Source organism: Varanus komodoensis, unplaced genomic scaffold, assembly GCF_004798865.1.
Source record: "Varanus komodoensis strain SLA01 unplaced genomic scaffold, ASM479886v1 scaffold30, whole genome shotgun sequence".
NCBI classification, from domain to species: Eukaryota; Metazoa; Chordata; class Lepidosauria; order Squamata; family Varanidae; genus Varanus; species Varanus komodoensis.
This window is the reverse complement of record NW_025335762.1, coordinates 6,902,353-7,044,826: the sequence shown is the minus strand read 5'-3', so window position 1 is coordinate 7,044,826 and position 142,474 is coordinate 6,902,353. Positions and strand designations below refer to the sequence as shown.

General features: G+C 47.2%; 4 protein-coding genes and 1 long non-coding RNA gene across 15 annotated transcripts in view; 2 read left to right on the top strand and 3 right to left on the bottom strand.

Annotated features, from left to right (window-relative positions):
• Nucleotides 1–7,600, top strand: part of ASH2L (ASH2 like, histone lysine methyltransferase complex subunit) — a 27,530-nt gene extending 19,930 nt beyond the window's left edge. For 4 of the 6 annotated variants that reach the window (XM_044437545.1, XM_044437544.1, XM_044437543.1 and 1 more), the window contains exon 17: nucleotides 516–720. In XM_044437545.1, coding sequence (XP_044293480.1) covers nucleotides 516–623 — 108 coding nt within the window. In that variant the 3' untranslated portion in view covers nucleotides 624–720. Of the gene's footprint in view, nucleotides 1–515; nucleotides 721–1,849; nucleotides 1,883–6,979; nucleotides 7,222–7,515 lie in introns of those variants that run through there. The other 2 variants (XR_006415451.1, XR_006415452.1) reach the window with 2 other exon arrangements.
• STAR (steroidogenic acute regulatory protein) lies at nucleotides 3,360–10,144 on the bottom strand. The gene is made up of 7 exons (XM_044437546.1): nucleotides 10,009–10,144; nucleotides 7,718–7,831; nucleotides 7,381–7,508; nucleotides 6,165–6,323; nucleotides 5,376–5,560; nucleotides 4,280–4,373; nucleotides 3,360–3,485 (listed from the first exon to the last, which is right to left on the bottom strand). Exons 1-7 carry the CDS (start codon nucleotides 10,070–10,072, stop codon nucleotides 3,366–3,368), a joined length of 864 nt encoding a protein of 287 aa, XP_044293481.1. The 5' UTR covers nucleotides 10,073–10,144; the 3' UTR covers nucleotides 3,360–3,365.
• An 18,094-nt stretch (nucleotides 10,145–28,238) lies between these two features.
• Nucleotides 28,239–128,806, bottom strand: LOC123027071 (G protein-coupled receptor kinase 5-like). 5 transcript variants are annotated; one of them, XM_044437436.1, is made up of 16 exons: nucleotides 128,109–128,806; nucleotides 75,175–75,270; nucleotides 69,923–70,035; nucleotides 59,734–59,811; nucleotides 57,511–57,611; nucleotides 56,726–56,818; nucleotides 56,555–56,618; nucleotides 47,769–47,909; nucleotides 46,555–46,745; nucleotides 45,664–45,701; nucleotides 44,923–45,012; nucleotides 44,294–44,502; nucleotides 42,812–42,949; nucleotides 42,303–42,440; nucleotides 40,331–40,462; nucleotides 28,239–38,199 (listed from the first exon to the last, which is right to left on the bottom strand). In XM_044437436.1, the coding sequence occupies exons 1-16, from the start codon at nucleotides 128,158–128,160 to the stop codon at nucleotides 37,801–37,803; spliced, it is 2,073 nt and encodes a 690-aa protein (XP_044293371.1). In that variant the 5' UTR covers nucleotides 128,161–128,806; the 3' UTR covers nucleotides 28,239–37,800. The 5 variants fall into 5 exon arrangements, with proteins under 5 accessions (XP_044293371.1, XP_044293373.1, XP_044293372.1 ...); XM_044437440.1 differs by having other exon boundaries at nucleotides 38,123–38,340; XM_044437438.1 differs by lacking the exon at nucleotides 57,511–57,611.
• Nucleotides 128,807–128,939: 133 nt separating this feature from the next.
• Nucleotides 128,940–133,874, top strand: LOC123027156. The gene is made up of 3 exons (XR_006415461.1): nucleotides 128,940–130,245; nucleotides 132,865–132,946; nucleotides 133,752–133,874. It is a non-coding gene; the product is annotated as an uncharacterized LOC123027156 (long non-coding RNA).
• Nucleotides 132,313–140,143, bottom strand: LSM1 (LSM1 homolog, mRNA degradation associated). Of its 2 annotated transcripts, none has more exons than XM_044437650.1 (4): nucleotides 140,002–140,134; nucleotides 139,120–139,188; nucleotides 134,763–134,878; nucleotides 132,313–132,867 (listed from the first exon to the last, which is right to left on the bottom strand). In XM_044437650.1, exons 1-4 carry the CDS (start codon nucleotides 140,045–140,047, stop codon nucleotides 132,697–132,699), a joined length of 402 nt encoding a protein of 133 aa, XP_044293585.1. In that variant the 5' UTR covers nucleotides 140,048–140,134; the 3' UTR covers nucleotides 132,313–132,696. The 2 variants fall into 2 exon arrangements, with proteins under 2 accessions (XP_044293585.1, XP_044293584.1); XM_044437649.1 differs by lacking the exon at nucleotides 132,313–132,867 and adding an exon at nucleotides 134,260–134,433 and having other exon boundaries at nucleotides 140,002–140,143.
• Between the last annotated feature and the right edge of the window lie 2,331 nt (nucleotides 140,144–142,474).

Sequence of the window (142,474 nt, the reverse complement as noted above, 5' to 3'; positions counted from 1 at the left end):
ATCTAGACTTCTTAATGCAAACCTGCCGAGATGTACCAACCACACAGCAACCCTAGAACCAGCTGTCGACAAACCAGGCGAGGGTGGCTTCTAGACACCTCACTGTGACTGGACATTACTCTCACTGGGAACAGGCTGTCATAATCATGGTAATGAGGCAGCTCACAGTCATCCTGTGATTATACAAACCCAGTTGAAAATGCTTACCCTAGAGATTATATCCTTGCCTAATGGGCATCGTAACGGTGATTCCTGAAACAAGATTCCGAGAAGTATTGCTAGAAAGATTTAAGGAGGAGGCCAAAATGGAGAGGGAGGGCATAGATATACTGTCAGCTTAAGCAGTGCTGATATTATGAGTCCTGCATTCCCTTCTGTCTACCAGGGGGAGGGGGGGCAGGGAGAGCAGAAAAACCTGGGGGCAGACTTTCCCTCCATGTTTTAAAAAAAGTCCCTGGAAGGGGGTTCATTTTTTCTGGCTTTACCCTCCTTTCTCCATCCCTTTCATCTTACAGATGAGTGATATGGGCTGGGTTGCTGTGGTCGAGCATACCCTTGCAGATGTCCTCTATCATGTGGAAACAGAAGTGGATGGGAGACGCAGTCCACCATGGGAACCATGAAAGACATTGTAAATATTATTTTTTACAAAAAGGAATGGTATCACTGGATGTAAAGTGGAAAAGGAATAAATGTTGGGTTTTTTTTTTTAAATTCCAACCTGGGTGTCACTTCAATTCATCCTGAAAATATTCCTCCTGGGGGCTGCTTCAGTGGTCCCGTGCCCGACCATTTGGCAACAAGCAGAGCAATTCTCAGATGAATGAGGCAGAGGAAGCCACAAGTGCCTTTCTTTCGAAAATTACCCTCCCCAGGAAAGCAAAGTCACCCTGCAAAGGGTAGAAGGATTCTGTGCATGCATGTCGCTCTTGCATCGTTACGGGAGCCTGGCAGCCCAGAGGCTGGGGTAAAAGCACAGAGCCCCACTGTGCTGCGATGGGTTTGCGTCTTCCTTGGGCTCCTCGTGATGTGGTGACCCAGTGCTTTGGTTCTAGGGCTGCTCTCCCTTCTATCTCCCAGCGGCCACCGTAAGAAGCAGCAGGGATTCAGAGCTGCTGCGTGGATGTGGAGGGGAGCCACTGACCCCCTGTTTCTTGTCCATGTCAGTTTTTAATTCTGTCTTGAGACTATTCTACCCCAGGCTGAGTCTATTCTATCCCATATCTGTGATGATAAATTTGTAGGAGCATTTGCACTTAAAATGTAGTTTCTCTACCCATTTCCCCAGACATGCTTTCGCTTGCTCTCGCTCTCTCTGCGTGCGTGTGTGTGTGAGAGTGAGTGAGTGTGAGTGTGTGTTCATGTTCATTCAAGTTTCAGAGCATCCATTTGCTCTCCGGTCATGGAACAGCCCCGGATGTTTCAGTTACATGAGCCTCAAATGTTGTTTATTCCTACCAGCAAAAACAGACAGATGAGCAAAAGCATAGTCATTTTTTTATTTTCAAAAATGTCAACTCACAAAGTTGGAACAGCTGAGTTGTCTTTGTTATACCTAGAGCACATTTTCTGCTCCTCTCATTAAGTTGCCAGTACACCTTTTCAAGTGCTCAGATCTTTAAAAATACAGTCCTTTTTCACTTAGCTTGAAATAAGCACTATGACTTAGCACCCCACATCTTCACCCCAGTCGATCTGCTGGTTTTTTACATGAAGTTGTTGGAAGCATGTAAGAATAAAACAGCAATAATACATTTTGCCTTTATGTACTTTCCTAGAATAAATATTAAATAAAACACTTGTCTAACTACAAGAGAGAGAAAAATAAATACTAACTGGATTGTTACAGGTGATTCTGGTCTGGAGCATATTCCAAGGATTCGTAAGTGTTGCAAATTTTACTAAATTGCTTTCAGAATTTTGAATGAGCCTTGCCTGCAACAGAATTAAACCTTCTGTGGGAATCTTTAGGACCTGTTAAAATGAGAAATATTCTGTTGTGCATGCACCTTGGCATGCATTTTGAGTCAGGCAAGGTCCATGACTTCCTGCCTTTGCATGTTTGTGTTAACATTTGACAAGCTGCTGCTCTATAATATTTTCAATGAATAAAATATCCCCTTTTTATTCACAATTTTATACCTTTAAGCACTTTATGTGAGAGGCTTTGATCCTGTTACATTGCGTTTGTGTGTGTATAAGCCTGATTTTCTTTGTACTCTAGACCACTGCAGAAGACCTCTGTGCTCGAAGTGCATTTGCTGTTGGTTTCTTATATTTGGGAATTGGGGAAAACTACAGTTATTTCAGTAACACCAATTGCTCAGACCTACATATCTTTCACCAGTTTGTTCATCCCAGCTCTTTGAATGAGTTTTGGAATGTGCCTGGTTTATTTTAATCTTGCTGGGGATGCCAGTTTTTGCAAACGAATACAGAATCTTTCAGGATTTCAGCAGGCCTGGAGGGGGAAGTTAGACCTTTCCTTCCTTTGCTGTGGTTCTGAGGAGGCAGTTCTGTTCCTGAACCTGCCAGGGGCCTTGGTGCATTTCCCATTTTTAAAGGCTTGTGTTGTGTGCATGCGGTAGGGCTAGAATCAGAGGGAGCTAAAGTGGGGAGGGGGGTTGAGGACTTCTGTTTCTTCCCTCAGTGGTAGGAGATGTCCAGCATCGTGGGCAGAGGGTTCTTCCATCACCTGCTCCCTGACCCTTTAATTCTGATTTGGATTGGCTAGGGGTTGAACATGAGTCATGGTGTGCCTGAGGTAGCAAAACTTGGTGCTTTGCTTAGAGTCCTGCATGAACCTGATGGCTTTATTGGCTCCTTCCATCTCTGCTATTCTAGGAAAGCAGAAGCTTGCCCCCCAAACACCCATCATTCCCAGTTCAGAAGCTGATTAGAGTGGCCATTGAATTTTACTTCAACACTGGCTGGCAAGTGACAGCCCCTCCTGAACAAGCTGCAGGCGCGGACCCAGCTTTGTTTGTGAACATCTCACGGCTGCCCCATCGCATCTGCTGCCTGAACTAGCTACCTTGCTCTGCCTTATGTCATAGCTGGCCCTGAATCCTAAAAAGAAATGTTTCCCTGTATCTTTCACAAGGAAGCTGCTTAAACATGCAGAGACAGAGTCTACTTCAGCTTGATGGTCTCCTAAAAACATCAGCGATATGCAAAGAAAGCAACTATGCCCAGAACATCTGCCTTGCTATTGCTAGGGAAGACTAAACTGCCATCACTTTGAGTATGCTGCAGCTTCTTTCCTTGCAGAAGAGATGAGGGTCCCCGTAGCCTTCCAGAGTGGTAGACCTCTGCTGTTGGAGTGTGCGGCCTATCCTGGAGGAAGTGGGGTGGGGTGCTTCACATCAACAGCTCAAAGCCTGCCTGGCGGCAGAAGAGGTGGTCAAATGGTTGCGGAGGTGCTTTGCAAAATCCACCTGGGTTTGGGAGAGGACTTGGTTGAGTAGTGTCTTTGGCAGCCATCCCTGGAATAAAGAAAAGAATCGGAGGACTGTTAGGCTAGAATAGACAAGCTAGGTGTTCTCAGGTTCAGTGTCTCTCCACTGGAGGCCCAATCAAGCATGGTTTGGGGGGGGGGGTGCCCTCCTGTTACGCCAGTTGCACAAGCAAAGTACAGGCTGTCTCTCCTGAACTTGCTGCTAATCAGTTCATCAGGTGAGTTCAACCATTATGGGAAAGGGAAGAGGAATCATCCCTTCGGTTTCTTCATACTGTGCTCTGTATTTAAATGAATCGTTTCTGAGCCAGTGCATCACGAACTGGTCTTTTTCTACTCTGTATTCAGACTCCCTCCACTGAGCATAACATTGAGCACTTATCTTTACAAGGAAAAGCATTTTTAATCTGCATAGTTGTTTTCATTTTAATGAAGGAAAGGGTAAGAGGGCAGCTCAAAGGCATGGAGGCAAGTCTAAGTTCAGAGTGATTTCTAGTAGCCAGAGAAAATCATCCTTGATATTTGCCCTTCCTTGTTAATTAGTAGAAATTGAATAATCGCACAGTGTAAATGTATAAAGGTACATTTTCCCATCAGTTGTAGAATCCTTCCTTCCTTCCTTCCTTCCTTCCGCCCAGAGTACCCGCAGTAGTCAGTAGGTTTTTGTTACTGGCGCCTTTCCCATCATTCTGTGATTTATAAAACTCTCCCATTAGTTGCCCTCCTAGGAGGCAGCCCAAACTGTGCTGATTCTGGCAAGCAAATCATTCTGGTCAAGCCAACTAATGCTGCCATTTAACCAAGTTCATCATGTGCACGTACCTTCAAATCAATGCTGAGAAGCCAAGTTAACTTAGTTTGGGAGGGATCTCCCTTGAGTGGTCGGAGAACCATGCATGTGGGACCATTTTCAGCTCTGTGGAAGGAAATGAGAACATCCAATTAGCATATTCGCCTGATGCAGGCTGGTGGGTTTCTACAGGCCTATATTCCTATTCCTATAAGCCAGAACTGAATTTCATGATTTCCAATGGTCCAGGTAGAACTAGACCAAGCCTCCCTCAACTGGGTTCCCTCTGGATGTGTTGGACCACTGCTTTCTTCATCCGCCAGGCTGCATACCAAATGGCTAATCTGGGCATGGATGATGGGAAGGCACTAAGTCACAGAAGGCTGAATTACAGATTGCCCAACCGACACAGGGCTAGTGGCGATCATGGAAGCATTGTTGTCCTCCTTTTCTCCTGTCCCAATATGCTGAGTGACTCTCACTCATGAAGCCATCCTACTGAGGAGTCCCCCACCCCTCCTCCACATTCTTAACTGCTTGCATCTTGACTTCACATCCTGTAGTAGTTTTGTAGGGGAAGAGCTAAGCTCAGGAATACCTTTTCTATGAGGGTCTCATGCCAACCTTAGGCTCTCCTGTGCTAACATTGGCCGTGATCTCCGCTTCCATCAAAGAAGTAAAATTCCTCAGTGGTTTTGATGAAGTGGAACTGGGCAATCAAAGCAAAGATGGGTACAGGTAACTTGTCCTGCCCAGTATTTCCTACTTGGATTGGCAAAGGCTCATTGACCTGTTGCATCCATGAGGCCTATATTGACTAATCTGTATAAAGCAGTACAAACTATGGAAAACATCCTAACTCAGAAATTTACAGCCTGAGAGCAGAACTGTGTAAAGACCCAGGCAAAGCCAACCTATTTATACTCCTATTTTACAAGCAAGAAATACACACAGAGAGAAGAACAATTAGCACAAGGTTAGCTGTGCTTTAGTCTCCCATTTTGAATGCTGTGCACAAGGAACCTACAAATCAACTAAAGATCCCAATTTACCTTCGTTGCTCTGAAGCTGTGCATGGCTTAGCTAGAAGTGAAAGCAAACAATCTTTAGTTTTAAGGAACTCTTTACCTGATGACTCCTTTTTGCTCAGGCATGCCTGCATAGGTGGTGGCCATGCCTGCCAGGATGCATGTTGAGCCGCGCCTCTTGGAACAGCGGACACTCACAAAGTCTCGCGGACCAACAATATTACCAGGGGTGGCTGCTGCAGTTTCATGAGTGATCACAGTATCGCTCCCAATTCTCTGCAGGATCTACCAAAAGAATGCCCATTAGAAGACACAGCGTATTTATCTGACAAGATATTTCTGCAGGTCTAGGCTGGGGAATCCTCATTCGGCCAAATTCTGTTCAGAGATGCTCTCTGGAGCTGAATTGCGCTCCAGTGGTGGACAGAGCCAAGAGGGGTGGCCCCAAAGCTGCAAAACCTATCAGCATATTGTAGTTCAGTGCTCTAACTTTTGGACACAAAGACTTTAGAAGACTTTCTTCAGTCCCTTGGAAGAACTGCACAAACACTGGGACGCTGTGGTTGTTTTATAGTGATCGTTTTATTTATTCTTGCATTTCTGCAGCACCAGGGCATGTGTGGCTGCGCACTTGTCCTTGGCCACACCCCAGAAGGGGCTCACGGACAGGGGCCCCCTAGAAGTGCTCTGCAGCTTCACCATTGCAATCTGCTTGTTCACCTGCCTCTCACCCCAACCCAAAGAGCGGTGGTGTTGAGGAGGAGGGGCAGGAGTTGAGTGCTCTGCCCATGGTGTTATTAACAGTGGGTGTATGTCCTTCCAGTTTTGCAGTACTAAAGACAGTGGTGGTGTCTTGCTTCCCTGAGAACGTATTTCTGGGTTGGTGTACCTTGACTTCTTTGACACTTGGGTTCCAGTCCCCCATCTGCTCCATCCGTTCCACCAACTCGCTATAGACACAGTCCAGGGGTTGATCAACCACCACTTCAAGCCGGAAAACCTTCCCCACATCCGGGAGCATTTTGCTCAGCACTTTGTCACCATTGTCCTGCAGAAAAAGGAGAGGCCTGAAATATTAGCATCACTGGTCTGCATAATCCAAAAGAGAAGCGCTCAGGATGTCATTATGTTGAGAATTACGTTTGACCCTAGTGGGCTTTTTCAGACTGGATTTGTTTTCCTTGGCTCATCTTCAACACTGTTCTGAAGTGCAGACTGGTCCAGCATGTGTTAGCCAGGCAGTCGATTGGTGTTAACTGCATATACGCCACTCCCCTCCTATGCAAACTCCATGAATTGTCAGTTTTCAACAAGCCACAGTTCCATGTGATATCCAAACTCAAGTTACTGTGGTTTGTTTAAATTATGGATAATAAGAACAAACCATGGTTTCAAATCCAGATTTATTCACAAATCCAAGTTTGAACAACCACTATTATCTGACTTCACAAAGGGCTGTGATTAGTTGAATACCAGAAGCAGATGCTTTCAATTGCTCCATTGTACAAGGAGGCAAGAAAATGGAGAGTTCAAAGCAGGAAGCAAAAGTTTCCAATCTCTTCCTCAAGGGTATGAAAGAGGAGAGATGCTGAGATTGTTCAAGCTCATAAATTGCTATGATTTATTATTTGTTGATTTCCCATTCCAACCCAAGTGACTCCTTTCTATTTCTCTTTCCCCTGTTTTTCTACTCTTCGAACAAAGAAATATTGTGGGTCCACTGATGCAACCCCACTTGTGGTTCCAGCCCAACCTCCAACTCTTCCAACTCAAAAAGAAAGAAACAACAGACAAAAATGCAACAAACCTACCATCACAGTTTCTGTTTTCCAGTCCCCTTGTTCTCCAAGAATATTAAGCGATTTCTGAAGCGCCTCCTCTCCTTGTTTGATGTAGAACATTTCTGATTCATTGAAGAGGTTCTCCTCCAGTCGGGAGCCTGTAAGGTTGGATTAGGTCTATTTCTCTTTCCCCTGTTTTTCTACTCTTCGAACAAAGAAATATTGTGGGTCCACTGATGCAACCCCACTTGTGGTTCCAGCCCAACCTCCAACTCTTCCAACTCAAAAAGAAAGAAACAACAGACAAAAATGCAACAAACCTACCATCACAGTTTCTGTTTTCCAGTCCCCTTGTTCTCCAAGAATATTAAGCGATTTCTGAAGCGCCTCCTCTCCTTGTTTGATGTAGAACATTTCTGATTCATTGAAGAGGTTCTCCTCCAGTCGGGAGCCTGTAAGGTTGGATTAGGACAGCTTATTTTAAAAAGAGATAGTCAAGATTTGTAAGGACTTGCTCAAATCAGAAATTCTGTAGCCCAAAACATATCAGGAGATTCCTTGCTTATTTGTTTACTTGTTAGATTTGTTTGAAAGCCATCCATTAGCATCGTCCTCTCTGGGCAGCAAAATATGCAAGCTGGTGTCCTGTTTGGATACTTACTCAGCAAAGAGCTCCTTCTGCGCACTTGGCTGATCCACTTGCTCGGGCCCGGTCTGGAAAATGCAAACTTATTCAGCTCCTGGACAATTGCAATTGCTGCTTGTCTCTTCAAGCCTGAGTAGAAGAAAACAAAAGATTGGTGTGCAAAGGGGACCGATGACAAATACGATCAAAGCTTTTCATTCCACCCTGAAACTCTTCCTGAAGATGTAGTGGAAGGGAATATCTATCTGTGGTCCAGCACCATACAGACTACTCCTAGGGTGCCTGCTGCGTCCCAGCTGGATAAGAACAGTCATCACGGTGTCCTTCGGGACGACTGCTTGCAGGGCCAGGCTGCAGCTGCAGAGGGGGTGGCAGCAAGCAGGGCTCTGCACTGCCATCCCAGCCTGTTTGTTTGTTTATTTATTTGTTATTTGCATTTATATACCACCCTAATAGCCCAGAGGGTTATACATATACATAGTAGGCCAAGATGCTTTTGAAGTCCAGTTTTGTGGACTGATGGATGGTGCAGTTCAGATGGCCACCATTTCACTGTGAGTCACTCATCAGAAACCTGTGTTGATCTAGTATGTTGGAATATGGAAAGAAAATGGACCAAACACTGAATGTTCTCCAAAGTGGGGCTGGGTGCAGGTTATAGTCTTCTCATGTTGAAACTTTTCCTTTATTTGCCTTAGTCAAATACCCATGCATAAAGATGACAAAATATAAAATCATGAAGATAAAACATATACACCAGAAACACACAAACACACACACACACCGATGCCAAATAAGTCTGTAAAAATACAATTATAAAATTGTATTTGACCTGAATTTAATTGCTGTTGCTAAAAAATTTGCCCCCGCTAAGCTAGCAAGCTGCCCTCGGGCACATTACAGACACGGTCCTGCTGCCAGGAAACGACTGCCAGTTCGGTTCTGCCTTCTGAGGGGAGAGGACATCTCATCCTTCATGTCGGATGGCAAAATATCTTGGGCCAGTGTTACTTTACTGCCCTTTAGAATATTGTGCATTAATCTTTTTCAGCATTGCTTAAGGTTTCCTTGTTGCCATTCTCTCTTCATTCTGAGCCTAAGAAGCTCCTGGGGCAGCCATGGGGGTTTGGGGGTTATTTAAAGTAGAAACACTTCTCTGAGGAAAAGAGACACACGCACCCCTCCTTTTTGTCCCACTGGGTCATGTGAATTATTTTTGTCTATTATTACTGAATTGCTTTAATAATAATAAATGCAATTTATTGCCCATTCTTCCTCTTGTGAGGAAGCCAAGGCAGCTGACATAGCTGCAATTTATCCTGCATACAGAGGATTTGAAAATGTCATAACAGAAAAGGATTAACCCCCTTCTACTTCTCTTGGTATCAGGCTTCCAAACAAAATGTTCCCCGACTTCAAGCTGCAGTGCCTTAAAAAAAAAAAAAAAAAAAAGGACACGGGGAGATCGCTGGCTGCATCTAGTTTGACGTAGCAGTCTGAGATGGTAAACTTCTCCAGGAAAAGCATTTTGCGCTACCCCTCTAGATAACATCAAAAGCAGGCTGTACAGAAAGGAAGGCTCCTGCCTTGATTGGGCTGTACAGGAATGCATTGCATCACCCTGGCGGCTGTTTCCACTTCTCCGTCTGTTTGCCCAATTAATTGCAGAGGCAATTTTACAAAAGCCATCAGCAGAGAAAGATTCTGCAAAGTTGCTTCTTCTTGTGGCTGGCAGACCCTGGATCCAAGGCTAAGAATTCTAAGCCCAGGAATTTGTCCTGAGTAACCAAACTTGGCTGTGCTCACTACGTCTCCACACAAAAATCCAGTTGCAGTCCCCCACTCTCCCCACCTTCCTTTCTTCATCTCGGCAGCATGGAGAGAAAGGTCAGAAATGGGGGGGGTCAGAAATCCTTGCTAGTCTATTTCAGATCCTCTGCCAATCCTAAGCTACCCTCTGTCTGCCCTGCTCACCCACATTCATACGAAGTCTGCATAATGCTCAGGGTGTCAAGTAAGGACAGGGAGAGCCGCGTTTGAATGCCCACTCAGATACAAAGTTCACTGACTGATTTTATAAGCACAGGGTCCTTGTGAAGTTGCAGTGGGACAGCAGGAGAACCCAGGAGAAGAAATACACATTGACTTGACCTCCTCAGAAGAATTATACTAAAGAACAAAAGTCTCTAACTCTGGAAAGTCCAAACAAGCTAATCAGCAAATGCCATCTCATCTCAATCACCAGCTTGTTGTATAATCATCATAATAAGTAAAAGGATGATGAAGAGGATGTTGCTTGTCTTTACCTGACATATTGTGCAGATGCCTGTAGGAAATGCCAGCACAGAGCTTGAAAGTTGCTGGCAGCATCTTGAGGTTCCAGAGGATTTTCAAAGGTCTTTGTGTGATGCTGAGCCTCCGGGTTGCTGTTTGCTGAAGTCTTCTTCCGTCTCTGGCCTTAAATACACCAGTTGAAGGATGCTGTTTTGTCAGCAGAGATAAGCAAATACATCACTGGACAGCAGGCTGGCTGATGCCAAGGTCAAAGCCATCACCTCATGCGTTAGTAGGGATGGGAGGGGGAAGGCAGTATGCATATCATGAGGGGAAGCCCCATCAGAAGGAAAAATCTCCACATCTTTTAAGCCAGTGTACCAGAATGCCAGCTGCTTCCTGGGCAGGGTTGTTGCGTTTTAAACAACTTCATGCCAAACAGAGCTGGCAGCTCAAGGCTTTCCATTCACTGTCTCAGTTAAACAATGGCTGTTTGTACAAGAGTTAAAGGCACGTCCCCCGTCTTTGTTTTTGGGGGGTTGGGGAGGGATTGGCAACGGACACACTGATCAGGGCTAACAAGTTTAATACCTGCACTGGGGCTATTTAAGCAACAATTGGGTACGCACCTACCAAGGTTACCATGGTAATCCCCGGCTTTAGGAATCTAAACAACCTACAAGTTCTCTTCCAAGACTACAATTCTGTGCTTAAATCCTTTCTTCTCTTGATTTATTTTTAAATGCCCTTAACATATTCCCTTGAGGCAGTTTACAAGTTGATGAGATGAAATGTATTCAGTAAAATATTATAATGCCAAAAATACAAAACAATAAAAGTGACATTTTATGCTATGCAGAACATTTTAGTCGGCCTGAAAATGTTCATAGTAAAGCATAGTGTGTGCATTTTCTTTATCTCTGTGTAAGCATGTGAGGCCCCAGTTCAGACTGGAACATGGCAGGGAAGGTTTGAACCTCTCCTAATTATTGTTCAAGAAATTCCATTACCATCACTACAACCCGAAGGGGAATTTAAAAAGAGAAAGAGAGAGAAACCTCCATTCACTTCAGGGGAGTTTGTCTCTGCTTCATGAAGAAAATGAGGGGGGGGGGGGGGGGGCGGTTAAATCTCTTCTCCCAGAGCACTATGGCCCTGAACCATGCTGCATGCACTCAGACAGAGATAAGCGCACAGCATGGCTTCATCTGCAGTTGAACAGGCAGACTAGATGGTCTCCAAGGCCCTTTCAACTCACTCATCCTCTGTTACCAAACTATGTTCCACGTGGAGCTAAATGCTTCCTGGTCTCCCTTCTCCGCATATGCTCCTCTGTTTTAACATTCTCAAAATGTGGCCATCCAAATGCAGCCCAAGCCCTGCAGAATGAGCAGAACCATCTCTTCCTGGGTTCGGGACACAATGTCTCTGTGAACACAGCTAAAGATCTCATTGGCCTTTTTGGTTGGCTGCATCCCGCTGGGAACTGGAGGCTCAACTTAGAAACATAGAAACAGAGCGAGTCAGAAGGGGTCTCCCGGGCCATCTAGTCTGACCCCCAGCTCCAGCCGGCTCCGCTCATGACATGCCTACTCACAACTTGTGAATGTACTGTTGATATGCACTTGGTGGTTTACAGAGTACTCCAAAACTGTCACTGGGAATTTTCAGGAAAGAGCTGCGGGTTTGGTCAGCTGTTAGTGTTCCAACCACTGTCCAAGCCTGTGAGTCTCTGGATCGTGCAAGGACAGGACAGGAAACAATGGGGCCGCCATGTTTGGCCAGACCTACAAAAGCCACACAAAAGATCCACATGCTCTGAGAAAAGGGAAAAGAAGATGCCTAGGTCAATATTCCTTCATAACATCCAGACGGTGATTCAAAAGCACTACCAAGAAGTTGAGGGAACTCCAGTGTGAACCAGGCCTATCACATCAGACAAGCTACATAATGCAGAATTTGAGTTGGTGGCACAATGAAGTCCAAAACATGTTGGCTCTGAGGTATTTCAAGGACAACCTACACCTGTACGAACCTGCCCCCTGCTGCAAGAAAATCATGGGAGCCTTAAAACTGGCCAGCTACTAAGAACAGGAGAACTCGCAGGGACAAGAAACAGAACCTTCTCAGTGGAAGCGCCATCCTTCTGGAATGCTCTCCCAAGAGATATATGATGGGCTCCATCTGTACAGACAGGACTTTTTCTCTCTGGCTGTTGACTGAAAGGTTTGTATATTTGTTAGGTATTTGAAATTGTATGTCCTTCGGACCAACTAATTAAAACAAAAACAACAAAAAGATACCTTTATAATTTGCTACTGAGATGAATTCTTTTATCAGTTTATCGAGATGTTTCTCTTCCCTCCAACTTAAGGTTTTTGTACATTGTTCTAAGCATGACTAAAGGCACAACTTTATATGTTTAGACATGAGAAAGTCCTAGAAACTTTCAGCATTGGGAAGACAAAGGAAAATAAACAAAATCAGGAAGTCTTTATGGAGACTGAGAATCATTATTAGTCAGAAGAAATATGTGAACATGTTTCATTTATGGGGTATGTGTGAGTGCACATGGCCATGTGTCTATATAGGAATCTCTTTTAATTTACATAGTGGTTTACAAGATTAACAACAGAAGTGCAATGTGATTATGACTGCTGCATGATAACATCATTTGAGGTGCTGTGCCCATGCATAATTTATTCTTTTCAGTCCAAAAACATGCACTGAGTTGTGGTGATTACAAGTTAGTGTCATGCAATCATTGCAAATTTAGCTCATGAATTGCAAACAAGGAAGAAAGGGGTGCTTTATTTTCTGGCAAATGTCTGTCCTACAGGTTGGAAAGGACGGTTTGCAAGCGCAGGGCTATGTACAATGCTGAAAACGTGTCAAGTATGTGGCGTATTGTAAAGCCAACCCCTTCTCCTTTGTTTTGTTTTGGTGTGGTTTTTCAGATCAAACCTCTGCAAGCAAAAGGGATACTGTGAGAAATGTGTCAGATACATCGTGCTCTCATGTTCCGCTTTGTTTTTACTTATATGAATATCTAGTTGATGCCATTGAGCAATCCGTGTAATGTCAACATCTTAGCTTCTTCTAGCCCCAGCCTCTCTCTTGAAAACACTGATTTCTCTAACACACCATGGGCACCTCCACACAACATGCTAAACCACCCTAACAATAAAGCCCCCTCCTTCTTCCTCCTCTGTTGGTCATCCTGCAGGTACAGGGATGAACCAAGGTGCCCCCCTCCCCCTCACACACACACACACACCTTCTCCTTAGCACAACTATGAGTCCTTTCAGGATTCCCATAGCTTTAAAACACTGTAACCCTTTTTCATTCAGATTGCAAAAGCCAGCTGTCACAATCCCCATTTTGACAGCTATGGGCCATTTCTCCAAAGTGTCCCGGCATCGCGCTGGAGCAACTGTCCGTCGTTGCCAAGCATTCTTTTTAACAGACCCGCTTAATTTTCACAACTATTTCACAGTTGGTTTTAACTTTCAGCCACACCTGACAGCTGTCAAAAGGCAAGCTGTCAAATATAATCAAAGGCACAAGTGAGATTGGCTTGAGAAAGGGGAATGGCAAATCTTTCATCCCCTTCTCAGGAAGATCTTCAGAGAATTTGGGGAGGCGTGTTTCCCCAGGGTGCCCTCACCTTGCTCCGGTCATGTTCCTAAGCGTGTTGCTGCATGGGCTAACACATCCCTGAGAAAAGCACTGTCAGTTCCTCCTTTATTCCTGTGAATAAAGAACCGGTGCAAAATGTGTATGTGCGTGGGTCATGGTTCAAACCCATGCTCAGCCATAATGCTGCTTGGGTGATCTTGTACCAGTCATTATTTCCCAGACTAACCTGCTCACAGGGTTGTCTCTATAGGTGTTGCCCTCAGCTCTCTGAAGGGAAGTTCAGGGCTGCGTAACTTGTAATCTTCCAGATGGTGTTGAACTCCAACTCCCATAATCCCACTCAGTTGGCTATGTTGGGTATGGCTGATGGGCACTGAAGTCCAACAACATGTGGTTGGCTACAGGTTGCCCACCTCTGAAATCACATCAAACATGGAAGATGATTGGAAGCAAAATAAGTCCATCTCCAAATAAGGTGGGAGTTTTTACACATTCTGAGTACTTCTAGGCATGCAGAAGGTTATAGGTTTCTAAATTAAAAGAATGATTTTTTTTTTTAAAGTCATGGATGTCAGAAAGTTGACATGCCAGCTGAGAATGAAAAGAAAACAAGATGGTGGTAGTTGGAGACCTGGTCTGCTCTAGTCTGTAGCAGATTATAATAAAAATGGGTTGTAGGGAGACACGCCTCCTTCCAGCAGAGCAGGACTGCAATATTTGGTTGCAACCGCCCTTCATAAAAATATGACTGCATTGCATTTTGCACCATATTTGTATCCCAACTTCCTCCTCTTGAGAGGCTGACATGTTCCTCCACTCCATTTTATCCAGTATTAGGCTGGGGATGAATGATTGTTCCCAAGTTACCCTGGCAGCTTCTTGGCTGAGTAAGGATTCAAACCCAGACCTCTCGAGTCCCGGGCTGAGACTCAAACCACTCCGCCACACTGCCTTGGCATTCCCTAGCTGCTGGACCTTACAGCAGAAGCAAACCCCACAGTATTCCACTCTTGGAATGCCATGATAATACATTATCGGAGGACATTAGGAATTCATCCCCCCAGCTTCCTCTTGCCACTGGCAACTGGTGGTGTGTATCTGCAGGTAGCCTGGATGGAGATCCAGCCATTCCAAAGGCCTCTGCAGAGCAGGGAGGGGGGTGCAGATGGGAAGGAGCATTTGAAATAGTCTGCATGAGGAGGACTGAGAAGGCCCCTTCTCTGCGTGGATTTCACTGGCCAGGCAGGCAAACCCCAAAACCGGAGCAACTCACATTGATAATACTTTGTAAAACAGCAGGTCAAATGCTTCTCTGCACAGTCAGCAAGAAGCCAGCCATGAACCACTGGGCAGCTTCACCTCTGGGCTCTGACATTCTGCCTTTGCTGGCCTGAACCTGGAAGGTCAGAGTCCCTGCAAAGAGCAGGAAAGTTGACGTCAAAGGAAGCAGCTGTTGATTCCATGGCTCTTTGGAGAGAGCATCCCTCCAGCTGTAATTCATCTGTGAAATGTCATCTCATCCTTGACTGTTATCACCCCCCTTCCAGCTCCCCGCTCGCCTGTTAGGGAAAGATAATTCAACGTACTTCATGGATACAGCTCTCTGAATGTGTTTGCTTGTTTCCTAAACTGTGAAGGTGGCCTCCACTCAGGGCTGATCTTCTCTCACTAGTCAGCTTGTCACTGAAGATCCACCCTCACCTTCACCACACCCAATCTTTGTATACACACTCTTCTATGCTTGAAGAAGAGTGCTGTGTAGCCTAAACACTCCAGTATGAGTAAGTGAGCCTTCTCTCTATTGAGACTTGCATAGGACTGCACCCTAAGTAACTGGGTTCAAAGATTTCCTGAAATCCAACTATAATTTTGGCTCCAAACATACAATGACCACAAGAGTCATTTACAAAATTATGCCTTTCATAAAGTTAGAACTTGCAGCTGTCACAGAAAATGCATCACTCCAGGAAATTCTTCACATTACTGAATCCAGACTTAAGACACAACCTGATGCATGTTACAACAGAAAGACGTCCCACATCTCCCAGAATTCCCCAGCAAGGCATGTGTACTGCCTTGACATTAGAAATAGCATATGTATATTAGGACTAGAAGCCACGATCACCTCCCGCTCCATGAATCTGTCCAGTTTCTTTTTCAAGCCACCAAAGCAGGTGGCCTCATTATATCTTGTGGAGATGAGTTCCGCAGGTTAATTGGGTGCTGGGCAACTGTGGCGTCACACTGGCTCTTAACTCCTGCATGAACAGCAGTTATGCCTATGCAGGTCAGTTGCTGTAGAAAACAAGCAGGAAAGTTACTGCACTCATGAGTTTCTTGGACGCCTGTACTTGTCCCTGTAGGAGTAGAATTCTGGCCATTAATCTGAGCCAACATGGCCCTTCTTCAGTTTTGGGACCGACTGTGGTAGTGGCAGAGCAAACCTGCTGCAAAGTAAAGGTTGGAAACCTTTTGAGGTTCAAGGGACACCTCTCTGGAGATTACATATGGGATGCCGGGTCTGCTGACAGGGAAAAAGATGTACAATGTCTGTTTCCACATATGCTCCATCAGAATATTCTTACATCAAAGAAATAGTAGAGCTTGAAGGAACCCAAATGCCATCTAAACCAAACTCCTATCAAAGCAGGGTATCCAGTATTCCTGAGGGGCAACCATCTGGCCTCTCCTTCAAATGCCATGTCTTTAACCAAATATCACACTGGCATCAGAAGCCTCCCATGTCCTCCAAAAGAAACCAAACCCAAATGCACCTACTTCTCAGCAATGGAGGACTGGGAAGCACCTAATGCTGCAAACCATCTAGGGAGCCTTTTTTGCTGGACGACATTATGCAAATGTTCAAGCAAGCAAGCAAACAAACAAACCTGTTGCCTTCTTGGTGTGTTCAATGGCATCTGCCATCAGCTCTCATCACTGGGCAGGCTGGATGAAGATGGTGGGAAATGTAGTCCACACCTGCCTGGAGGGACCCGGGCAGTCCAACTGGGTTCAAGAGATTTGTCACGGTGGTTTCTTGTGTTCTGTGAACTTAGCTTAGGGAATATTCTCCCCACACGTTTTCTCCTTTGCATCTTCATCCATCATGTACATAACTAGGGCTATTTTTGTCCTAGAATGCACCGGAACGGTGTTCCGGCACCTTTTTTTCAATGGATTTTATGAAGTGATTTTGAACGGTGTAGCAGATCAGCAGCAAACATCATTAACATAGTGCCTGCAGGCTGCTATTATGTCTGCTCTCTGCTATCTGATCCGCTTGGGATTGGTGTGGGTGCTTACTGTCGGCGGGGACATGAGTTCCGGCACCTTTTTTTTTTTTTTTTTTTACAAAAAAAGCACTGTACATAACACATCAAAAGAGAGGGAGAAGGTAGCAGTATTGGTGCCCATTTGTGGTAGGAAGAGAAGGGGAGGCTCAGGGCTGAAAGATCTGATGTCACACTCACTCACATGTTTGCATCAAGCATTAAATATGTCATTACTCAGTGCTGGTAACGCTTTCCTTTGGCATTACTTTTTTTTTTCCCTTCCCCATATGACCTACCTCTTGACTCACATCCTTACTCATTTTCCATAGCTTCCCATGTTTGTTAATAAACAAAATGCGGTGTGAACTTAGTGGAGCATCAAATATGCTTGCCCAGCTGGGGATGCTTGTGCCAGGTGTGACATTTGTTGGCATGTATGGTGGAGCGTGTGCTGGTGTGAAAAACGCTCTGGGATGAGGCTGTTAAGAGAAGACCAGATTGGACCTGTTCATTCAAGAAACATTTGCCCTGCTCCAGGCGGGGAAGATAACGGCAGCGGGCGGCTTCCCTGTATGTGGGGACCCCCTTGCTGAACCGGGACCTGTGAGTGTTGCTTCACTTCTACACTGGAATGCACTTTCTGACACGAGGCAGCCAATGGACTCCATTTGCCCAGCAAGGTGTGCAAGAGAGCGTGCATTTTGGCTGACTGCAGGCAGCTGCGTTATGCTCTCATCTAACTCAGTGCACTCCATGTCAGTGTTTCACAGCTTGAGGTGTTACAGACTGCAATGCCCATCTCTTATCTAGCAGCCAAATACGTTCCACTGAGTGCAGAGGAAATTTCTCCCCCTCTGGGTCCTCATCCCCCAGTAAGTGTCTATAGACTCCTATAATGCAATCCAACACATGCGGCCTCAATCAGAGATCAGTCTCATCAGTTCTTTGTGAGTTACACTCAGGTGAGTGTGCACAAGTTCACAGCTTGTTCTTACTAACAGCCAGGGCTGCAGAGATTAATCAGTTAATTCAGAGCTGTTAGACTCCTTTCAGCCTATGACCCGAGAAATTCTCAGGGGCTGCATTCCAAGAAGGGGTGGGCAGAGGCAGATCCAAAGGCAGAGGGCCAGTGCTTAAAATACCCTCAATGCCAGCAGATAGTAGTTTAAAGCCATTCTCAACCCTTAGGAGATGCATTTCAACTTGTTCAAAAGGGGGAAAGGGCACAAAATCCAGTTAGGCAGAGAGGTGGTCTGGGTTCATCTGAGAATCCAGTTGCATTGCTCCCCAAATTTCTACCTATCTATCTATCTATTTCAACCATGCAGAGGCCATACTGTCCTCAAACTATTGTTTAATCTCCCGCAAATATATATCTACAAGCGAAAACACTCAAGCAAGGGGAGCATTTCTGTGGCAATTCATTTCAGTGCCCACCTTAAACCCATTTTTGCCTGTCCTGGCGCTCAGGAAGTCTTGACGGTGCTTCCAGGGGAGGCTTCGGTCATGCGAAAGCCATGCCTGACCTTATGAGGGACCCAAGACGACGTCACCTCGTACTTGTTCCGCTTGTACCCCTCTTGTGTCTTCTCACTGCTTCTTCCATCTTTTTTCTTACTGCAGGAAGGCGGAAATTGTGATGCAGTGCCTGCTCATGGCCAGTGCTAGGAACTGTCCCTCTGGAAGCATCCCTACATTTTCTATTGCATGAAAAAATAGCAGTACTTCCAGGGGCTCTTTTGCAGCTGCTCATCCTTGTCAAACTGTAGCTACCAGATCTTGATTCTGGGAACTTCTGCCTGCAAAACTCGTGCCCCAACAGGGAGCTTTAACACCCCTGCTGTGCTTCCTTCTTTGATGCACATTTCTCAATGAATGGTGCCTCCCCATGTCCTCCTTTCCCCACCCTGGGTGAGAACTCCCCCTCCCTGCATTGCCCAAAGACACACCTCATTCTTCAGCAGTCCAGTTGCAGCTCTTTGTACCAAGGACATGGCATCAAAAGTGAGCCTCCTTTCATTTTTCTGGAGATAACCTTCTGCCAAACCCTTAAGAAGAAACGAGCCAGCCCATTTGCCCAGATGGGAGAAGGAGGAAGAAGAGGTTGCTTGAGCAAATAAACCATCCATTCAAGGCTTGGGCCATTGCACAAGCACACTGGGGAAAGCATCTTGCACCATCAGTTCTTTCACTGTGGAAGCCACAAACCCAAACTTGGCCTTCTGTAAGGGGACACTTGGAAAGAATGTGCAGTTCCCATTGTGTAGATATGGAAAGATTGAAATGCTATCTGCTTACTGCCTCCGATGAAGTGTGGCCAGATTGAGGGCATGTTGAGCCCAGCACAAGCAAGACTATAGTGGGCCCTCGCTTTTGCCTGACCCACATATGAACTCGCCAATACAAGGCATGTGCAGGCTCATACACACGGAGCCAAAGACCACTGTGTTTGCTGCTGCATCGTGAAAGGAGCCCTTGAAGGCTAAGACGCTGTGAGGTTGCTCTGTTTGCACACAGCAGGGGTGTTGAACCTCAGGCCACAGGTCACACCTGGTCCACGTGGGCTCCCAGTCGGATCTTCCAAGCTTCTTCAAATGGCCACACTGCCTCTTCCCCAAGCCCCTCTTCCTTCCTCTTGGCTACAGATCAGTAGCTTCTTTCCTGGCTTCCTCCAGCCCTGCCACTCCCCTTCTAAAGGTAGGAGTGCCCTTGTTGCTGGAGGGAGAAGCTTGAAGCTTAAAAATGCTGGGATGTTTGGATTTGCTCCTTCTGCCTTTGACCCTGGTCTGCGACCCCAGAGAGTTTCCACAGAGCAAAATTCAGCCCTCAGACCCTTGCTGTAAAGGATTGCTCCTCAGAGACTGCCACAGACAAACAGAATATTAAATTTACTCTGTTCCAGCAGGTTCTTCTCGCAATGTTATGTGATGTTCCTTTTGCTTCACGCAGAATTCTGCCACCAGAATGACAAGGGCTGAAGTGACTACTGATGTATCACCAAATACAGGAAATGCAAAAGGAGGATAAAAGAGGTACCTATTTGCAAAGAAGGTGCAATTTTAATATCAGTATTAGCATTTATGAACACCACGTTCTCTTAGGGTGAAAACAGTTAAATTTGCAACAGTGAAAACAAGAACATTAAAAACAGCAAAAACAGCAAAGCATTTTTTTCTGAAAAAAAGTTTAAATACTAATTGATATGTATACATGCAAAATGAGAAACCAGGCCCCGCATTTGCACAATGCAAAAGTAGATTGTATAGCCTGCCATTCCGGAATTGCAGCCTCAGCGGTGTTGTGCCTTCTGCCCAAACAAACTCCCAATCTGTCAAAGAGGCACAAAGAAAAATGAGCGATTTCCCAATGGACCTCTCAGGGTCACTCGCCTTGACAGAATCGGGCAAGGCTGCTTTGCGAATCAGTAAAATCAACAAGTATATGCATCTCTCTCTCTCTCTCTGTGAATGGTTGAGTGATGTGGGTATCATTGTAGCCCCTCTCTCTTCCCACCTCATCGCATTTGCAATAAGACGCAAAGTTCTCTGCACTGAACGGTTGCAAGGAAGTTAGGCCAAATTAGACAGAACTGTCTTCACCTCTGCAATCCTAGTGTGTGTCTTTAAAACCCATAAACAGAGCAGGAGCAGGGGAGACACGGGTACGCAATGATGCACAGTGTAGAGAAAATAAATAGGGAAACTCTTCTATCTCTCCTAGTCTCATTAGAGTCCTCGAGGGGCAGCAGGGGAGGGGTGTCACCCTGATTTCAGGGAATTTAGGATGGACCAGTGGAAATGTTTTTTACGTGGTACCCAATTTATGTGGCACCTGCTGCCACATGGAGTGATGAACCCCACCAGAGATGGCTTTAAACAAGAGTTAGCCCAGTTCATGGAGAAACTGTCAGTGGCTTTTAACCTGAGAGGAAGATGGGGGTGGGGAGGAGAGACAATGGCCTCTCTTCTACACGCCAGGCTTCATTTTTAGCTTTGTTGTCAGCAGACCAAAACGAGAACAGAACATTAAGCTGAGATGCATGATTTAGCACAGTGGCTAAATGTTTCCAAGACCCCTGTGTGTTGTGTTTTCCATTCCAGAAAGCTGGCCATTCATCGCTGTAAATCTCAGCCCACTGGACAGGTTGGCCTTGGCTGTATAACTGCCCACTGTTGGGAAGAAGCACTTGACGGAAAATCTGGGAAATCCATGTCCCGCGATGAGTCGTCACTGTTCTGTCTTGCACAAGCAGGGCGGCTGTCAGCTGGTTCAGTACCCAGAGAGGGCTTGGTCGGGCACCTGCCGAGGACCCACACTCCAGCAGGACCTCACTGGCAACAGCCCTAGGGATTTCCTCCTTTTCATCCCTGGATCCTGCCTGTTCTCCTGCCTCTCCCTTTGGCCCAGACAACAGAGTTGGTGAGAAAGAGCAGGAGATATTCCTTCATAATGGCCCTTCCGTGTCTCAAACAAGCAAGTGGCCACAAGGACAAGAGGAAGATGAAGGAGCAACTAGAGGCAATGAGGGTGCCTTGCCCAAGTGCCCCCAAAATCTAGCTGTCTGCTTGATCTCTTGGGCCTTGCACTGTGACCTGGGCTGTATCATATCCATTCATCCGCAGAACCTCATGTGCCCAGATACCCACCCCAGATTAGGTGAACATTTCATAATGAAGAGATGGGGACGGAGCTGCAAAGTCTATGTTCAAAAGCTAGAAATTAACTTAACAAAACCCAACCACCACTACGTATTGGTTGGATCCCAACTTAAGACACAATCTGTCGAGGTGCTGCTCAACATGTAAACAACCCACACGTTCATGAGCAGTACAACTAAAGTCCTTTATTACTACTTGTCTACAAGATTTACAACTCTGTAGATAAGCTCTTCTGTTGAGGTCTTTGGAATGCAGATGTTGATCCTCTAGTGGTGTCTCTCCCCGAGCCCACATGGGACTAGCTCTCTTGGTCCTGCCTTTCTTCCCTTTAACGTAACAAGGCCTGCCTTTGCTCATATCTTCTTAGAATTCTATGTTTGGTTGCTAGGGAAAAGTCTATAACGCCCCCTGCATCTCCTGTGTCATGTTCAGGAAGTTCAGCATCAGTGGGAGGAGGGACAGCCTGCTCTGACTCCTTCTGAGTAGAACGCGTGGTGTCTTTTCCCTCGGGGCTCTCTTGCTTTGATGTGGGCTCGGGTGTTTGCTCAATGGGCAGGGAGTCAGGGGGAGGTGCAGCTATCTGCTCAGCCACCCCCAAGCTAGGTTGCAGGGTTGGCTTTTGGATACAGGGTCCCAAGCACAAGACCTCCTCATGAGGTGCTGTCTCTGTCAGGGCTTCAGGCACGACACAATCCTACATCTTTTTAGGCAGAAAAAAAGCCCCACATATCCCAGCAGTGCTGACTGGTGAATGCTGAGAACTGCAGGAGGTGTACTCTGACTAAAAACGGGATTGCCCCTAAATTGGTTGCATTCTGTCTCTCCTTAAACTGATGGGTCTTAAGCCATAACTTCACATTCCATATAGATTTAATTGATTCCAGTGCTTTTTTTGTCATAGAATGCACCAGAGCAGAGTTCCAGCACCTTTTTTCGACAGATTTTCCAAGTTTTAAAAGTAACATTTGAAAAGTTAATGTTCAGTCCATGTGGATTTGAATTGCCCTGTCGAGCGTAGCAGGTCAGCGGCAAAATCATTAAACTGGTGCATGTGGGCTGCTTGTATGTCGAATTCGATGCATACGTACTTCAGCCACACTGGTTGTGTTGGCGCTGTTTGACTTGTGATTGGTCGTGTGGTCGCACACTGAGAGCTTCCTGGAGGCAGCAACCGTTATGTTTCATTACACAACTGACATGTGTGGGTGTGTGTACAGTGATTGACTACATGCAGAAGGTTTCATGAGTTCATTAGTTTCATTAGTTCATGAGAACTAATTTCATGAGTTCCGGCACCGTTTTTCTTACAAAAAAAGCACTGATTGATTCTAATTGAAATAACAAACAGAGAAATCAAGGATGACAGCCCCGTCTGGTTATGTCAAACTTCCACCCAGGTAAGAGTATCTAAGGTGGCAGATGAGTAGAGTAATCAAATGGGCATGGAAAAATCTGTGGCAAATGGGCCATTAAATCCCTTTTTCTCCTACAGTCAACTTGGCTTCTTATATATTTATTTTGGATTCGGGTGAAAAATACTGATATCCCTTACACAGGCTTGTTTGGAAATGAGTCTTTCAATGGGTTAGTGACATTCTGAGTAGCAGCTCAAAATCACTAAGGTTTTTTCTGCTCTGTGAAAGCCTAAGGCAACAGTTACTGGTTATAACATTCTGAACCTTGAAGGCTACTGCATGTCAAAGTTTTCAGCATACCTATGTTACAGTGAGTTCCTTCCCTTGGGCCCATTGTATTCTCAATTTGGATCAGACCATCCCATGCCTCCAGTTTACATTGCCAAAGGTAAACTGCATCACTCCAGTGTCCTACCCCTATGAGTTTTTTGGAGGAGAAAAGGCTCAACAACTCTGGTTATGTGTTTCCAGTAATTTGACCCTCAGAGGAGTTGGGAGAGGAGGGAAGGAACGCCCAGGCTGGGGGAGCTAAAGGATCAAAGCCTCACAAGCTTTTTCTGAAAGCAGAAACATGACAAAAAGTAGGAAAAGGAATTGCAAGGACTGCTTCTCACACTGGAGATATATTCATAGATTAGACAAAGCATTATGCTCATGCCATATATTGTCACTAAGATTATTGTGAGAATCTATCCCAACAAGCCACTCTCATCATGTTTAAACTCTGCTCATGGAGCAGGGAAACATGGGAATGAATGCAGTAGCTTTTTATAGCCTCCTCTGAGCCTGGAAGTTCTGTGTGAGATTTTAGAATCCTGATTCTTGAAATGCATTAACGAAGACCATTGGTTATGTATTTATAATCTTATTTATGAATATACAAGGAACTGTTTATATACGCAGAGGAGACAGTAGGATCGTGAATACAGTCCTGCATTTCCTTTTCAAAAACAAAAGCAGAAACAGTGACATTCAGGGATCAGAAAAGAGCTGAGTTAAGGGTATCTCACATGGGCTCAACCTCAACAAGACAGGAAATGAACCTGGTGCCTTAAGTGACGTGTCATATGCTCAGGGACGAGGTTGGGCAATGTCACAAACTGTGTTTACAACTTACTCTCCATCCACTCACCCACACTTTGTGCAGGGCTTCTATGCCCGGATAGCTTTACTGCCGGAAATGGGCACCCTCCCACAGTTAAATGCATTTTCTCAGCTTCAGCTGTAAGCCAGAAGCAAGAATGGGTCAACACACTGGCATTCATCTGGTAAGATAGTAGGGTTCAGATGCTTCATAAGCCCCTACGAAACCAAGATAACGTGTGGCATTTTTGCTGGTCCCAGGCACTCCATCCTCACCCTCTGGACTTGGGACTGAAAAACCAAAGAAAAATTGTGCATGCCTGGAGAGTAAGCTGTGAATGAACACAGCATGTGACATTGCACAACATTATCACTGAGCGCTGGCTCTGGGGAGTGTGAGCCAAGGTAACTTTGCACTAACTCTGGACTTCAACTGGCAAGTTTTTTGATCATCGAATCTTCACGAGAATATGTGAAGCAGACATGTGGTCCACTTGTGCTAATGCCAACTTGTAAAAGTAGAATGAAATTCTCAGAAATCCCTCAAAACAAACAGATCCCTTCAATGAGTGGATCACAAGAAAAATGTCTGACAGTTCATGACCAAATGGACAGAGCGCCATTTTTATATCCCTAGTTTTGAATACACTTTCACTGCCTTTAAGTTATTCAAGTATTTAACTGGTGTTATCAGCATGCCTGCTCAAAACAAGTGTGTGTTTGTCGGAGTGAAGATGGTAGGGACTGAAGAAACAGAGGTTTAGGTGCCTGGAGATCTGGACAAATGAATGGAAGAAGTCTGAGGACCTTCCATCAAGATCCATTCAAGATACAGGGAATTTCTGTGTGGGAAGACTTAGGAATGATTTCTAAGATGCTCTGTTGCAGTTCTGCCAGCAGCTACATAATGTAGTTGAGCATGATGCTAACGGGTGGCTTTTAAACAAATTTAATAAATAAATAACGTGAAAGGCGGCATTCTGCATCTTTTTGTTTTACCTTGTCAGTTGCTGTGTTTATGTTGTGATTGTGTTTTAAGTCACCTTAAAACACAATCTTTTCCCAGTCTGGTGTGCTTTTGACTTTTGGACTTCCAACTCCTATTCACAGGGTTGTTATGAGTTAAAAGTGAGAGAACACACACCACCTTGAGCTTCTTGGAGTTAGGGGAAGATAATAAATTAGAAATAAGAATTAATACACTGTCTGAGGCCTATAGAGCACACCCACTTCATCCTGCTATGTCTCTGGTTACCTGCATTATCTTCTGAAAGGTTGACTAATCTCTGAGAAGGCACCAACCTGGAAATCCAGTGAACTTGTAAGAACTGCTCTCATCTTGAGGTCATCAGTTGCTGGCGTGTTTCCAAGTAAGTCACAGAACACAAGGGGTTACGGCCATGACATTGAACACAGCTTTAGCCCTGAAGAAGCAGCTGGGATCTGGCAGCCAGCTCAGAGGTCCCGAGAGCATCTCCCAGGGGCACTTGGCAGCTCTATCAGGCCAGGCTCTGCTATCATAGTACGTTTGTGCAGTACTTACGTATGTATTTCGCAGTGTGACAGTGCAACACAACATTGCAGTGCAGAGAGCTGCTGAATTCTAGGTTTCAGGATTATAGCTCCATCCTTCCATTCCTAACACCCTCCCTGGATTTCCTCCTCCCTTCCCTCACCCTGGGTCACTCATCATGCTGGGTTCCACTGGCCTTCTCCAGTTAGGCTTCTGTTCCCCTCCAGACCTCGAATTTCTGAGTGGTGCTCTTTTCATCACATAAGTAACAGCACTCACACCCTGAACTTGGATTAGAAAGAATCCACTTTTTATTGAAATAATGCGAACAACCCCCTGGATCTGGATTATGTATCCCAAAGTGGTCAGTAAGGCTGAGATATTTAGTCAGTGAATGAACTGAGTGGCATTTGAAGCGGCTTCTTTTTAATACATATCTAAATGTATCTCCCGCTTTTCCTCTTAAAAGAATTTCAGTACAAGGGCTTTTTGAATTCGAGTACTTACAAAAGCTTCTAGTTGCAGGAGCCACCTTAGAAAAAGTGTCCCTCCTTCTCCCTCATAGATAGATGTGGATGAAGGCCTTGTTCCAGATGTGATGATGACCTGCTGCATCCATCACAACATCTGTGAGTTGGGATGTGCACCTTTGCAACAGCCCAGAGCCTGGTGCAGGGGCAGAGATAATCCCCACTGACGTTTTCCTGGAAGATCCTATCTGGCATGTTTTAGCTAAATGATCTTGTCACGTAGGAAATTTCTTTGCATTTCCACCTTTTAGATGGGGGGGGGGGGGCAACTGTACAGAAGCCAGGAAGCTGCCTAGTTGTTAGTGGTTGTGGGGGAAAGGGGAGAGGAAAAGGATGTGGCCATAGCAGAAAACCCAGAAGGCTAGATTAGGATCCTGGGAGGACCAACTTTGGCTCCAGGTCTAGAACTAGCCCTACTTCTGAGAAATTAACTTCAGGATGCTTCTGTTCACCTAAGACATCATTTTAAACTATTATTTGCAATAGAATTCAAAAACTTGACCAGGGTTGCACACTCTCTGCAATTAAGGTTGTGTTTCTCACTTCCACCCCTTCATCCTGCAGGACATAATTATGCAGGTGCAAAATCTGTATGCCTGTCCCTGGCAGGAAAAACAGCAGCAGCTTGTCTGGCTAAACTTCAGCCTCATGGCAGCATCTAGTGGTCTGGCTGGATCTTTGCAGTCATTCATAGTCATCGAGGACTGAGCATGGTTTCTGCCAAACTCTTGGCTGTTGTCGTTCCCCCCCTGCACCAGCCACTGTGAGGAGTGCAGCTAAAAACTAAGGGAAGAAGGGCACAGCTGCGAATCGGACAGCGCTGCTGCTACATCCCTGTGAGCACCACAGCACCGGGAAGCAGCAAGCAAGGTCAGCATGCCCAAGCTGCTCAAGCAAGCCCAGGTATAGTGGGGAAGGGGGCAAGCCCTTGCCACGAGGACCTCTTTTCTGGGGATACGTTCCCCTGCTTGCTGTTGGAACAATTGGCTTGACACAAGAGGGATTCTTGAAGTACTCAGAGCGAGGGAGGGCTTGGATGACCCTCTTTCAGCAATAGAAGCAAAAGAACCTCTTCATTTATGGCATGGAATTTCTGGCCACAAGGTGTGGGAATGGCCAACAGCTTGGAGGACGCTAAGAGGAAATGAGACACACCGGTGATGGAGGAAGCTCTGTGCGTAGCTTTAGGCAAGAAGTCTTCCTGGAGCCTTACTTTAAGACCAGGAGTGGTCCCGGTGTTCAAGTCCTCCTGTGGGCATTTTGGAAGTACTTCATTGGCTACCGTGGGAAAGAGGGCACCTGATTAATGCATCTTTGTTTTGACACCAAACAGTTCTGCTTACATTCATATCAGATCAGGAAGACTTCATTGTGATACAAGATGCCCACATAAAGTATGTTTTCACTTTACATTGTTCGTACCCAGGGTAGGTGAGTAAAAACTACACAAAAGACATCAGTGTTCCCAGAATGGGACAAATCCTCTGTTTTCCACATCCAGCTGAATGGAATTATCTCATCTCAGTGGTGTAGGCAGGGCTGTGTGTATTCCACAGTCAGATCTAAAGGCAGAATTCCACTCTGACAATCTTATTTATTTTTACATTAAGGGAAAGTTTCTACTTCAAATGGATGCAAAGATATGTCTGGGAATGACTCCCAAAACCTCAGCTTAAAAGTAGAAGGAGTCCAAAAGTCAATGCTTCGGGCCCTTGCTTTAAGGCCCTTGAAGTCCTTTCCTCCACAGCAGGTAGGGAGAGAGTTCTGCAAGAAATGACAAATATCTGCAAAGATAGTTCAGTGGCATGCATGAATCAAGTCATGGAGCTCAGCTTTCATTGGTGCAGATGACTTTATTTATTTTCAGTGCAGATTACACACAGCCCTGGGAATAAATAATGGGGGGAAACAACAACACCGCCCTAATGTGTGTGTGTGTGTGTGTGTGTGTCCTGCAATGACCTGAACATGTATCCTGTAAAGAAATTTTAAAATCGGGACAGAAAACCCCTAATGAATGAGGATGCTACCTTTGGCATCCTTCCTTGCATTCCCTGGATTAGATAAAGTGACAGAGAAGAAGTTCATTCATTGCCCCATTCCGGCCTGCCCCTAACATTTCCCCATAAAAAAATCCCTGACACATCCAGGTAAGATTACCACATAGCTTGGCTTGCAGCTTTTAAAGCTTAAAATGTACATCCAGACATTCAACATACAAATATTTACAAATGTACAAAACAAAACTCAAAATGTAAACCAAAATGCACCAGAATCCAAACTGAAAAATGTCACTGAAATAAAAGGGGCAAAGATCCAGCAACAAACCAACCCTAAAAGCATTGATGCAAAAAGAAAAAAAGCAAAGAAAGAGATACAAGAATGTAGGTTGAGTTTTCTTTTGTTTGGGTTTTTTTCTTTTTTCTTTTTTTCGGGGGGGGGGTGAAGTTCAATCTGGAACACAATGGATTGTGGGATCCAGAAGACAATGAATTGTGAGTGCTTTTCAGCAGAGGCAAGAATGTCTGACACATAAGCAAATATCACAAAGACCAAGAAAATGTGACAAAATGTTTCCAGTGGGCTACACATATTCCTCTGAAGCATCTTCTGATTCTATGCACACCCACACTTTCCATGTCAGCCTTTCAGAAAACAATCAAATCAAATAATGGAACCCTCTCTTTTGGATGATGATGCCAACTGAAGACTTAAAAAGTAAAGAATCTCTGACCAGGAGGAATGGAGGAAACTGGCAGTGACTGACCCAGGAGAAATTTTGGCTGATAAACATCATGTGGTCTGATCCTTTCCCCATAGGTCTAAATTCTCTCAAATGCGTATTTATAATCCTCAGATTTCTTTATGCCCAGTCTTTGATACCTTTAAAGACATTTGATTGTTCTCTGGAAGTGACCACTTGCTAGGTTTCCTTACTTTTGGTAGAAGCAACCGAAAACCTTGCAGGACCTATCAAGGTTTCATCTTGGTCAAAGGATGTATGTGTGAAATGTAAGGAAGCAAGCAGAGTCCGAAGTGCTATTCCCTATTTATAATGCATCGAGAAGAAAACTTGAAATAAACTGGACACATATTTTGGATCAGTTTAGAATAGTACTCAGTAGTACAGGTGGGCCATTTCAGATCTTGGATTTGGGGCACCATCCTAGGCATGTTTAGACAAGAAAAGGGGCTTCCCAACTGAGATTCCATGCTTTACAATGGCTTCTTCATTTCTGTTCTGTTAGAACAAGAGCAAAACAAACAAAAACTCAAAAGAACCTAAATAACTTTGCCAGCTTTTTAAAAAAGTAATGTCCTGAGGATGTATGGATTCACATTTTTACATACACCAAATTCATAGCACCATCAGGGAAAAATGGAGCTTGCTTCTGCAGCTCTCATCACCAGCAGATCCTGGGGGTTGGGAGGAGGGGGGTGTTATTGTAGAGCTGGGACCTCAGCCTCAAGAGCCAAACCTAGCTGCATAGCATGACTCCTAATGGAAGTTTACTTTTTTTGTTCATATAGCCTGAAGTGCCTGATCTTGCCTAAACTTGGAAGCTAAGCAGGATCAGGCTGGGTTAGAATCTGGATGGGAGACTTGAGTCTTGCATTGAGCAGGGGGTTAGAGCTGATGGCCTTCTAGGCTCCTTTCTATGATTCAATCCATGTTGATAATTGACTTTTTGTAGGTTTTTAGCCAAGAGATGACTCTTAGGGATGAATTAATGTGAGAAAGGGATTTTATGCATTTTGGCAGCAAACTGCAACCTTTTACAACTTTTTATTATTATTGGTTGAAAAGAAAATAGGTGTGTGTGGAGGGGAACAGGGCATGTTCTGCTGGGCCAGTCCATGAGCTTCCCACCAGGGCTGAAAACTCATGATAGTTCACCTGAGTTCAAGCTGTTTTATATTTCAATTACAGTATGTGTGCTTTGATTCTGTCACAACTGCAGTGCAAAATCCTGTTTGCTCTGACATGTTACATTTGTGGTTACTAGTCCTCCACTCAGAGATCATGTTGTTGTCCCTTCAACAGGAGAACTTAACCTTCTGTGGTAGGACAAAACTACACCTGGTAGATTGGAACCTTCAGTGAAACTCTGTTGAAGAACTAAAGACCCCTCTCTGGTTTGGGTGCTTGACTGGGATTTGGTACCCAGAGAAGCATTAAGGAAACTGTGTGATCTATTATAATTCTGTAAGGAAGAGTAAGATGGTGGGGTAGAGAGAGGGGAGAGCTCACCAGAAGGACAAATAAGCCACAAGTTCCAAATCTGTTGCATGCAATTACACCTATATGGCAGAAGAGTCTTCTGATTTGACTTTCACTTCCTTGATCATTTTAGAATTACCACCCAGAAGCCCAAGGATGATATTCTGGAAAATTGCTCCTTATTTTCTCGCTTCCCATACAATGGAAAAGACTCAAGCTGGAGACAAGTATGGTGTCGGGACGAGACAGATGTGATTAACGGGGCTCCGTTATCACGCTGGTAACTCTCCGGTGGTGGGCCGTGGGGGCCCAATCTATGCCCTGTAGGGGTGAAGACAGATTGCTTGGCAAAGTTCCCAGCAGGTGTTTGAATGGCAATTCTGCGCTTACTGGGAGAAAATCAAGCTTTTCTCAGCTGGATGGTACAGGAGAGATCTCAGCTCTGTGTAAGTCCTCGGCACACTTTTTTTGTTTAGTTTACTTTAGCTATTAGCATCAGGTCTACTGGAAACTATTTTTCTTTCTTTCTTTCTTTCTTTTTTTTGCAATGATACCCGTGGAAAAAGCTGCATTGTTTGCTAATTGATATAAAAGAAGAAACAGAAAGTCCTTCGGATGTAGGAGGGAAAGAATTCTTCCCCGCCCATGGAATTGAAAGGTGGTGAGAGAGAGAGACAGAGCTCTTTGTAAGTAAGAGAGAGAGAGACAGAGCTCTTTGTAAGTAAGGAAAAGATCTTTTTTTTCTTCAATCTCTCCAAGGGCAAGAACTAAAACAATAAATTGTTTAATTGAACGATAGAAGTAATCTTCTTGTGTGTTGGACTACTTCCAAAATAACGGCCATCTTTGTGCCTTTGTTCCTGAGACTCTTGGACCCCTGCCAAGGCTGCAAAATCACTGCCAATATGGAAGAAATTAATATGGAAGAAAGTAAAGAAATTCAAAAAATACTTCTGGAAATACAGACCTCTTTAGCAGTCTTGCAGCGATCTCAACAGGCAATAATACTGCAACAGAAGACTGTTTTAATTAAGCAACTTGACTGTTTCCTAATTGAATCAAAAGTTGGTTTTGATAAGTTAGTTTTTTCTATTAATCAAGCTTTGACCAAACGATTTGTATCTGAGCAGAATATGCAAAATACCCTGCAAGCAGAAGAAAAATTTGAAACTGAGAAGATAACAAGTGAATTATTATGGGATGGACCTATAAACAGACAACAAGCAGATGGATATTTGGAGAGCAAATTTTTATGGGATGGGCTTGTAAATAGACAACAAGCAAACGGATATTTGGAAACATCAGGAATAAATAAGCCTCCATGTGATTTGCTTGTTAAGCTGGAAAAAGAGAAGATGGCTGGGCTACAGTCCCAGATACATGATCTACTGCAGACACTACGATATTCTAATGTAAACAAAGAAGCAACGGGCGGATACGATTTATTACATGATTTATTACAGGCATGTTTTTTTGTACGAGTGGAAAAGTTGGCACAATCTGTGGAGCTAATCAGCATGTGGTTATTGGATTTGCTTGTTATGTTGGAGAAGGAGAAAACAGTTAACCATTTAAGAGAGCCTTTGTTTATGTGGCCACATTTGAAAATTCTACTACAGATATTACGATGTTATAAGGTAAAGAAAACAGAAAGGTTTGGTAGAGGTGTAAAAAAAATCAAAGGGAAGATAAGAGAACTTTCTTTCTTGTTATTTCAAAAAGGGGTGACGCATAGAGGTTGGCATGCTCATATGTAACATAGAAAAGCTAAGCTACTGTTCTTGGTGAAGCATTAGTAATTTAGTTTAAAGAAATTTCGGCTAAAAGATACTATAGGTATTAGTTATCACCAAACAGATAAATTAATGGTGCTTTTAAAGATGCTAAGTGGATGTTTTTGATTTTATCTGTATTTGAAAATAAGAGAATTCATTTTAGGTATTAATAGTCACCAAATAGAGTTGTTTTTAGAGATGATAAATGGATGCTTTTGATGTTATTTGTAACTGTAAAGATTTTTCTCTTTCTTTCTCTTTGTTCCTCTTTTCATCTTAAAAAGGGATGATTTAAATAGGCTGGTATGTGCACATGAGATACAGAAAGGCTAATTTAATGTGGTTGGTGAAAACTTAACAACTTAGCTTAATGAAACATTGTTAAATGGATATCTCTGATTATATCTGAAATTGAATATAGGAGAACTTGCTATTTAAAAAAAATGAATGACTTATATGGGTTGGTAAGTTTATATGTGATACTGTATGGAGTTAACTATATTTCATTAGATGGAGTTTGTCAGATGAAACATTAGTGAGTTTAAAGAAAATTGGCTTAATGTTATCACTAAGCAGAGTAGTTTAGGATGCCCTTTGAGATGTCAAATAGATCCTTTTGAAGTTACTAGTAATCGTGGTAGTGAGGAAGTTATTTTTTATTAGAAAAATGGATAGAATTTGAATTGTTCAGAAATGTTTAGATGAAATCTATCACTGAAGAAGAAAGAAGATGTTGCAATTTCACCCAACCTGGAAAAACTTCCCTTAAATAATGGTCAAGAGAAACGGGTTTTGCAAGAAAAGATGGGATTGATTTTACCAATAAAAGAAGATGGAAGAAGGAAGATAGTGAGTTCTATCAAATTTGGAATTACATTTTTATTTGGCTGGAGAAACAGGACTTGGTTTTGATCTAAGGATGTTTTCATGTTATTGTAAAAGGATTATAGTATGCCCATAGAATGTTAAAAGACATGTTGTAGGGGGCTGACCCAGTAAATCTGATGTGTGTGATGACTGATATGTGTAGTTTTAGTTTAAAATCTTAATAATTTTTTTTTTTAAAGGAAAAGACTCAAGCCCACCATCACAACCAGGAAAGTCCTGCTCCAAGAGACATTGTTCTACAGGAACTAAATGCATGTATAACCGAAAGGACAGAACAACAAAACAAAGCAAACATCTGAACCATGGAGAGTACAAGCTGAAAAGAACTTCTTGTTTCAAAATGGCAGTGTCCCCAGAACTTTCAGCAGGTTGGGACAGAAAGAATGCTGGGTTGGTTTTTTCTTCCACAAAGAGGCGGGATGCAATCCTTCTAAATACAGCTCAGCCAGCAATCCTGAAGGTCCACAACTGAAGCTGCATTTAGTCAAGCTGGTGCTTTCCAGATGTGTCGGATTAAACTCCCATTACTCACTACCTGTGCAGGGTATGAGAGCACTTGCAGTCCAACACACCTGCAGGATACCCATGTTGGGTGAAGTTTGAAGCAAAGCAAGGAGCTGTCATCTCTCCTAACCATTTAAGGGTGAAGAAAGCTCAGAGCTCCGTGGGGAGCCCTGCCAGAGCTTTGGGGGCCTGGCAGTTGGAGGATGCCCATGCACACATACATGACACATATGTCAGTGAGCACACAAATTCCTTTCACCATAATCCCCTTCTCCAGGCGTCCAAGACATGATCTTGGAGATGGGGATTCATGGAGTCAGGAGGGAGCTGAAAGGTCATCAGGTCCAACCTCTGCCAGAGCAAGATGTCTGTCATCTCAGCATCCGTGCCTCGCCCTGCTCTAGGACCTGCAGATCAAACTTCTCTTACAGGGACAAGAGATGGCTGAAAAGCAGGTTTCATGCATTCTGAAAATCAGTGGTAAAACTGCCCAGGTGCAGCTAGGCCTGCCATGTTGCAGCGGGTAGGCAACCTGGAGCCCTCCAGGAGTTTTCAACCTGTCCCATAACCCATCATTGCCCATGTGGGGGCTGTTGCTCTTGCAGGGGGTCCAGACTGCATTCTCCTCTGGTAATTCTGGCTTCAAAGAGAACAGCAGGTCTCCCATAGTTCTCTTCTTCTTGTTTTAATCCCTGCATGAGTGTGGCACTTTGGGAAGCAAATGGTGGCAAGAGGGTGTAATCCTCCGGTTGTGGTGGGTGGTGGTCCCAGTTGAAATGGCAGCCATGAAGATGTATTCTAAAGGGTTTTTTAAAGTAAATTGCCACTGCACAATTAACATAATATGCAGTTTGGTGTCCAGGGTCTATGAACCATAGCCCAGTTTGGCATTGCTTGTATCACCAAAACAGGCTGTTTCGCACATGAGAACAAAGGACATGAGAAAAAGCAGCTGCTGCTTCTTGTATCCAAAGGTAACCGCTGCAAGGTGAGCTGGAGGGTCTCCCTACAGCCTTAGAGAGAAGTCCTTCCTGCGCCAAGGCCAGATTGTTTCTCTGTTAAACAAAAATCTAATAACTGAGACCCAGGCTTGGCTCAGACCCTTTCCCCAGCAACAGCTAGAAGATAAGATAAAGGGAGCACTTCTGGTAAAAATAGATTTCTCTTCCCCTGGCCTTCACAGAGAGCGATGGCCTCGTGAGCAACTCACCAGAGCGGGTCAGTGGCAGAGCATGCAGAATGTCTCAGATTCGGGGCCGTATTTGGCACATCCCGGTAGGGCTAGGAGAGCCTCTGGCCTGGAGAGCAATGCTGGGTTGGCTGGATCCATTGTCTGCACCCAACTCCTGGTCTTCTGACTTAACTAGACTCTTCACAGCAGTTGCAGGAAAACAGATTTCCCCAGCAGAAAAGAATTGTTGCAAGTATTCCCTGCTGTAATGTGAGGTCTCCTGCAGTAGCTTGGTCTTTCTGATGGACAAAAGATCCGATCCTGTTGGAGGAGAAAACTTCTACAATTGGATCGCTGACCTGGAGATTAGATGTTTTTCTCTGGTGCCGGGATATGAAACTCCTGAAAAATGCATGTGCGTGTACACAAATAATGTGGTGATAGGGATTTGCTTCTAAATGTATCACCATGTTGTGGTCAGTACCAGAGGACAAGTCAGAACAGGAGGACAAGTAGAGGTTAGGAGCAAAGGGCAAGCAGGGATGCACCTGAGCCCAGGAAAAGCTTGCTGCTGAACCCAAGTGCCAGAGGGATGGTAGACCCAGGGCTCATGGAGACGCAGCATCAGCACCTTTCAGTAGCAGGGAAATCACTGTCCTCTACCACCCACGTCAGCACTCCCTGTTTCCTCTGAGTTTGGCTCCAGTCTTCACGGTGGCTGCAGGGGCAGCGATGTGGCGTCCCTCATTGTGATGCAAAGTGTTTGGGGACGTCTTGTTCCTGAAGGCACCATGCAGACCCATTCGCCTTACCAAAGGCCTGCTCCTGGTGGAGATGAACACGTCTAGAAAGGCTTTGTGAACATGAATCCATTGGGCTGCTTGGAATTTTAGCTCTCCTTGAAGGCACCATGATGAGCACCTGCACTTCCAACCAAGCTCTACCGCACTGCAAGGTGCAGTTGGAAGAAAAAACCAACCAGAGACAATCCTATGCATGTTTAGGTGAGAAACCATCTAGACCAGCATGAGAAGCATATTCCTGTCTAAATATGCATAGGATACACACTTCCTTTCTGAGCCAAGAAAGCCCAGTGGCCAATCTGAAGAGCTCAAAGCCCTTCTTAGGCCTTCTAGCAGTGGTACACAAACTGAGCAGCCATGTACTGATATAGCTCCTGACAGCTTCCTCATGTAAAATAAAACTCCCCACAACTAGAAAACTAGCACATCTGGAATTAAGCTGCTTCTTCCATGGCAGGGAATTGCTATTGCCTATTTTAATCTAAGGGAAGAGGCTGTCATATACTTGCAGTCCAGAGTGGTATAGTCTATTCTGTTGTGTTGTTGTCCCTTCATTCCATTGTGTGCTACAGCTGGCCTTAATTTTGAGGAAACTTGTAAAGGATCGGGCTGTTCAGATCGATCACACACACTCCATTTAGCATGATTGGCTGGGGAATTCGGGAAACTAGAAGACTTTTTGCTGTCTAACCATGCAGATTTGTTATTCCACTGGCAGGTTGAGTCTAGATGTATTCAAAAGCAGTGACTGCAACCTCTTTTTCAGAATGGAGAGGGGGGAGGAGGAGGTAAAGGGGAACAGACAAACAGAAAGCAAAAAGGGAGGAGACAGGTCTAAATAAATTATCCATAATAGAGGTTTATAAAATAACACATGGAGAGATAAAGAAACCAGGTCCGTTAGCACTGCATGTTGTAGTTAAAGTGGAATTCTTGGTCTGGAATCACTGACTGTTCCTGCCTCAGTGAAATTTTCCAGTTTGATTGACAGTTCAAAGCTCCTCTCAGCTGGCTGTGGAGGCAGGGGCAGTGAATAGATCACACCATGTTTGGTCTGTGTCAATTTCCCTTGCGTTAGTTCATAAATCCTTTCCATTTCTCCATCAGTTTGTGAGTTTTGGTTTGTTTGCTTGTTTTTTAAAGGACATATGAAAATTTGTATGCATTTGGTGGTAAAATACAACTTTTTCTATATATTTTCTCATTTTTTAAAAAAAGTATCTTTATATGAATGTTATTGTAAAAGATGTATTTTGGTACTCTGTAAAGCGAAATCACATTGGAAACTCCAGAGCAGTGTAGAATCCAAAGGATGACCATGTCTCAATCCACACATTTGGTCAGAAGATGCACATCAGATCTGTTCCCTGACTGTACAAAGCATTTAAGCATCCAGGTACTCCCTTTCCCAGCTTATCTGCTCACACTGGGTACCCTTCAGACACTTAGAACACCAGTTCCCATCAGGCACAGCCAACATGGCTAATGGTTGGAAATGCTGGGGGTTGTAGTCCGAACCATCTGGCGGGCATCAGATTGGGAAGGTTGCTTTCCAAGAAAGGTGGGGAAGCCCCAAAGGTCCTTCAGCCCCCTTGATCCTCTATGCTGAAGGCCTGGGATGACCCCCAGCCCTGCTCTTTTCCTCCACAGGACCCCAGGCTGCAGAACGCCTTCAAGCAGAGCTGCCAACCCCCTTTCAGCCTGAAGGCCAAATTCCACTCTAGGCAAGCTCCATGGAGCTGCACAGCAGTGGAGGAAGGGGTGGGGGGGGGGTCCTAGGTAAAATGAATGGGGCCAAAACCATCCACCTGTTGCAGCTTAGTGCCCTTACGGCCAGTCACTAAGCCTTAGGAATGGTGTTTCAACCTTTTAAAAGAGGGGAGAGCAACCATCTGGCCATTTGTGGCCAGGAGAAAGGGGGTGGGGCCAGAGGAAGGGGTGCGGCTGTCTGGAGAGCACCAGAGGGCCAGACTCAGGTTCCAGGTGGGCCAGCTTTGGGCCCCAGGCCTGATATCCATAGAATCATAGAACGGCAGAGTTGGAAGGAGCCAGGCAAGGCCATGGGGTCCAACTCCCCGTTCTTGCAGGATGCCACGTTACACCATCCCATTCAGATGACTGTTCTGCAGCCTGACTTTCTGTAAAGAGTATGCAGTGGGAGAATTCCCGGAAAACCCTGGATGGCCCCAAAGGAGCGAATAATTTAATGCACGTACGCAGTCGTACGTGTGCCTCAGCTGGCCCTTCTCCATCTCAGGCGCCACAAAGACTGCTCAGGAAGGCTCCTGCTTCGGAGATAGTCTTCTCCCAGACCCGTTCACTCCCTTCCCCGCAACACATGCCCTCCCATTCAGGCACCGATGGCTGCCTTCAAGCTGTCTCCACACACCCCATCCTGACCCTCTGGGATCAGACATGCTCCCCAGCCAGTCTTACATTCACACCATGGCAGGGGTGGTGCTGCCGAGGCAGAGAGCAGTGGCGGCAGGATGCCCAGAGGTTCCCAGGTGATCCGAAGGGGAGCAAAAGCCAGGAGCGGCATCCTGGGCTCCAGGTGAGCGAGTCCAACTGGAGTCCCAGCAGAGCCAGCAGTCCACGTCAGCACCAGGAGGCGGCCAGGGGCTCCCGGCCAGATGCTGACCTGCCCATCCTGAAGACCTGAAGGCTGCATTCTCCAGGTTCCTAGCTGGCGATGGAGTCCAGCACAGGGTGGGGAAGTCCTGGTGTCAGCATTGTGCTTAAGGCAACCCTGAGAAGGCAAAGGATGATGGGTGGCTTCAGAGGGCCTCCAGGCCGGGGGTCAGGAGGGGGCCTGTGCTGTGGGCCAGGCTGGCGAGGGGGCCACTGGCAGGTTGGAGTGTGCATTGGCACTGATGGTGAAGTCACTTGGCTGTGGGGGGAAACGCAGAGACGAAAACACATAAGCAGAGGCGGACAGCACTCAAGGGGGAAGACTTGGGGTACACAGGCACTGCTGGGGACGGTTGGCAGAGGGTCTCCCAGAATGCCGAGGAATGCTTGAGGGCTCCCCCTCCCACCACCACCACCTTGTAGTTAGATATGTTGCATATACTGTGTTGCACAGTGATCTCACCCTGGGGCTTCCTGGATTCAGGCGAACCCCGGGAAGAGACTGTAGCATAGTGATAACACATCAGCTTTGTGTGCGGAATGCCCCGGGCCCAGTCTCCAACCTATCCAGTTTGAAAGGTCTTGCACGGCAAACAATGAGAAAGGCCTTGGCTGGAGGCTCTGCATGCCACAGACAGAATCAATTAGAACCTGGGACCAGATGCGGCCCTGTGGGTGCCCTTTCCCCAATCCACACTCATTGGGTGGCTTCCTGGTGTTTAAGCTGCTTCTTCCTCCCATTCTTGATGCTGGAAATGACTCTTCTAAGGCTCGCTTTCCAGCTAGCGTACACTGGCAAGTTCTTGTACTTTTGGCACCGCCCTTCTTGCGTTGGCTCTGTCTGCTTCCCAAGAGCTTCTCCCATGGGCCAAAAGAGGTTCTGCACCCTTGCAGCAAACAGTACATGGCTTGAGGCAGCTAAAGGCTGACCTGGCAGACGGCAGCGTCTTCTGTTATAGGAAGACATAACCCTGCCTGGGGAGCTTGATGGATCGGGGTGAGTGGGAAGAGCGCCTTCCGTAAAAGACAAGACTGCGTTTTGCTTGGTGCAGCAGCCAGTCCTAAACCCTGACCTGCGGGGGGCTAAGAGGTCTTCTACATCACCACTGGAGGTGGCAAAGGGTGAACCTGCCACCACCTCCATGCAGAACATGTGGTTTGTCACTGAGCTAGAGCCCTCCTTCATTATGGAATCAGGGAAACCAACTCCAAGCCCCAGTTTTATTGAAGCTCTAGATCTGTGCCTGATTTCAAGTCAGGGTAACGTTGATACAAAGATTTCTCCATGAAAAAAAGGGTTAGGGAGAAGAATAGGCTGCTTGGGACTTCAGCTGCCAGAATTCCTGACCTGTGGCGAAGCTGGCAGAGGTTTGTGGGACTTGAAGTCCCAAACATTTGGTGGTCTACTTTCTGGACGTTTGCACACTGCCTAGACTAGGACTTTTTGTTGTCTATGTGGAAAGAATGGATTTGCATGGAAGAGCCCTATTCTGCAGTTTGATGTTGCACAGGCTAGGTTGGCCTAGTATTAGCAGCTGGGCAACACCTGAGCAATTCTATTAAGGTTGGATCCAGATGTGGGTACGCGCAACTGAGCCAGAACGTGCACCTCTGCTTTCCCACAGATGACCTTGGTGAACGGGATGATCTGCAGTGTGGGAAGGGTGGGTCGAAGGAGGAGGGGAATCTCTGAAAAGTTGGCAGAGTCACTTACCAGGAGCAGAGCCCTTCTGCCAGTGAAAGGCATATCCTGGACCCAATGCAGTGTCTTCCAAATTTGGAGACACAAGACTGGGATCCAGTGGGCTGAGGAACTTGGCTGAATGCAGACACTCATGCACCTAAGACCAGAGGTAGTCAGAATGCTGGGTCTCTGGATGTTCTGAACTCCGATTCTATCCCCTCAGGGTCTTTTATACTGGTACTGCAGTTCTAGCTCTTTAGCTAAAATTGCCTATACAGCTTCTGATTTCTTTCTTTCTGTGAGAATTGGCAATGTCTAAAAATGAGTTTGGAAGAGCCAGCATAATTTGGCCTTAATTTGCAAGTATACTTAGGCATGCCAGTAATCAAGTCCTACTGAAGTCAATGGGACTTACTTCTGAACACACCAATGTGCTGTCCCACTTAGGATTTAACTGGAGACTCAAAATGCTTGCCCTGTTCCTCCAAGAAATGAGTTGAAAGAGGGGCGAGGGAATGCAGCAGGACAGCAAGTAAGGAAGGAGTCAGAATCTGGAGGGACTTACGTTACGTCGGAAAAGCCGTTGCAGGAGGCTACGCTTGGGGGGCTCAGGGAGCTGTTTCCAGTCCAGGTCTGGAGATCGGGTGCCATTTGGTCCAAAGACATTTAGATCTTTAAAGCACTCAGTCTCGATCATCTAGATAACAGGAGGGAAAAATGAGGTTGTGGCATGGGAAGGAAAGGAAGGAGGTGGCCAGAAAAACAGCATGGCCTTCTGATTGCCCCGCTGCATGCTTGGTACACCTGTCAGGACCTAATCAACCAATTGCACCTGAACGCTTCCAAAAGCACTAAGAAAGTAAGAGCCAGCCTGGGACAAACAAGTGTGCGCGCACTCAGGCAGGGATACAGAGGTGCCCCTCATTGCATTACATTGCATGCAATGCCTTTACGTTGCAGAATTTACCCAGAAGTAGACATATAACAGAGTTCTCCCTTGGCATTGTCTGCCAACTGTAACCTCCATAATACACCCAATGTCAGCCTCTTACTACGTACGGTTTTCTTTCTAGAAAAAGTAAAAAGGTGGGAATTAAAATGCCTCCAGAACCTACTGATTTTGCCATTGTGCTGTTTTTATGTCCCCCCGCCCAGCCAAGGGTGGGAGATTTAAAATGTCCCCATGAAGATTTCCAGGAACAGCTGATCTAGAGAAGCAGGCTTAAGCACTCGAGGTGTCAGTAGGATGGCCCAAACAATAGGATTTCACTGGGACACATTCTCCTCACCAGAAACAGGTTTCTTACAGGGTTAGAAAAATACCCAGCCAGTAATAACAGCTTTACCTAGCATTTTGCTTTGCCTGTTTATGACAGTTTTCCAATATTCTGAGTTTAATCCTAAGTCTAGTTGTGGGGCATCTGACTACCACAGGAAAGATTAAAAATGTCTTGGGGCTGTAAGATGCCCCCATGAGTACATCTGTGGAAATTTTTTACAAGTTTGGAGAGCCAGTGTGGTATGGTGGTTAGGAGCATGGGAAAGGGACTCGGAGGATCTGGGTTCTTGCCCCTGCTCAACTATGGAGTGGACTGGGTGACTCTGGGCCAGTCAAAGACTCTCAGCCCAACCTACCTCACAGGGTTGTTGCTGTGAGGATAAGACTGAGAGCAGCAGAGGGAAAATGATGTAAGCCATTCTGAGTTCTTAAAAAGGAAAAAAGGTGGGATATACACCTAATAAATAAATCAGTTTGGGATGGCAGCCAGTAAGGTATAGTGGTTAGAGTGTTGTACTGGGGCTTGGGAGATCTGGGTTCTTAATTTTCCCATAGTCATGAAGCTCACTGGGTGATTTTGATTCAGCAAACAAACAAGAAGTCCTCTTGCGCAGCCCAAACCAGAGCTTCCTGACAAAGGTGTGCCAACGGAATGTCGATCCAGGGATGCACCAGCATTTGTAACTGAATCTCATTAAAGAGCATGGTGATTACACAGGACAAGTTCAAACATCCTGCTAAACCATAGTTCAGTGTGATGAGGATGAGCTGCATGCGTCACAGGAGTCCCTTCCTGCTTCCAGTGTGGCTGTGACAAGTTCAGGAATTCTTGCTTCTGTTTGAGATTTACTCCGGTTTCCTGCGTTGTCCAAACCCAATGAACCATGGCTAATCTTAATCATGCTGGGTCTGAAGCTAGTCAGTGTCAAACCATGGGTTGTAGAGCTGGCCCATTGAAAAGAACTTCCGTTATGGTGAACTGCATTTTCATGGCTTGGACATGCTAAACTGGGGTTGATTGAAATCAATGCTCTGAAACGTCTCTTAACCACCAAACCAAACAAGGAGCAGGAATGAGCTCTAGCTTTCCACGGCTTATTTGTGCCCTGCTAAACTTCTGTGTTGAGGCTTAAAGTGATCTTGAAGATGGCATTTAAAAAATAGGGTGGTTGGGACAAAACGATTTTATTGCTTTGCTCCACTGAGACCTAGTCTAACCGGTGTTTGCCTTCTATCTCAGGGGCCCCAAATTCCTCACCTCATTCTGCCAGGGGATGGGGACAGAGCCGGTGGCAAATTTCACATAGAAGTCGTTGTCAGTTTGGTCTAAGTTGACCCCCTTCACAGTGGAGAACTGCTCTATGTCCAGTACGTCTTTGCAGTACACGGCCCGGGGCTGCAAGACAGACAATCAAAGGTTTGGCTAAGTTTGTGGTCTCAGCATCTCAGGCAGCAGGATGCAAACAGTCTAGACAAGAGTTTACCATGTGCTGTTCAGGACTCCATTCAGTCAATGCCAAGAGAATTCCAACTGCATTGGAATTCGGCCAAATGTGCACACACAAGCTCACGCTTGGATTCTTTACTCCACTTCCTTTACAGTTTGCACAATATTTTGAATGTGGGGGAGAAAGAATGGGAGCACGATGGATGGAAGGTACAGAAAACACATGCTATAAGAAAAGACTTCAGGGTGTGGTGATGTTGCCTGGAAAATTAGGGCTCAGGCAAACTAGCAGCTGCTCAGAGTTGTTAGTCTGGGCTTACATCTGGCACAAACGACGGTTTCATGATGCCGGCTTCCAGGCGCTTGAAATTGATGGACTTGAAGAACGGGTGCTGCTTCACCTGGACAGCTCCGTCTCCCTTGCTTCCGAGCCGCTGCTTGGGGTCCTTCATCAGGAGCTGGGAAAGGCATAAAGGGGTATTAAGGGCAACAGGGTGGCTTTCCCTTCTGCACGCCAGCTGCTCCCTGCACCCGCAGCTCTGCTTCCTCTCATGTGGCTGGTCAGTGGCCGTGTCCTTGGGAGATCTGCTTTGCAAAGGCAAGACCTGGCTTGCCTGCCTGCCTCTCACAAAACAGAGACATCAGCCCACCCACCATCACCAAGCGGCACTCAGCAGCGTGGACACTGCCTGGTTCCAGGCGGATTGTGGGTCAGTCAATTAATCTATGATTTGCCGTGGGCTATTTCACAGCCATTCGGTGTGTTCAACCCCCAACTGGGCCAACTGGGAATTGCCACATGAAGGCCAAACCTGAACAGTGCAGGACAACTCTGGCTTAAACATCTCATGATTTACCTGTAACTGGTAGGTTAGATTAACTGTGCATTGTTCAACCCAGGATCTTAACCTATGTGTCCAAGGTTCAAATGTCGCATAGCAAGCCCAGATTGGGGGCTGAATACTCAAAAGGCTGTGGAATGTGCCTAGCGTGTGTCATGGCAAATTGTGGGTTAATTAGCCAAACCCAATTCATTGTGGGTTAATTAGGGAAAGTCCTCTGCAGAAGCCACAAGTAGAGGGAAATAATGGCGGCTGAGTCTTAGGAAGGGCTGGCACAAGCATTCCCAATCTGCTGTTGGCTAGGCTGGTGGGAGATGTAGTCCTAACCACCTGGAGGGCCTCTGGATGTGTTGCACTGCAACTTCCATCATTCTCAGACAACACAGGCCCCTGAGCATTGATTGTATATAAGCGAAGCCCAATTAATCAAAAGCAAGAGGTGCTTTCCCCCCCTTGATCTGGGGGATTCTCCACTCTGTAATTAGGTTATTTTGTGTGCATTCTGGGTGTATATTTATGTACTCATTACTTTCCCATGTCACCCAATAGCCAATGTCCTCTGGGTAGTCTGCAACCATTAAACATGGCTGCCACTTTTTTTTGCTGAAATAGCGAACAGCAAGTGGGCAAGGAGGCTGTGGCATCTGCTGCACCTCCATCCCAGCCCCACCATTGTCCACGCCACTGCAAGGAACAGGTGAGCAAGGGGCCCTTGACCGTGGGCTGCTGGGGCATGGGCCACAGCAATGCCCACCCATGGTCTGCCACTGACCCTGGACATTCCTAGCTAGCCCTCGAGTGCTCCCATCTTTCTCGGGCAGCATGACCGGCATTCTGGGGTTGTATGATCCAGCAGAATTGAAGGACACCTTGTCCTCCCAGCTTGCCTTCTCATTCTCTCTCTCTGTCCCTCACACACACACACACACACACACACACGGCCCTACGGCCTCCACTCACCATCTTGCAGATGGCCTTGGCGTCTTCAGAAAACTTGTCCGAGTACTGAGCTTGCTCTTCCTGCACACGCTTCTCCACCTCCTCCCTCTTCACACGTTCCTTGCGGGCCCGGAAGGGTGACTGGCCCTCAATCATCTCGTAGATGAGGCAGCCAAGCCCCCACCAGTCTGGACTGAAAGAGTAGCGCTCATTGTTGATCACCTCTGGAGCTGGTGGGAGAGTGGAGGTGCAGAGTCAGAGCGCTGTTCACACATGCACGCCAGGGCAAGACTAAGTTCACGGATGGTGCATCTCTGCCTGAGGAAGCCCCCACGCGCAGTCCCTGGCAGGTCCAGATAACAGGACCAGAGTGGGATGGAAATGCTTTTTCTCTGCCTGAAATTCTAGAAAGGGGCTGCCAGTCAGAGTTGACAGTTCTGGGCTAGCTGCACAAATATACCAGTGAAAGGCAGCAGGTATCCAGGACCCAAGCTGTTTAGGGCCTTATATTGGGCCCGGACTTCAATGGGCAGCCAGTGTAAGCGATATAGGACCGGCGTGATATGAAAATATCCTGCCAAGAGGACCGAGCTAGCTGCCTCACAACACCAGCAAAGCTTTGAGATCTGGAATTGTCCTCCAGCACATACCCATGTAGCCAACCGTTCCGACTCGACCCCGAATGGTGTCACCTTCTGCGATCTTGATGGCCAGTCCCAGGTCTGAGATACGGATGTGACCTGGAGGGAAGAGAGAGAAAGGGGTTAGGGAGGTCAAGTGGTGAAGCTGGGAATGCTCCCCATAACCATGGATGGTACCTCAAAGAAAGAATGTGTATCTGTCCGCAGATGGTCCTGGGTTCAGTGGCAGAGTGCATGGTTAGCATGCATGGAAAACCAGGTTCAGATCCCTGGATAAAAGCAATCCAAAGTATCAGGACCAGGGGAAGACTGCTGGATGCAGTACACCAGGGTGCAAACCCTCTGTTTGATGCAGCTCAATAGGTTACCCCCCCATAACTCCCCAGGTAAAGTGCACAGACTTAAACTACGGAGGCTGCTTCCACAAGCCGTGTGAGCAGCTTTATTAGGGGGTTGGACAAGTTTGTGGAGACCCAACCCATGTGCACTCACAGTTGTACAGAGAGGGAGCGAAGTCAAGTTCAGTGTCAATACAGCAGGGGAAATGCCACGGCAAAAGAAAGTTCTTGGCTGCTGTGAGGTCTGGCTAGCTGACACAGCTTTCCATGGGGCTGGGACAACCCAGGGAACACCCCTAGCAATGGGTGGGCCTCCGAAAGCACTTCTCTATCCTGTATGTCTCTCCAAGCTGAGTAAGTGAACACAGAGAGAAATGGACGCCTTTGAAGGAGAAGAGAACCCAATACTCACCATCATCATCCAGAAGTATGTTCTCCGGCTTCAAGTCTCTGCAGGGGAGACACAGACACAAGCTAGAATGAGAATTCAGGAGCCACATGGACTTCTCGGGCTCCTGAACTCTTCTAGGTATAAAGGGTTGTTTGTGCTTGCTAGGCACATCCAAAGAAGGGCACCCAAAGATGAGCACATCTGGGACCCAGCTGAGGAGATGGTCTAGTGAACCAACCACTCCTGCATCAAGCTGATCCTTAGGTGGCGTAAACTAGCCAAACATCAACACAGTCAGTTGTTTATGGGGCCTAAATGGAGCCGCTCGTTTCATTTCATTTCATTATTTCCATACCAGCTGATAGCCAAAGCTCCCTGGCCAGTTCGTGAATTAATGCAAAATACATAATATAAAATCTTTAGCATACCGAATATTTTAAACACCAGCAATAAAGATGCCTAATCTTCCACAGTCTAGCAAGGTCTCAAAAGAGTCCACTCCCCAGCTGCATAGAACCCTCATCCCTTCACACACAAAGGACGGGCGTAGTTTGTTTGTTTATTTATCGATTTATATCCTGCCTTTTTCCTACAAAGGGCTCAAGGCAGCTTACATCATTCTCCTCCTCCATCTTATCCCCACAACAACCGCCCTGTGAGGCAGGTTGGGCTGAGAGTCTGTGACTGGCCCAAAGTCACCCAGGTGGCTCCATGGCTGAGTGGGGACTCGAACCCAGATCCACTGAGCCCCCAGTCCTGCACTCTTCACCACTACACCACACTGGCTCATAGTTACCCTGCTTTGACGTGCAACAGCCACATGATGGGGAAGGCACCCGCCCTTCTGTTTCACACCCATTCTCTGCTAGGCATCTTAACTCCCTGAAGCCTGGAAACACCTGCCTCTCCCACCTGTACACGATGCCCTCCCGGTGCAAGTGCTCGAGCCCGCAGCAAATCTCTGCAGCATAGAAGGTGACACGCTCATTGTCGAAGCCAGGGTTGCCCATGTTGTAGATGTGGAACTTCAGGTCGCCTCCGTTCATGATGGTGAGGACCAGGCACAGGGCATCCTTGGTCTCATAGGCATAGGCCAGGCTCACCTGTGGGCATAATTCAAGGTAAGAAGAGTCTTCTGGCCCAGAGCAGAGTTTCTGTACCAGCATTATGTTTCCCATGAGGCACGACTGGGCATCGCCAGGATACTAGGCTCAATTGGAACATCATTAAAATATTCCCAGACTGGGTCTCTTTTATGGCCTGCTGCCACTATAGGTTGTTTCCTCCGGAGAAAGAATAATACTATAAACCTCAGGCATTACACAAAAAGATCCAAAGACTGGTGGAGTATTCTGCTCAAAAGGTTTCACTTTCATTTTTACTGCTTGCCCCTCCCTCCTCAGGCAAGAATATTGGTTTGTTCCTCTTCTCTCTGTGCCCCTTTTCCCTCTTGTGTCATGTCTATTTAGATTGCAGGTCAGAGGCCTGGGCTTGTCTCATTTTGATTGGCTGTAGGCAAGCCATTCATGGAGGCCCTTTGGCTGAGGAACATGACAGGCACGCATTAAACACACAGATGAGCACGGTGCCCCAATGCACAGCAGTGGCTCGGGCACAATGGCTTCAGTTCACAGTCTTACACAAAGGTGGGCCACCATTCCTACCTAGCCTAATTTTGCCTTCCCCAACATGGTGCCTCTAGGCAGGTTGCACTACAGCCCCAGTAACCTCCAGCCAACCTGTGGCTGGAGCTGATGGGTATGGTAGCCCAACCCAACCGGAGGGCACCAGACTGGGGAGGGCTGTTTGAGGCTGACCAGAAGCAGCTCACCAGGATTCAGAGGGGAATCTCCACCCTTTAGCCGGAGTCCTTCCCTTCCAAAGTGTGCCCCACTGCCTTCATGCCTGGGAGGTCCCACTCAGCTACCATGGCCAAGAGGCCCTGAAAACCCACCTGTCTCGTGTTTGCCTGCTTGCATACAGCACAGCCAGTGGGCACTAGTAAAGGGCAGCAGAGAAACCTATGGAAATGGCAGGGGAGCAATTCTGGAAGGCCACCCTAAAAGGGGCCAGCCCGGGGCAGATGCGCAGCAGCAGGGTCAGCAGCATGCCAGGCTGCCACTCACCACAAAACGGCTGTTGACCTTTTCCAGGATCTGCTTCTCATTCAGAGCCATGGCTTCTCCTTTCCGTTTCTTGATGCGTTTCTTCTCCAGCTTCTTGCAGGCGTACATCTTCCCTGTAGCTCGCACCTGGCATGCACAGACCTGCGGGTGAGGAAAGGTGGGTATAATAGGACGGTTTGGAGCAGCAGCTGCTGAGCCAGTAGAGACCCTGGCTGCTCATACGAGCACGCCACAGTCATTGAGGAAAAGCAGTATGCCAGATGTTCCCAAGGTGGAGCGCCTTTTGGTTTTGCTTCTCCAGAATATACTCCATGGGTCATCGTGTTGTTTGACTCCAGCTAAGCTTACATGCCAAGGTGAAAAACATACACTTCGCAAACTAATAACAACCCATGAACTATTTTCATGAGTTGTTCATGGCTAACAAGCCATGGCTTTTTAACACACTTGGATTCGGAAAATATGATAAAAGCAGGTTGCTTACCTGTACCTGATGTTCTTCGAGTGGCCATCTGTGCATTCACACATATGCGTGCTGTGCCTGTGCAGTGCCTAGGCTGGAAGATTAGAAAGCTAACGGTTCTTGGTGGGAAAAACTCTGCTCCCCTCCCCCTGCATAGTATAAATAGAGTGGAGTGTCCGCCATTTTACTCAGTCTTGAAGAATGAACGTTCGCCCCCTTGAGGCTGAAGATGATATCACAGTAATCGTCATCGGTATCCTAACATTTAAGCATGGTACCGATGAAGAACATTTGCACTCACCGACACCGAGCAGGGCCGGCGGGTGGGTTGTGTGAATGCACAGATGGCCACTCAAAGAACATCAGTTACAGGTAAGCAACCTGCTTTTCTTTGTTGTGGCCTCTGTGCATCACACATATGGGTGATTAGCAAGCTTACCAGACTCGGAGGAGGGAGGTGTCATCAACGAAGAATAGCCGAGAGAACTGCTCTACCAAAGGAGCAATCTTGTCTGGCACGTACATCAAGCCGATAATGCTTGGTGAAAGTGCATGGAGCAGCCCAGGTTGCAGCTCTGCAGATATCTTGGATCGGAACTCCCGCCGCAAAGGCCGATGAAGCCGCTACTGCTTGCGTAGAATGACCCCTTGGGAACACAGGTAAGTCCACCCTTGCTAACTGATATGCCAAAACGATAGTCTGGACGATCCATTTAGGCAGTCTCTGAGATGTGACTGGAGAGCCTTTAGCATGATCAGAATATTTAACGAAGAGTCTATTAGAAGTCCTGAAGGATTCTGTGCAAGATCTGTAAAAGGCCAAGCAGTGTCGAACATCGAGCATGTGAAGAGATCGTTCAATCGGATTCAATGGCAATGGAAAGAACGCAGGCAAGACAATCTCCTGATTCATATGAAACGGCATGGCCACCTTGGGTAAGAACGTTGAATCCATTTGAAGAACGACCTTCTCTTTGTGAAAATTCAAATACGGTGGATCTATCCAAAGAGCACAAAGTTCACTAGCTCTTCGTGCTGATGTGACAGCTACAAGGAAGGCAGTTTTCCAAGATAATAAGTACAAATCAACAGTCACCAAGGGTTCAAATGGGGGCCCCGTAAGTGCTTGGATTACCACAGAAAGACTCCATGTTGGCATGACAGGACGAACGGACGGATGAAGGTTCTGCAGTCCCTTAATAAAATGCCAAACCATAGGTTGGGAAAAAACAGATGAGCCCTGTACATTGCCACGGTAATGTGAAATAGCAGCAGCGTAAACCTTTATAGATGACGGTTTAAGTCCTGAACAGTGCAACTCAAAGAGAAATTGTAAAATGTTTTCAATAGAGGCCAATCCCGGAGAAAATGAATGGCACTCGGCAAAAGACGAGAATCTTCTCCATTTTGCCGCATAAGATCAACGTGTTGATGGCCTTAGAGCAGATTCAAGAATTGCCTGGATATCCGGATCCAAGGCTGTCAGTCCTGGAGTGACTCCTGGCGGGTCCAAGGAAGGGCTCGGTTGCACAGTCTGTTGAGCTGGGCACTTGAGATGTCGTCGGAACCAATTCAGTAGTGAGACTTATTGAATGTGCCAGGCTGTCAGTTTCAAAGAAGTCAAGTCCGGGTGTCAAATCGTTCCGTTGTGTTGAGTTAACAGATGAGGAATTGTTGGGAGCCGAAGAACTACACCTCTGGACAGTCGAAAGAGAGTGGTGAACCAGGGTTCCCTCGGCCACCATGGAGTTATTAATATCCCCGTAGCATTGTCTTGAGCTATCTTCAATGCTACTCTCATCAAAAGCAAAATTGGAGGGAAAGCATAGAAAGTCATGTTGTTCCAAGGGATCATAAGGGCATCTCCTGTTGATCCCAGTCTGATACCCGCTCTTGAACAAAACAGTTCACATACCCTGTTCTCTCAGGTAGCGAACAAGTCCATGTCCGGGTATCCCCACAGATGGAAGAGGTGCTCGCAAAGTCGTCTGTCCAACTCCCACTCGTGGGTCGTTGACATCTGTCTGTTCAGCGTATCCACTTCTATGTTGTCGGTTCCCGCCAAGTGAACCGCCAATAGTATTATGTCCCTTGGGATACACCAATCCCAAATTTCCATCGATAGATGAGCTAGAGTCGGTGATCTTGTCCCGCCCTGCTTGTTGATATAAAAAACAGCAGCAATGTTGTCGGATGCAATTTGGACAACTTGATGCCGAAGTACAGTCTCGAAAGATTTGAGAGCATTGAAAATCGCCAAGAGTTTGAGGAAGTTGATATGCTTCATCGCTTCCTGTCGGTTCCAAGGCCCTTGGACCCGAAGTACTGCACATGCTGCACCCCATCCGACGAGAGACGCATCGGTGTACAAGGTTACTGTTGGTTGAGGTGGTCGGAACGGAATGCCGATAGACACGTTGTCCAGAATAGTCCACCAAGTCATGGTATGCAGGGTCGACAGCGGAATGCAGATTAACTTGCTGGGTGGATCCCGCTGTGGATGAAATGACTTGTTGAAAAACAACTGGAGTGGCCGAAGTCGGAGTCTGACGTACGGGATGATAGCAACTGCAGCAGTCATATGTCCCAAGAGTCTCTGGATAGTGACGGCCTGTACTGTTCTGTTCTGTCAAATCCGATGGATATGCATGCAAAGAGTGTCTCGACAGTTCAGAGGAAGAAATGCTCTCTCCAGAGTACAGTTGAGACGTGCTCCGATGAAATCAATGACCTGCGTGGGAACAAGGGACGATTTCTTGTGGTTAATGCAAAGTCCAAGATCGTCAAGTAAAGCACAAGTTTCATGCACAGCTGAGAGAAGGTCTTGTCTAGTCTGTGGGTATATTTGTATGCCATGAATCCGTAGGTATGCGCACACCGGAGCCATACACTTCGTGAAGACTCTGGGGGCAGTAGCGAGGTCAAATGGCAAAACGCTGAATTCAAATATATCGGATCCGACAGTGAAACGTAGAAAGTGTCTGTGAGCAGGATGGATAAAAATGTGGAAATAAGCATCCTTCAAGTCCAGTGAGGTGAACCAATCCTCTCTCCTCAGCAGCAGAAGGATATTTTGTAAGGTGGTCATCCAAAACTTTTTAGGTTTGATGTACCTATTAACATCTCACAAGTCCAGAATAGGACGAAGACCACCGTCCCATTTCGGGATGGTAAAATATCTGGAATAGAATCCATGCAGTCCCTCAGAGTGAGAGACCTGTCGAATCGCTCCTTTGCGAAGTAGCTGGTAAACTTCGTCGCACAGTACTGAAGAGCAAGGTGTAAATCGAATTGGGCTCGATGGAGGAATGTTTTCAAATTCTATCCTATATCCAAGCTGAATGACGGACAACACCCACCTATCAGATGTAATGGACTCCCAACTGGGGAGTCGGCTTTGGAGCTGACCCCCAAAAGGGAGAGGGGAAGGTGGGGAGTGGAGAGATGGAATGGTCCACCCGGACCGTCAACGTTGGCGCTTCTCGGTATCGAAACGTCGATGGCCCTGAGACAAGCGCCGTTGAGGCTGCTGCCTTTGGCGTTGTTGTCTCTGTTGGTATTGCTGCCGAGGCTGATAGTGTTGACGGTAGGAGGATCGAGGCCATGGCCACGTACGTCTTTGCTGAGGAAGTTCCATGCGGCGTGCCGTCATACGTGATTCATGGATCAACTTCAGCTTATGGTCGGTCTTCTGATGAAATAGCCCGGTACCGTAAAACGGCATTTCCTCTATCCTCCTCTTCATTTCTTCAGGGAAATGGCAATTTCTCAACCACGCATGGTGTCGGAGGGAAATAGCACTGATGAGGGCCCTCAAATCAGTGTCCACATGATGCCTTGCAGTGGAGAGCTGTTGTATCGCCACCTGCATGGCCTCCTTTATGAAGACCCTGGCTAAGTCCGCTTGATGGTCTGGAAGGGAAGAGGCAACATTCTCCAGCTTCTGCATTATGAAGTACTGGTAACGTGCCAGCGTCGCTTCATAATTTGATATGCGTAGGCTGAGCCCAGAGGCCGCACAGACCCGGCGCGCGAACATATTGATTTTCCTCCCTTCCTTATCACGAGCGGCCATGTCACCCCTCGACTCACTGCCCTGGGAGGACTCAACCACCACCGAGTTAGGCTTCGGGTGACGGAGTAGGAATGGGATGTCTTCCTCTCGAATCTGGTACATGGCTTCATACCGATGAGACGTTGCCTGTGGTTGAGCCGGTTGGTCCCAGGACCATTGCTTGGTGGAGTGTGGTGATTAATGGTAGAGCTAGGGCTGCGGACTGCTCTCCCGACGATGTCGTAAAAATGATTGGTGCTGGGACCGGGGCGATGATGGGCCTCGATCTCCAGTGACCGAACGAGGCGGGAGATGAGCTCCGCAAATGTGACATGCAGCTCGTCAGGGGATCCAGGGCCCTGGGAGGTAATAACCACATCAGGAGATGTGGAATCCACCTCCGATTCATCCGAGTCTTCATGATAGCGGTACCGGTCGCTAGAAGAGGAGGTTTCTGGAGATGTTGGTCGTCCTCTCTCTGAACGCCTTGATGTAGATGGAGCCCCCCTTGGGACCGATGGTGACCGACGGTCCCGTGGGTAACCAAATTCACCCCAGCCAGTGAAACCACCATAGCCAGGCATCGGCCAGTCCTCATCTCTGCACTCAGACGAACGACCTCGGGGTCTGGGTGGTAAAAGTGAATCTGCAGGTGCTTTGGCTGCGGGCATCGGGGTCGGAGAGTGTTTCCTTGGCGGGGAGCCTCTGATCTCTCCATCGGAAATGGACTACCTAAGCAGTTCCTCTGGTTGCCGAGGAGACACGCTCTCAGGCCGAACAGTCTACCTGGGGGATCCCGGCGGAGTCACCTGCATTGCGGATTGCAGGGTCGGTCCCAAGGGAGTCGGTACTGTAGCGGCGGTCGGTACTGAAAACCCCGATAAACATGAACCCCGGTGTTTGGGGTGGTCGGGTTTCTTACCCTTACGGGCGGGCTTGTCCGCCTTTTCCTTCCTTGGCTTCTTGTGCGCAGAGGGCTTATCTGAGCCAGTATGCTTACGCTTCTCCCATTTCTTGGCTGGGGGAGAAGGTAGCTGCTGGCCCTCCATACAAGTGGCACCTTCGTCCGAAGGACGCTGTGGAGGAGCGGCAGAAGCTGAAGCAGGGCGCTTTGAGGGCGCGGCAGTGGTGGAGGCAGAACATTGAGAGGGCGTGGCCAAAGAGGATCCAGGCCTTAAGACCAATTGGTCAGTTTGCATCAAGGCCTGGTCCCAGAGGAGCTTGCGGAGACTATTCTCCCTGTTCTTTCTAGCCTGCTTGGTAAAGGCCAAGCAATGGCCGCATTTATCAGTTCTATGCCCCTCGCCGAGGCAGAGAAGGCATAGGTCATGCGGGTCCACCGGGGACATTTCGGATCCTCACTCAATACATTTGCGGAATGCCGCTCACTGCGCCATCACAGAAAAGAAGAAAGAAGACAGTGCAGAGGGTAAGATTTTTGGTGTTTTTTTTTTTTAAAGATAGGAATGAAAGGTTTGAGAAATGGGCAAGAGAAAAACTTGGAGTATAAAGATAGAGAACAGATATATGAAAACTGTGAGAACAAGCAGTGAACACAAGGATCAAAGTGAGAGACGAACAGGCACGAGGCACAGCGAATGAGGGTCTCAAAGACTGAGTAAAATGGTGGACACTCCACTCTATTTACACTATGCAGGGGAAGGGGAGCGGAGTTTTTCCCGCCAAAAGTCATTAGCTTTCTAATCTTCTAGCCTAGGCACTGCGCAGGCACAGCACCCATATGTGTGATGCACAGAGGCCACGACGAAGAACCCATGGTTCAACATCAACCCATATTTAATCCTTGAGTGTGGACTATCATGGTCTCCAGAAACCAACCTTTCTCAACTTGGTGACCTGCAGCTGTTTTGAACAAGAACTCCTGACCATTAGCCATGCTTCCTGGAGCTGATGAGAGCTGAAGCCCAAACATCTGGAGGACATTAGGTTGGTGAAAGCTGATCTCCGTCCATTCCAATCTGGCTTTAGGCCTGGGATGAATGACCTATGCTAGGGAAGGTCAAGGGGAAGGGAGTCTCCTGAATATCTTAGTGGCTTCTGGTCTCATCAATGGCCTTCTGGATAGCTCTCTGGGTTGGGAAGGATGTATGAGCTCTGTGCTTCATTCCAACTGAAAAGCTGATTCCAGAAGCTGGCCCTGGGAGACTACTGTTCAGCCCTGTGTTATGCATGCATTCTGCAGGATGCCGTGGGATTCCATCTTGTCTCCCGTGCTTTTCAGAATCTACTTGGAATTGCTGAGGGCCAAAAAGACAGGTTTCCTTACCTGTAACTGTCGTTGTTCGAATGGTCATCTGTGTATTCACACATATGGACTCTTCGCGCATGTGTGGAGCGGTTTTTCAGGAAGATTCCAAAGCTGACTAATTAGTCTTCGGCAGGAGCCTGGCCCCTGTACACAGCTAGTGTGAGGGCAGAGCTCCAGCTGAGACCTTGGTTCAAACCTGAGACCACCGTCATTACTGCGTGAATGGCGCAGAACAACCCATGTGTCCAAGAGAGACACCAGAGGGGATGGTGGGTGGCTATGTGTAAATACACAGACGACCACTCGAAGAACAACCATTACAGGTAAGGATACCTGTCTTTATTCCTTGTGCTCTCTGTGCATCACACATTGGGTGGAGGGTAGTGTCACTCGGTGCAGCAAAGCAGAGAGGATGGATCTGCCAAAGGCGCAATTCTCTCTTGACCTGACATCGAGGCAGTAGTGCTTAATGAAGGTCAACGGATTAGACCACGTGGCCGTCCTACAGAGGTCAATCAAGGACACTTCAGCATAGAGTGCGGTGGAGGTGGAGGTGGCTCTAGTCGAGTGAGCCTTGACAGGTCCAAGAGCCTTGACACCTCGGCAACCCTGGGTTATCATGCTGTGTGAACATGGGTTATCATGCTGTCTCAACCAGCCTCGCTAACAAGCAGTAGTTTGTTAACTGTGAACAACCCACAGTTTCTTACCAAACCATGAATTCTCTTTATGGGTCGCTTGTGGTTATGCCATGGTTTGTTAGCATAGCTGGGTTCAGTTAACATGATAAGCCATGTTTCAACAATAATCCATGCTCAACCCTTGAATAGAGGTTATCAAGTTGTTGGTAATACAATAGCCCACACTCAAGGGCTGAGTGAGGGTTGTCCTTGAAATATGAGTCAGCATGTGCCTGTGCCCAAACATACTAACAAACCAATAGTGTGTCATTGGGTTGTGAACTATGGGTCATTCATGGTTAACAAACCCTTGTTTGTTTGTGTGGCTGGGTTCACACAACATGATAACTCACATTTCAACAACTGCCTATGATTTAACAACAATCCACACTCAGTCCTTGAGTGTGACTTATCATGATTTGCTTTGGCTTGATTTGATCCAGGACCCAGTCTAGATCAAATATTTCTGTTTGTCCTGGGTGTTTGCAAAACTCTCTTCCAGCACCATGTTTCATACACATCAGTTTTCTTCCTAGCAGCTTTCTTCACTGACCAGCTTTCTCATCCATACACTGTGATTAGGAATACAATAATCTGGATGATCTTGGCCATGGTCTCCACTTGACGATCTTTTCTAGTTCCTTCATTGCTTCCCTTCCAAGTCTCAACCTCCTTTGAATTTCTTGGCTGCAGTCTCCCTTTGATAAATGACCATGCTGGTTGGGGCTCATGTGAGTTGTAGTCCTGACCATGGGGAGGGCTCCAGTTTGCCAACCCCTGCAGGACCAGGAACAAAGTTTGAGGGTGCTCAGAGACCAACATTTGTCACAGAAGACCCAAGTGGCTTCCATGCCAAGGAGCGGCTCATCTATGCTCTTCCATGGCACGGAGAAAAATGTGTGCTGTACCCACAAGCTATAATTATTTCTTATTTAGTTACCCAATTTATAGGCAGCTGATATCTACAAAAGTCTTCTCAAAGCAGTTTGCATCAGAACAAATGTAAGGTACAAAACATCCACAGTTAAAAAAGTTTAAAGTGGAGGATAAACTTATAAAGGTCTCCCTTAAAAAGAATTTTAAAAATCTGAAGATAAGCATTCTCAATTAAAACTTTTACAACCAAAGAAGGGATAAGGAGCAACAAACTGGACTGCACCATCACAGGGAAGACCTTCCAGGATCATACCTTCTAACTACTCTAGTGATGGACCATTTGAAAGGGGATAACAAGATCAGCATTACAAATCAAGGTGAAATGAATTATTTCTATGCACATGAAGCCTCGAGTTTCTAATCCACAAGCCAAGGCTTTCTTACCTCCCCGAAGCCTCCCTTGCCAAGGATCCGGTATTGCCTGAAGGTGTCTTTGGTCACTGATTGTCTGGAACAAGAAGACAGCACAAGCCCTCCTTAAAGCCCATTCCACTGAGCCCCAGGCCAGGAAAAGCACCAGGGAGATGCATTGCAGCCAGGTAGGCATCACCTTACCTCTCCAGGTATTTCCACTGGAGGAATCTGTCAAAATACATGCTGTCCTGATAGTTGGTGAAAGGGGTCCCGCTCAGGTACTCATGCAGACGCCTATGGAAGAGATTGGGATCCAGGTGAGGGCTGCCCCTTCCCATGATTTAGGCTTCTGATATGGAATTGCAACTACCAGAGCTACCCATGTGGACGTCTGTTTGGTGGAGTTTTCTTAGGCTGAAGAGGGCCTTCTGCACAACTTCAAATTAACTGGAAGGAAATTCAGCTGCATCCCTGCCAGCCCTGGCCTTCTTATAAGACATGGGTTGCAATCTTAAACATATTTATTAAAAAGTGTTTCTCCCCATCTGTCATTTGGTACAGTTCAAGGAATTTGACAGTGTATGTTCCTGTATTTTATTAACCATAACCTTGCCAAGTCAACTGACCCCAACAAATGATAGTTAATATCAAAATATCATAAAACCTCTTAACTATGGTTTGCTTGAAACACACTTTAAAATGTGGTTTATAAAACTGGCTTGTTCAAACAGACCTTGATTAAGATTAACCATAGTACAGGGTTTGATGCATAAATAAATTGTGGCTTCCAGTCTCCCCACGGCTGCACTGAGAAGGAGAGAGGAAGCATGTGAACACAGGGGAGGGCTAGCCTTATTCCTGTCTTGATAAATTATGGCTTATTGCAGTGTTTGGGGGCATATACAAATACACAGGGCTGCAAGGTTAGGGAGCAAAATCCACCAGCTTCTTCGTGCCCGACAGCTCCAGAGGGGCCCAGCACTCACTGCACACAGCTGCTGAAGAGGTCTTTACAAGGACTTCTCTGCAGGTCTTCTGTGCACTGGCTCATAAGCGGCTGGCCGATCTCTGCCATGTAGCCCAGGGACTAGACCAAAGCAAACACACACACGTCAAGCCATGAGTGACAGCCTAACCCATGCAGCTGTGCCATCTGGAGCACAAGATTCCATTCCATACTCCACATTAAGGTGCTCACATCTCTCATATTCCATATTGTCCTCTGGCTCAGCTTCTTTGGGCCAAACCAGGAAGCATCCATATGGATCTGCAGCCTCAAATACAGTTTTAAAAGTCAGGCCCTGGTGAATCAAAGCTGGTTTTGCTGCCTGTTTAACAATGGAGCTACCCTGGCCTCCCTGGGGAAGGTCTGCAGCTGAGGTGTTGCTATGGAAAAGGCCCTTTGAGGTACCTGCCAATCTCATCTTGTTCAATGGCAGGACAAGCGATGGGGCTTCTGATAAAGATTATGGGTAGGATCAAAGGGGAGCGGTGGTCCTTCACTAGCCTGATTCGGGCCAGCAGAAGTGGGAAGGCAAAGTAACCCAGACTACATGAACCAAGGATGGAACCTTTCGTTCTTCCTCTGCCAGCCCTCTCATCCACTTCCTTGCCTGCATGAAATTCCTTCTCACCTTTGACGAGCAGGCAAGTGCTTAATTACAAGACTGAACTAGATGATGCACAGCAGCCTTCCCCGGCCTTGTGCCTTCCAGTCACACTTGGACCGCAACACCCAGAAATCCCAGCCAACAGCCCTGTTGGATAGGAATTCTGGGAGATGAGGTCCAAACGTCTCTGAAGGCCACCAGGTAGGGGAGGGCTGATGTAAAGGATGCAGCCCCCTCAAGGACTATGTAAACAAACAAGAATCCAGGTATGCTGTAATTACTACAACATTTCCTATCACCGCAGCATCCTTTTCATCATAAAAGAGGATGTACTGGTCTGTCAGTTCCACAGTTCCAGGACCAAGAAGTGACACACATCCTAAGGGGGCGGAATGGGAGTGCAGCTCAGAGTTACTTGGGCGTTAAAATGCAATTATGACTTTGAAGGTGTTGACGCCTGAAGTACCACATTCAATCGCTGGGAGGCAGGGTTCTGCAATGAGTCGGTATGGCTTGAAGGCTGGGGGGAGTAGGTCGGAGGACATCGGCTCAGGGCTGCTCCCTCCCCGGCGCCGAGAGGCAAGCCCTGCTGAGGAGTGTGGAACTGGCAGGCTCCTCACCGTGAGCACCCCAGCACGGTCTCTGCCCAGGGGACGCAGCAGCCGTGGCTCCACTCAGACAGCATGGACACAGGTGCCGTGAGTCCAGCTCTAACCAGTGTGGCCTGCAGGGTGCCTACGGGGGCCAGGCTGTGGAGCTTCCACTGGGCAGGCCTGGATTCGAGCCCTGCTCGGGCCATGGGTTTGCTGGCCACGTTCGGATGAGAGGTGGAAAAGTGGTTCAGGGTTGCACGAATGCGCAAATGCAAGCAGAAGCAGAAGGGGGAGATGCCGCACTTGCCCTCCAGTTCACACATTCCCCTTCTACTTCCATTCTGGATTAACCACAGGGCGTCTTATCCCTCAACCAGGATTGGACAACATCATGTCACGGGTGCAAGCGCACCACAGGCACCCTTTAGGTGCCCACTCAGGTGCCCTTCAATTAATTTGCTTAATTTACACATTCTTACCATTTGTAAGGATCACGGCAAAATAATTTTCTATTGGTGCTGAAGTTAAAAGGAACTCAGCCACGGGGAAGGCTACTGATCCTTTGCCAGAGCCATTTCGTGCTAGTGTCCACAACAGTTTATCTAATGTCCAAAATGAACCCACAGCCCCCTATGCCTACCTTCAAGCATAGTTAATCTTAAATATGGTTAGTTAAACAAGCCAGCTTTCATATGGATTTGGCTAGTTTGGATGACCCATAATTAAGATTGACCACAGTTTATCCAGGTTTGGATGAGACAGGAAACTGTGGCTAATCATAAACAGAAGTGACTGCACCAGAGGAAGAGGAAGAAGAAGTAAAGGTTCATGGGGTTATTCTCAAACTGCAAGACTATCAGCTCAATATATGTAAAAAAAATTGAACATTGGAAGTGTGCTATATAAATCTCAACCATTGTTGTTACCGGGTCTTTAATGTAGGCTCTGTCACTCCTTCCACCTCAACCTGAATACACACTCACATACCACATAGCCAAATTTGTACCTCACTGTTGAAGAACTGACGGATGATCTCTTCTCCCATTCCCTTGCGCTTCTCATCTGGGGAAAGCTCATACTCTGCCTTGGGAGAGAAGAGAAAATAATCATAACAGACTGACTAGCTCAGCCTGTAAAGGACACGACTCCACAGAGCTTGGATTGTGATTCTGAAGATACACTGGACAGTACCTGCCCAATGTCTGGACGGCTGTCATGCTCTGTCTTAGTTGTAGGTCTTTGCATTTCTACATCCCAAATCTCTCCTCATCTCCTACAGGCCTCTTTTCCACATGTGGGGGCCACAAAAAACGGAGGAGAGCATGTTTCATATGCAAAAGGTCCCAGGTTCAGTCTCTGGCATCTCTATGTTTTGTTTTGTATTGAAGAATCAGGTAACAAGGCCTCTGTTTAAAGAGACTCTACCAGTCAATACGAAGATTTTTAGATGGAAAAATATCCTGATCTGGCATAAGGAAACTTCATGCAAGCCACTCAGTGCCGTGCCACATTCTCCTTTTGCTTATCCCCACAGTTATCAGAGGCAACACCTTGAAAACAATGCAATAAATACTACACGCCAACATGGATTTCTCAAGACTAAATCCTGCCAGGTTTTGATTTTTGATTGGGAAACCTCCCTGATGGACTGTGGGGATGCTGTGGACATCATCTCTCTTGACTTCAGCAAAGCGCTTGACAAAGTGCTCTGTGATCTCCTGATCAGCTAAAAGTGGGCTGGATGGAGCAATGGACAGGTGGATCCAAAGCTGGCTCATTCAGACTCAAAGGGCTCCCATCAACGGCACCTTCTCTAACTGGGAAGAGTAACAATTGGGATACTGCAGGGTTCAGTCCTGGGCCCAGTGCTCTTCAACATTTGCATTAATTACTTGAATGTGGAAGTGCCAGGAACGATGATCAAATCTGCAAATGACACAAAACTGGGTGGTACAGCTAATGCCCTGGAAGACAGGAAGAAGATTCAAGGTGATAGGTTTGGAGTGGACTGAAAACAACAGAATGAAATTCAGTAGGGACAAATGCCAAGTCCTGCACCTAGGAAAAAGAAACCAAATGCATTGCTACAAGACGGGGAATAATGGGCTGAACAGTACTGTAAGCGAGAAAAATCTTGGGATGATTGTAGATCACAAGCTAAATATGAGCCAGCAATGCAGTGTAGCTGCAAAAAGAGCGAATTATATTTCAGGCTGCATTTATAGAAGCATCACATGAAGGAACAGTTTCCGTTTACTCAGCACTGGTCAGACCTCCTCTGGAGTCCTGTGTCCATTTCTGATCACCACAGTGGAAGAAAGATGCAGACAAGCTGGAAAGGGTTCAGAGGAGGGCAATAAGGATGGCCCAGGGACTGGGAACAAAGCCCTGTGAGGAGACAGGGCAAAAACTGGGCATGTTTAGTCTTGAGAGGAGAAGACTGCGTGAAGATATAATAGCACTTCACAAGTACTCGAAAGGCTGCCACACAGAGGAAGGCCAGGATCTCTTCTCGATCTTCCCAGAGTGCAGGACATGGAATGATGGGCTCAAGTTCTGGGAAGCCAGATTCCAGCTAGATATCAGGAAAAATGCGCTGACTGTGAGAGCAGTACAACAGTGGAACCGATTCCCAAGGGAGGTTGTGGGCTCTCCCATGCTAGAGGGATTCAAGAGGCAATTGGGCAGCTACCTGGGACTTTTACTTGGAGTCCTGCATTACAGTGGCGGTTGGACCTGATGGCCTCCTGGCTCCTTCCAACTCTGCTTTTCTGTGACTCAGTCTAGGACCGCCCATATGCAGATGTTGCATTCCACCAGCGACCCCCTTGCCATTGCTTTGGAGGGGGAAGGAGGCACCCACATGGCAGTTATGATGGGACTGCTGGTTCCCAGCTGCTCCAGAGGGGTCCTCAGAAAGCCTCCTTGAGGCTGCCTAGTAACTCCGATATGCACTGTCCCTCCCTTGCTCTTCCGACAGCAACACAGGGCCAGCTAGGCCAGGGCTGCTGCAGCAAGCCCCGGGCCCGGGCCCTCCCTCCGTGGGAAAGCACAGCCTTTGCGGGTAGAAGGCCCCTGACTCAGTCCCCAGAATTTCCAGGAAAGCATCAGCCAGAATCCTAGAGAGCCACTGCTAGTCGATGCAGGCAATACTCGATAGAGTATTTATTTTATTTTTGTTTGTTTTTCAAGGAGGAGGAGGAGTATTTTATTTATCCAGCTCAGTTTAGAGCAGATTTCTATGTATTCACACATGGAGTTAACTAGGATGCGACTGATGCTGGGTTGCAAGGCTAGGGGAACGTTCCACCTGGTGGCCAATGGACCCGGGCCAGGTCAATGGACCCTTTGATGCACCTGGTTCAGTGGAGGGAAAAAGTAACAGAACTGCGTGTTGCAGGGAATCACACCAGACAGTGGGCTTACCCAATCAGGCAGTTTGTACCCCTGTGCAGCAACCTTCCAGGGTAACTGGCAAGGGAGCTCCCCATCATGCTGATGATGCAAGAGAGTAGAAGAGCATCCCCCACAATCTGGCTTTTGATCCCTGCCCTCTCCTAAAAATGCCCATGTTAGAAGAAGCAGTGATTTCCTTCTGGCCCATCTAAAGGTCTGTCGTCTACCTCCATTCTCCTCGAGCACTCTCACATTCCTGAGCGATCAACCCGCTTGACTTCTAAAGTTCTCCTGCTCTCTTAAATGACGCTGGCCCTTATCTTCCCTGTGGAATTCTATGACAAGGTTCTGAGATGGCTAGACGGAGGGGATGCAGTGGATGTGGTATACCTGGATTTCAGCAAGGCCTTTGACAAAGTGCCCCATGATATCCTGGTGGAGAAACTGAGGAGTTTTGGGATACACCAAAGCACTGTCCGGTGGATTAGGGCATGGCTGACTGACCAAAAGCAGAAGGTAACCATTAGCGGGGAATCATCAGGATGGTGGCCAGTGACAAGCGGGGTCCCCCAGGGCTCTGTCCTGGGGCCGATCCTGTTTAATCTTTTCATTAACGACATGGAAGAAGGGGTGAACAGTCCGCTGATCTAATTCGCAGACGACACTAAAACTGGAGCAGTGGCCACAACTGAAGAGCAGGTACTCCAGATCCAAAAGGACCTGGACAGACTATGGAAGTGGGCAGGAGACAACAGGATGGCATTCAGTGTGGATAAGTGCAAGGTCTTGCACTTGGGGCATAGGAATAGGTGTCATAAGTACAGGTTAGGTGATAAGTGGCTGGAGAGCAGCACTTGTGAAAGGGACCTCGGGGTGCTGGTTGACTGCAGGCTAAACATGAGTCAGCAGTGTGATGCAGTGGTCAAGAGGGCGAACGCCACCCTTGGTTGCATAGCCAGAAATGTGGCTTCTAGATCGGGAGAGGTATTATTACCACTCTATATGACTCTGGTGCGCCCGCAACTGGGGTATTGTGCTCAGTTTTGGGTCCCTCATTACAGAAAGGATATAGCCAGGTTAGAGTCAGTGCAGCGTAGGGCCACAAGGTTGGTGGCCGGTTTGTAGGGGATGCCGTGTGAGGCAAGACTGAAGGAACTGGGTCTCTTCAGCCTGGAGAAGAGGAGACTCCAAGGGGATATGTTGGTGACATACAGGTATGTGAGGGGATGTCACATGGAGATGGGTAGAGACCTGTTCCTCCCCTGCAGAGGAAGGCAGGACACGCTCCAACAGAGCAAAGCTCAGGGAGCCAAGGTTCCATTTGGATGCCAGGAAGCACTTCCTGACAGTTAGGACCTCGAGGGTGTGGAATGGGCTTCCATGAGAGGTTGTTGAGGCCCTATCAGTGCGCGTGTTCAAGGATAGGCTGGACGTGCACATGGTGGGCATGTCATGAGCAGAGCCGGCTGGTGCCAGAGGTCAGACTAGATGGCCCGGGAGGCCCCTTCTGACTCGCTCTGTTTCTATGTTTCTAGTGATACTTCTTCAACCCAGAGGTCCAGTCAAGCACTCCTGCATGCGTCCCTGCCTTTCAAATCCCTCTTGAATCAAATTTCTTACACTAGGGATTTGGGGACAGAAAATTCCGAGTGGGCATAGGATGTTGAAACACCAGGAAAACTAGTGGGTTGTGTGAGAGAGGGAATCTAATGGCCGGAACTCTGCATGGAAACACTCCGCACTGCAACGTTTCGCTGCACAGCCCCACTTGTCCGACTTTAAAATGGTTTGAAATGAAAAGTCCTCTAGAAATCATCTGAAAACACATACAGTGGGGCCATGATTGATCATCTCCGCTGGGGAGTTTTGGTGCCACCACGAAAAAAGCTCTGTCTCCTGTACTTGCTGGTGCAATCTCATGAGTGACGCAACTGATAACAGGTCATCCACCATTTATTTTAAGAACCGGCCAGGCTAGTATGGGATTCAAATTTAGACTGTATTCACTTTGGGCAAAGACCCTTGTATGTTTGGTTTCTGTTGTCCTTTATATTATTCTGTATAGCATGATGTACACCAGCCTCCTCCAACCTGATGCCTTCCAGATGTAACTGCAACTTCCATTATCCACAGCCAATAGAGCATTTGGTCATACCGGCTGAGGACGACAGGCACTATAGTATCCTCTATCTGGAGGTCCCCATGATGGGGAAGGCTGCTGTACATAAGTGGCACCACACAAACAAAGAAGGTTTCGCTTCCACACACAGCAGGAGCACTGCCAGGTAAGCCCGACGGTGTGGAAGAGAGGCATCCAATGGGGGAAGAGCTCAGTAGCCAAAGGGCCCAGGTCAGGGCCCTCCAACACCTGGCTAGTCAAAGTGCTTTGTCCAGTGAACAAAGCTAACTTCTGAGTTTGTGCATTGCATGAGACCCCCATTGCCTGCATGCACATCATTTGGCCTCTCTGATCTCCACCTCCCTGGCTGTTTTCCATGGGACACACACTGCTTGTGTATGGCTGGGGAGAGGAACACACTGCTGCTATAAAAATCTGGCCTGTGGGTTCCCTCTTGAATGTTTTGGAACATGGCCTGGTGCTAGGAGACGGGAGAGAAACAAGAAAAGGACGCTATCCTGCCCCCATTGCCAGCCTGTGGCTAGACTACGAAGCAGGTGAAGGGTTAACTGGCCTGGCATGCATTGGACAAAACCAAGACAGGAGTCCAGCAAAGTCGGATACAAAGCCGGCTGGTGGCACTTCAGCCAAGGGAGGGTAGCTGGAGCTGAATAAATAGGCAATCAGAAAATGAAGCAGGTGTGTGTGCGTTGTGTGAGTGTGAGTGTGTGCATGAGCACAGGCTTTTAAAAGAAGCCACAGCCCTCTCTCTTCTTAAAAACAGGAAGATCCAAAATAGGAAACTGGTGGGTTCAACATAGCCAGAATGGCTCAGGGGTCATTGCCATTTTCCAGACTCAAGTGACATCTGTGTTTTCCTTAATGAAAAAGCCGCTGGGCCACTGCCATGAGAAATGAATGGGAAAGAATGCGCAGCATCTCCCAAGGGGATGGATGGAAGCTCTCTGTTCTGGACCCCGAACTGCAGGGGGCTCCCCATGAAGTTGCAACATGAGGCCACCCGCAGCTAGGTAAACAGAAGAGGGGTGAGACAGGGAGTGTCTGGGGTGGCCAAAAGAAGAATGAAAGCATCCAAAGCTGGAGTGTTACCGATCCAGCAACTCCTGACCACAAGGTTGGTGGGATCAGAGCTGGGTAATTATTCGCAAGGGCGGCCACAGATCTGTAAGAGGTAAGCAGGCAAGTTTGGGAACATGTGCACACAGATACAGCTGCAGGTCAGACATCCTGCTGACAGATTAGGTCTGCAGCAGCAGAATGGATGGGCAAGCCAGGTGAGCTTAGAGTAACGTCTTGTAGATTAAATGGCATTTATTATTTTTATCTGGCTTTTCTACTCCGAGGCCGAAAATAGCCCACCAGATTGAAAGTACAGCTGCACAGGACGGAAGGAAGGAAGGAAGGAAGGAAGGAAGGAAGGAAGGAAGGAAGGAAGGAGGGAAGGCGGAAGCAACATAAGGCTAAGAAACTGGAAATGGAGGAAGTCAAACCCATTAAAGAACAGAGAGACAAGCATAGCATAACGGCAGGAATCACAGGCTCCTTGCAAAAGTTGAGAAGTGCACTGAAAGAGGTGGGGGTGACAGAGCATCATGGAGAGGGGCTTGCAGAACAGCAGCGCCACAACATGGCACAATAAAGACCAAACCCGTATCATTGGTGAAGTCTCTGGGAGGTCTCTGCTGCTTGAAGCTCTGTTCCAGTTTTATTTTCCCCAAATCCCAGTATATCGCAGATTAAAAGAAGCACATGGGGTCAGGCATCAGACTGAAGCTGGAAGTTACAACCACAGCTCCTGAAGGGATCAGGGGGTCGAGAGTACGTCCTGTCTTGGCCCTCCCCAAACCCCACAACAGCTCCTGCCCCACAGGCTTTTTGCCTGGCAATCTCTGTAAACACATATGTGTAGCATGGATGTTTTCTTGAAAGTGCCTTCTTTTTGGTTTTGTTTTGTCTTTTAATTTGCAGAAGCCCTATTCTGTCTAGCACTGCAAAGCTGAATTGACTAATTGGTTAGTTAGAAGAATGGATTTAAAAGACTATGATTGAAAAGTTGCCCGCCATTTTATCAGAGCAGGTGCCCTTTCAGGGCTACATTACATCTCATGTTACATATGTGGTGCATTCTTCTATATATGGCTTTGAAACATGTACAGGTAGGTGCCCTTGGCTCAGTCTGAATCAGAAGCTCTTAGCAGAGGGGAAGTCAGATCTGGCCACTATTCCTTTGGGGGTTCACCTGAATGCTGATGTGTACAAAATAAAGAAAACCCCTCCCTACAGAAAGCTATTGCACCAGGAAGAAGTCAGGGCAGAATTATATGGCTCCCCTCTTGCCCACCCTCCAGGGAAATGGAGTGGGCAGAATCCTCTCTCAATGGACAGCTCCAAAGCATGTGACCGTGCTCAAAGGGTGGGTACAGCGTGTCCAACTTGGAGCGTTTAAAGTTTGAAGGCTCTGCTAAGAGCTATTCCATTCCCAGACTCTATTGACTAAAGTTGGGACCTTGTGCTAGTAAAGCGATAGGGAGAGAGAGATGGGATGCAACATGGCTACCTTATTTATTTATTTGTTTGTTTAGAGTGTTGTATGCCGTCCCATCGCATACATAGCCTCGGGACGGCTTACAAAAAATAAAATAAAACATCATACACATAAAATCCAGATCCACCCTGGTTGCAAATTAAAACCTATAAGCTGATATTAAAAGTTGTTAAAACATTGTTGAAATAAAAAGGTCTTAGCCTGGTGCCGAAAAACAAATAACGACGGTGCCAGGCAGGCCTCTCTGGGGAGCACATTCCATAGGCAGGGCGCCATCACAGAGAAAGCCTTCCTCCGGGTACCTTGGTGCGAAGGCATTCTCTGAGACAACCCCAGAACCTCAGGAGGGTGGGGGAACAGGCTTCCTGAAACTGTGGATTCTGATAAGTCAGAGACAGGAGAAAAGACAAGCCTCCAAACCTTGAGGAAACCAAGCCTTCAAAGCCATTGGACAAAGGGTACTCCCACACATCAAACGGCCTCATCCAAGAGAGGTGGGATGGAGGAGGTCCTCTAAAAGTGTGACACACCTCCTGCTAACGGTCCCAAGTTTCCTCACCACTGCTCAGGTCTCTTTCCTGTCTCTGAAAAATCCATCTAGAAAGAGAAAGGGAAACCCACACCATGCCTTTGCATCAGTAGCACTAGGAGACCTCAGCCTGCGAGCACCCCAAAACGCAGCACCTCCTAGTTCCCTCAGTTCTCAGTAGAGCTGGCTGTGTGCATGGAGTTTCACAGAACTGCAGTTTTAAGCCCACTGAGTTTCCGCCCGTTGCAGGCCTGCAAAGAAAGGATCACTTTCCGAACATTTGTTTCCCATTTAGCAGCCATCTGACCAGATTGGCATTCCTGTCACTCACATTCAACAAGCTTATGCAAACCCAAAGGGGAAAAAGACTAATTTTTTTGGTACACTGTTTAAAACTGGCTGGTAGGCCCAGGGGCTCCTCCCTATCCAGGCCGACACAAATTTAAGCGGGTTTAACAAGATCCCTCCAGTTCAGAGAGAGGTTTGATTGCATGAACAGTTTGGTAATGGGAAACATAGATCATTTTATGAGGCTCATGTTCCCACTTAAACAGCATCTCAAAGTGCTTCCTGGCATTGCAGAAGTGCAGAGGAAGAGCAAGGAGATTTCAGATCAGTAAACTTTTGTGCTAGCTCCCAAGAAGAAAGAAAGGAAGAAAAAGAATTTCCTTTAAGATTAAAACAAGTTGACATGACCCGGAGCAATGGTTTGTTCTGCTGGATGTAAGAGGCTTCCAGAATCAGCAAACTTTCGAAAGGAAAGGAGGGGTGGGGGTCGGAAGGCAGGGGGCTGAAGCACAAGAAAACACTAGGATATTATTTCAGATGAAGGGCTGACTTTTAAATTACACGTCATCTGGATGGAATGGGCTGAGAAACACTCTCTCCTCTCCCAACGGAAAGGTCGCTCTTCAGGAATTTGTTTTTTCTCTTGCTTTAAAAAAATAAAAACAAAAAGTTTGCCTTCCCCATGTCAGCAAATCAGGAAGGCAGCAGCGAAACAGTTGTAGGGAGAGAGCTGGGAGAATAAAAGAGAAAGTGGCCGTGTAAAAAAAGGCAATACATGGATTCAAGCGAGGGCAGAAAAGAGGAACATTGGCAGCGTTCCAGAGAACTGCCTTCCTTTGCATACAAGCAGGAGAGCCCCAAGTTGCTCCATGGAAATCTGAATGCTTTTCTTCTGTGACAAAGAGAGTATCACCAAATTGCGATGCTCAGCCATGGAAGTTTCCCTCTGGTCTGGGCCCCACACTGCGTGGCAAAGCCCACTTGTGTGATGGGCAGAGTCCACGGCAAAGAAGGGGCACCCACCTTCCCGAACATGCCTTCACATGTGGTTCGAGAGGCAGAAATTGTGGCATGTGCCTAACGCCTCTGGAGTATGCATTTGTTTCCGCAGGCCTCCCCTAGCTTGGAAGGGACTAAGGGACTATGACCCACTCCATTTCATTTATGACTTTGCTGCAATGTTTTCCATGGTTCATTGCTTTATATCGTATGATATATGCATTTTAGTGTGAACCAGTTGGAGATTTCATTATATGAAAAGGTACAGACATTATAAATAGGCAAATCCTTCTTGTCCTAACCATGGGCCCATGAAGATTCCCCTTGGGGCCAACTAGACTCCTTTTTCCTCTGAAAGTTTATTTATTGCTTTATTTTTATTTTGTTTTAACTGGGAGCCTACCTTGCTGCAAAGTGAAGCATTGCCCTGTAACACCATCTTGAGTTCAAAAGAACTGTTTTCTGTTTTGCAAGTTGGACCCTTTCCTCTACCTTGCACTGGAGGTCTTGGGGAAGTGGGGGTTTTTTAGTCTTACTGGTTTGGCCTCTGGGAAATGAATGTCTGGAGACCAGTCAGGCCCAGTATGATAGCCATTTTATGATTGGATAAAGTATCTTCATTACAGCCATTTTGTGAAAGCTCCCATGACAGTCACTCAAAATTCTAAATGTGACCAGTGACCCCAAAAGTTTGGAGACACCTGTCACCCATATGACTCTGTTCAGGCAACATAACCCACCCTCAAAGGTGGTGCATGGGCTTTTGTTGAAGCTGTCTGAACCAGCTATTCTAACAGGTCATGGCTTGTTAGCCACAAACAATCCATGAAAGAACCCACAGTTTGTTGCTAGGCTGTGAACTGCGAATGGTTCACTATGGTTTGTTCTTGCAGCTGGTTCAAAGAATTTTTTAACTGCATGGTTCCACAGCAACCCGAGTGTGGGTTCTCCTGTTGGCCAATCCCAGTCAATCCCAGTCCCATGCTCTGTCCAGATAGCATGTGCTGAGTTTATGTCTGTCTGCTATTCAAGAAGCCAGACAATTTTTCCATCCAGTCGAGCATTCCCTGTTCTGATCTGCATTGCAGTTTGTCTGCCAGAGAACCTGCGAGCTGAGACCTTCTGAACACGGAGTGTGTGCTCTTCTCCCACTCTTGGTTCCTCCCTCTCCACCACCTCACTTCTTCAGGACCTTCCCGAGATTGGAACAGAAGCTTCCCCTGGGGTATCGCATTGCCTGCTGCAGCCAGCAAAGCTCACGCCGAGCCAGCCTGATCCGGACGCTCCGTTCGCCTTACCACAGCGTCCAGAAAATGGATGCACCGTAGCAGCTCCACCCGGGTCTCACAGAACTGGCGGAAAAGCAGGCGGCCAATGGGTTGCTTGTCACACAAACTGCTGTAATCTCGTTCTGAAAATGAGGAGATGGGACAGGGTTTATTTTCTCCACAGACAGAAGTCACAGGGCTCCAGCGAGAGGACCCTCAAATGCAACTGGGCAGTAACAGCAGGAGCTGAAGTGAAGTAATTCCCGTTATCCTCCAGAGAAGCCATCCACCAGAGTCTTACTCAACTCTGCCAGGGTCTTACTTAAGCCAGAGTCTTCCTTGACTGTGCCACTTTGCATGCCAGCTCTGGATGCTGTTTAAATGGAGAACAAACCAACAAGCACCCTGCATCTCTGGTACATCCCTTGCAGGGAAAGCCGTGTGAGGCAAGACTGCGGGAAGTGGGTCTCTTCAGCCTGGAGAAGAGGAGACTCAGAGGGGATCTCTTGGCAACATACAGGTATGTGAGGGGATGTCACATGGAGATGGGTAGAGACCTGTTCTCCCCTGCAGAGGAGGGCTGGATGTGCTCCAACGGAGCCAAGCTCAGGGAGCCAAGGTTCAGTTTGGATGCCAGGAAGCACTTCCTGACAGTTAGGACCCCCAGGGTATGGAATGGGCTTCCACAGGAGGTGGTTGAGGCCCCATTGGTGAGGGAGTTCAAGGATAGGCTAGACATGCACATGATGGGCATGTCGTGAGCGGAGCTGGCTAGATCCAGGGGTCAGACTAGATGGCCCGGGAGATCCCTTCTGACTTGCTCTGTTTCTATATTTCTACTGGGATGACAGACGTGAAAGAGGGACATTCAAGGATGAAGAAATGTTGGTAAGATGTTGCATGAGCTTTTTGCATTCATCACAATCCAAAAGGAAGTAGAGAGAAATCCATAGCCAAACTATGCCTTCAGCAAATACAACTTTCCACACAGGCAAGCTCAGTTTAAATGCCAACCCAAACCATAGTTGTATATCATCTTCTGTATGATGTCTAAATGGACTAACCAAAGTTTGTGGGCAGCTTGCAAACCATGGTATGCCCTAATTATAACTTGGTGGCATGACAAATCCTAGTCACATGAGGCTTCACATTTAGAGACTGGAGTGCTGAGCCAGTGAAAACCGAAAGCACCTGTAAACTGTGGTTTGCCTGTGCATGCTCTGAAAGTCAAGCCATGTCAAGATTTGACGTGATGTCTGAGCTGATCTATAGGCACTTTATCTTTAGGCACCATATCTTCCATACAATTGCAGCAGGCAGGCAGGGAGTCTGGCATTGGGCAGAAGTCACCTTCCCAGAAAGGGCCACCCTTTTTCAGGGCTAAGCATTAAAAAACTTATTCACTTCCAGAAATTTCAGGTGGAGTCTAATAAAAGAGAAAAATATATTAATGGGAGTCTCTTACTGCAGAATGTTTTTACTGCTTCCGGAGCAGTGCAATTATAGATGTAAGTTTTAAACTGTAAGGCTTAATTGCCATCTGCATGCTTTTAGGTGTCCAAATAAGCTTGTAAGCACCTCAACTTCTCTCTTGAGCGACAATTTAAATCCTACAATCTGCTCCCTAAGGCTGCCTTCAGTCAGGATGCCGCTAACTTCGAAATACATCTTATGAGAGTTACCGGGAGTTTTAAGAAATGAACAAAGCCAGCATATCCGATCACTGTGTGGACAGTCCCCGGGGGGTAGGGAAGGCAAAGAAAAGGCTGACTACTAGGTAAAAGAAAGCTTGCTCTCTCTCTCTCTCTCTCTCTCATGCACATGCAGATGCTCTGCCATAAATGTGCCTGTACGTCATGTGCAAAGCCAACATGGCAGGACATTCTCAAGGCTGCCTCCCCCTGGGCGCTGCAGAGGCTGGTCCCATGCTGTGCTCAGCTGTGCACTGCACATTCCAGGCCAGCAACCTCTGGCTCAGCTCTTGGCTGAGCCGTCCGTTTCTGCTCCTTCTTGGTTCATACGTAAACACATCTTGAAGCTCAGCGTGCACCCCTTGGAAAAACTGCAGGTTTGAGTTGTGGGCAACAGACAAGAGGCAGGACACACTGATGCTTTGCAAAAGCCTGGAAGAAGAGCCGGGTCATGCAAGCACTGAGGGTCGAAGCAGAGATTACTATGCCTATCTGACAGCTAATCTTTGTCAGGTTTCCTTCATAGCAGGCCTGTGGTCCACTCTGTGGAGGCCTTCAAATATCCAGGGACCTGTTGGGTTTATCTAGGAGCATTGTTCTCCTTCTTCTTGGCTGAGTCTTTTTTATTGTATTTTAATGCTATTTTAGTTATTTTTAATGTTTTAAATGTTGCTTTATCACTGCATTTTATTGTTTTTCTATCCAGTTGTGAGCTTTAGCTATAGGCAGTATGGAGATGTAAATAAACAAGCAAACAAATAATACTCTAGATCCTGATCTTAAAAGCCCTTCCCCGCATCCAGCATGCCAGGGACCCAGCCCAGACTGGGACCCTGCACCTACTCTAGAGTAAAACTGTGAGTCAGAAAGATGTACTTGGTAGATACTGATTTAAAGCAATGCCTGTTTGGGTCCAGAGGGCCTGGAACAGTGATCAACTTCTTCTCTGCCAGCTATCCAGACAGAAATATTCTGCATGCCTGCCTTGGCAGAAGAAGACTTTTCCTTTTGTTACTTTACCCGGAACATGTCTCACAAAAGCCGTTGGGACACATGAGCCGTTGAGGACAGCCAGAGGCACTGAAAGGCCCATGGAGCAAATGGTTTGAGCTGCTTGCCATGTACCTCTGAGAAAGGGAGGGATGGAGATGCGAAGCATCTGGAATGAGCCCCACTGCACTGCACTGCACTGCACTGCACTGCACTGCACTGCACTGTCTTGATGGGGAGGACCAGATGATGGGGAAATGGGAAGAAGAGGTAGCTCCGCTAATATCCCCTCCGATGAAACCAGGGGCAAGGGCTTGGGCAAGGTGGGCCGTCTTGCTACGATATGCAAGCGGTGGCTAAGAACTGCTCTACACCAGGGGTGCCAAATGATAGATTTGAATCTATTAGTGGATCTCAAGGTGATCTATACTAAACCAAGCAAGGGTTTCTGACTCCAGCTTGGTGGAAAACCAGAAAGGTTTCCCACTTCAACTAAGTTAAGTTGCTGAAAAAAGAATGCTTGCGGGGAAACTGGGAAGATATGCCTCTGTGTGAGAGGATCAGTGAGCCTATCCATAACCTGGTTCACACTGAACGACAAGCCAGAGCATGGGCGAAATATGGGTTGTCATTGAATAGTGGACTGCTACATACGAACCCTGGACTATTGTTTTATGAGTTTTTAACCACAGAGTACCCATGGTTTGTTTGGTTGTAAACTCAGGCTATTCATAGTTAGCAATCTACAGTTAAACCATAGTGCAGGGTTTAAACCTAATAAGAGCTCACAATTCAATGAAAACCCATACTTAGTCTGCACTTAAGATTGTCCTTAGGCTGAGGAAGCACTCAGAGGCACTTGGTTCCTTAAGATTTGGCATCTGCCTGCCTGCCTGCCTGCCTGCCTGCTTGCAGTTGGTAGATTTCAGGATTCCAGTAAAAATGAACAAACAGAAAAGTTGATCCTGCAAGTCAGCTTGCAAGTTTGTTCATCCTGGTCTACACCATACAGAGTAGTACAGTGGTACATTTTGAAGTACAGGAACTCAGCTCGTGTAGGGATGCCCCCAGGAAAGATACATATTTATATTTCACTTTTCTAACATTCATTTTCAAAGGAACTGATGCCCCACTTAAACCAGGGTGAGAAATGCCTCGTAGCCCAGTGTCTTTATTCATGTCTGGAGACATTTGCAGAACCATTTTCCAGTGATGGGTACAAGAGAAAATCGGCATATCATTGCTTAAACTCCTTGTTGCCAGTAGCTAAGCCTAAGGCAAGACCTTGCAGCCTTTTAGAGAAGGGTAGATCTGCACAAAAGCCAGGAACACCCACAAATAATCGGTGATGAAGGGGAGCCAGGCATGACCATTTCAGGCTGGCCAGAGGGCCAGATTGGGCAACAGCTCTCAAGTTAGCAGCCTCCTTCGTGAAGCCCAGATACAAAATACAAACACGACAGAAATAAAACCTCATAATTAGTTGATGGAACATGACTGCAGTGCCAGTCAGTGCATAATTATATGCAACATCCGATTGTACAGATTCAACTCATAAAGCACAAGTGAACTTACAAATGTGAAAGAGATCCGCAGCCAGCTGAAATGCAACCTCTGGCATGCAATTGGAAATGCAAACAGACTTGTAGGAAACTATTCCAAAACACAAGGTCAGGCAATACCTTAATTAGGACTAACCAATTATGCACAAATTTGTGCACAAACTTTCAAGAGCTCCATTTTTTCCCCCATGAAACAAGAAATGGCAAAATGCAGCTAGGGAAGGGGGGAAAGAGGAAGGAAAAGCAAGCAGGCCGATTTCTTGAGTTCTGCATACAAGTGCTTATTTATTTATTGTTATTTGCTCCATTTACATCCTGCCTTGTCCTCCAAGAAGCCTGAGGCAGTGTACATGATTCTCCCCCTTTCCATTTTATCCTTACAACAACCCTGCGAGGTAGGTTAGGTGAGAGTCTAGCACTGGCCCAAAGTCATCCAGGAAGCTTCATGGCTGAGTGGGGACTAGAACCTGGAACTCCCAAGTCCCAGTGCAACAGTCTAACCACCACACAACACTGGCTAAGTGGGTTAGCTGTGCAAAATCAAAGCAGTAACCAGCCGCTGGTTAATTATGAGATTCAATTTGCCTGTTTTCGCTCCACTGCACCACTGATAATGCACCCAAGTGAGTTGGGTATCCAGGCAGAACTATAGCTGACTTTTATCATGTGACTTCATTCCCAGAGTACACAGCTGTTTTTCACAAATTAGCAGTGCAGGGGCCCCAGTCTGGGCTGAGGCTACAGCATGGGAGCCTGAAGAGGGTTCAACTCCCACCCACCTCCCCTACAAGACTTTCATTCTGGACTGAGGGGCCTGCACTGGCAGTCTTCAGGGCGAACAACACTCAAGAGTAGGACAATGTGATTCAAGCCACCTGGCTCATGGAGGTACCAAGAACAACCACCACAAAAGCTCTTGCTTCCAAAAATCAGGAGCAAGGCCCACGGTGTCCCTCTCTAGGAAGTGAATTTGAATAGTTCTTGGGATACTTTCTGCCATGAAAGCAAAACGCAAGATGCTCTGGACCTCACCACTTACCCAGGCTCTTCCGAAGTTCATCGCACTGGCTGATGTGTGGGAACCTGAGAATCTCTCTCCATTTCTTACTCCTCCCTTTCCGCTTCCCTCCACCGCCTGCAAATTATGGAGAGAGAGGATGAGGTTATGGTGGGGAAAGAAAAAGACAGAGGGATTATTTCTTTTGGGGATGATAAAACAACGTTTAATGAATTTGGCCTGCAGACCTACATTTCAGTATGTCCTGCTTTAAAAGAAAACTTTGCCAGGGCTCATATTCAGGCTGAGGAAGGGCTGGACCATACTTACAGTGATGGCCTGCCTTCAGAAGTGCCTTCACCACGGGAACCAGAATGTGCTTGCAAAGTTGAGCGTATGAATGAGATCATGAGTCCTTCTGTGTCCATCATTTTTGGGGAGAATTTCGGGAACCAACGGAGATTAGGGGATCTGCTAAAAATGGGCCATGGTTGCCCTTGTGATTACTGACTGCTGGGAGGGATCACCACCTGCCTGTTACCTATTCCTGCTATAGCATCCCTTCCCACCACTGCAAAAAGCAGAGCAGGTGATACTTTTGGACTTCTGCCATGCTAGGAAGCCTCTAGCCCAGCGCAGGTGCTACCAAGGAGTTGTTCTGGAGCATACAGAAGTACGGCAGCGTGTCTCACAGCGGGGATCTGACCGTCTGTCATCCTGACAGCCAAATTCCGTTTCAGAGAAGCTCATAGTGATGGGAGACAGAAGGAAACTACCAAATAATTGGCGGTTAGGTGGAAAGGGGTGGGCTCAGGGAGGCAGGAGGGAAACCCCAGAGTTCTGGATCGGAACGCCAGGCCACCCCATGTGTTACCCTGGCCAGATGTTTTGCTCCTTTGGCTCACGGTGAGATGGGGTGGCGTGGAAGTAATTTCACGTTAGCTCCAGAATCAGTAAATAGACTTCACCCTTGGGGCATGCCTCTTGTTTGTGTGGCCATTGCTACAATATTGCAAGTAATTCCGTGTTGCTTTCTGTTTAACAAACGCTCAGTGTGGTTTACAAAATAAAATACAATCAAATAACTGAAATACAACAAAAGCATGAATTCACATAGGCTCACACACAAAGAGAAAACACCAAGAAAGCACAGTTTGCATAAACTATGAGGACAGTAACATTTAGCAAAGCAACAAACTAAGCGACTGCTGAAATGAAATCTTGTATGTAGCACCGAAAGGCTGTATGAAAAAGAAAGCAAGGTAAGTCTCCCTGTTCGGGGCAGAGTGGGCAGACGGCAGGCTTGAGATCAATGGGGCAATGTGGACCGGATCAATAAAAGTCCCAATCAAGGCCGCCTAACCATTCTGTAGAGTCGGCGGATTTGGGATTCCGCCAAAGGGCAACACATAACTACCTACCTGATTTTTCAACCAAAATAAAACTGTGGCTGAAGGTACTATGCACATTACTGAGAGAGCCTGGAGGGCCCCATTTGCTGCCTTGCACTAAAATATATTCAGCTGGCTGTTTAACAGCAACAAAAGGGATCCTACACTAGAGCAGACTGTTGAGTTGGAAGTCAATTCAAGTCTGACACAGAAAGAAGGACAGACAGACATCTTGGCCAAGGATACCGTCAGAGACACACTGCTTCCTTCATTCTAGGTGTGTGACCCCACCCTTTCCAACATGCTGTTTTTGCAGCTTGCTCTCAGTGCGGCATCAGTGTGCTACTCCAGTGTGGGGAGAAAGTTTCAAAGTTCTGCTGTGGCACTCAGGAAGAACCTCTCCTGCACCTCTGCCAGATGCAGTTCAAATGCTGATGCTCCGTCTTGGCAAACAGGTAAGGCTCGTGCCGGATAAGGTGGTCCTCTACTCCTTTCCATGCTGCCCAAAACAGATGTGATGTGAAATCCACATCAAGGGGGTCTTGCCCACCCATCTTTCTGCATTCTAGAGCCCATGCAAGGCCCCCAGTTAGAACCCTTCCCACAGGGTAGGGGTGAGGGGGACCTGACCTATTCTAGACTTAAGAACGGGGAAGAAAATGGAATGAACTTAGTGTTTCTTTTGGGCCTGTGAGTCTTAATCCAGTGAAGATGCATAGACATAATCATAACACAAATAATAAGCATTAAGCATTCATAGAATGCATTCAAGTGCCAAAAGCCCGCTGTATATATTATCTTGGCCAAATATTTACACTCCCTCTAGGTCAGTGTAGTGTAAGGTAGGTTATAATGATTATCTCTGTATTATGGATTAAAGGGAGGTGAACTGAAGAGATTTTGCTTCACCCAAGGCCACCTAGCAAAACTACAGCAGGGGAGGGATATGAACCAAGAATGTATTGATTCTTAACTCTGGCCCTAAGCCAGCAATTACATCAACTCTAAATGTGTAACATATTTATTGAGATCCTCTCGGATGCCATTTCCTGTGGTTTTAAGCAACTCCAGGCACCAAGACATGTTTTCGTGTCTTCTGGGAAACATGTGGATAATGGAACCCCCCCTACCCCTTGGCTAAAAATGCCTTAGCTGGGAACCCGAACAGTCCCAGTTAGAGGGACTTGGTTTGAATAACCTGCCTAGAGTGAGTACCTAACTGGATCTTTTGAGACAGCTTCCGCAATCTCTTGCCACTCACTGTGCTGGTGGCACTTGTAATCTAAAACATCTGGAGGACCAGAGGTTGCTTTTTCCTGAGAATGTCCAGCTAAGTCTGGGGTGACTCGGGTTCGAATTCCCCCTCAACAATGAAGCTTTCAGGCTGAGCTTCGGCCAGCTACCTTCCCTCGGCCTTGCCAGCCTCACAAGGTGATTGTGAAAAGGGGGAAAGGCAAAAATGGCAACTACTGCCTTAAGCGCCTCAGAAGAATGTTGGGAGATAAATTCAATACATGCCTGGAAAGGGAAAGAGGCGTGCCCAGACAGCACAGGTGCTGCAGGACCTGGTTTTCATCAGAGTCCTCTGGTTTACTGGGGGGGCCATAATAACCCCCCCCCCACCCTGCCTTCCATAAGCACTGCCTTCCTGCAACCTTCTTGGGACTGTTTTGATTGATGAGGGGCTTTGCTTTTGGGGCACAGACTCAAAGTTAGAGAGCAGAGTTGGTCTCCACTTCCCCCCAGAACAATGGTCTGTCCTCCAGGCTTGCCGGTTAATAGCCACTGAGCTTCCTTGTCTCTCCCTGGCGGCCTTGCAGAGACCCGGAGACAATGCCAAGGCACCACCATGCAAGTGGCTGAAGCCCAAGGACTCACCGGGAGGAGCAATTACCCACTGGCCGGACATAAGCAAATTCTCTCTCTCTCTCTCTCTCACACACACACACACACCACCTACAGCCAGGGCCTGCCTGGAAAGCAGACAGGCTGGGCACTTCACAGGAGCATGCCTGCCTGCAGGGGCCGGTGGCACAAGCTGCCCAGACTTGGCCCCCCTCTTCCCCACGGCAACCCCGCTCACTCAGCTGCCCCTCGGCACGGAGGAGGACGAGCCCTGGGTGACACCACCAACTTGCCCACTGGTTCTCTGCAGGGTGAGAAAACACAGGAGGAGCAAAAGCATCCAGCACCATGCTGGTGAGACAGTGGATCCATCACTCAGCACTCTGTGCATGCTCCACAACCATGCTGCAAACCCTCCCGATATTGTGGGTGAGCTGTACACCCTGCGCATTAACCATGCACTTAATGCCACACAGGGTTAAATTAGCCACAGTCAGTATTTGATTCTCAATTTAAATATTTTAAAGATGTTGCAGCGGTGTTTACTGTTTTTATCTTGCATGTCCTGGCGATAAATAGCCGTGCAAAGTACTTCCCAGTTTCAAGAGGGGCCACTGAGTCTGAAACAATACTAATGGTCATGGCAATTTGCCAGATGCTGCTCTGGGGAAGCCTTAAGTTGGGGGTTTGAATGCAGAACCTGGAAAGTGATCACCCCCTTGGCAGCATATGAAGATGCCAGTCCGCTTCATGCTGGGCCAGGGAAGGGGGAATCCTTGGACCTTTCCAAGGCACAAGGGCTGCCAATCACTGTTCCTCTCCGGAGCCCGAGTGCAGCATATACGAAAAGCCTGATTCAGCTGGAGAAATGTTTACCCTCCAGATGTTGTTGGAACTCTAACTCCCATCAGCCCCAGCCACCATGGCCAGTGGCCCAGGATGAGGGGAGCTGTAGGATAAGAACAGCTGCAGGTTTCCCATCTCCTCTTTACCAACTCTAATCTAGAGCTAAAGTCCTGCCGCTACCCCTTATCATCCTCATTCCGGAGGACAACCTGGCTGGTCAGCGTTCGGCCTGGGCAGAGCGGTCACGCCCCCAAGCACTGCCAACGTAAATCGGAGCGTCACACAGCCAGGGACTGAGCAATCTCCCACCAAAGCTCCCAGCCCAATGCCAGGGAGCCCAGCCTCCCAGGTAAGTGCAGGAACCACCTGTATTCAAATGTGCCAATCAATGCTGGTGACACATTTCGACCCAAGAGGCAGTTGTCATCACTACCTGGTCAGCAAAGGTACAAAAGGGGGCTCTGCCATGCGTTCTGGCTCGATACCCATTTTGCTCTGCTCAAACTTTATTCTGGAGAATAAAAGGTACCATTTTGTACCTTTCACTTTTGTCGTACCTAATGGGGTAAAGTGCACCAGACCTGGACTGCTCAAGTCCTTCAGTTCCTTCTCTCCTCCTTACCTGTTCCTTCCCCCAACCAGCCTGTCCCTGGCTCATCCCCACTCGCCACATCACGGCTGCCTTCATATCCTGATCAAGCCAGTGGCACGGATTGAAGGACTCAATCTGGAAGAGTGTGTGTGTGTGTGTGTGGCTTAAAAACTCAGTTTCCCTGGCATCCACAGGAGGATGATCTTGAAACCTTTCTGAAACAAGCACCCTGAGAATGCAAATCAAGTTCCTAGCCCTCCATGTTGCAAAATACAGAAAATGTGCATGCGTTATCTGCCCACAACAGCTGCTGAGGACAATGGCATTTGCGGAGGAGCTCAAGGGGAGAATAGTTCAAAGGGTCACAGACTCTCTGCAGAATCTGGATTTCTGCTCTCCCTCTGCCCACCAGCAAAGACAGGAATGATTCATGGACTGAGCTGTAGGCAGTGCAGAAAGGGGCATTCCTGCTGCTTGGGAGCACGGCCTATCAGGCACCTCTTGCAAAGCCCGAACACTGCAACCGGAGGTGGGCAGAAGCAAGGAAGAGCAGAGAAAATGCACGCAGCTTACTGGATTTTCTTCCAAGGAGTGGTGCGGGGGAGGGGAGCAGGGGGAGGCAGGACCTGGCTGCTGACAACGATGGATGCCTGACGCAACAAGCCGAAGGCGCTATTCATTCCTTTTCAGCTTTGGTGTTTCCTGGAAGAGGAGGCTGCCGTGGGTGGGGGAATGGTCGGTTTCCTTCTGTCACGCCCGCCCTCTTATTTACATCGAAGCCTAAATGCTTCACTTATGAGGTAATCCCTGCGGGCATGTGACATCAGCACTCCTCCGCTGGTCCCCAGCCAACAACAACCTCTCCCATTGAGGAGTTGCCACCCAAGAAAGCACCCATGACGTCAAGGGCGGCAGACAGGAAGCTAGGACCCCACCGACGCTCGCACGGCTCCACAGCGGCCGGGTCCAAGCACGCTGCCTGCCTCCACAAAGCTTGTGGAGAGGCCTTGTCTCCCCTCAGGCCCCTGGGGATCCGTCCGGGCAAAAACTTCCTGCTCGAATCCATTCACTTCCTTCTGCATGAATAGGTCGAGCCTTCGCACTGGAACAGGCTCCTCTTAGTTAATACATGGAGGGGAGCACCCGGCTTCTCTCTGCCGCTGCTGGCCCTTCTGCATGCTCTGCCAGGCAAAAAGGCCCTCATGCACCAGACTGGCCCTGCTGTAGCTTCAGGGCACCCGGGTGGGCAATCCCAGCCACGCAGGAGCCGTCCGGGGCATCTCTGGGCCCAGTACCACCTCTATAGTGGGAAGCACAATCAGGGGGGTGGGCGTTCAAGCTGCCTGGTTAACACCAGCGGCAGCTCTGAAGCCAGAAGGAAACCATAGGCCTTGGTGGTGCCACAGCAATGCTTCTTTCTTTAAACTTCTTTATTGCTAAGTCACAACGTCTCTGAGCATACACCAAGTGACAAATTGAACTCCATCTACTGGCCATTATCCAAAGTTTCCTTTCTGAGCCCTCTTCACGCCAACCCTGAAGGAGAGGCACTGCTGAAACGGGCACGTCGATGCTTCTCCTGCAGTGTCTCCAGTTGGGCTTTGGACCGACTTTGGTGCCAAGCTACCAGGTTGAGGACCATGGGCCCACCGCTGGAGGAGCCGGCCTCTCCACACCCTGTTCTGGGGAGGCGCCCACCCTAGTTCTTCAGCTTTCCCCAGGGAGAACAACTGTGGTTGCTCAAGTGTCCTTGCATGGATCTCTTCCTGGGGCAACCCCTGTTGAGGCTGGGCTGCTTGACAAACAACCTCCCCTCCACCTCAGAATCTGCATCCCCATGAGAACAGGAACTGGGTGCTCTGTGCGGGCATGCCTGAGCTTTGACAGGATGCACACACGCGACAGATAGGATAGCATCTACCTTGCACAAAGCAAAACAAGGCGTTGCCCGGACAAAACGAGCAAAAGCTTTGCCATCACATGGCCGCTTAGAAGCCTGACACTGTAAGTACAGATTCAGATCCTTGTTGCATGTCTTGCTTCCCAGGTGTAGGGTAGAAATGCTGTTGGGAAAATTTGGATAAATCCTGGCAGAAAAATGTTGCTTATATGTGCTTTTGTGCTATAAAATCAAACTGCACTCTTTCTCAAAAGCATCGGCTTTCCAAGCTAAGTCACTGTTTAATCTTGCTGTTGTCTTAAGAAAATGGCACTCCTTCCCCCTCCCTTCTCTCACTCTTCTTCTCCCCTCTAGTTGTAAGCCAGAGCAGACAGGCCATTCAGTGCAATACACAATCACAGCTACAATGTTGCTGCATAGTCCCTGCAGGAGTTCAGTTTACCAGGAAGTATCTATTTGCTAGGCCAGAGTGCTCCATGCGACTAAGCCAAGCAGAAAGGTGTGGATCCATTACTCAGGGTTTGAACCTTCTTGATGGTAAGAGATGAGCTTATGAGTTCATGAATGGTTTCTCAATAGCCGGAATTTACATGTCTAAGCAGACCCAGAGATGGGTTCAAGTTTCTGGAATTTGCTCAACTGAAATGTCAGTACGCTGCAATTAGAAATATTGTAATCTTATTGCCACTTGTATGTTTGGCTGATCTTCCTGATCTGTTCTGCATATGAGGGCCTCAGAATTTCATTGCAATGCCTGCAATCTGTCATTAATTGCTCTGTACCTGTGTACGTGACCAAGAGAGTATAAAATGCTCTGTACTTGTAATGAAACCACGCAGTTGAGTTTGCCTCTGTCTGGTAATGCATAATCGCGAGTAAAACATGCAGGGAACCTGGACTTATGTCAATAAAGCAGTGGAGGTTCAAATGTTTGATCTTTCCCACGAACCAGAGTTTTTATTTCCTCCTCACATATTGAAAACTGAGATTCTGTCACTTTCTAGCTCAGTTATCTAAGCCTTAGGAGATGCCTCTGAATAATTCAACATGGGGAGGAGATGGCACCAAGGGCAAGGAACCACACAACAACTGGGTCAGAGCCACAGGAAAGCCTCGTGGCCTTCTAGGAAACCCCAGAGGGCCGGGTTAAAATCCCAGCAGCACTGGATTTCACCCAGAGGCCTGAAGTTCTGCACTCCTGGACCACAGTCTATCTTTTTGTCCATTCCACTGGAAGGCGGCTGAAAAAGAAAGAAGAAGTGCTAAGTTTTCAAAGAGTTTTGCATGCATCCTTTCACTAAGCTTTATAGCAAATCTGTAAGGTGGGCCAGGGTGAGCATTTGCATGTTGCAGATGGGGAAGAGAGATTTTTGCTGGGACTGTGCTGGGGAAGAAAGGGGCTGAACCTTATAAGAACTTAAGCAGAGCTGTGCTGGATCAGGCCAAGTTTCTGCCTAGTGCTGCACTCTGTTCACAGTGGCCAGCCCGCTGCCCACAGGAAACCCTCAAGCAGGACATGAGTGCAAGAATGCCTTCCTGCCCAAGTCTCTTCCTGAATTAACTTAGAAAAAATACTGGTGCTGGGTCCCAGTTTGTTCCTGGGCTGTGAGAAGAGAAAAGATGTGGCTGTGTGGTACAGCACATGTTTTGGGTGCAGGAAGTCTGAGCTTCATTCCCTGTGATCTCCACATAATGTTGGAGAAGTCCACCAGTTTAAAGCCCTGGAGAGAGAGTTCCCTTGCTGTTAGGAACTGAGCTTCATAGACCGTGGAAAAATAACAAGGCGAGTGCCCATGCATGCAGTAATTCCCAAGCTGTGGGACAGGGTGTTGCTGATATGCCAAAATCAATAAATACATTAAACAAATACCCAAAGGCCGCTGTGCGGATGTACTTGTGGTGAAGCTTTCTACTACGTCTCTGCATGCAACATTCTTTCTGACCTGAAAGAATGCGACTTTGCGGAATTCTATTTATCCATCTATCTTGGGTTTCTGATCATGAGAGGCTGCAAGCAACTATCTGCAATGGGGGACGCTCACTGTGGAGCACACATGCGCTCGGTCATCTGTAGCCTGCGGCAATATGTCAGGCAGAGATGGCATATTCTGACTCATCATGTTGGGAGATGCTGTCACAAATGACCAACCAACCATGTACTTACTGAGGTTAAGCGTCTCCAAATTAAGCAATTCTCTGTAGCCCCGGAAGCTTAAAGCACAATGTGTGACATAACAAAAGATGTTGTACGTACAGCTTCCAGGATCTACCTGAGAACAACTTCCAGCTATGGGCTTAAAATTTGGCAAGCAGGATTTTATATGTGGCTGCAAGAGCGCCTGCAAGATGCTGCAGCTGTTTCTAGTTAAAATATCTTACATAGCAAGGTTGGGAAAGCATTTCGAGTTGAGCTCTTGAAGAGCGTGGATGGCTGAGGGTGGGCATGCCAAGACGAACAACAAACAGCAGAGTTAGTGGCCCAGTTTGACCTCGTGGGAGGAGAGATATGTTTCTATCCGTAGTTTGTAACAGACCACGCTTTACCATCTCACCCAAATAAAGCAGTGCCTGTTCTGTACAAACCATAGTTTCTCTGGAAACCAAGATCTGACCCTGGTTCAATTCTCTTGGCCTGGAATGTTGACCTGCCCTTTCTTCTTTCTCTACTGCACAGGCGTGGGAGACACCTGGCCCTTTGTCTGTGAGCTTCCATTTCCATGGATTGACTGTGGCTGATTCACAGAGGCAGGTTGGAGGACAGAGGTCTTGTTTGCCCTGCAACAGTATTCTGAAGACTCCCTACACCCCGCATTCCCTTTATGACTCTAGTAGGGTTTCACTGTACTCCAGTGACTATGAGATGGCAATGACTGAAGTGGTCAGTGGGAATAAGTCCTACACCAGCTTTCCCCAACCCGGTGCCCTCCAGAGGAGCCGGAGGGTGGCACAATTCCACACCAGCATGGCCATTGCCGTCCAACACATTCAGGGGACACTGGTGCAGACAAGGTCTCCTACAGTGTTTCGGGGGAAACAGTGACAATCACACCCCAGTTGGAAGAAACATACCACTGATGAGTACAGAATTCTCCTCCAAAGCAGTTGCTCACAGCAGCTTACAAAATACAAAAATCATAACCACAAAAACCCCTCATTGCAACCAGCTGAAAGCAACAAAGACAAAAACACAAAGGGACCAAACTAGCAGGGCATAAATACAATTAAACAATGTGGTTAATAGAGAAGACTTCCATGGTGGGAAGAATCCGCTACCCATACCGCTTCCAAACGCAACAGCGCGTGGGGCACTAATGCACCAGCAGATCATAGAGGAGTGGCAGGATCAGATAGGAGGAGATACCCATCCAATCCTGAGCTGCTGAGGGCACTGAATGATAGCGAGGGTCATAACCCCCGTCCCCTTGAATGGCAGGCAGAACTAGCAGCCAGTACAGTGAGTCAATAGGCAAGTCATATGCCCTGGCATCTCATCCAGTCAATGTGGTAGCGCAGGATTCTGTGCTAGGACTGATCTCAAGGTATCTGTGCTGTGCATCTTCCTGACCCACAATGAGGCGAGCAAACACCAGCCCCCAAAGTATGTGTTTAAAAGGGATGCCAGAGCAGCAGGCCATGGTTTTGAGGTACTGCTGAGATAGGGCAGTCCAGGTCCAGCAGGTGCTCACCACCTGTGGACAGGAAAGCAATGCATTATCCTTCCAATGCTGGGAAAAGAACATTCCCACCAGCTTCTGCTTTTCATTATTACTACAAGGCGTACCCTGAGAATAAACGCCACTGAACATGGCAGAACTTACTTCCAAGCCACGAGCCTAGAATTCTGCTATAAAGTTGTTTACCTCTTCCCTCCCCATTCCTTTTTCCTCATGTGTTGTGTCTTTTTTTATGGTAAGCTTGTAGGCTGCACCTGTGGCTGTCTGTAAGCTGCTCTCGGCTGAAAAGCACCATTAAAATATTTCAAATAAAGAAATAAAGTGAAGCCACAGCACAGTCCTTCACATGTTCACTCAATGGGCTTACTCACATGTAAGTGAGCCCACATCCACTTGAGTCCAAGGGTGGAGTGGACCCACAATTCAGTCATGCCCCAATTTAAGGGAGGGGGAGCCACCGGTTCTGCCACAACCGGCTTCCTTCCCTTTTCTGTGTTTTGATTTATTGGCAAAGAGGAGAGAAGAGATAGTGGAGTGGGAGGAACGTGTAAGTGGGGAAATCCAATTCGTGTGACTGGGGCCACATGCAAACAAGTAGAATTGCTATATCTAGGGTGGTTGCTAAGCCCTTAGAAGATTCAGAGTTCTACCCCTCAGACTCAATTTTATACGTGCACATTGAGGTGAACCTGGAAAATTTGGCAAGAAATCCTGGAATTTACAAAGTCAGTGCATTGCCATCTCAGCAAACCGAGATGTCCACCATGAAATTGCCCTGTGCCCCAGAACACCCAAAAGTTCACATCTAATGTTGCTGCCAGGTGCCACCAATCCATCTTTGACTTAGAGCGACCTGTGCAGAAACGGATACCCTCCAAAACGTCTTGTCCTCTACAGGCCTGCCCTGCCCAAGGATGTGGGTTTCTTCACGGAATTAATTTCCCACCGAGAGGATTCAGCTCCTGCTGCAAAATCAGTTCTGTCCAATTACCCATCATCACAACATTCTCCACCCCAAATCAGCTTGAATCAATATTTTAAAAATGCACTCAGGGAATCTGTTTGGGTGGCAGATGAGCTGGAGATTGCTTTCAGTGAACTCTTGAGGTTGATGGGTGCTGGCTGCAACCTTTTTAAACAAATATGAAAACTCTAGAAAGCCCTTGCTCAAAGCGAGCTCAAGTGGAGGGGTCATGGTGTAGTGCTGGTGCAGCCAACCGGAATGGCACACTTCCATTTCCTTCCCAAGGCTGTTGTCTGTGGGTAGGGGGTGCAGGTGGTGGAACAGCTGCTCCAGCAGAGGTTTCATTGTCTACTTGCCTTTGATGTCCTCTTCTTTCTTTCTTTTCTTTCTTTCTTTCTTTCTTTCTTTCTTTCTTTCTTTCTTTCTTTTTGCTTCTGCTTTAATGAAAAAGCTGCTTCTGATACATCGTGACTGAGAAACCTCTAGTGCTTGACCTGCCTACCCGCCACAGCACCTGGTGGTGCCAGGGCTCTGCCCTGCTTGGCCACCCGCAAGGAATGCCCCTGCTCATGTCTGCGGTAAGAACATAAAGGCAGCCACACTGGATTAGAGGAGGGTCCGTGTCATCCAGCGTGGATGACCCACTGCCTGTGGGAGACCCTCAATGGGGTCTCCCTGAATTTGTGCAATCCTATTTCAAAGCCGCCCGATGTATAGCCATCACTGTGCCTTGTGAAAATTCATCTCACTAATCTCTGCCTTGAATGCAGAGTTCAGCAGATGACCGATCTCTCCTACTACACCCATTACGTTTGCAAATAAATTCTTCCCAGCAATGGAAAGTCCAGGATCACCAACCTCCCCACATCTAAGGAGGAGAAAAATTGGGCATATATAGCAAAAATGACATTTTAGTACTGAAGTCTTTTAAAAAGTGTTTTAAGGTTCTTGCACTGCTGTTCACCTTTTTTGTTTTAAAATCATAGAATAGGAAGGTTTGGAAGGGGCCGAGAAGGCCATCCGGTCCAACCCCCTGCTGGTGTGAATGCCAGTTACACCATCCCACTCAGATAACTCTCTATTTATTTCTTGAATGCCTCTAGTGTGCAACAGCAGACAGCCTCTCCTGGCAACTGGTTCTACTACAGTTTTATTCTCCTTTCAGGAGAGCTTTGACTATTGGGCAATATTGAAATATTACATAGGAATGTAATATTTACTTAAAATTCAGGGGGAAGTCTCATAGTTTGCGATTAAAGCTGGATGCTGAGCTGGGTAAAGTTGGAAACGACTGATGTAGCTCACAGTCCTGTGCATGCTTAAAGAGGGGGAAAGCCCTCAGCTGAGGAATGCTGGAAGTTGTAGGACGTTTTCTCTGTCTAAAAATGCAGAGGATTGCACTCCTAGTCTACTTGCGTCGATGCTAAAGCAGCCAATGGTGTTCGGAAGCAACATGCAATCATATTTTCCCATCTGTGGAACCTGCATGGGGCTGTACCATGCAGGGTAAAGTGAGCCAAAAACCTTTGGCCGGGAAATCCGGGCCTCTGGCTTTCGACTCATGAGGTTGTTAAATGGCTTTTTGGATTTCCTCTTCCAAACCTGCAACAACAGCCATGGCTTGAGCCTGCCAATGCTTGGAGGGAGCTCCTCCTCTTCCTCCTTCTCCTCTCCTAACCCCCAGATACCCACTATCTCCCTCCATGTGAATGTGGAACCCCTCCAGGCCCCCCTCCCTGTATGTTAATGGGAGTCTGATAACCATCTGGTCATACCTCCTTGCTGTCGTCAGCACAAGCCTTGATAAGAATGCAGACGTCTGGAGTTCTAATAAAATGACATTCTTCCATCTGTTTCAAATTGATTATAAATGGGAAAAGGGTGGGCAGAGCGGATCCTGCCCAGGCCATTTATGCTTTCCTCTTCTTTATTTTGATGTTATGCATTACTGTGCCAGCTCTAGATTTTGGAGGGCGTCTTGGCAAGAAGTTTTCCATGGCCCATTTTGCGCATGGCGACAATTCTGGCTTGTTTAGCCATGGCCAAGCAGGAGCATACTTGCCATTTCTCCCTCCAGAAAACTATCCAACATCTGCATCCAGGAACTCTGGGTTGTTTAGAGGTCGAACAATCCAGAATTAGCCAACAACACACTGCCAGTAATCTGCAGAACAGTTTTCACTGAACGCTTGAGACCCTAAAATACGGATTCTATGCTCTTCATCCTACCTTTTTCAAACACCTTTTGAAAATACCCTTTTCATCCTACCTTTTTCAAATACCAAGAAATACCTAACTACCTAGGAGTCGATGTCAATGAAATACTTGTGTGTTGGGGCACCTGCTTAAGTCTGGCCGGTCTGTTGCAAGCTTTTTTACTTCTGAAGTAGGAGGACGGGCACATGTTCTGTAGGCAGGAGGAGCCGGGTCAGTCTGCCATCCCTAGTTTTGAAAAGTTAGCAGGTGACAAGGAAGTTCTTTCCTTGCCTAAGGCTCTGGGATGAAGGGACGATGCTGGGTTGGCAGACAATTAACCTGGTAGAAGCCTGCTTCCAATATGCCCGAGCCACAACTGGAGCTGGGTCTAAGGGTAGAGTCCTCGGCAGAGATCCTTTTAAGAAAATGCCAGTGAACGAAGTAGGACTTACATCTGAATAAAGTGCAAAAGAGAAGCAACACATGACCGGGTTCACATGGCACAATAAGTCACAGCAGATTGTCACCACGGGCAGTCAGTCATGATGCTCAAGCCAGGGTTTTTTCATTGCGGGTTGCTTTCCAGGAACAAGCCGTGGGTTGTTGTCGGGTTGTTCAAGGTGGCTTATTTTCAGGGTGGCTTATTATCATGCCCAAACCCAGCAAAGCTATTTCATCATGGGTTGTTAAGAGAGCTGCACCTTGTGAGGGTTGCCTCCATATCCATGGCCCGTGCCCTCCAGCCCACGCTTCTATAAAGTGAGAATCCCACACAATGCCCTGAACACACTTGCAACTATTTATTTTCTGTCTAGTGCAAGTGTGCACATGTGAATGGCTGTGGCTATTAAATTTGCATGCACGCGCCCTGCTTTACTGCCGAGCCGTTAAATGTGCAAATCTTTACTAATCCCAATCATTTGTCCGCATTGACATCTGCATCTCACGACCTTGAAATGTGCACTGATTCCCTCCCTGCCTGCACTGCCTTGAAATATGTGCCTCTTTTTAGAGCCCAGACACTTCTGTGCAACACATATGCGTGCAGACACACAGGGTGGGCCAAAAGTAGGTAGGTGTACAGTCCTGATTAGGTTATGGAGGACCTCACACAGTGGACGAATTGAAGGAGTTCATCTCACAAGCATTGGTGCTAACCAGAATGTGTGTCACGGTGCTGGAGACAGGCTCCAGGAGTGTGGCAATGTTGGTGGAGGACATTTCAAGCACTGAGAGACTAAACATGACCCAATCAGTACTGTATATCTAATTCTGACCCACTGTGTGTGTGTGTATGTGTAAAATCTGACAACTAACAATGGCAAGCAATAAAGGGAAGCAAGAAGCACAAAGAGCAAGGACAGATTAAAGCAGCTGGTAACTGCAGGGGAACTTTGCTTTTCAGATGAGTGTAATTTGTGAGCCGCCCCGAGGCTTTGTTGCGATGGGAGCGGCATAGAAATGTTTTAAATAAATAAATACTTTGAGAGTACATGAAGCAGCCTTTGGAAGAAGGTTTCCTAGCATCCAGTGGAAGGTGAAATGAACAAGGGCGTTGGCAAGAGGGAGGTACCGCTATGCTGGGCAGAACAGACAGGTGGACAAGTGTTCTCGCATCCTTCTGAAAGGCCTGGAATGGAAGTACAACTTTTAAAAGTCTGTGCATTCATAAATGCTCAGAAAATATATGCCTCTAGCAATCAGATGAGCATATGGGTGCTTCACCCATGAGCCAGCAACCTTACCTGAGCAATTGCGGAAAGGGTGCTGATGTAGGGAATAAGGATTTGTGCTGCAAATACGGAAGACGCATGCCAGGAAGGGCAGGAAAACTAAGAGCAAATATCTGATGGGTTGACTCCATAAAAGAAACCACAGCCTTTAATTTACAAGAGCTGAGCAGGGCTGTCACAGATGGGGCATTTTGGAGGGCTTTGAATCATGGGGTCTCTGAGAGTCAGAAGTGAATTGAGTGCGGATAACAACAACCAGATCTAAAATACTCTGTGCTAACAGATCTGTCCGTGTTCAGTTCCTGTGGAATGACCCCCCTCCCCCTGCTAAAAACAACTATTATTGATGGCAGCTAAAAGGCTCCTTTTAGTTGCTAGTAAGTCAGCCCAGTCATGAGATACACCAAAGGCCTTCCCTTAGGCAGCCGATTTGGGATGCCATATGAAGGCAGCCGGTTTCAGCCAAGTCTTGCCCAAATACCTTGAGCCCTGACAGCACAAGTTCTAGCTTCTAGTGATGATGGCTTGATGGTGCGCGGCAAGGGTGCAGACTGGGGGTCCTACCGGTGGAACAGAGAAGGAGAGCCTCTTCTGAGAACCTCAGTGCACAGGAAGGTTAACGCAGGAGGCATACATCTGAAGCATAGCATCAGTGTCCTCCGTTTCCAAGGATGTGTCCAACACCATGTTACTTCATACCTCCACATGCAGTCGAACATGACTGACGCACAACGGAGTGTGGGCCCTAATCTCAGATGTGGTCTGGGAGTCACAGGACACCCTCTCCCCTCCTTCCTAAAAGGGGCTTCTGCAGAGCAGATTTGCAGATCTCCAGCATCTGTCATATGGATGTGCCTTGGAGAAAGCTCTCCCCCCCCCCCCGCCCCGGGGTGTGTGTGTGTGTGTGTGTGTGTGTGTGTGTGAGAGAGAGAGAGAGAGAGAGAGCACTTTGTTTCTTTTTTAAATATACAAATTGTACAAAAATGCAGTTCAAGTAAGCAAAGAATCAAATAAACTATACAAATAAAGGGAAATCAAAATACAAAATGGGAGAGGAGAGGAGAGGAGAGGAGCTGAGCTACACTTTGCTTCCAACTAGATAGGCAGGATAAGGGATGTGACAAGCATTTCTCCAGGACACCTGAGCATTGCAGTCCAAATCAAGAGTCACAAGTCAAGTGGGGCAAAGATGAGGATAAGTATCTATACTCTTACTGCCCCGAAACAGGACAGGAAATGGAATTTTAAAAGCAAAGGCGAACGTTTGCAACTGAGTTCCTTAAATCATCCCCGGTCATATACCAATAGCACAAGAAAAATGTTCACAGGCTAGGAGATAATTGAAAGGATGAAGAGACAAACAGAGTTTTTGCTTGGGGTCAGCCAGCCTCTGATCTCATCCCTCCCCACACAAGGTCCGCCTCCCCATCTTGCATGCATTCCACGCCTGCTATCGCTTCGGCTCCTTCTCATACGGGAACAGGCAAGCTTGCTCCTAAGCACAGGCCCCTTTTCAGCTGGGAGGCCCAGCACGTGCCCACTCAACTTGAAGTGCTGACAATCCCTCCTGCCTGTGGGGAGCTCAAAGTCAAAGCACGGAGAAAGCAGACCGCAGAAGCCGCATTACTCATCCACACCCACTCAGGTCCCCCAGTTGCTCATCTCTGTCCCTGGGAAACCAAGGCTTCCCTTGGAAGGCCTGCCTGCACGGTGGAGGGAGACCTGAAGCCGCAGCAGCAACGCGGCCAAGCCTGTGCTTGCCTAGCTCTGCCCCCAGAATTGCTCCTTTGGTGAGTCAGGTCTTTGACTCAGCCAGAGTGCCACTCATCTGCAGCTCTGTCTGAGAAGGAATCATAGAATATTTATTTATTTATTTATTATTTATTAAAACATTTTTATGCCGCCCCATTCGCCGAAGCCTCGGGGCGGCTCACATCAATAAATTAAAATAATTATAATATAAATTAAAATATAAATATAAAATTAAAATACAGCAACACAGTATAAAATAAGCCACCCTGGCCAGATAAAACCAATAATGTTAACAGTTAAAATGCCGCTTGAATAAAAAGGTCTTCGCCTGGCGCCGAAAAACAAATAACGACGGCGCCAGGCGGACCTCTCTGGGGAGCGCGTTCCATAACTTAGGCGCCACCGCAGAGAAAGCCCTTCTCCGAGTACCCACCCTCCTAATTTCTTTCATGGAGGGTTCCCGGAGAAGGGCCTCCCCCGCCGATCTCAAGGGGCGGCTGGGCATATATGGATGCAAGCGCTCCTTCAGGTAACCAGGACCCAAGCCGTTTAGGGCTTTATAGGTCATCACCAATAATTGAGTTGGAGGGGGCCAGGACGGCCATCAGGTCCAGCCGCTGATGGAAAAGGAGCACTGGTGTCTTGCGCACGTCTTTCTGAGCTTACCTTAGGATTGTCCTCTCCCTTTCGGAGGGCAACCCAGTGGCTGAGCCATCAAAGCAAAGCAGAACAGAGCTGATTGCGGGTGTCAGCCTTTGGAAGGAACTTTGGCCTGACGTGGATGGGAGGTGTTCCCTGTTGCTGAGGGGGGATTTCTCTCCATGCATTTGCTGAGAGGGAACGGCTAAGCCAGGGTGTGCGCACACACAAGGGGCAAATGGAAAATGCAGCTAGGTATGTGAACTCAATATACAGCAAACACAATTGTAAAACCGCATTTCACTTCTTTAAAAAGGGTGCACAGAAATCCCGTTTCACTCCGCGTGCCTTTTGTATTCCTCGGGCTGCTTTGAAAGTATGAGCTACTGCATAGGACCCAAGACATCCTCAGGGTCTTTGGCCGTGTGCACTGGTTCACTCTGCCTCAAACAGACCGCCACTCTTCCTCAGTGTGTGACCCAACGCTCCCAAATTACGAGAGAGAGAAAGTCCCTGAGCTGGCTTATTGGTCTGGCCTGTCTAGACTCCAGTTGATTGCAGCATATCCAGGTCTCTGGAAGAAAACATTTCCTATAACCCGTTGCAAAAAGGGACATATAGACAGGGGAGAGGAGAGTGGATTTGGAGGAAAGATCTCAGGTTGGGCAGTTCAGATGGGGAGGTGAAGTGCGTATGAGCAAGAATCCAGGTAATCCAAGGGGTTCAAGGCTCCTCGGGACCCTGTCCCCTTATTTCTGAAAGCACATGGTTGGGAGCAGGCATCCCAGCAATTTGGGGGTTCTGCCTCCCTGGCCCCTGCTTTCACCTGCACAGTTTTCCACCAAGAAGAGAACATGTCAGGCCGGCCACCACGGCCCTCCCCATGCAACGGGGGGGGGGGGGGGGGTGTGCAAACCCCTCGGCCCCGAGAAGGCAGGCTTCCCAGTTTGTGCTGTTCGGGGCAGGTTCGTGTCCCAGGCTTTTGTGTGTGCACATATGTGGGGCGGGGTGGGGGGAACGGGACACAGGGGAAATAAGCATATCTGAGCTGTGCCAAATTCTGTTATGTATTTTACTATTATACATGTTTAACTGGTTCTCTACATGATCATCACCCAGAGAGCCCTGCAGGGCTATAGGGTGGTATAAATGTATAATAAATGAATGAATAAAATGTAGGCCAAGGAACTACTTCACACAACCATCCTAAGCTCTGATAACTTAAGGGAGACAATAACTATGTGCTAGCTTCTGAGCATGGCAAAATCTCACAGGTACACACATATACCCAGAGAGAGAGAGAGAATGACAGGCAGGCATATCCCTCCAAGCTCCCCAGATCCAGCCACCTGGACTTCCCCAGACGGCCCTTGCTGTTTCCATGCCTTTCCCTAGCAATTGATCATTTGGTGCTTTCCCAGCTTTTGCGCAGCTTCCCTGCATTCTAAGGCCAAGATGCCTCCTCTAATGCTTGCTTGCTTGCTTGCTTGCTTGCTTGCTTGCTTGCTTGCTTGCAGTAACAGCTTTAGGCTAACAACGGTTGGAATTTCAGGTGCTGTTATTTTACTTTTACTTCAGACCTCCCCATCACTGGAAAGCAGCTCCCAAGAGCTTCTCCGAATGCAATTTGGCCCTTGGGTTGGAAGAGGTCTGCTCCCTTGATCTAAACAAGGCTAAACTATCATTGCCAGCATAGGACAGAAACACTGAAAGGCTAAGAAATATACCCTCTCCGTGATCAGAGTTTGAAAAAAGAATCGACGCGGCTCATAAAGCCTGTTTGGGAAAGAGCCTGGACTGTCAGCACTTTGTGCATCACTCATCTTTGCAATGATGTCTCTCTAGCCCACATGATTGTTCCCCATGCTGCCCCCGTCATTTTCTCAAGTGGGGAGGGGGGACTGCTCACAAGCAAAGAGCCCAGATACGGAGTTTCTCTATGGCAACAACCGCCAGCGGGGTGGATCTAAAGAAGTATTTGCCGTGTTGTGCCATTTCACGTTTGTTCTTTGCTTCTGGTGATTGATCTTTACATGCACCCAATAAAAATCTAGGAAGACCCAATCTTTGCAGATGGCAAGTTCATGGTTTATCTTCAATTAATGTTGAACTTGCACAATTATACTAATTATTTATTTCTATTTTCCTACAACTAATGGTAAGCTTATGACTAACCCTAAATGCATGTAACTGAATCAATCACATATTGCTTCTTGTTTATGGCTTCGTTATTTTCTCAAAAATGTTAGGACTCATTCTTACAATGGAAACAAACGAACAGAAAGGGTGAAATTGAAGCCTTTGCACTTCGGGCACAGCATGAGAAGACAAGACTCACTGCAGAAGACAATTATGCTAGAGAAAGTTGGAGGCAGAAGAAGAGAAGGACCAAATTTGAGATGGATCGATATCATGAAGGAAGCCGCAAGAGTTTAAGTGCTGAAGCGGTGTGGTTTTAGAGGGCATTAATGCATGGGGTAACCATAGGTTGGAGATAACCTGATAGCATATAAAACAGCAAATTATTACAAACTGATATATATTCTAGGCTACACCACCATCGGGCTACATCATCATCGTCAATATGTATATCCTGCCTGTTTTTCAGTGTCCACAATCACTGCATCCTCACAACCACCCTGGGGGACAGGCTAGGCTCAGAGTTGCTGGCTGGCCCAGAGTCACCCAGGAAGCGTTGTGGCCTTGTGGTCGAGTGGAGCAGAATCCACGTCTCCTGAGTCGCTGCCCAGCACTCTTGCTGCGACGCCACACCGGCTCTTTCTGCTCAGCCGCTTGAGTGTCTTTGGACAGCAAGTCCGGCTAATACGGGCAGGCAGGGAAAGGTATTATTTCTGCCTGTATGGAAAATATCCCTGTGTAGGAACATGCACATGCATTTTTGAAGTGGCTTAGAGAACTGATTCATACACTCACATTCATCAGTTGATGACAGATAAATGTGTAAACCCTTTCAGCTGATATTGGGCAATACTGGATCACCCTCGGAATCGAACGTGATTCACCTGATGGTTGAATCACACAGCAAAGTCCCTGCCACTTGATGAGTATTAAAGACCCACATGCATGAACAAGCCATTAAACACCTGGGGAACCTGTGACCCTCTAGGACTACAACTCCCATCAGCCCAGATCATGGCTTTGCAGAAAGGGGTTGATAAGAGTTGGAGTCCAACCCAGAGGGCCCCAGATTCAACTGCTGCTTGGTTGACTTCATCACATAATGTTGGGAGAGGCAACTATTGTTCATTACAACTCCCATCAGCCCCAGCCATGCACAGACGATGGTCTGGGACGATGGACATTATAGACAGGGATATTACAGGAACACTCTCTACTCTCACTTATGGGTTTACTTGACACTCCCCTAACCTCGAAACCACATTTTTCTAGGTGTATCAGGCATCTTCAGGCTATGGGGTATGTTCCTACCAAGGTTGGGCAGACTTGCTTGGAGGGGGAATGGGTTGCATTCCAGGAACAAGGAGGTTCCTACAGGAGGATAAGAAAGGTTGGAGGGCCATTCCATCAGACCTGCTGTTAGATCATTTGGCTTTTCCCTTTTCCACTCGCATTCCTTTCTCCTTTTGTGCCATGTCTGGCAAGCCTTTAGTCAAGGACTGTCTTGTTTCTACTGACTGGATGCAAGCTAGTCCAAGAACCTTTCTGGCTGAGAAGCAGGATCAGAATGGCTCGAATAAATAAATACAGGAGACAGAAGCACTGGCATTTTCTTCCTGGAGGGTAGCAGTTTAGCTCAGTACGCACTGGAAATGTCATGCTAAGGAAACAAGAGAGAGGGACAGAGAACATATGAAAGTTCCTGGCCACAGCAGAGACACCCATGGGAGACACCCAGGCCCTCCCCTGGTAGTAAAAGCAGAATAAGAAGCATGCAACAAGCAAATAATTTCCTCTCATGACAAATTCAGGTGGCCAAATGCCTAACAGCTTAAAAGTGAAACGGGGATAACTACAAATAACCAAATATAGCTTCTTGGGGGAATTCCCTACGTAAAGAGATGTGCATATTTGTAATTAAGTGACTTGACAGGGACCTATGAACTTTGAGGAGGTGCTAATTGAACCGGGGTCTGTGTGGAAACTGAAGAGTGTAAGTAAGAGGAGGGAACTGACTTGCCCAAGCCCCTAAAACAGTCTTTCCCAATCTGGTGCCATCCACATCTTTTGGCTTTCAACTCCCATATGCCCCAGCCAGCAAGGCCAATACTCAGAAATCTTAGGAGTTGTAGTCTAAAACATCTGGAGGGAACGAGGATGGAAAAGGCTCCCATGAAGCTTATTGCCAGTATCCCAGGAGGAGAAATGCGGTTCAGGCGAGAGCTTCTTGTACAATATGGGACATTTTCAGGAGAAGAGAAGGACATGAGAGTGTGCATTCCCTTTTCCACCTTCCAGAACAAATGCCCCCAGCCCAACTCACGGGATAAGGGCAGGGCAGGTTGATGGCTGCATTTCAATCCTACCTTTTCCTCACAACAACCTTGCAAGGTAGGGTAGTTTACCGTGACTGGCCCAAGGCCACTCTGTAAGCTTCGCAGCAAAGGGTCACAAGAACTCACCACTATACCACAAGAGTTGTAAAATGCTCGGTTTGGGGGCTGGCACCCCAAATCTGAGCATTGCAGCATGAGGGCTGTAAGAAATGGTCTTACAGCAGGCCAGTCTCTTTGTTATTGGCCTTATGCACACAGAACAGTATTATTTTCACTAAAAAATAGTGCTCAGGGTAACTGATAATAAAGTAGAATTGATACATAAAGCTACAATCAAAATGTAACAAAATCGATTAAAAGCAATTGCACACTTGCACAGAACAACACAAGCTCATGTCCTTTGTGCTGGGTCCTGAGCACCATCCCCGCCTGAGTTGGAAGTGAACAGCTGGGGGAGGAACAGGCAGGACCTCCCGAAACAACCCAAGGATTAGCAAGTGCTCTCCGTGCAAAGCATACATTTCCATCTGCCAAAAAGACTGTGGTACAAATCAGGATTCTGGAGACTTCCAAGAAAACTATGCTATCCAAGACTTGGAAGAAGCGTGTTGTGGCCAGTATTAAGTCTGTACCCTTCTAGCCACAGCTACGTGTCCTCGCCACGGCATGGGTCAGCGACCAGGATAAAACGGCTTTCGCTCCCACCAGAGGCAAGCTTTAGCGATGCCAAACCTGGTGACCACAGCGAAGTGAAAGCGACTGTGTCACAGCCTGAGCTGTGTTCCCTGGACTAGGCTGGCCACCTGGAGAAGTTTTCTTTCCTGACATTACTCATCCCACAGTGGGATGAGAGAGGGAGGGTCAGGAATCCGGATCACACCAAGGACGGACGTGAACCTGACAAGCGCCTTTGTACCAAGTCAGAGAGCTGCCCTCCACCAAGCAGACTTTCTAGTCTCAGAAGACAGGCCAGAAAAAGAAAGAACACAATAAATATGTTTTAACATTTATCACACCTGCTGAGTTGTAGTTGTTTTGTCTAAACCAGTGGCTCGCAAGCCGTGGTTCCTGGATGTTGTTGGACTACAACTCCCATCACAGTTGAGCATTGGGCCATCCTGGCTAAGGCTAATGAGGGCTTCAAGTCTGAGGACCACCTCTAGGGCCTCTAAGTTGGAGACTACTGGCCGAAATTAAAACTGACCAATAAACAAATGCTTTAGGGAATTTCTCCAGCCTCACATATATTTCCACTGCCTTTTCCAGCAAGTTTCTCAACTCTACTCGTTCATCGTTACCCCAAGAATCTTCTTATGGCGTCCCTCCTCTAGAGAACAGGTGGGCAGAAAAGGCCTTTACAATTATTAATTGTTTCTTACTCTAGTACAGGGGTGGGAAAACATTTTTGGCTTGAAGACACAGACATTCACCCACAATGTACAGGCTTACAGATCTTTCATACACACAAACAAGCATGTATTACAAATGCATGACATTCACAAACACACATGCATATGCATCTTTTCTAACCCAATCGCCTTAGCTGGTAGGTCGGCAACCTTTTTGTGCTGTGGCAGCACACCACAATTTGAGAAGCGGCCCTGGGCACTACCACAAAATGGCTACCATGGGAGGTAGCAAGGAAAAGTAACCTGTTCCAAGACTGTGCAGCCTTTGAGGAGGTTGGTTAAAGGCAGGCATGGGGTGCGAGCCCCAACACACTTAAGTAGCTCCTTTGAACCCAACAATTTCAGCACTGACAGAGAACTATTTCACGGTAGCACCAGCTGCTAGTAAGAAAACGGGCTGGCTCACATGACACAACAGCCCGCCATGGTTTCTTTGACCCAGGGTCAGGCTGCCACATGTATGGAGTACATCTGGCCTCCCTTCCGAATGCCCACGAGGAATATTGTGCCACGCAAGCCTGCTGAGAGTGGGTCATGCACACAACCCATGGCTGGTTTTAGGGCTGTTTAACTCTTGCCTAACCCATGCTTACTGTGTCTACCTGACACAACCTTTCAGTCCCACTCCACCTTTGAGTGCCCATGAGGATGTGGCTCATAACCCATAATAAGCTGTGGTCTGTTGTCCGAACCCAGGCAAGTGTTGCATCTTCCTTTTTAAGCAGGAGGAGTTTGACACCTTGTCAGGCACCAAGGAAGTTATCCAGGGTGTGTCAGTGCTTATGGGAACCATTAGTTGCCTTCCTCTGCCTTACATGATCCATGCAGTTCAGTGAGGTAGTATTTCTCCTCCCCAACCATGCAAGAGGCTCCATTTCTCAGTGCTGAGTGGAACAGAGGTAATCACCGATCTGCTTCCAACTGGAAGAAAGACGTTTTGCCTGGAGTAGGGACGGCAGAGCACATCGAGTGGGGGAAATGGACAGACTGGATGGGGAATCCTTTGAGGCTGGATGGAGCTTGGCTAAGTCTTCTTTAGAATAAGACTGAATTTGAATGTTCATGTCCTGTCTTCTTAAGCCAAGATCTAAACAAACCCTTTGGCTGAAGAGGCAGCCCCTGTGCATGAGTGAGCAAAGAGGCCAGGAAATCTTCCATTAAGTATAATTTCCCATTTTGTCTGAATTAAGTAGCTTTGGTTAACAGCTTTAGAACAAGCCAGGATATTACGTGATCAGGATACTGACTTGTTATCAAGCTGTTAGTCAGAGTTTCTGAATTCAGATGGAACAGGAAATTCTAGTGAAATAATGAAAGGGTTCTCTGTTGATGCTTCGTTGGTTCCCTCAAACCGAGGGATCAAAAGGATCATTCCTATCCCAGGTAATTCAACCAAATGTTGATTGCCCAAACTCACCCTAAATGATGCTGCATCTGGCAGAAGAAGCCTTCCAAACAACCACAGTTCCCTTCATTGAGAGAAGGGCTGCTGCAGACGCAATTTGTGAGGACAGGATGGAGTTACGCCTCTACAGAACACAGGAAGATTAATCCATATTTCCTGGAAGGGAACTGTGAGGCACCCCTTAATACACCCACGAGGACTCTGCATGCCTACACATGCCAGCTGCAACGCCTTCCTTCTATTTACACACAATATTTCATATTTCCTCCCCTCAGTGATGCAACAGGGACAAATTATGTTATGCTTGCATAGGAGTTCATGTCCTGCACTCAAGCAGTTGAGAGAAAAATACGCCTGCCAAATTCAGTCTAACCCCTGGATCCTACGTGTTGATCCCTGCATCACATACCAGGACAGAGGTCTGGAAGAAGAAGAAGGATGCCTGCAGAGCACAAACAAAAGCACAGCATCCCATCCTCTCTGTTGGCCATGCTCGCAGAGGGAACACCGAGATCTATTTATTTCAAGTATTTTTATCCCATTCCTCAGCCAAAAGGGATTCCAAAGAGGCTCACCAGCCACCAGCCTTTCCTGCCAGTATCCAAGCCAAAACTATATGACATGCAAGGAAAAAGGGATGAGGAAGGAAAAGGAAAAAAATGAAGTAGTCCTCCAAGCGGGACTGGTGGAATGACCCTGTTTCCCCTCCCACCTCCCTTTCGAAAAGCCTGGTGGAATGACTACAGGGGGCAACAGATGAGGAAGAGGGATGGACTTTCAGCAGGGCTCCTTCAGCCCCAGCAGGCACAGGAAATTTCAGCAGCTTTACACGGGGAGATAGAAATAGTGTGCAAGTGGCCATCTTCACACAGTGGCCAAAAGACTGATTTGGAACACGGAATAACAGCCCTCCTACAAGCATACTTAGAACTGACGGCTTCTGCTAGGATTGCTTCATTTATTCAGCTGTCTTTTCCAAAGAAGCTGTAGAAATATTGCATTCTCTCACCACATTTGTCCCCTCTTAAGTCGCATTCCTCTCATTCATGGAGCATTGATTCGGTTCTAAGTATGATCTGTCACAAGCTCCGAATATTTTTTGTTAAGTTTGCACAAAAATTTCTAAGGTTGCATTTCTAAGGCATGCATTTTTCTATGCCTCCTCACACCATTTTATTTTATTTTATTTTATTTTATTTATTTTTATTTAAAATATTTCTACCCTGTCCTACATGAAAATCATCCCAGGGTGGCTTACAATACTAATATAGGATGCCTTTGGAATGCTATTGCTTAAGAATTTGCAACATTTGGAAAAGTGTGAATTTCAAAGGGAAACAGAACTGCAGAATTGTGCTTTGAAAGTGCAAAATCACATATGCTTGCACTCAGATCCAAACTTCTCCCGCATCCTTCACTTCAAGAGAAGGCTCCTCCCTTGCTAGTCCTTCCCTCTTGGACAAGGGCAAACCACTGGTCCACGCAGGCAGCACAAAGTCAATAGTGTTGCTGAGACAGATCCCTGTGAGCATAAACACACACAGGTGTCTCTGCCCAGCACTGTTTGCCTTTCGGATGTTTGTCTAAGGAAGGCTCAAGGTCCAAGCCATTTCGCTGAGCTGCGCTGCAGAGCTAATTCAGAATAGTAATGCCTGCAGCACAGAAAAGAAACACACATGCAAAAGCGTAGCCGTTTTGGCAAGTTGCAGGAGAGAGCACAATTCAGCGGCAGAGCAGATGCTGGAAATGCAGGAGGTTTCGAGTTCAATCCTGGCATCTCCACGAAAAAGGCTTGGAGAAAACCTGCACAGCTGCTCTTAGTTAGAGTCAAATCACCGAGATGGAAGGAGCCATTTAGGCACTGAGCCTTAACTCCCCGCTCAGTACAGGAATCTGTACTCCCAATGTCTGACTGCTATGACAGACCCAATTCCTTCGATCTTTCCTTGCATGGAGCTTCTATTATTTATTTATTTTATTTATTTAAAACTTTCCTATGCCGTCACCACATGCCTCGGCATCTCAGGACGGCTCACAAATGTACAGTTAAAACAATAAAACAATACAAATTCCATAAAATTATATAGAAGCAAAAGGTTCCTTCATTGCCCTTCTTTGAATTCCTTACCATTGACCCGAATCCCTGTGCTGTCCAGCCTGGAGGCAGTATTCAAGCTGAGGTCTGACCAGTGAAGAAGAGAGAGGAACTAACCCTTCCAGTGACTTATTTATGTCCATGCAGACCGAAAATTGCCTTTGCCTTTTTCTGATTTTTGGTTGTTGTTGTTTTTGCAGTCATATCATACTACTCCATATTTATTAAGTCCTCTGCTACATTGCAGTCATGATACTTACTTTCCTCAAAGTTTCTATTCTTCTGCTCATACATATGGTTGGACTTGATAGAAGGTAAATTGTTAAGTGTCTAGTCCACAAGAATGGAGCACATTCCAGCATCACTCTGCAAACAGGCTCCACCAGTTTGGTATTACTGGTGGCGCTAAGGGAGGCGGAATGTTGAAGAGGAGACCATGAGTCAAGATTTCTGCTGGAGATAAGACTGTAGCCAAGAGAAGCCTCAAGAGAAGTGGATCAAACTGGAGGATGTGATGACTTGAGGCAGTCATCAGACATGGCTGGTGGGACTGCGCAGCAGGAGTGGACATGAAGCACCTCAGTATAGCTTGCCTTTTCAGACATAGCCATGCTGTGCCCGGCACTGGAGGCCTCAGAAGAAAGCTGAGCCAAGACAGCAGAAGCTTCACAAGCCCCACTGACCACATGGGAAAATGTGCCACTCACAATGACAAGGAAGGATTAAAAGTCCCCTTCCCTTCATGGCCAGGGAACAACACTACAGCTACTTACAGGAGGTCAGAATGAGAAACTTAGAGGGGTCTTGGAGGCCAAAAGTTACCCTCGTGCGCATTATGTCCATTAGATTACTTCTGCCCTCGGTGGCAGTACAAAAAAGTATTTTTCCCCCTTGGTGTGATACCCCTCTAGATATTTCAAAGCACTATCGTGTCCCTGTTCAGTTTTCGGACTAATCTTAAGCAGTTCCTTCAACTTTTTCTTAGAGGATTTGTTTTATGTGTACCTAACCAACTTAGCCGCTCTCTTCTGAACCCATCCCAGCTTGTCTATAACCTTCTTAAAGAGAGGTACCACTGGATGATGCCTAACTAGTGTGGAACAAAGAGGAACTATCACTTCCTGCAAATATCCATGCCCTATTTAAGATCACATTTGCCTTTGTTGCAACTGCAATCCTGTTTTTCCATCCAGCTTGTAATCGTTGTGCGGAGGGTTGTTTCACATGGCGTGCTGGATGCAGTGCCGCATGGCATCGCTCACTGCATGTCGGAGAGCCAGTGTTGTGCAGTGTGCCACAGTGGCCTGGGGAACCTGCGTTCAGGTCCCCATGCAACCACGCTGCTTAGCTCAGGACCTGCACTCTCAACCAGCCAAACCCACCTTGCAGGATGGTATGAGAATAATACAACGAAGAGGGGAATGTATAGACTGTGCTGAATTCCTTGGGAGAAGGGGAAGGATAAAAAAGGACTTGACACAATAATTGCACAACTCAGCAACTCCTCTGGTATTCTCCTTCACCACGTGAAACTGCTTCATATCGAAATTGTCAATATAATTTTGACAATTATATTGCTTTATATTGAAATTGTTGATATAATTGCCCACCCTGTAGCATGGGCTTCACCAGCGTATTATATTCCAGTTGTTTTAGAACTAGAATTCCTAGCTAGAATGACCCTCGGTCAGGGAGCAACTGTTGTGGACTAGTAACTTATACAGTTGGATTTGCAAGGCCACAGTGCCACCACTTATTTTTCTAAAAGTAACTGTTCTGTTTGTTTGTTGTTTGTTTGTTTGTTGTACTTATATGCTGCCCTATAGCCCAGGGGGCTCTCTGATTACAGATTACCATAAAATAGCAGGAGGAATAATAAAATGACAGTTAAAAGTATACGATCCATTAAAACAATACAAAATCCAACACCCAGCAAAGAAATCACAACAAAGCACCCAGCAATAGAAATTAAAGCAATGTTAGAACCATTCGCTACTAAAACATCTGATTGAATAAAAATGCCTTTACCTGGTGCCGGAAAGAGAGCAGCAATGGCCCCCAGAGCACTGCCTTAGGGAGGTACCTAGGCTGGCAAACATGCATAGAGTGTGCAGGTTATTATTTGGCTCGTCAGCCTGCACCAGCGACCATGATGAGTCTAGAACCGACTCAGCAGCCAACTGGGCCAAAGGGCGCAGACCACTAACCACAGCGAACCGAGCTGGAGGTCGATGTTCTGGACATGTGCTGGTGGCTTCCAGGCATCTCCTCCTAGCCAAACAGTGATGCTACTGGCAGCATATTGAAGACAGGTCCGCGCAGGTGCATTAAACGTTTGCTTGCCCGCTTCCATTTCCCATAGCCAGTGTGGATCTCGCGTTGCTTCATTATGGAAAACCTCCTGCCAAAAAGCCTGGACAGCCCTTTCTGCCCATCAGTGCCAGCATTATTGGTCTGACTCTGTAAGGAGGACGTCTCCTGGATCCTCCTCCATCCCCATCTCTGCTTTGGCAATCAAGGAGGAAAGAGGGAGCTCAGGAAGACAGGTGGAAACAAGGCCCATCTCAGCAGATTGGGGTAAGCGACCTGGTGCCCTCCAAGGTTTCTGACTACAACTTCCATCAGCCCTGGCCAACATGACCAAAGGTCGGGGTGATGGCTTGCTGAACCCTGACCTTTGGTTGGGCTGATGTTTGGGAAGGTTATACAAAAAGATACACTTGCTCTAACCTGTGGAAAGGAGCTGGGGCTCCAGGATGGACCAAATCGTCAAGGAGATGGCCGGATGGAGCGGTGCAGACAAAATTCTGACTTGGAAACAAAGTTCCTTTGGTACGGCCTCCCTCAGCCTAGCCCCTTCTAGATGTGTTCAGCTGCACCTCCCGCAGCCACCCTGGATGGGGGATGGTGGGAACTGTAGTCCAACACATCCAGGGCACACTAGGTGGGAGAAGTCTGTTCTGGTGTGAACAGAAAGCTCCGAGGGCCAGAAGCCTTTTCATCTGGTAGCCAGGATGAAGCAGCAACGCTGCTGCCTACACCTCCTTCAAGCCTGCGCCCAGACAGCCAAACTGCCACAGCCGCCAACGTTCAGCGATCATCCTGCCTGCCGGGATTTACGCTATTGTATCTTAATCCAAGCAGCTCCAGTGTGCATGGCCTCCTGTAAGCCTTGTTTTATCCTCACAACAACCCTGTGAGGTAGAGAGAGTTCGTGACTGGCCAAAGGACACCTATTGAGCGTTGTGCCTGCACGGGAATTCAAACCCGGATCCCCTGGTCTTGGTTTTGCAAGCAAGCAAATCTGGAATAACAGCTTCAGGGCTCTGGTTTTAGATTATGGGGCAGGGAAAAGCTTTAATCCAATTAGTGTGGATTCACTGCTTATTTTATCAGTTGTAATGCAGCATCAATGTATGTCTGTCAGCCAGACACTGCCACAAGGGCCTTAAAGTCTAAAACAGACAAGAGGAGGAAAGGGAAGTCTGGAAGGAGAGAAAAGAGGGGAACTGGGTGCTATGTCCAGTCCAGCTGGAGGTTTAAGGAGATAAAATCATAGCCTCGGGCGAGCCACAAGCAGCCCACAGCCTGGAGCACAATCTAGCGTTCAAACAAGGTGTGCACCTTCCGCATACCATCCTCCTTTGCAAAGAAGGATGCCGCCCACCCTGCGACAGGTGATGGGGCAAAGAAATGCCCCAGACAACCAGAAACATTGTAGAGTCATGGCCTCACACAGGGGCAGATTTGTACCATTCCTTTGGTGGATCCATGTTCTACCCCAGACTTACTCAAACTCATTCTCTCTAGATATGTTGGACCACAAACCCCTTCAGCCACAGCCGATAGGGTCAATGGTCAAGGGAGATGTAGCCCAAAACAGTTAATGGGCACTGGCTTCCATATGTGAGCCAGTGTGGCGTAGTGGTTAAGAGCATGGGACTGGGACTCAGACGATCTGGGTTCTAGTCCCCACTCAGCCATGGAGCCAACTGGGTGACTTTGGGCCAGTCACAGACTCTCAGCCCAACCTACCTCACAGGGTTGTTGTTGTGGGGATAAGATGGAAGAGGAGAGATGATGTAAGCTGCCTTGAGCCCTTTGCAGGAAAAAGGCAGGATATAAATCGCAATATAAATATGTGTACGATGATCTAACCCAAACCACAAGTCAGCACTGTTTGACTGCTGGTGTTCACACAGAACTGGGAGCAGGAAAAATCTATTCCTTCTCCTGCATGACGCCTCTAATTTTTAAGCCTTTTTACATATGGGGAAAAAACAGCCATCCTAATTCCGTCTCTGATAAGTGGCCAGCCACAAGCCCTGTGCTGATATCTTGTTTTTATTTGATATACGACAAACTGGTAAAAATGTATCTGAGAGGTGATGGTAAAGAAAAGAACATCTCTCCAACTTGGAAATGGTTGGGTTGTTTCACGTGGAAATGAAAGCATTGGAAGTCTGGAACAGGCTCTTTTGGCGCCCAGTTCTCACATGCTTAAAGCCTCATTTCCACTGGCTGGTGAGGGAAACAAGATGCTGAACCAGAAACATTAAAAATGGCCTTAGAGTGAGATCAAACTCTGTCTCTAGCACCCTCCTCCAATGAGTGACCTCCAGGTGTGCTGGGCTGCAACTCCTCCCCACACTGACTGGTTGGAGGATGCTGGAAGGTGGATGCCATATTTCTGTCTAAACATGCATAGGTTGTACCCTGAAACTGCAGTCAAGGCCCCAGTTTGGCTTGGGTCCTGCCCTGCAGTGTATTCAGACTTATATTTAATCCTGCTTAACATCTCAGAACTGTCATGGATGATTGCTTCTTAAAGATACCAAGAATTTAGTTGGATTTTTCATCAGATTGGACAACACCTCCCTGGTGAAAACACAAAGCCAGACCCCTCCTAAGATCACCAGCAACCAAAGCCCTCCTGTTGGAATGCAGATGACGAATCGGCTACAGAAAAGGATGGGACCTGCTCACTCCCTGTTTGACTCCCACGGTCCAGATGGCTGTTTGGGGATCCTAGAAGCCATGGATTGCAGGCTGACACAGGGCCAATAATACGCTTGGCTAAGCGCACACCCATGCAGCAGATGGGAACTAGCATTGCCTACCAGCCCTCTCTGATGGTCCCTGGGCAGGAAGGCTGCCTGCACGTGCTCCAATCCTAAGGCGTTATGAACACTGAACAGTGGTGTGAACAAGGTGCCGTTTCACTGATCTCATTCATCACGGCCCATGCAAGGAATCTGAGGCGAGTTCCACAGGCCTTCTCCCTTCCATTTTATCCTCAGAACGACCCTATAAAGTACGTTCGAGTAAGATTAAGTGGCAGGCCCAACGTTACTCAGCAAACGTCATGGCCAAGTGGAACCAGAACCCAGATAAGCCAAGCTTGAGTCGGACACTCTATCGACTACATCACAGAGGGGAGGGCGCACCTTGCTTTGCATGTAAGCCAAGCACAGCCTCCCTGTGTCCCTCGCTGGAAAGCAAGCACATCAGCGTTCGGTACAGCTGCTACACACCAGCAAGATTCGGTGGCGATTAGGAAATGTGGTGGCGAATCCACGGTGGCAGGGAGGCAAAGGAAGGACGTGGGTGCATGGCAGTGCTCCGGGTCTCCTGATCTTGGCGGATACAATGGGGTGGGGTGGGGGGCTTCTAAGATCCTGACTGCCCCCAACCTGGGCATAATCTTGGGTAAAGCCTGAAAAGAAGGCAGAACGGCCAGGCACACATTTGATTCTGCCTGGGCCCTTGGCTGAGGGCAAAGGAGGGACTGCTGGGTGCTCATGGCTCCCAGTGAAGGGCTGTCCATTCCTGGCACTGCAGCTTATGCATCACTTGGGTGCTCAATCTGTGTCACTCAAATGCACTTTTTTAAAAGGGACGAATACCCAGAACAAATGCATACCTCGACCTTCTCATCCCTCAGCCACAGGAGAATTGTGAAAGCAGACAAGCCGTTGGATGCAAAATAAGACTAGTACCCCAGGAAGGGAGGAGGAGAAGCCTGCACACTAACCGGCAAGACATACCCATTCTGCACACTGCTGCATCCACACACCTGCACACACAAAAGAGCAGCTCTGCTTCTGTGAGCCTTGTGGTACCACCACAGCTGTTCTGTGCCGGGCGCACTTGCATCCAAGCTGCAACACAACAGGAAGCGCTGCAGAGGCAAACCCTTCCTTTTCTTACCACCCCCCTCCTCCCCGCCTCACACCCTCTGCAAACACTCCTCACTGGGTTAAGCTCCTCCAAATGCAGACATAACACTGGAATTAACTGTAAACTAACATTTACAGATGCAAAAGAAACAAACTGAAGGAAATAAAAATGCCACAACCTTATCTGAGCAGGATAGCCTTTTATCAGGCCAGCCCAAAGTTTCTCTTCCTTCAAAAGTGCATGCTTTTGGGATTTCCAGGTCTCTTCATCATGCAAGGTGTTATAAAAAGGGAATTGCTGTGTGGGGTGGGGGAGGGGGACAGGGGTAAGACAGAGAGGGGAAGAAAAGACCTGGTGAAATCATTGTGTCTGTTTGGTTAGCATAGCAAAACGTAAATTTTGCAAAAATTCAAAATCAGTTTCTGCAGGTCCTGTGATGGTTACTCTACAGATGTGCCACTGCCCTGCAGTCTTCTGGAAGCAACACGGGGAAAACGTTTACCCCTTCATTTCTTAAACATCTGGGCATTCCCAGAAGTGATTTCTATCCTGGGTGAAGCTCAGCCTGACTTTTATAACATCTTTCCTGATGTTATAACCTGGAGTTCTCAAAAGCATGTCCATGTTTGATTGATAGAGTCACAGAGTAATAGAGCTGAAAGGGGCCAAGAAGGCCATGGGGTGCAGCCCCTGCTCAGTGCAGGACTCCAGGCTGAACCATCCCTCTCAGAGGGCTGCCCAGCTGCATTGTGAAGGCCTCCGTGTGGGAGCCCACCGCCTCCCCACGTAGCCTCCCATGCTCAAATTACAAAGGGTACACAAGCTCCTACGGAAGTGTAAACCAGTGTTGCCAAGACAGTGAACATGAAAGTAACCTTTCACCTCGAAGGAAACAGAGAGAGAGAGAGAGAGAGAGAGGAGAGGATGCAGCTGTGCCTACGTGCTGAAGGATGTTACTTCCTCTTGGGCGGGCAGACAATCCAAAAGCAGTTGGGAAGAGGAATGATCAGCGTGGACTTTGAGCTGGAATAAAGAGATGAGAATGGACAGTGATCTCTTACTGCTTGCGGCAGCACTACAATCAAGGGCTTGTGCATCTCTGCCCACTGTACGGGAAGGGCTAAAAGAGGAGACCTGTGCTTTCGCTGGCCGTTATCTGCTACTGCATCTCATCTGCTTTCTCATCAGCGCTGCCATTTGTTTGCCTGAGAACCAGAGAGCACGTCGGCAGTGGCGTCTTCAGCTCCAGCTCCTCACCACCAGCATCGCCTGGGCCAAAGCAAGAGGCAGGTGAACTGTCAGGTTGCAATGGTACAGACGATGAGCAAGTCCATGGACCTTTGGGCAGTAGGACCCTGCTGTGGTGTGGACCCTTCGCACATGCCCAGCTATGCCCACCCTTGATGGCAGGCCTTGCTAAGCAACCCTACTATCAGGCAGACTCTCAGTGCAGCATATACTCCTACCATCAATTGCGGAAGTGTTTTTGCTACGTAAGACAGATCTGTGGATCCACCCAGTCAAGTTTTTCCAAAGGAAGTCTCCAATCCATCTCGCCTAGAAACTGACATGGCTCCAGAAGCCCCTTGCATCTGGGGGTGTGCACGGTAAAATGCACAACTGAGAAAGGCATGCAGAGAGCAATGCACACATTTCAAAAAAGCATACAAAATGTTTTGGCCAATGAGGGATACATACATAAATTGCATTATTTGATAAAGGTGCACAAAAACAAACCATGTTGTGAAAATATGCCAAAAAGGGCTTGTGATTTCATTTCCTCCTGCCCCATAAATGCAAACATACATCTTCACAAAACCATCATGCTACAGACGGGAGGTGAAGAAGAGGAACTCTGTGCCTTCCAACCTGACAGCTTCAGGAAGACCCGTGTTGTGCAATCCTGTTTCCAGAGAATGTGGTCCAATGTGGTCGTTTTGGTGCTAGGCAAACCTAACTGTGCTAACCATGGTGAACAATCCAGAGTTCAGAGAACAACAACCCACACTTAAGGGTTGAATATGGGTTGATCATTAACTGTGGCTTGTTGCTGATACTGGGTGATCATGTTCCCTGAAAGCAACTAAAAACAACCCAAACAGAGAACCTGTGATTGTTGTGTCGTCTGAACTCGGTAATTGGATAGCAGTGGTATTGAACCCCTTTCAACTTGAGGGCTGAATCCAGCTTTGGAGAAGCTCTTGGAAGGGCACATTTCAGCAATAGGCAGAACTGAAAGCAGAGAGGTGAACCCCAAAGTACGGGCATGGGGGGAAGGCAGATAAGAGTGCATAGGCTGGAAGGTGCCCAGAATGCCTCTATGCCAAAAACTTTAGAATTTATTCAGCAGGTTGAAGTTTGGAAGCATAGAAAGCTGCCTTCCTCTTGCACAGCTTGGGCTACTGAGCTGGGGGTGGGGGAATAGCAGGTAGCGATAAAAAAGCTATTTCACACCTTCATTAGTATCAATGAATGAATGCCAACTGAAAATACAACATCAGGCAAGCTGGGCAGTTTCAAGTTGCAATTCATACTTTGTACAGGATTTTATTTTCTGGCAAACATGTCAGAAAATAAAACTGCATCACTGATTCAGGCATGTGTGCATAAACATGAGATGGTTCATCAGAAGTTAGTAAAGACAGGTTTCCTTGCCTGTAACTGTCATTCTTTGAGTGGTCATCTGTGCATTCACACATATGGGCTCTTTGCACATGCATGGAGCGGTTTTTCAAGAAGATTCCAGAGCTGATTAATTAGTATTTGGCAGGAGCCCGGCCCCAAACGCAGGTAGCGTCAGGGTGGGGCTCCTGCTGAGACCTCAGTTCAAGCTGAGACCTCCATCAACATTGTGTCATTGATGCAGAATAACCCACCTGTCAAGATAAAGACACCAGAGAGGATGGCAGGTAGGTATGTGTGAATGCACAGATGATCACTGGAAGAACGACAGTAGAGGAAGCGTGAACTGGAAGGACACCATCCTAAAGGGTTTGGGTGGAATATATTTATTAAGACAACGGAGGTCCATGATAGGACGAAGGCCTCCATCCTTCTTGGGAACCATGAAATACCTGGAATAGAATCCAAGGTTTCTTGGTGGTGCGAGTTCAATAGCTCCTTTATGAAACAGGGAGGAAATTTCCTGTAGAAGGGGAGGTGATGGAGCCATTTGTTTTGGTACTGTAAAATGAGGGAATGTATGGAACTTGATATGGTATCCATGGGCAATGATGGAAAGCACCCATGAGTCTGAGGTGATGGCAGCCCAAGTGTGGACTAAGGTCTGGAGACGGTGGTTGAACATAGGAGAGCCCATGCGAAACATTTGAAGGCGTCACGGATGCCTCCTGGAATCGTCTGGGCACCTTCAAGAAGACTGAACCCTTGAGAGGGGATCCTGACCCTTAGGCTGGGTGGCCGTACGCTGCCTTGTAGCAGTGGTGGCAGGGGTCATAGATTGATAGGAAGGTCTGTGCCATTTACGTGAGGCGTATTGCCTTTGGGGCATTGGTTGATTGAGCCCCATATGGCATACAGTGTTTCTGGCCTTCTGAACTGAGTCCATTCGCTTATCTGTGGTCTCATGGAATAAGCTAGCACTGTATCTTCAATTCGTACTTTGGCTTTGCCCGATGAGCTAGAAGATCGAAGTCACTTGAAGCGGCGGAGACCTATTGCTCCCGCCATATTGCGAGCAGCACCCTAAGCCAGGTGTCGTGCTGTGAGGATCTCCTGTCTGGCCAAGTGAGTAGCCTTGTCTTGAATCCATGGATCCCCATCATTCCACATAGTACTCAGAATTGAAATCCCCTTGGCGCCTTGGGGAGATCAATGTTTCTTAGGAGGAGCCTGAGCCAGGGGAGAACAAGAGCATTGTCTAGCCCTTTGTTTCTCAGGTTGGAGAAATATGCTCGGTATCGAGGGTGATGGAGAGGTGCGTCTGTACCATGGGGAGGGCTGGTTGAGGAGGCTGAATCGGTGACTCTTGAATTTCTCCTTCAGACACCAAAGTGCTCCTTGGAGGTTGAAATGGCTCTAGGACTGTCCTGGGTTCTTCCGGCTTTGGGGCGGCGCCGCATCTCCGATGACTCAGAGCACATTTGGGTTCTTCTAGCACTCCCCTTCTCTTTTACAAGGGTGAGTGACTGGTGGCTTTGCTTCCTTTTCTGCTTTCTTTTGTTTCGCCACCTTAGGCATTTTTGCCGGCAGAGGAAGTGGCAAGTCATCTGGGTTTTGAGCCGAAGCCACCAAGGTGGATGGCTGAGGGTCTTCGGCATGCGAGGCGCGGCTCCACATTTAAATGGTCAGCCAGGTGTATCCTTGCCTGCTTGGTTAGCCAGGTGTATCCTTGCCTGCTTCATAAAGGCCTGGAAGTGATAACAAGACTCAACGATGTCAGACTCTCCCAGGCAGAAATGACAAAGGGAGTGGCCGTCCGTTGGAGGGAGTTTGCTACCACGCACGGTGCAGTAGTGGAAAGCAGCTTTCGGTGCCATTTGCCTGGCCAGAAAGGCACGACGAAAAAACCTCAGTGGTCAACGCTCTAGGATGTAATTAACCTCTTTTTAAAAAAATCAATAATTTTTATTTATTTATTTATCTGCTTCGAGCAACAGGGAGAAGATAGGGAAAGGGAAAAAAAACCTGACCAGCAGGAGTTATCACATAACTCATGAGGTAAGTTGGAGATGAACTTCCTGATGTGCTCATGATGGCAGTCAAAGAAGAGCAGAGGTCTTGGTGGGAGCCCCCCCCCCCACACTAGCCGCGTCAAATACTAATTAATCAGCTTTGCAATCTTCCTGAAAAATGTGTGATGCACAGAAACCATGAAGAATAACTACTACATTGGCTTTTAAAGACTGTCCTAGTTGTAAATGTTGAAACAGCTGAATGGATGTCTGCACAGTTTTCTGGGTGGTTAAGATATATGACAACCGTTTTCAGTACCTTTGTTTTTCTCTTAAACTGAAACAATGTAAAGGACGTACATGCTATTGATTTTTCATTTTTAGAAGTACTCCAATACAATGTGTACATAATTTAACATTTAGATTACATTAAATGTACTTTGATTTCCCCTCATCAAATACTTTAGGTCAAATGCTTGTGGAGCATTAGGGCAAAAAGAGAATATGGGACACCATTTTCTAAATGCAAGTAAAATAAACATGCTAAATTAGACAGCTCTCCATGGAAATTACCATAATTTGTACAGGATAGATTTCCAATTCAAAATTTTCTGGAAAACCGCTTCACTGGCAGAAAGTAGGCAGATTCTATAACAAACCGACATGAAGAAAGCTTGAAGTAATCAAGAGTTGATTTTTGCAGGAAAGGCAGCAAAGAACACTCCGCACTGGTGCTCAGAACACATTCCTGGGCTCAGAATTCTCTGCATTCTGGTTCCAGGCTCCTGTTGGTGAATCTCAGATTTCTAGTACAAACAAATAGTGGATCCCACAAAACTGAAGTCTACCCACTGTGTGGAAGCACCGGGGCAGCAGTCATGTCCAGTATCTGCTACAAGAGCCTTTAAAAACGACAGCAACGCTGAAAATGCCATTGCGTTCTCCTGGGGCCGCAGCAGGAAACACGCTCTGGCCCAGAGGGTTATTCCTTAAATTAATCCATTCCTTTTTATACTGCCCAAAAGTCGAGGCTCCCTGGGCAGTGAATGAAAGTCAAAATTAAAACAGAGTCAGTGTGGTGCAGTGGTTAAGAGTGTGGGACTGGGAATCTGGATTCTAGTCCCCACTCGGCCGTGGAGCCAGCCGGGTGACTTTGGGCCAGTCACTGACTCTCAGCCTAGCGTACCTCACAGGGTGTTTGTTGTGGGAATAAGACTGAGAGCAAGAGGAGGACAGTGATGTAAGCTGCTTTGAGTCCTTTAAAGAAGGAAGGATACAAATGTAATGAATAAATGAAACAAAAGTTTAAAAGGCACATACAATTAATTTACAACAAAACTGTATCTGCAATTGCTATTATTCAGCACAGCAGCGGTACAGAATAAAATGGGATATATAAAAACAAACTTTAAAAGTTTCTTTAAAGAAAAGAATATGAATTGGCACCAGGCACACCTCTTCAAGGAGCTCATTCAAACAGTGGGGTGCCGCAACTGAAAAGGCCATCCTCCGGGTAGCCACGCAGCTTTTTCCTCTGGAAGGAGCTCCTGGGAAATGAATTTATGGTCTGGGTATATCCAGAGGTGTATATGGGAGGAGGTGATTCTTCAGATAACTTGGCTCCAAGCCATTGAGGGCTTTGAATGTTCGTACTAGCCCTTTGCATTGGGCCCAGACTTCAGCCAGCAGCTAGTGTAACTGGAAGGGGCTGGTGTAATGTGACTTGTGAACCAGTCCCCATTAACAGACTGGCTGCTCTGTTTTGGACCAGCTGAAGTGTCTGGACCATTTTCAAAGGCAGCTCCACCTGCAGTGCATGACAGTAATCCACACAAGAGGTTACCAGAGCATGGACAACTGTAGCCACTCTCTCTGTCCAGATAGGGTCATAGGTGGTATATCAGCTTAAGCTGTTCAAGGTGCTCGGTGCCACTTGTGCCTCAAGAAAACTCTGGGTCCAGGAGCAACCTCAAAATACAGATCTTGTCCTTTAGGGGAAGTGAAAAGGTTAAATATCACCCAACTGAACAGATGAAGCACCCACTAGCAGCACTTCCATCTTGTCTGGACTGAACCGTGGTCTGTCAGCCCTCATCTAATCCATCATTATGCGCAGACACTGCCTCACCTGGGCTTGATGAAAACGACTGGTAGATGTGAGTATCACCCACATACTGGTAACACCACAGCCCATACCTCTGGAGAACCTCCCCTAGTTTTTCCAGGCAAATGTTGAGCAACACAGGGGATAAACTGAGCCCTGTGGTACTCTCTGGTGCACAGCAATAATCCCCCAGCACCACCTTTATTTATTTATTTATTTATTTATTTATTTATTTATTTATTTATTTAAGTTTTTATATGCCGTCCCCTTGCTACATAGCCTCGGGATGGCTCACCTTCTGGAATTGGCCGTACAAGCAGAAGCAGAACCACTGCGAGGCAGTGCCCTGCGGCTGATGGTCTCAAAAGTTGCTTTCAACAGAATCAACAGGTTTGCACTCCCCTTGTCTTTCTCCCAGCATAGGTCATCCTACAAAGCAACCAAGGCAGTTGCCATTCCAAACCAGGCCTGAAACCTGATTCAAATAGATCCAGATATTTCATTCAAGAGTGTCCGGAGCTGTTCAGCCACCACCTGCTCAAGCACCTTGCCCAGAAAGGGGAGGTTGGTCAGAGGTTGCCAACATCCTCTGGGTCCAGGTTAGGCTTTTTCAGGAGTGGCTTAATTACAGGATTGATTTCAGGACCGGCACCACATATCCAGCCTCCTGGACCCAAGCAGAAATCCCTTCCTGGCTCTCTTAATCATGACACCATGAGGGCCAAGGGTCGATCACACAAGTACCTTGTCCACATCTTTGGGCCTCCATAACTGCAGCTCAGCCAGTGAAAGGGACCAGTGAGTGCCCCAGGGCTCGGTTTATCGCTTATGCTACTCAAACAGGTGCTCTGAATGCCTCTGCTAGAGGATCTGTGCAAATTACAGTGTCCAACTCATGTCAAATCCGAGCAACATGAGCTTCAAAACACTGCAGATTCACCTCGGTGAGTTACTGAGGGCTCTACAGCATCTTCTTCCAGCCCAGAATATAACAGGTCATGAACCACTCGGAAGAGCTCTGCTGGATGGCACCGAGAAGATGCAATGCTGGTGGAAAAAAACTGCCTCTTTGCCACCCTCTCTGCCACAGAGGAGCTCTAACCTGTCTTTGATCGGACTCAGCTCAAGTTTTCCTCAACCTGCGCTCTGGCCATCTCCCCTCTTGCTTCCTGGCTTTCAGCTCACATGTGTAACAAGGAGCTGACCGGGCTCTGCTCAAAGGAAGAGGGTGCTTGGGAGCCATCCTGTCCACCGTTCGAGCCATCTCTCATGAGTTAGAACCCGTGAGATGAACAAGATGACCATGTCATCAGCTTGGGCTCCACCATCAAGCCAGAGAAAGAACAGCTGTTCTACTACTTGGCTTCCCCTTCCTTTGCCAAGCCTTCTTTCTTTCATATTGTTAGTTTGCAAGCCTGAAGGGAAAGGCTGTCTTACCTTTCAATATTTGTTCATCACTGAGAATACTTAGGTGCTCTCTAAGTGTATGTATGTATTTCATTTATACTGTATTCTTTTTCACAAGGAGACCAGAGGGTCTAATAACCTTTACAAAAGAGTACAGTATAGCTCTGAAAACTATGAACATAATTAAATACAATAAAATCATCACTAAAACGGATAAAACTATTGCTAAATCTCCAAAACCTTTGCAAATAAAAGCAAGTTAAGCCACCACCAGAATGAAAACATTGCTGGGGACTGCGGAATCTCTCGTGGCAGGGAATTCCACAGCCGCGGTGCCCTCACGAAAAAGGCTGCACAGCATGTGTAAGCCACAAAGGCTACATTCCTCTCGGGCACCCCAGAGGGTTCCTGGACAATCTTAAATCCCAGCTTGAATGTTATTAGGAAATTTCATCTTTCACATATGCATATTCCTGCTTTGGGCCTCTGCACAGTTTTGAGGTATTGTCAGCCAGTGTAGCTGCATTTTGAGTGCTGCACTGCTGCATATTAGAGCTTGACTCACTCAGTTGAGCGACGCACACTCCAAAAGAGCTCCTTGTTCTGCTGTAGCACAGAGAGGGCTCCATTGCTCAGGCTGATGGGGAGTGGACGGGTGGGTAGATAGCCCCGTTGCAGCAGGACTGATGAGCAAAAACATCAATATTGCAGAAACAGGAGCACACAGGAAAAAAAAGACTGGCCTTGATGAGAATTATTAGGAAACCTTGGCAAGTACTAGGTTCAGCCATTAAACTTCAGCATAGGAGGGTGCTCCCCAGCAGGATGCTTCGAACTGAGTGTATGTGTGAGTGTGTGTGTGTGGGGGGGGGGGACCCATTATCTGCACTGCAGTATCCCAGGGTGCAGAATGGTGGGACTGTGGCCAGGTGAGCACACAACGTATCGAAAATGTAATTGATTCCTATAGTGTTATGCAAAATGTTTTCTAATCCTCATCTCATCCACCTTAAAAAGATCCATAACATGCTGACCACTTGTTTTCACAGCTTGCAAACAGGCTAAAAGCTTGCTTACCCCTCTTCTGATTGCCAGGGCAAGAGGTTAATGGCTGAATGTACTTTCAGGTTAGCAGCAACACCACCAGATAATTCATGTGAAGAAAGCAAAAGTCTAAAGAGGGGCTGATTGCAAGCCTCCCGAATCAACGTTGGAAGTGAAAATGCATTAATTTCCGACAACATTGCAAGAAATGTAACTAGGGAGACCAGCTTTGCATGCAGACCAGGAGCCAGCACAGATCCTCCCCAGAACAAAACTCGCATGCAGTTCCCACATTTGCTGGGAAAGGACAATGATGGTCCCCAAAGTGTGTGTAGGGTAGCGTGGAGCGGAGCTGGGGAAAAGAAAGAGCGGAATAACTGTAGTTTACAAGTTGACATTTATTGTACCCATTCCAGCCTTGTCAGGGCAAAGGCTAATTCTAGCTTTCTGTGATGCTGAAGCCTGACTTTGTACCTGCACTGCAGTCACAATCCTATCCCATCCCGCAACACCCTTGGGCATGATGTTCACCCACAGACCACAGAACAGCGTGGCGTTCCATGTGTGGGTACGGTGATCCATTACTGGGTTGCACTCTGGAGTTATTTGGGCTACAAGAGGGCTACTTCCCAAAGGGGGAAATCCTTTGCAGCAGACACAAAAGCAATGGGTCTGCATGCACTGCATGTAGTTTAGACGAGGGGACTATTAGTGGCTACTCGCCTTGTCGGCCCTGTGCTGCCTTATGCCTGTGCACATCAGTTGCTGTGGTGCCCGGGCAGGTGAAACTCTTGCACCGCTCCCGCTTGAGGGATCCTGTGAGCAGCTGGCTTGCCGCCATGTGTGTGGTGTGCTGGACTAGATGGACCCTTGGCCTGATCCAGCATGGCTGCTCTTATGTGCTGGTGATGGCAATAGCCTGCTGCCCAGGACTGAACAGTTCGTGGGCAACGTCAAGGCCTGGCTCCTCTTCACCGTTAGACTAGACCTGGCCTGAACGGCCCTTGAAATAGAGGATGCCTTTGAATCAGGGGTGCCGAACCGCAGAGCCAAATCCTCCTCTAGCTGCAAACCACCCATTGGCTGGTCATTTCCTGAGCTGTGTGCAACTTTTCCTCATTCTAACAGGCTGAAACGCCCCTTAGAAGGCTTAGTCACTGGCCATAAGAACTTTAAGCTAATATATGTGGATATTGTGGCCCTGCTCCTTTTGCCTTTGATCCTGTACACAGCCGGGATGCCCCCACGCCTCTCTGCACCGCAGGAATTCTTGAACTTGGGCTGAACCAGCCAGCAACAGCCCCTCAAATAGCAAAGTATCCTCTGCAATGAAGGACACTTGCCCATCCCTCAGGGCTGCCCCAGATCCACCACCACCATCTTCTGTTTGCGTGGCTGTTTTGCGGTATGGATTTATCCTGCATTTTTAATCAAAAGGGAAGAAAAAGAAGAATAAAAGAGGAAGGAGGGACAACAGAAAAAAGCAGAGGAGGAAAAAAAGGAGGAGAGGGAGGGAAAAGGTATACTCAGTAAAAAAGAAATGCAAAGCAAGCCCCTTCTTACAGCCTGAAGCTAGAAACTAGTCCTTAGTTAGACTAAAAAGACTTCAGGGATCCTGCTCAAAGACATCAATGGGCAAACCACTTCGCAAGGGGGCCGATCTGAGCTATTCAATCAAGCTAGTCTTTCCTGTCACTTATCTTTGGGATTTAGTATTGTACTCTTATTACCCTTATAAAAATCATTTGAGAAGGCTTGTTTATCCACTGTCGTCGAGGCTTAACTCATGCCTTCCCAAATTATAAGCTGCCCTCTTGCCCGCTGCAAATCCCAAGTCTCTCCTGCTGCAAGCAAGCTTCAGAAGTTTGTCATTCTGCAGGCGGCATGACGGAGAGCTAGACAGAGCCAGATGATGACCTAGTGCAGGGACAGGCAGCCGATATAGGGTGGGGACCAGAGGAGACCTCACATGGCCCTCCACGGGGTGAATGACATCAGGAAGTATGTTCACGCTGATGTCATTTGGTCCCTGGCAGGCACATGAAAAAATCTGCCCTCCCAGCACATACATCAGACCCGGCCTTTGCTGTGAGCAGCTCTTCTTCCCGCAGTAGGAAGAGATGGGGGGCAGACAGCTGCGGTTCCCACACCCCTTTGCTACCTCCGATCTGCAACTGCAGATAACCAGGGGATTCTCCTAAGGGCTGCTGGCCAGAGATAAGGGGATCCCTTTCCTCCTTCCTCACAAAGCCCCCAGTATGGCCAAGAAATAGGGCCCTCCCCTGCCCTCGTGATGCACAAGGAGCTTCGATTATTTTTCAGCCCTTGGACATCTCGTTTCCTTCAGTGCAGCCACGCATGTGCTTCCATTTTCCATTGACTGCAGTTTAGCATTACATGTTTAGCAAAACATAACCAGTGCATAATCTTAAGTATGATTCATCAGATGAAGCCAGCTTCATCATGTCAGTTTGAAATTGGTTTGCTTCCATTAGCAGAGTTTTAAGAAACCATAGTTTACCCACATTAAGCCCTACAGCAGACAGAAATGCAAGAGCCCAAAATTCTCCAAAAGTTGCTCATATAACAATAAAGCATAGTGAAGCATTCTGTTTGAATGAAGGTAGCATATTAAAAATATGAAAACTATCTCTGTATGATCCACCTGAAGCAGAATTGCTTTGCAGAGGAAAACTGGTTTAACTTTAGCTACTACCTGTTGAGCCTTCCCCACCACAAGTTGCAATTAGCATCAATAGCATTGGTTCAGCAAAGAATTACACCCCACCACCAGCAGCAATAATAAAAACAACACAGACGTTTAAATGGGACCATGGATTTTAGAGAACAGGCAGTTTGACCGGTACAAAATAATCAGATTTGTAATAGGAAATTGGGTTTCTACATTAGTTACCCCATCCTACATTGCTCAATTTTGTGGCTTCTAAAGGTTGGAGAAGTCATTGTTCAATGTGTTCCACAACTTCTTTTCTCATAGCAGTCACTGAGTTGGACTTATCCTAGGGTTGTGAAAGCATAGGCAGAAAGTCAATATCGCTGGGGAAAAGTATCTCCATAATTCAAATAAAGCATGCATGTTAACATTTGCACCTTACACAAATGTATGTTGAATACGGGTGGGGTGGAGAGAAAACCAAGAGAATGCTCATTCTCTGAGCTCCTGACCAGGAGGTACAGATTTTTTTAAGGTGTCTGTGATTCCATTGTGCACTCATTGATAGAACTGGATTGTTTTTAAGAATGTACAAGAATTTCATTTCACCGGTGCAGCTGTGCTTTAGTGCTAATGTTCATTACTGAAAGTGCGCATTAATGTTACTGGACATGACCAGAATTGTGCTCTGGAGTTGCTGTTATGTGCTATCAAGTTGCCTCTGACTTATGGTGACACTGTGAAGAAATACCTAGAGGGTATTTCTGTCCTTCACAGCCCCATTCAGCTCTTGTAAACTGCTTTACTGTTAACTTGTACAAATCCCCTCTGCACAAAAACACACACTGGTGCACAACTCTGTGACGTCTACATAACTCAGGAAAAAGCAGTTCTGCTGCAGACCCACTGGTACATTCTTAAAAAGCGGCCCTCCCTCAATTTCAGCCCCGCCACATGCATCTGCCTCAAGGTCTGAAAAAGCATCCAGGCATATGACTGCATGCATCCAGACAGGGTGAGGGATGGGAAAGGCTGCCCTGCAGGATTCCTGCTTGTAGGGGGAGCACCTCTGGGCAGACAGCCTGCTTGTCTGCTCCAGGCTGCTCAGACCTTCTGAAGACCAGCCTCTTGACTCCACTGCGCTCCCCTTCTAGTGTCCACTGAGTATCTCCCTGGGAAGGCCTCCTGAGTCTATCCGTTCCAGTTTGCAAAGTCTGGGGTGGCATCAAAAGCAGCAAAGCTGGGATTTTGACAGAAGAGTTGCAGAAAGGAACTGCTAAGTAGACACTGGGGGAAGTAGCTGTAGACCTTAAGAGCTCTGATTTGGAAAGAACTCCTGAGGGGAGCAAGACCGATCAGGATGGGTGGCCCAGGCCTCTTTGCTGCCCGAGGCAGAGCAGAAGAGGCTCCCCGAAGCCCAGTGCTGGTTTAAGGATCTGAGGGGCAACGCACGCACAGGCAGCCCCCTCCCCCTCATTGCAGCGCTGCTCTTTATCATTGCCGACACTTGCTTGGCTGGCAGAGAGCCAGTGAGCAAGAAGTTCCTCCTCCTCCTCACTGCCAGCCGCCTTGTCTGGACCTCCGCAAAAGGCAGGTGCTGCACGCAGACTGCAAAGGTAAAGAAGAGGAGCAAGTCCAGGGAGCACTTGCCTGTGGGCTCCTCAGCGGGTACTCAGGCATCAAAATTTAAAGATCCATCGAAGCCACATTATTTCAGCACCAGAGGCAGAAATTTACAGAAGCACGTCTCACTCTCAATAGTAGGAATCAACTGAATATTTACCTATTTGCTGTCCTTCCATGAAACCCCAAAGCAGCTTTATTAGGTTTATTTGTTCCTTCAAAATGGTAGAATAGAGGTAGGCGGCTTGGAGCCCTTCCGCTGTTAGGACTGCAGTTCCCAGAATCCTGACCACTCACCATGCTGGCTGGGGGTTCTGAGACTTGCAACCCAAAATATGTGGAGGGCACCAATGTCTAGTAGGCATTGTTAATTGGACTGAACAAGCATATATTAATGAAACAAATTTGCATTCATTCAGCTACACAAGTGCCAGTGTCCACACTCCACCAGAGGGTTAAGCAAATGATCACATAATATATGTAAACTCATACATACCCCAATTTGAGGTACATCCATTAAATTATGAACACTGTGGAAGGGGGGGGGGTTAAAAAGAATAAGAGTCACGACTTTCTGCTGGAACTGCGGAATTCTTGCTCTTTTTTCAGGGCTATAGCAACTTCCTTTTTGTAGTGGGATTATTGAATTCACTTTTATATCCTGCTCAACTTCTGCTACAGAGTTCAAGATGGCAAAAACCATCCTGTGAGAGGATGGGATGAAAATGCTTTTAATAAATAAATAATAAATAACAGCATGGACTGTCAGGCAGACTCCTTTCCGATGCAGCCCAGGCTTGCCCGAGTCTTCTGCCTGACCATGGATTTGAATGGAAGTGAGCACCTTACCGTACAGGAGCTGCCTCTTCTGATGTGGCTGCTGCCCGCAGGGAGGTTGGGGGCCAAAAAGTGGCCCCTGGACCACCCTTAAAAATGCTGCAAAGCAAAAAGCGTCCTTTCATTGCTTTTCGCCAACAGCTGAATCAGGTGGCAGTCTCGTCTACAGCTCCTTCCCTGGAAGAGGTGGGTACCTCTTAAGAAGTTGCTTGCAAGCCTCAGCTTTTATGAATGCTTGTATTAAAAGCTCTTTTTCACAATCTGCCAGTCATTCAACTTGGAGTACTTTGTTTTAGTTGCTCTTAAGTGTTTTTTAATCAATGAATTGATGGAGAGGAAGGGAGGAGACTGGAGAGGTCAGGATGTGAATTATCTTAAGCCTCCCCCTACCACTCCCTCCACTGTCTCCTTGCTAGAAAATCAGGAGAGGAGGAGGATGGGGAGGCGAAAGCACATCCGCTGTGCCTTCCACCCTGCTAGCTTCAACCTGGCAGGGCACAGAGAGCTCGTGGTTTGGAGGCTCCAAGCAGTGACGACAGAATCGGTGAGGCTACACCCTCGCAGCCCTACAGGCAATCAATCTGGCAAAACTCACAGAATCTGCCATCCAGAACAGCCACTCTCCAGCCTAAAACGAACCCATCCCTCACGATGACATCACCACGGTGAAGAGCGGGGTCCTATGTCTATTTTGACTGGAAAACGTCCTGCAGCTCCTAGCCAATCATGCTGGGAGTTCGAGAGCTTTTGTTTCACAGGGGTGCCCCCCAAGGCCAGGCCAACAGCTCCAGGGACAAAGCAATGCCATGGCCTCAAGAGTGGCCAGGTGTGTAGAAATCAACCAACGAGAGAAAAAATGACCGGGATATGGCAAGGAACTGCAACAAAAATAGAATCCAGAGTTCCGATGAGCCCTTTGCTCCTGGTTTCATGAAATGAAATTGCTGCAAGCAGGCAAGGGAGCCAAGTCCCGAGATAGATAAAAGGTGAGGACACCCTGATGCTGAAACCGGCATCGTTTAATTTTTGTCTGTCCCTGAGAGCATGGTAAGCGCATGCCTGAAAATAGTGGCAGTGCACTTGCTTCTTCGAGGGCTGACAGAGCGCATCTGGAAGATGGAGGTCAAGGCAGCAGTAGGCATACCAACTGTTTCTTTCATCCTAACTTCCTCATTATGCTGCCAAGGAGGACTAGCAACTTAGCAGTGAAAACGAGATGAAAGCAGCAGCTGGTGGTGCAGGTGCTGCTAAGGTGGCTGGCTCAGGACCATTCTCCAGTAGGATTTCCCTCCGGGCCTTGATTACAGCAATGGCTTAAGACCAAGATACACACTAAACGCCCCCAACACCTTCATGTGCATCTCATAGGAAACTTTCCTACTCAAACACCAGTGTGGCTTGCAAGTGTGAGCCAGTGTGGTGTAGTGGTTAAGAGCATGGGACTGGGACTCAGACGATCTGGGTTCTAGTCCCCGCTCACCATGGAGCCAACTGAGTGACTTTGGGCCAGTCACAGACTCTCAGCCCAACCTACCTCACAGGGTTCTTGTTGTGGGGATCAGATGGAGGAGGAGATGTAAGCTGCCTTGAGCCCCTTGTAGGAAAAAGGCAGGATATAAATTGGAAAAAAAAAAGAGTTAGAGCACTGAGCTAGGAATGGGGTGACCCACTAGAGGATCACGAGGTGACTCTGGGCCTGTTATTTACCCTCAGCCTAATCCAACTTCACAAGGTTGTGTGGATGAAAACAGAGAAGAGGATTTGTATGTGCAGCTTTGCACTCTGGGATAAGAGTATAACAGGTTAACTAAAAGAGTGCAATTTTAGCTGAAAGTTACACTAGAAGAGGAAAACCCATGCTTTCCAAACGCTTAACGGCAGTTAGTTTTCCTTTGCTTACGATGTTCTCATTGTGCAAAGAAATTCCAGCCTAAAGCCAAAACTTGTATAACTTTCCACCACCATGGGGTGAGCTGAAAAATACTGATTGCATTTATTCATGCATCCATCGGTCAGATTAATGTGTACGGTAATATTTTTCATGTCTCTGAGAAAGTCAGAAAGGCATAATGCAGGCATTATTTCCCTCATCCTGTCAAGTATGTTAGGTAGAGAGAGAATTAATGGCCCAACATCACACAAGCTTTTTATTCAGCAGGGATCCTAACTTAGTTTTCCCTGGTTGACAGCCACAGAACCTGAGCTCGCTCTCCATTCACAATAAAGTGTTGGCTAGGATTGGTCTTCAATACGTGGACAGCCATGGGCAAAATCTAGGCTCGCCTTTATTTCGCTCCAGGGCACATTCTCACCTTTCTCCATATGGGATTGGGAATAACTCCTGGCAGTTTTATAGCGGCCATACGAAAACTTCCTCCTTTGCAGGAAGATGTGTGGCAAGGAATTGTTGCTAGTTGCAACAACCAAATGCTACTTCAGTGAGAGAACTGCACTGGATACATACAGCTGCTACTTTCTGTCCTTCCTTCTGTCTCCCTCACATGCCCATTGTTACAGTATGTACAATATTGTGAGAAATGGCCATATAGCTATAAATGCCATCATTATCCACATGGTTGCAGGACGCCTGCAGTTTTCCTACATGGAACTAACAGCTGGACAGGAAATGCGTTGTGCAAGGGACCTCTGTGACACAATATCACTTACTTATTTATTTTATTTTATTTATTTATTAGAACATTTCTATGCCGCCCCTTGCCGAAGCCTCGGGGCGGCTTACAACACAATAAAATACAATAAAATACAAAAATAACAATATAAAATTAAAATTAACAATATAAAATAAATAAAAATATAAAATATAAAAGAAGTCGCCCTGGCCAGATAATACTTGCCACTTACTTGAGTGGACATGGATCACCCTCGCTCATGACACTTTGGAATCTTGATTTTGTGCAGAAGAAGGAAGGGAAAGATTGTAATTTAGGGGTAGGGCATATGCTCTGCATGCAGAAGGGCTTGGATTCAATTCTGGGCATCTCCAGGTGGTGCTTCAAAAGATCCCTGGCTGAAACCACAGAGACGTCTTGCTGGTTTGTGCCCTGATTTACACAATAAGCCGGAGTATGGGCTGAGCATCGACACTGAACTGTGAGTTGTTTAATTATGGCTTGCTGTGCTGTGTGAACTCAGCTGTACTAACAAGCCATAGTTTCTTAACCACAAACAACTTAATGTTTGTAATTCAGCAAGAAACCATGGGCTTTTTTGGGTGGTTGATTTTGAGTTAACAAACCATGGTTTGTTAGAACACTTCCATGCAAAGAACTAAACAACCCAAAATTCAACAACGGCCCAGGTTCAATTACAACCCATCCTCCATACTTTAGCATGGCATGGCATGTAAACCAAGCTGGTGTCAACTGCCATTTACCAACCTGGTATGCTCCAAATATACGGCAAGTGCAGGCCAGCACCCTGGGACAAGGGCGCCTGGCTGCTGAAGGCATGCTCTGTGTCAGAACACAGCAGTTTCTGACATTTCCTGCTGATGCCTCCAGCTCAGTCCAGGATGAATCCCGGGAGATGCCACCTGTCACTCCGTTCCCATGCTCCCAACATGCCCACAGCTGGCATTCCATCAGAGCTTTCTAGGGATCCTAAAAAAATACTTCCTTGTTTCAGAGGATTGTAACCAGACAGAATTGTAACCAGGCTCTCAACAAAATTAGTCATTCCAAGAGGCCCCAAGCCCAATTACAAAAGGTTTAGGAATTCAGGAACTGAGGCTGTTTTCCTTTTTTAAGGTTACATAGGGACAACCAGTATTTCAGCACTGTATCACATCTGCCTCATGTGTGCTGTTCATTCAAATACTCAAGGAGCTGTTCTCAGCAGAGCTGGTGAAGTCTGGCTGAGCCAGAAATTAAATTTATCAAGATGAGAATTTCTCTTGCCAGGCCTGGAAAGAGCAAACCTCGAAGACCATACACATCAACACATCCAGCTCAGCAATTCTGCCCAGACATGGCAAGCCAGATCCAGTCAACATACTGGATTTTTCTGCATCTTGTGAAGATGCTTCGTTCCGAAATACTGGCGGAGTAGACAAGCAAATGCCTACAGTGTGTTTTCAAAATTCCCATACTAGCCAAAAGAGCCCTGCAAGGGTTCCCCCCACCCACCATGTCCAAGGTTTCCAAGGAAAAGAACTGACACAATGGAGCATCATGTTCAGCAAGGTCTCTGCCTAAAGGCAGGATTAGTATTTAGCTTGCTCATGTAAATGGCAATGCAGTGCCTTCCTGAAGAGCCATCCTAGCCCTAACAACCACAGTATTTACATAGCATTTATGCAATGTGAACCAAAGCTAGATACAGATCCCCTGGCATATTTACAGCTAATGTTTGCTGCACTGAACCACACCGGTTGGAGGCATTTGGAATACACATCTGATTTGTTGATGCATATATTGTAACACACGTGCCTTGGCTATGCCCAATGCCGTGCCAGTCCCGTGGCAACACACAGGAATTAGCATTATGTGCCATTTTGGTGATCCTGGTTCTCATTTTAAAAGGTGTTCAGTCGAAGCTGTCATATGAAAGCGGCAGTGCTTTAGACCTGTAATGCCGCACACTTTTAATGTGCAGAATTTTATACAGCCTTCTCACTAGCTCATCTTTTCAGTGACCCAATAAAAGGTTATCAACATTCCAATTTCATACACAGAAATATACACGCTAGCAACCATGCCTTGCTCTAAGCCCACGCAAGTCCTTGGCTGAAATACAGCTGCAACCCTAAGCCAAATTCAGCATTTCATTTATCCCCAGTAAAAAAAATTCCTAATTGCAGAATTGTGGCAGCTGAAATTAGGTCCCTTTTTAAAGGAAGGGACTTTTTAAAAGGTTGCTAAATGATAATCTAGACCCAGACCTTTAAGCTACAGTCCTAGCATTTACAGTGACCTTCTGCATTCCCAGGGTAGGCACTCATATAATATAGCAGCCAAACAGATAACACAAAGGCTTAAAAATATTTAGCCTGTTTCTTTTTGACAATCATCTCTCTAGCCCAGTCCTCTAGATCTCCGTGCTGAAAATTCTACCTTCCCCTGGTACTATGCTAACAATCTGGTTTAGGACTGAGGAAAGGTGCCAGGTTCAAGTTCCCATCTCAGTCATGATGCTCACGGGGCGACCCTGAACCGTTCATCACTAGATCATGAGGACTAGCCAACCTCGCAGGGTTAGAGGACAAAATGGAGAGTTGTACCTGTGCATGAGAGTGCTCTTCGGTGGAAGGAAGGGCCGATTTAAAAAAAAAAAATGCGAAAAGAAAATCAGAGATAAGTCACCTTGCTCTACCAACACACCCATACCCAGGACACAGCCCTCACACCAGGAACCCAAGCCAGTCCCGTCGCCACCGCCACACAAGCACGGCCAGACGCCGGATGCTCAGTCCAAGTTACTTTCTGCAAAAACCATTACGCGAGTTCGAAAGACAGGAGCGGAGCGGAGCGGAGCGGAGAGGAGAGAGAGGAGCCGCCGCCGCCGCCGCCCGCGGGCGCACCAGCTCGCCCGGTCTTACCTTCTCTGGCTTTGAGCAAGACGGTATTGGCCACGATGTTCTCCAACTCCATAATGTTCCAGCTTGGGGGATGCTGAGGCGGGTCGCGGGGGAAGGAAAAGAGGAGCGAGGGCGGGGAGGGGGAAGGCGCTTTCTTCGTGATTGTCCTCAAGGGGAGATTTCCCCCGACCTTTTCAGGAGGAGGCCGCCAGCATCAAAGACCTCTAGGGATCGGGCTGCTCCGAATGGAGAGATTCCCCGCGAAACCGAGAGAATAGAAAGCCAGGCCAGGGAGAAGGGGGCGTGCGGGGGAGGACCACGACTTCCCCCAGCTCCGGTTAAAGCCGCAGCGCCATCCAGGCAGAGGGATCCCCTCGCTCGCTCGGCGGATCGATCCTCCGCGCGCACCAGACACGCAGCCTGGGAGGCGCCGGAGACGCTCCTCTGGGTTTAAGCCGCGGGGAGGAGGGGGGGCCGCCGCGCCGAGAAAGTGCCCCCTCCCCCCTCCCCAGCACACCATTCCCAGATGGGGGAGGGGGAGACGCCGCGGAAGTCCCAGCCCCGGGGATGCCCAGTTTAGGGGACCGCGCGCGCTCCCCCGGCCAGGTCAAGGCAGGCAAGAAAGAGGAAGCAGATAAATGGGGGATCCAGCCCGCCCGCGCCGTGCAGGCGGGCAGGAGAGGCGAGGGAGCGCGCGAGCCTTTTCTGCCCCAGCGGCAGCAGGAAATACCACGGGCTGAAGCGAGACCGTAGCAATCAAACTGGCTGCAAAACGCTCCGGGAGGGCGGGCTCTGGCCCCGATGACGTCGCCGAGCAGGGGGCGGGGCTCGGATGTGTCAACGTTCTGGAAGTTATGTAACCTCCTCCTACCCACCTTCTTCCCCAAAAAGTTTTTTTGTTTCTTGTTGTTTTGCGAGCGGCCTCAGGCGCATCCTGGGAAATGCAGTTTGCCCGGGAACCTGCCTCCAGGTCGCTCAACAGCAGCAGCGCCGGGCAGGCGCGCGCCACGCCGAGGGACGGGCGCGGAATCTCTCCTTGTATCCTTGCATCGAGACTCTCTGCAGCGGCGGGGCGCTGGCGGAGGAAGCACCTGAGTGTCCCGCACCTGCTTTCGAGTTTGCTTTCTTGGATCATTCTGTTACATGGTCTTTGTCCCCCCCTTTCCTCATAGCAGCCTTGCTGGGGAGGGCTTTCGGCAGGGGGTAATTGGCCCAGAGAAACTCGTGAAGCAGATATGGGGCCGGAGACGGATTTACGCGCAAGCTAGGCTTGCTACCATACTGGGGAACGGGGTCTGGAGGACCCAGATGTGGTCCGGTGGTGTGTACCTAGCACAGAAATGAGGAATGTGCAGCCCTCCAGTGGTTGTCAGACTGCAGTTCCCATCTTCCCTCACAGCTGACTATGGCTGGCTAGGACTGATGGGATTCAAGTTCATCCAAGTTAGAGACGTGCTCCCCACACAACCCAGAACCTGGAGATTTCAGGCCTACATCTCCCATCAATCCTCAGCATTGGCCCTGGGGGTTGAGACTGATGGGTGTTACAGTCCAGAAACATCCAGGCACCACACATTCCCCACCCCATCCAGTAAAACTTGGGGGCTGAGGATGTCTTTCCCTTGGCAGACCCCAAAGCCTCCTTCTTTACCCCCCCCCCCCGCAAAGCATAAACCTATGTCTAATTTCCCTGGGTCTTGCACCATGCAGACATTTTGGACTCTAAATCCTAGCATTCCTGACCACTAGCTTTGGCTGATGGGCTCAAGGTCAAAAACATCAAGAACAGACAAGGATGTTTTCCTCAACCTAGTACCTTCCACATGGTTTGGACTTTAAGCCTCAGCCCTCCTGCCCTTTGACTGAGGCATAACCAGTAGCTGGTTGGGAGTTGGGGTGGGGGGCAATCCAGCCAAATAGGACTTTAAAAGGATGGAGTGCAATCCTTGAATCACAATACCTGTCCTTGGATTCAAGGTTGGAATTATCAGCAGTGAAACCACATGAGCTTAACTTGGTACTGGAAAATCTCACCTAGGCTCAGATTCAGAAGAGAAGGAACACTCATGAGGATGAAGACAGAATTTCTTCCATTAAGCAGTGGCAAAGACACAAAGGACCCCAAAGAGGGCTGAGTTCAGCAATAATATGACAGATGGTAGGAAAGCCACTAGGTGAGACTATGAAATTTGGGCTCTTTTTACTGTCAGTGCACCTCTAAAAATTAATATTCTGCTTCAGGGAAATAAATACCGTCTTGGTTCGCTTTATTCTCCTTCCTCTCTGTGCAGGGCCTTGGTTCTCTCAGCCTGGGAAAATCTGCTACAGCCAAATTTTGCTTCTTTGGCCCAGAATGCTAGTTCTTATCCAATACCTCTAACACCTACCAGTCAGTCACTGTGTGTGTCATTTTATCACACTTTTGGATACTACAGACTGCTTTGACACAAAATTTGGCCTAATTTTTGAACTTTTGTTCCTTGCTTCATCCTCTGCCTCTAGTAACATCTAGTTTTAGTTCTGGACAGCTCAGAAACTTACACAAACTTTTGTGGCTATTTGGTTAGCCCTAGTTGCCTACCTGTGCATTTTGGAGTCCCCCCCACCCCCTGCACCTCCATAAGCACTTGATTTTGCAGTTGGTCAGCCGGTGGATCTCTATAGGGTGGGGAAACAATTTAACTCCTAGGAGTCAGCTTCTTGTCTGGCCCACACAAGGGAAGGGGACAAGATCAAAGGGATGAGCCTCTTTCGGAAGCCCTCCACCATTCCCAAGCAGCTCCCACTCAAAATCATCGGGGAGAAATAAAACCAAGCCAGCTCAGTCCTCCTCCATTCTCTCGCCCTTCTCAAGGAGCAGGGTGCTGGTGAGGAGCTATCTGGTCAAACTCGCCACCCTGAGACACTGTAAAGGAGAAACAAACTTGCTGGCAGGCTGAGATTCTCCACTCCTGAAGCAACCCAGTTTTAAGATTCCCTCTTTCCAGATCACCTCGAAAATATTCCCATCCAGCCTCTTTTTGGAAGCATGTAAGAGAGGCGACTGCCATGTTCTCCCCTGCAGAGGAAGGCAGGACGCGCTCCAACGGAGCAAAGCTCAGGGAGCCAAGGTTCCATTTGGATGCCAGGAAGCAGTTCCTGACAGTCAGGACCCCGAGGGTGTGGAATGGGCTTCCACGAGAGGTGGTTGAGGCCCCATCGGTGCAGGTGTTCAAGGATAGGCTGGACGTCCACATGGTGGGCATGTTGTGAGCGGAGCCGGCTTGTGCCGGAGGTCAGACTAGATGGCCCGGGAGGTCCCTTCTGACTCACTCTGTTTCTATGTTCTCAGGTCACCTGCTCCATTCAACACTTTCAATCTAAGTTGAATGGAATTAATCTCCACATTATTGCAATTTGAACCAGACCCTACTGTAGCTGGTCCTTAAGAGGCCACAGGTATCTTCACTTTTTTCTTCACAGTAGCCTGAGCCCCAGTGTGATGAGATACGTAATGCAGAGAGCCCGAACAGTGCTCCCAAGGGTGCGCAATACAAGCTAAGAGACCAAATTCATTACTTTCCAATAACATGCCAGCTGGAAGTGGTCTCACCACATTCAGTGTTTCAGGGTTAGCTCTGAAAATAAATGGCCAGCCTTTAAAAAAAAAGACAAATGCACTATCAGTAGGCTGAAGCCCACGAGGGAAAGAATGGTTCTGTGCTGCAAACAACGCCAGGGACTGGGAATGGATATGTATTTGGCTCACTTGCACATTACTGGAACTGTTCAATCCCAATACACAGATATCTTAAAGCAAGGGTTCTGATTTGGCCCTCTGGACTTCCCTAAGTGGCTATACCCTGTTTCCCCGACCACTGGTCCGGGCACTGGCTTCCTGGCATTGCAGCAGCTTCCCCACATTCTAAATGGTTTAAGTGACTCCCTAAGGCTCGGCTATTGACTGTGAGAACGTTAAAGCAACCTAAAATATGCTTGCATTTTGGTTCCACCTCTTTGGCTTTCAGCCCTGCCACCAGAACAGAGCCCCAAAAGCTTCTCCAAATGGAATGGAGCTGAAAGAATTTCGTGTCCCATCTTGAAGAAAGGGCTGTTCTAAACCACTCGTACTAGCTCTTCCCCACTGTAAGATCTGGGGCGGGGGAGAAGGTAGAAGAGCTTCAGGAAAGGGCCAAAACCCCTTTATCCCTTTAGAGAAAAGCACTTTTGTGACTGAAAAGGCAGGCAAATTCTCAGAAAGGGTTCCAGCTTCACCAACACCCATGCTGAGCCAGCTTTTATTTACATATCAGAACAGGAGGATTATTTCCACTTCCTCCTATTCCAAAGTCACATAACAGGAAAAAAGTTCAACGAAAGAAATGTGATGTCCCAAGCCGGCACTCTTTACAGCTGCTGCATCACATCAGATCGCCCGAGAGGGCCTGCATCTGTCTTTTTAGGTCTTCCAGAAGAATGATTTTCCTGAAGAGAAAATAATACCTCATGATTATATGTTTTCAATTTAGCGGGGGGGGGGATCACCCCAAATTAAAGAAGCTGTCAAGTACAAGATCTCTTGAATGTGACCACAGCTTGAAAGCAGCTGCGATTGTCCAGGCTGAATTGTCTAATATTCGTCTAGAGTATCAGCCCGTGGAATTGAGAGGCCCCGCTCCTTCAGTGCTTGCACTTTCAGCTTCTCTGACTCCTGCTTGGCTTGTTGCTCAACTCGCTGCACTTCCAGGATCTCCTCGATAGACACTTGCTGCAAGGGGGTGTCACTCTCCTTTTCCAGGTCCTGCAATGAAAGGAAGGGCCAATCAGCAGGGCCACGCTCAGGTGGAGAAGAGGCAACCGTCAGGCATGCTGCTTCCTGGGTGAGCGGAACACAACCAGGGATGCTTGCAAAATCTGATTTTTCAGAACTGAGATGCAAGTTCTCCTGATCTGCAACTGCTATACTAAATGTGTATGGTTAAAATACGGTTTAATGCACATATTGAGAAAATGTAGATAATATTATAAGGTACATTTAGAACATACATTTGGGGAAAATATGCTAACATGCATATACATACATATATATGATCATCTGAGGTGGATCAATACAGATATGAGACGGAATGGCCGTATGGACACATGAGACTGGTTTTATTTCGAATCTGTGTCAATCTCTAAGCCGTCCTGGTAGTTCAGCACAAAGCCTGGGCTGAGCACAGGACATGTTAAAAATGTGTGGGAAAATGTCCACCATTTGCCTAAGAGAAGCACAAAGGATATGTAACAACCCAGAGTATGGATTGTCATTGAACTATGTGCTACACGTAAATCCTGCACTGTGGTTTAACTGTGGGTTGTGAACCATCAACAACCCAGGAAGAAATCCATGGTTTTTCTGTTGGGTTGTGAATGTATTCACTGTTTACCAACCTGGAGTAGAGCGGGGGTGGCCAGACCTGCCCAAGAAAAGAGGCACAAGGGTAAATGTCAGGTGTGTGAAAGCTACAAAACAAACTCCAAGAGCTGCATACAGCCTGTGAGCCTCAGTTTGGCCACCCCTAGTATGAGGGTTACACATAATGACAACCCACAGCTCAGCAGCAGCACACTATTACGCCCATACTCTAGGTAGTTATTTACAATGCAGCTCTTAAAGAAATGTCTTCATTCTCTTCTGAACAGCTGCCAGACACATGCCTCTGAAATAGCCAGAAGCAGAGCATGAATTCAACTGATGGTTCCAAGAACAATTCACTGAAGATAGACTGTCTGAGAAGAGTGCTTCTGTTCAGCTATCAGAAAATAATAGCTGTTTGACTAGCAATGCACATTTGCCAAGCAAAACACCTAAAAGGGATCAAGGATTTATTTGTTGCTGCAAATGCACAGTTCTCAGAGATAATGATGCAGTTGTATATAAAGGTAAGAAGAATGACAATTGCTAAATGCCCAAGGGTTGAACTACACACGACATGGTAGATCTACAGAGAATTTGCCCAATTTTCAGTCCATACTTAAGCTTTTTTAGGATCACTTGTGATGAACTGCACTTCATACTTTGTTATGCTGTTTATTTTTAGTGCTTGACAGGCGCTTGAAGATCAGAGCTGGGTCCTCTGTTTTCTTTGCGAATTTAGATGAAAGCAGTGGGGGGAGGTAAAATGCCCCTCCAAATGGTTTGAACTACAATTCACAATCCGTGATTATTGTACATGATGACTGAGCCTTTTTGGGAGTTGTACTCTGAAAGATCCTGAAGGTACCAGGTTGCCTCTGTCTTAAAGATGGGTCTTCCTGTTGGTGCATCGGAAGCTTTCTCTCTCAGCCTTGCAAAACAATGGCAAAATTCCATGCACCTAGAAATCTAGCAGATAGAGAAGGCTTGAATTTTCCCCTGCCATGTCGATCATCAGTGTTTCATAGCTCCTAAAAGCGCACAGGTCCTTGTGGCATCATTCTGAGTTTCAAAAATGTTTATTTCTTAATTTATGAACCTAATATTTAGGGCCTCTCAATACCTAGGGAGAGCACCCCACAAACTACCACTGCTTTGGGGAACCTTCTTTCACTTGCAAATTACAAGCATGGGATTATCTAAATTACATATTTGAATAAATGGTATCAGTGTCCAACAAGGCCAAAGAACTTCTATGCAAATAAGCATGCTCATAAACAAGAAAGCTGTTTACTTACAATTTCCCCCAGGAGTACGACGTTCTCACCTCTCACCACAAAGATCCCACGAGGGATGTCACCGTATTTTTTGCCTACATGAATGCGCTCCACTGTTTGGTGCAACACCAAATTTGCTACAGAGTTCAAAAAGGAGACAGAGATGGAAACTAGACTGAGATGTGTGGCAACTGAAATAAGGTAGCCAGGAACCTTCAACAGGCTTTTGGTGCAACTGAGTTCTAGGAGGTTAACTGAGAACTATCTATCAAAATGCTCCTCCTTTTGGTGTGAAAAATTACATTACATATTCTTCCCTTTGAGAGGAACCCAAGGTGCCTTATCTAGCTCCATCTTCACGCCAACAATGTGAAGTAGGTCAGGTAAAAAGGAATGGCTGTCCCAAAATCACCCCGTGGGCTTCATGGCTGAATGGAGACCAGAACCTGGATCTCCCAAGTCCCTGGTCCAATAGTCTAAGCACCATATGACAATGGCTCTTGAAGACGTTCACTCCAGGGTCCCTGAGCTTTCCTCATTTTGGTGTGTGTGGATGGCAGGGATCATTTTGTTGATGGCTTATAATAAAACAAGACATCAAAGAGCCCTATGGGCTTTGGGGTGGCACACAAATGTAATACAATGATGTTATTGTTCAACAACTGGCTGATCTCCTGCAAACAACCCAGAGCTTTCCTGCTACAAGCAGATCTACCACTGGCCCACCCATTTTAGCAAACAGTTTGGGTTAGCATCAATTCATTGCAATACCCCACAGGCTCTTTCAACCTGGCGCCATGCAGATGTGGGAAGATGGACATTGTAGTCCAATACATCTAGGGGGTGGAAGGCTGGAGAAGGCTAGAGAGGTCCGCCTGGTGCCGTTGTTATTTGTTTTTCGGCACCAGGCTAAGACCTTTTTATTTAAAACTTATTTTAATTGTTAAATTATTGAATTAATTAGGATTTTAAAAATTTTAGCCGAGAATGCACCGGGGGTTTTTAAATGGCTTTTTTATTGTTATATTATCATTGTTTATGTATGTATTTATGTATTCTTTGTGAGCCGCCCCGAGGCTTTGTTGTGATGGGGGCGGCATAGAAATGTTTTAAATAAATAAATAAAGAACATGCCAGAGGAACTGCACCAAGTCCACCAATTACTGTTCAACGTTGCTCAACATGATGACTTCCAGATGTGTTGGATCACAACTCCCACAGTCATTCCCAGGGGAAAACTGCCCTAGCTCTAAGCTTAATCTAGTTCAAGGGATTTTTTTTTCTGGACTTGGGAAGCTATTTCAGTCTTATTGCTCTGGTCGAAAGCAAAGATCACAACTGTCTACATGTTGAAAGAGAATCATAGGAACCTATGAAACAACTTTCAAGATTTATAGCCAGTGGGGGAATCCCTCCTGACACAATCTCCTGCCTTTTACTCGCTTTTAAAAATCACTGAGTAAAAGTTCATGTGCTGGAGATGTATAAAAAACTGGACTGCTTGGTGAGATCTTAACTATAAACTAGCTTAATCTGAAGAAAGCCAGAAGCTCCCAGTGTAAAACTAAGTGGAAGATTACCGAGATAAGACTATTGACTGCTGGTTCTCAGCCATGAGTGCACAGACACTGCACTCATTTGAGAGTCAATGCACTATTTAGATCAAGAGTTCACATTTCATTCCTGCTCTTGCTCCAAAAACTCTTTACCCTGAGATTACTCAGAGCAACCTACTATATGCTGTTCTGGTCAGAATTAGTTATCTGATACCAATTATCTGGTATGTATTTTATTCATATATCACTGATCTGGAGCAAAGCAACATGAAAGGAGAGAGTAAGAATAAATGAACGATAAGTTCCCCCAGTGAAGGGATATAAATAGCACAGTCCCACAGGAATCTGTATTGGAGTTAATGCTTTTCAAACAGTTCATAAAAACTCCAGAGTTTGGGTGTGAGCAGTGGCCAAATTTGCCAATGCCACCAAATTATTTCCATTATCTTACTGCCCTTAAAATATCTATGGCATTACCACATTTGGAATGCTATTTACCGTTTTGTTTGCAAAACCTAAAGAGGGATATTTTAGAATTGGAAAAAGGGCAGAAAAAAGCAACTCAAGTAACTGTGGGGCTGCAGCAGCACCCTTATGGGGAAAATGTCTCATAATGTTTAGCTTAGGGGAAAAAAAAGTAACAGGAAACATGATACATTTTAATCTTATATTTGTAAATCAATATATTTTTTGTATTTTGTAATTAATGGTAATTTATTATGTGCTATTGTATTTCATTGTATTTTATCGTGTTGTAAGCCGCACCGAGGTTTCGGCAAGGGGCGGCATAGAAATGTTATAATAATAATAATAATAATAATAATAATAATAATAATAATACAGGTGGACAAAATTATGCATCATGTCGAGGTGGTTAGGAAGACATTTTTCATCTCCCCCTAACGAAGAAGCCAGAGTCACCCCATGGAGCCAGGAAGTGGGCAATTCAGGACAGTGAAAAGGAAGTATTTCTACATATGCAGCATAGTTAAGCTACAGCATTCAGTACAAGATGCAGTGACCACTGCCATCAGCAATGGCTTTAAAAGAGGACTGCGCAAATTCGGAGGGGATAAGCCACTGAGAGTCAGTGTGGGGTAGTGGTTAAGAGCATGGGACTGGGACTCAGACGATCTGGGTTCTAGTCCTTGCTAGGCCATGGAGCCAGCTGGGTGACTGTGGGCCAGTCACAGACTCTCAGCCCAACCTACCTCGCAGGGTTGTTGTTGTGGGGATAAGATGGAGGAGGAGAATGATGTAAGCTGCCTTGAGCCCTTTGTAGGAAAAAGGCAGGATATAAATCGAAAAATAAATTAAATAAGTAATGCTCTCCCCTGGCTACTAGTCCTGGTGGCTATATGCTATCTCCAGTATCAGAGGCAGCACAGCTATGCCCAGAAGCGGCAGGAGAGTCAGGGTGGCCATGTCCGCATGGAAGGGTAAGCCAATAGTAATGCAGTGGTAGTGCTCCAGAGAAGCAGCGAGGGGCACCATCTAAGGCTCATTAGAACACGTGCCTTTGCCTCTGGTCAAAGCTTGGAGCAGCAGGATTGGAGATAAATGCATTGTCAAGGACGATGAATGAGCATCATTCAGTTCTGGTACTCAGAACAAATGCCTGGCACCTAGTTCTTGAATTCTAAGCCTATGTTCTGTGCCAGGCTCTGTCAAAAGTTCTTGGATTCAAACAAAGACAAATTAAATCCCAGATGAATGAGGTCTGCCCACCCATGCACTGATAGTGGGCATATACACAGCTTTTTGGGGTGGGGGGGGCAGGCAATGCCTTGCTATACCTCTAGCTCCCTCTAGTGGTGCAGGTATAGCCTCCAAGGCTGTGGCATTGCAGAAGGAATATGATGTGGTCATTTTCTTGCATCAGGTCACTCTAACACAGTATTATTTTGAGGTGTATAGAAAACAGAATGAGGGAGGTGCAAGGTTGTTAGCCCTGTTTGGATGCAGGATTTCCAGTATGCCATGTGCCAATGTTGGTCCTGCTGAAAGGACAGCAACAGTGGTAGAGTCCTCTCCCCTCCAAGCTGACTCCAAAGGCAGCCCTTTCTTGAGACATGAACAGGGAAGGGGGCATCTCCTTGGGAACTGATAGAAAGGCAGCAGCGTCTCTTGCCTTACTGCTTTCTGACTCCATCTGTAAGACACTCCCCCTTCTGAGCTTGTGCTACTGCATTTCTGGACTTCTGGCTCTTTGCACCAATGCTTCATTAAAAAGCCACTTCTCACAGTGAGGGACCCAATCCTGTATTTCCCAACTGGAAGCGCCACTCTTTTCATGCACACAATCATGATAGCCCCATAGTGCTTCCTCTCAAGGTTACCAGCCTAACTTGGCCCTCCCTTTGGGCTCACCAACATCACTCGTGCCCTCCCTTACACACCTGCACCAACAACTCAAAACACTCTGCTCTCTCAACACTCACATTCAGAAAAGGCTCTGCAAAGTGTTGATTGGACCAGTAGTACTTAAGTGTTCAAGCATTTGTAGATAAGCATTCATCAAACCTTGTAAAGGAGGCAAATATCATGCCACAATTAGACATGGGAAGGGGTCTGAGGCTGAAGGGGTACAACCAAGATTACACTCAGGGGCTTTTCAATTTGTGGCTCATATCTTAAGAATTATATCTGCTCTTTGCTAATAGCAACTACTACAGCTAAGAAAATTCAAATACAAGGCTGCTTCCCCCCACCTCCCACTCCCCATATTCCTTCTCTGGATTCCTGCCCAAAGTCAAAGACAGTGTACACAAAGGAGAGTGAAAGCTAAAAGCAAAAATCAAGGTAAGCTTAGGGGGACATACCAAATTGATCAATGCTGCGCAAGTATCCAATCAGTGTCCTACCATCTCGGAGAAGGACCAAATGTTTCTCTGCAGGGGAAAAGCATTATCAGTGTCCAAGGAAACCTTTAATAGTTTGCATTACAGCACCAAACTGCATATTGTTTTGGAGAAAGTTCACCCTCCATGCTCAGCCACTGGGAAATTTTCACCTAAAACAATTCTGAAGAGGGGTGGGGTAGCAGATAAACTCAGTTTCCCTACTGATTAAAGCAAAACAAAACCCTCACAATGTCCCAGGAACCCTGATTCCACTCGCGGTTTGCGACTAAGACAGAAATAATGAGTGGGGGAGAGAAGAAAGGAAATTTCAGGTGAGACACCACCAGCAACCTTGGGACTTGAGGAGCAAGGAAGGACGCGGTGGCGCTTTGCTCCACTTGCCTGGAAGGACCATCCCCTTCGGCAGGGAAGATATTTAGGAGAGCGGCCCCAAGTCCAGAGACGGCGTGAAAAGCTTGCCCGCTGGGGGGGCTGCATCCCCGACCCTCCCGATGGCCGCCTACCCCACCGCCCCGCTGACCAGTACAACTTGTGGAAATAAAGGCAGAAGGGGCCCTGCCGCACTGCACCTGAGGTCCCCGATTAGCGGGATTTTTGCCCGCGTGCGCTTTACTGCCTGCAGCCCCCCTTTTCAGTCTTCCAGTCTGAAGCACCTCAACCCCCCCAGAAAATTCACGTCCTCCTTGTTCACACATCCCTTTTTCCCAAGGACGGGGCGCGCAAGAGACAGGGCGCTCTGCAGACACGCGTTCTGCTGCGCGCAGCAGGCGCTCGCCAACCCGCGCGGGGCTTCGCGCTCTGCGTCCCCGCAAGAACAAAGGGGTGCGGCGCGCGACTCACTGTCGATGTCCTGGATGAGGCTGGCCGTGCCCGGCATGTAGTTCATCTTCCCCCCGGACGCTGCGGAAGCGCCGCCGCCGCCGCCCGCAGCATCTGCCCTGGAAGAAGCGGAACCAGCCCTCGGTCTCTCCCCGCCCGGTCCGGAAGCACATGCTCCGCAGGGGCGGGCAGAGGGGAGGGTCCCCTCGCCTGGCGGGTCCTTGCGCATGGCGGGGCGGGCGGGCGGGGCGGCGCGCCAACGGGCGGCGGGTCTTGGTTCGGGGCTTAAATAGGGCGGCGAGAAAGCCGCCGCCTGCCTTTCCGCCGCGCCCTTAGGGCGCGGGCGCGCCGGCGGTGACCCAGCCGCTGTCCCGTCGTTCCGAGCCGGAGCCCTGGCGCGGCTCTTTTTTGGCCCGGGCTCCTGCGCCTACGGTGGAGTAAAGACGTGCCGAAGGCGGAGTCGCTAGGCCCAAGTTTCGAAGCGGTGCCTGGTTTGGCACTTGGACGCGGACCGAATTAAAAAACAAAACAAACCAAACCAAACCAGTGGGGCTGGGCTTGTCTGCATCCTGGTTTTGAAAGCATCTTTACTCGGAAATAGGCCCTGTTAAGTCGAGATTGGGCGTGTCTCCTCGCAAGAAAGTCCGACAGGATGCCTGACTCAATGTGCACAAGTTTGCAGCAATCTTGTGTTTTAATTTGGTATGTTCATCGTTTGCGAAAGAGAAACAACACAAGAGTCTTGCTACACCTTCAAGCCTTAAACCCTTTATGACAAGCTTTCATAGACTAGATTCTGCTAATCCATGAAACTGTTAAGATGTAAGTAATTGGGATTTTGAGGACATGGGGATTAGGATGGGCTCTGAGAACCTCTCTGCTAGCAGTGGGGCCATGCGTACTGGTTGGGCAGTCGCAAGACCAGCAGTTGTCACTGGTGAGGTTCTGGTCTTGCCCTTTTATTTGGGGAAGACCACACCTGGGCACCTGTACCAAAGAAGTCATGGGTCTGCCTCAAGCTCTCTTTTAGGAAACCTTAAAAGAGAAAGACCTCTAACTTTCTCAATGAAAGATATCTTTTCTGGTCTCTTTCTACTTGGTTTGGAGGAGATTTCAGAGGCATCTCTTGTCTTTTGTCTGCTGGCTGGGTAGTAATGGCTCAATCCTAGCTTTGAGATGGATGCTAGAAGAGTTGTACTGTTCAGACACCGAGAAAGTTGACTATACAATAGATTGGTGACATGGTGTTGCTTTCCCTACAAATGATTTCAGCTAGGTCAACTGCACTGGAAAAAGGATTCTGTCTCTTGGTCTTGGATAAGATGGAATCAGCATGGTCTGGTTGAATGGGCTGCTGCAGGCTGACAGTAACAGCCACTCCTATAAATAATAATAAATATATGTAATATTTGTATGTAATATATATTGATAGGCATATAATTATGTTGCATATTAATATAGTAATATGCTATTACTGTAACTGGCTTTACAAAATAAAATAAAAATTACACAAGCTAAAACTAAAAATAATCCCATGCAGTCAGACCCCCTCTACATACTCTTCCTTTTATTTTTAAAAAACAATGCTTATTAAAAATACAATAAAGTAGCATGAAATAGAAACGCCATTAAAGGAAAGATACATTCAGCCTGATTCTCTGATTTCCTATATGGTAAATGCTAATCTGTCACAACAGTATAACTTGAAAGACATGATATAGCCTTATTCACTTGCAAAAGCAAGGAGGATCCATCAGTTAACCATCCACTGTGGAGATGATCTGGGCTGGTGTTAAGGGGTGGCATGGCTGGTTACACACTGGGGATATTTCTCCTGCTGCAATGGAGTCCTCGGACACCTGGAGCCAGCACTGTAGATGATGCCACCTGTTCTAAAAAAAAGTCCAGGAGCTCTGTGCCTTACTGTTTCCCTTCCACTGTAGCACAGGATGAGAGCAGACAGGCACAAGTCTATTCCCAGGCCAGGCTCTAGGTTTGTGACCTCTTGGGGGTCACCCAGCAGTGGCTCGCCTGTGGCTGATAGCTGCTCGACACTGTAGTTACCAACAGCGCTGACTGTTATAAAAAGTGGCTTTGCCAAGGTGGAAAGGTCCAATATGCCTCCCTTCATGTTAAGCGAATGCTTTCTGAGGATGTAAATTTGCATGTGGTTTCTCTCCTAGTCTCTTCCTATGCATATTTACTGGGAAAATTCCATTTAGTTCCACAAGGAGACTCACACCCAACCAAGAGTACTAGCATTACACATGCCCAGCTGAGAAGATATTAAATAGATGTGAGTCAGTTAACCTAAAAACCACAGGACCAGCTAGAAATGCCAAAGGCTGGGAAATAAATGGAAGAATACTGTTGTGCCATATCTCTGCTAATAAAAAAGTTTTTTTCTTCTAAAGGATATATTTAAAAATCAAAGCAGTGGAAAGGAGTTATTCTGAATTTTACTGGGGGTGGGAATTGTTCCATTCCTTCCTTG

Coding starts and splice junctions, on each gene's coding strand:
- LOC123027071 (XM_044437436.1), bottom strand. CDS start 128,160: ATGGAGTTGGAGAACATCGTGGCCAATACCGTCTTGCTCAAAGCCAGA. Junction 46,746..47,768: donor AGGTCAACAGCCGTTTTGTG/GTGAGTGGCAGC, acceptor TTATGCCCACAG/GTGAGCCTGGCCTATGCCTA. Junction 40,463..42,302: donor CCATCCCCTGGCAGAATGAG/GTGAGGAATTTG, acceptor CCTGTTATCTAG/ATGATCGAGACTGAGTGCTT.
- LSM1 (XM_044437649.1), bottom strand. CDS start 140,047: ATGAACTACATGCCGGGCACGGCCAGCCTCATCCAGGACATCGACA. Junction 134,879..139,119: donor GCGCAGCATTGATCAATTTG/GTATGTCCCCCT, acceptor TGAACTCTGTAG/CAAATTTGGTGTTGCACCAA. Junction 134,434..134,762: donor TCGTACTCCTGGGGGAAATT/GTAAGTAAACAG, acceptor TCTATCTGCTAG/ATTTCTAGGTGCATGGAATT.
- STAR (XM_044437546.1), bottom strand. CDS start 10,072: ATGCTGCCAGCAACTTTCAAGCTCTGTGCTGGCATTTCCTACAGGCAT. Junction 7,509..7,717: donor CAGAAGGAGCTCTTTGCTGA/GTAAGTATCCAA, acceptor CCAACCTTACAG/GCTCCCGACTGGAGGAGAAC. Junction 6,324..7,380: donor GGAAAACAGAAACTGTGATG/GTAGGTTTGTTG, acceptor CTTTTTCTGCAG/GACAATGGTGACAAAGTGCT.